The sequence below is a fragment of the Camelus ferus genome, chromosome 7 (assembly GCF_009834535.1).
Source record: "Camelus ferus isolate YT-003-E chromosome 7, BCGSAC_Cfer_1.0, whole genome shotgun sequence".
NCBI lineage: Eukaryota > Metazoa > Chordata > Mammalia > Artiodactyla > Camelidae > Camelus > Camelus ferus.
The window spans coordinates 37144382-37288560 of record NC_045702.1 but is presented as its reverse complement, the minus strand read 5'-3'; the positions used below and the strand labels follow the sequence as shown (position 1 = coordinate 37288560).

The 144179-nt window shown below is 38.3% G+C and overlaps 1 protein-coding gene and 2 long non-coding RNA genes across 11 annotated transcripts; 1 reads left to right on the top strand and 2 right to left on the bottom strand.

Moving 5' to 3' along the window:
- Window positions 1-33465: 33465 nt before the first annotated feature.
- Window positions 33466-70108, bottom strand: HERPUD2 (HERPUD family member 2). Its single transcript, XM_032483724.1, has 9 exons — window positions 69767-70108; window positions 69150-69564; window positions 55767-55844; window positions 53007-53120; window positions 50359-50513; window positions 38609-38731; window positions 35774-36097; window positions 34815-34932; window positions 33466-34339 (listed from the first exon to the last, which is right to left on the bottom strand). The coding sequence occupies exons 2-9, from the start codon at window positions 69294-69296 to the stop codon at window positions 34178-34180; spliced, it is 1221 nt and encodes a 406-aa protein (XP_032339615.1). The 5' UTR covers window positions 69297-69564; window positions 69767-70108; the 3' UTR covers window positions 33466-34177.
- A 33-nt stretch (window positions 70109-70141) lies between these two features.
- On the top strand, window positions 70142-143702 carry LOC106730516. Of its 9 annotated transcripts, none has more exons than XR_004321403.1 (6): window positions 70317-70677; window positions 71489-72092; window positions 98848-99035; window positions 136830-136930; window positions 140296-140427; window positions 143071-143702. It is a non-coding gene; the product is annotated as an uncharacterized LOC106730516 (long non-coding RNA). The 9 variants fall into 9 exon arrangements; XR_004321402.1 differs by having other exon boundaries at window positions 140224-140427; window positions 143074-143702; XR_004321401.1 differs by having other exon boundaries at window positions 140224-140427.
- Window positions 94427-110725, bottom strand: LOC116664892. Its single transcript, XR_004321409.1, has 3 exons — window positions 109997-110725; window positions 109176-109238; window positions 94427-95881 (listed from the first exon to the last, which is right to left on the bottom strand). It is a non-coding gene; the product is annotated as an uncharacterized LOC116664892 (long non-coding RNA).
- Window positions 143703-144179: the final 477 nt, after the last annotated feature.

Sequence of the window (144179 nt, the reverse complement as noted above, 5' to 3'; positions counted from 1 at the left end):
GCAGGTTCTTAGTTGCAACCGCTGAATCAACTTTATCTAGTTTAAACAGGAAATGAATTTATTCAAGGCTATCAAGCAGTTCACAGAATTTTCAGAGGGGTCAGAGAGTCAGTTTTAGGTGCTAGGCAGCTGGAACAATGTGCAAAAACCACAATGCAGCAAGGACACCACATACACACTGAAGGTGCTTTGCCACCTTCCTTACCAAAAGATTGAGTCTAGCCAGCTCAGCTTTCTCTCATGGATGACTTCTGAACTGGAGTTTCACACAGTTGTGTCTAGTTAACAGAGATTAAAGTGATGCCTACAGTATATGATGGAGCTATGGAAAGGATGAAAAAGCAGCGAAACTTGTGGATCCAGGAGATGATAACCAATTTTAAAGAAGCATAGGGGCAACATTGCTGTGAGGCTAAAAGCCAAAGGAATTACTGCAATTGAAATACTGTTTTGTTATAAAGAAACTCTGTATTTAATTACTTGTAAGAAAAATATATTAAGGATGTTTTTAAACAGAAACACTCATAAAACAAAGTTTTATGTATTGAGCAGTTGATGAAAATATTATGATGAGAGGCTTACAGGAGCTGCCCTACCCCCACCTCATTTCCTCTAGGAGCAATGATTCCATATTCACTAATTCAGTATTTGTGGCAACTTTACAGGATATAACTACTGTGAATAACGAGAATCACTGCACTTTAGGAAGGGACCACTCAGAATCATCTTCACCCTGAAGTATAAATTCCTGATGATGTGTACTTCCCTGGGGGCACGTTCCAAAGGCTTACTGAATGCCTGGGGGTAGGTTCTGTAGAGAAAGAGAGGAAGTCCTGAAGAAAGGGCACCTGGTGGGAACAAACTCCTGCTTGCCCAGGAGATTATGGCTCTGCCAAAGATCCAACTGCTCAGCAGCTCCGGGAGCGAACACCCAGTGAAACACCCAGAGGCAAATCGTCAGTGATTGTGACACTTGTACCTGCAGTTCAGTTCCATCTCTTCTTCATTTGCCCCACAGAGCTACAGAAAGTTTTCCCCGTGGCCATGTGTGGGGCCAGCAACACAGTATACACTCCTCATGCTCACTGTATCACCAGCCGTGTCAGCCCACCACCAGCTGTTAGATCTTGGAAAGGATTAGCACCATACACCATGACTCAGCCTGAGGGTATTTTAGAAGATGGCCAGGCTGACAGATGAGCAAATTCTTGCCAGCTGACTGGCTACTCTAGGGCTTACCACCAGTATAGACTCACTCAACAAAGAATGACATTTCTCAGTCCCAGGGAAGACACACAAAAGTATATTCTGGTAATATTAACATCAATAAAAATGATAACAGCAATATTTATCAAGTACTTCCCCTGTACCAAGCATAGAATTCGGTGCTTAACTTGTTATAACTTGTACAGCTTAGTGTGCATCAAAGTCAAGACAACTAGAGCAGCATTTGGAAATGGTCTCTGTGAACATGGAAGTTTCATATTGATGTAAATTTAGACAATGTCATTTCTGAAAAATCTCACATTAAACATGTGTGTCCTGGCAATAGATTACCACTGAGAATTTAGCAGTGATTGTATTGCCTTAAATTTGTTCATGGAATAAATATTTCTTAAGCACACATCTTAAGAAAGGGGGCAGGTTGAACACACTGAGTAGAACCAGGTCTCTGCCATAGGAATTTACAGCTGGCAGAGGACAGGAATCACGAAGCAAAATAACTGAAAAAGCAGCAGCGTGCCTGTAAGAAGTCAACTGTGAACATGCTGCTGTAGAGGTTCAGGACAGGGGCAGTTTCTCTGGCAGGGAAGACTCTAGAGGGGCTCTCAGAAGAGGGGATGCTTGAACTGTCTGTGAAGAGAGGGCAAGGGGGATGGAGTGGGAGAGAGGGGGCAGGGCTCAGAAGGCAGGCAGAAGCTGGGGAGAGACAGTCATGGGGCAGGAAACCACACAGCACATGTGGAGAAGAGAGTGTTCAGTGTTTATCATGTTTCTGGCCCTGGGTTAGGACTAGGATGCAGCGATTGTTAAAATAAGGTTCCTATCCTAGAGGGGCCCATGCTCTAGACCAATACTTCTCAAAGTGCATCCTCAGTGAGATAAGGCACATTCTCCACAACAAAAAGCAACCTGCCGATTCCTTTATTAAATCAGGTCTGGTTAGGCAATAAGTGAGCTGATACAGTGAAAAAATTGATTCACATTTAACCCCTTCATGCACCAGCAGCAGGTAAGGCATACTAGGAATGGTACTCCTCTAGAGCAATAGTCCACAAAACAGGGTTCGCACGAGAAGACATATTCGGGCACAGAAAGAAAATAGTAAAATTAACTCTTATATAGGGCAACAATCTCTTATCTGAAATCTTTGCAGCCAGGTGTGTTCTAAATTTTTCTTTGAATGCTGGAGAGGCAAAATGGTGCACACAGTGTGTGACATAACACACCCCACAGAAGCCAGGGCAATACCCGCTGATTAGACATACGAACATTTCTACAGCCAGATGTGTGACTGATCCTCAAACAGCATAAACAATGACTATGAAGTCGTTTGTCAGCATGGATTAGGGTTTGCCACTGTTGGGAGACAATTTTCTCTAGATGTCTTGGCATTTCTGCACAGTCCAGGTCTTCTGAGCTAAAGCATTGACAAGCTCTGTTCAGAGCTGATTGAACAGCAAACAGGCCTTGGAAGCTGGAGAGAGTGAGTGCACGTAAGAGTAGAGAATGTCTCCCTCCCCAAAGACATTTCAGGATGGTAAAACTTCCTCAGAGACATCCCAAAGGAGTAAAGGTAATGTCTTCCTCAGGGGCATCCAAAAGAAACAGGTGCCATCATTACTTCCAATTCCTGAGAGCTTGGGCTCAGAAAAGTCAGCCAACCTGATAGTCACACGACCAACAGATGGTGAGGCTGGGCTGGAACATGGTTCTGTAGGGTTCTGCCAGATCCCCAGCTCTGCCCTTACCCACTGTGCTCAGATCAGGACATGCCAAGAGTACCAGGAGAATCATCTGCCATGGAACCTTATTTAAGGCAAATCTCTTAACTTCTCTGACTCTGTTCCCTTACCTGTAAAATGGAGCTAATACTTTCCTGCCTCTGAAAATTTCAAGAATTTGGTGAGATGATCATGAGATGGTGCAGGCTGAGATATTTTGGAAATTAAAAGATAACGTTAAACGTAAGGGATTATAATTCATGTTACTGCCATCATTGTGGTCCTAAAACACACAAAAGGGGAAAGAGTAAAGTGACTTCTAGCCTTGCCACTACCTCCTGTGGGAGCCTGGAGAGGCCCAGCGACACCCAAGGGCCCAGTCTTGGGAGGGTGCAGGCCTTGGCTGACAACACCCCCAAGGCATGGCTGAGAGACAAAGGGAAAAGAGCTTTGGCCCTGCGGAAACAGAACCCATCCTTCTTTCCACTTCGTTCATTCCAGAAATAGCAGGTTCCCAGGAGCACAGTGGAGCTGCTGTGTTTTGATTTGACCCAGAAGTTATCCGAGGAGAAGAGCTATTCCAGAGCCCCTCTGAGTAGGAATGAGGATTGCACACTTAATTCCCTGACTTCAGCTAAACACTCTCCATGCCTAGCCTCCTTGAGTTTAGAAAGAGTAAATATTTTTTGGAGAGTCAAGCAAATGATTTTGTTTTCTAAATACATGCTGACATGGGGTCTGGAAAGAAGAAATACAAATTCAGATTAGGTGTAGGGACAGGAACTCACATTTGAGCCCCAACCGTGTATCAGACAGAGCTGGGCATGTGCATGATCCTCTCCTGACTCCTCACTGCAGCTGTGAAGGAATGACCATCACCCTCTTTTATTATAGATGAGGGAGGAGAAGCTCGGAGAGGTTAACTGGTCTGTCGTAGACACGTGGATGGCAAGTAACAGAACCGGGGTCGAAAGCCAGCTTGCCCGTTTCCAACCCTGATGCTCTTTCCAAGTCACTGTGCTTGGCTGACTTATTTAAGATCCCCCTTCATTGCCAGTGACCAAAGAATAGACATACTGTCATGCCAGTGCCTCTTCATCTGTTTGGACACAACTACTTTTCCCTTGGCTGATTAGAAGATTAGTTCCTTAAGACAACAAAATAATGCTGTTGACTTTTCCATCTCACCCTGGGATAATAATGAGCAATGACTTTAGAGGTTGACATAAATGTCCCTGCTCTCCTGGATTCATTTAGGACTCAGTTTCTAGATTCGATCTGCACATGTGATGCTGCCAAAAAGTGGAGGATGTAGATATTAGAGCAAATCAGCCAAGTACCAGAGCTGGTGCACTTGAGCCAGGGTCCAGCCTTGGTGACAGACTAGAGCCCCTGGGAGGAAGCTGGGTCCCTTCAGCAACAGTACCATCTCACTGGCCTCCAATCCTATAACTCAAAAAGTGACAGGGTTCCTCCTACTCATGGTCACACTCCTGTTCACTGACCCTTCTCCCAGTTTTCATTGCTGGGACTTGTATTGCAACCCAGCATTAGAGATGCAGGGTCCAGTTTAGGCTTGAATGGAAGGGGAGAGTTGGAAAGGATCTGAAAGAAAATGTTAAATATTGTTAAAGAGTTCAAAAATGACCCCCATCTGAGAGGAGGCCCACCTGAGTGGCCAGCTGGCATGCCAAGATAATACCTCTGTCTCTGTTCACCAAGACCCTCAGTTTGAAGAACACAGAATTCCCCTAACCAGTACGCCATCAGCACAAGAAATCTGGGCTCATCTGTTAGAGAAGTTAGAAATCTGAACAAAAGTCACTTGTGACTTTGTCCCTTATCTGCAGAAAGAAAAGTCTAGGAGAAAAATCTATTTCACAGAAGTACAAGCATGTGGCCAAGCTGTAACCTCACTGAACTCATCAACCAGACAGCTCACCCTAGACCTTTGTCTGCAGCTCTTAGCTCAGAGTATGGAGAGGTACGCATGGAATTCAGCCCAGATACGCATTTCCTTTTATACTAATTCCCTCTAACTGCTGTGAACTGGTTCCCAAGTTTTCATGCACTGGTCTAATTTCAAAGCAGATTCCCTCAGAAATTCCTAATGGCCAAAACAAAGTAAAGAGCTAGAGATCTAAAGAGGAAAGAGAAAATTCTACATGAGTAAATCAAAAACATGGTGAGAAACCAAAACCACCCAGAAACTGCAAATGTGAGAAAATATTTCTCATATATTTTTAAAACTACTCTTTGCCTATTTATTTAGATCTTATCTTCTTCCAATAGAAAAACATAAGTCACATACACATATATTTTCTCCATGGAAGGAATAATGAGGTGGAAAGATAATACGTGTTTTATTTAAGGGCAGTGTTGCCTGAGTTCATATTCTGACCACCCCATTAATCAGCCATGTGACCTTGGGTTGATGCTTCTGGCCTCAGTTTCATCAGTTATAAAATAGGGATGATAATAATACCTAGCTGGTAGAAATGTTCTATGGACTGGCCTCTACCTGAGGAACAAGAGAAAAAAATAATTACTTGTATTGACCACCTATTAAGTTCCAAGATTGTACTAGGTACTTTCTCATACTTAAATTTGATACATCCCTCAACAGTCTTACAAAGTAGGTATTATTATTCACATTTCATAGATAAAATACTCGAAGCTCAGAGAGGTTGAGTAATTCGATCAAAACAACATAGACAGTAAGGGGAAGGCTAGTATTTGAATCCGGGTCTTCCTGACAGCAAAACCTCAAAGCTATAGACAAGGCAGTTCCCTACATCCCCAGTCATGGAGTGATTCCTTATTCTCATAATTATGGATGATCAGCCTTCTCCAAATGCTCAACTACTCCTGCCTCTGAACTCTCACAATTCAGGGATTTCTATACAGGTGGAATATAACCTTTAAATCTAATGCCTGGGTCTGAATTCTCTCCTTCTAAGATATTAAGAAATACCACATTGGTAGAAACAGACTATACACTACAAGAAGAACACAGATATCACTGGAAATACCTTCCTTTCACAATGCTTAAGGATTGCTTGTGTGGCTTAGCCTGCATTCCAAAGGCTTTGGGTTTTTGCACCCTGAAATAATTCACAGGCTAATACAGTGCAAGAGCCTCAAATGTACACAGTAAATGATAGATTTTACTATTAACTCACTTTATCTTCAAAACAACATTATGAGATATTTGTTATCTCCATTTCACAGATGAGGAAACCATGGCTTAGAGAATAAAGCTACTAAATAGTCATATTGGTTGTTGCATAATAAATTACCCCTAAAACTTAGTAGCTTAAAACAATGATAAACATTTCTTGTCTCCCACAGTCCTTGTGGGTCAAGAGTTAGGAACTGGTTTGGATGGGTACTTCTGGCTCTGGATTTCTCATGAGGTTTTAGTCGTCATCTGGGACTGCCATCACTGGAAGGCTTGACAGACTGGAGGATTTGTTTCCAAGGCGGCTCACATACATGGCTGGTAGGCTGGTGCTGGTTGTTGGTAGGAAGCCTTAGTTCCTCCCCTTGTGGTCTTCTCCACCGGCTGATTGAGGGTCCTCATGACATGGTGGCTGTCATCCCCCAGTGGGAACAACCCAAAATATAGAGAGTGAAGTGAAAGTTATCCATTTGGTTCTCCATAGCATCACTTCAACCGCATTCTGTTTGTTAGTAGCAAATCACTAAGTCCAGCCCACGTTCAATGGAGGAAGAAAGAGACTCCACTTTTTTAGGGGAAGCATGTCAAAGAATTTACAGCATATTCTGAAATCACCACAGTGGCAGAACTGGAATTCTCATTTATCCCTTTCTGACTTTACAACTCCAGCTCTTTTTCTGATACCAAGGTAGGAAAAAATGCAGCGTAAATGTTTCCACAGCCCACCTCTGCATCTGTAACAGACACCATAAGCAATCCTGGTACTCGTTCTGCTGAAGCTTGACTTGGCTCCAGGATCTCTCTCACACCATGCTCCAGAAAATCACCACCAATCATTCCCAGTTAGTGCACAAGCAGAAATGTACTCCATCCCTGTCCCTCCCTGCTCATATCATACTTAGATAGAAAAACCTCACAGGTGTCAGAGGTTTTGGCTATCTTAGAGTCCCTAATCTTGAGGATTCTTGAACCCTCTGTAAAACAAGATTTCTAATAATTAACCCCTCTCACAAAAGTGCTCTAGGAAGCAAAATGCTTTAGAAAGTCTCATTTGTTCTAACTTTTGGGAAATCCTCCAAATTCCAGAACTCCACTGTAACTGTGCAGACACACCTCAGTGATTTATTATTCTCTAATGACAGGAGAGGACTGTATCCAACATCTACAGTGCTCTTTACTTAATACAGGGGCTCTCACCCATGGGTGCACATTGCAATCACCAGTGCCAGGGCCTGGCCTGTATCCCAGAGATTCTGACATGATTGATTTGGGGTGCAGCCTGAGGTCCAGGGACTTTTCAGAACTCCCCATGTGATTCTAATGTTCAGCCAGTTCTGAGAACAACTGACTTAGCACTTCATTTTCATTGCCAAGTAAGTGATCCCGCTGTGTATGCATTAAGGCATGCCACTTTGTAATGGCTAAATGAACATACTAAAATAATTTGGAGTGATTAACTCCCAGGCAATATTCAAAATTTGCTACTCTTTTTCAAAATATCAATTTCTATTTTTGACTTTAGATTGCCTTCCTTTTGAAGTTTTCCCCATCTCTATTAACTGGACCAACCCACCTGATTCAGTAAAACTGCAATTATTTTGCACTTCTGTGTGACTTTAACAAATGTTTTTCACTAGCATCTCCAAAACCCCTTTTATTTCAATGTTCACTGCTCTCCATAATTCTTTTTAAATATTGCAAAAATAATAGAGCATATGTAAGATTCTGCTGATCTGGGCTTTTATGATAGCTTTTAGTAAATACTTTTCTTGTACTCACATAGTCAACTCTTACTTTGTAGGTTAACAAAGAGAGGGATTAGCCAGATAATCTAAAAATCAGAACACCACTTTTCTATCAAATATCACATCTAGAGATATTTTTAACTGAGACATTCTCATCTGTACACCTTAGCCTAGGCAAGAACAGACCATCACCATAAGATATTGAAAGATTTTGGGGATAGAGGGATGGCTGCAATCCCTTTAATACAGTTCTCACACTTTATTTCATATAAAAACCCCAGCCAGGTTGCACCCCATATAGTTAAATCAGAATCACGGGGGTGGAAGTCAGGCATTTGTACAATTTGTAAACAATTCCCAGGTGCAGCAAAGTTTGGGAACTGCTGTCTTAACACTTTACTACTAAATCTTTATGAATCTAGGAGCTAAATAAATTTTATACATCTTTAAACTACTTTAAGAAAAAAACACCTACTCAGATTGAAGATATTTGCACACCAAAGTTCATTTACTGGGCTACACTGTGTTACACAGTAAAGAACTTGAAAAATCCAAATGTCTCTTCATTTAACATGATCTAAAATTAAAGCAGAACATATTATTTCAATAAAGTATTACCCATTGGATTTGGAGGTTAAATAAAAGTGCAGTTTATCAGTGTGTTCCTTTCTCTCCTTTTACTGTAGGCTTGTCTAGCTACAGCATAAATGTTTCACAGCTAAAGACCACATTAGTGGTATGTCTAAGGAGGCCGCTAACTGCCATACGGGTTTAAAATGGCAGGATTCAGAGCAGACGTTAAGATAATTTGAAAAAAATTTAAAATATTACTTGAAAACACTATTACAAAATGAGAAAAATCACTGAGGACAGATTTAAGAATAAGCCACCAACATACTTCCACATAAAGACAGCAGACGTCAGACAGAGGTTATCAGGGCAGCCACTTACATGAGTGTGTATTGATGGAGAGAAGTTGTAGAAATGTATAATCATGTGTATCTGTTATGTTTCATTCTCAAAATGTTTGGAAGTAGAAGTTAGTATTTGGCATACTTGCATCCTGATCAAGTCATTACAACATGCTCATATAATTTTCCTTCCAAATCATTCTTTACATGCATTTTAGTAAAACAACCTGTGTTCTCCATGGTTCAAATCGCAGTGTGGGTGTTCAGCGGCCTTCTTTTAGGTAAGAGGCAATCATTTGACAGCAGGCTTTTCTCACTGCAAAAGGGAAAAAAATTGTCTTTGTGGAATGTTTTTCTCATTCATTATCCTCCCCTCTGCGAACTACCATTTGACAGACCCTTAGACATCCTGTGATAAGCGGGAGTGCTGTCATCAGAATTAGGCTCCACGGGACTGAAAAATAGCTTTCTGGAGGAGGACTATCATCTTGCTTCTACAGTCTGAAGAAAGATTAGGAGAAAGATTTGATAATCACTTCCTAGGCTCACTGAATTCTGCTTGGAAGAACCAACTTTGTTTTAGATCTTTGTTCCTCAAAACATAGATGGCTTTATTCTTGCCCTGTGTAATCATTGTCTTTCATCTTTCATCTCCTTTCTAGGGATAAGTAAGATACCAAGATACTAAGTACACATTGAACTGTTTTATTAACATATGCTCATGTGTCTGAAGTTTTCAGTTCCTTCTAGAGTTTTTATTTATTATAGCTATTGTTTTCCTGTTCTGATTATCCTAATTGGAGAATTTTTCAATATTTTGTGATTACAATTCGAATCAAGATACTTGTAAACTCTACTCAGAGTTCAGCACATCATTTCAGTGTACATAAGAAAAGTCCTAAGACTGGAAACCGGGTGGCCTGAATTCTAACTCAGCTCTTTCACTAGTTACCTGTGTGAGCCTGTGCAAGTCCCTTAGTCTCTCTGGACGGAGTTGTCTCGTCTACAAAATGAAGAGCTTAGAGTAGATGTTTTCTCCTCCTTTGGATGTTTAGTTAGACCTCCTTTAGAACTCATGTTAGGGCTAAAATCACATGATTTTGGTTTAGAACTATCTTCCCTGCAAGACCTTTGTGCTAAACTTTGCACATTAGCTATTCACAAACTATCCACAGCCCCCTTCTCTCTTATTTTCCTGAATCACGGGCTGGAAAGCTAACATTCTTGATTCTCAAACTCCCTTGCACTAAGATGGGATGGTCATGTAAGCAAGTTCAAGCTTGTGATGTTAGTTGAAGTCTCTAGGAGGAAATTCCAGAAAAGCTTTTTTAAAAGAATGGATTCAGCTGTAATATCCCTTCATCCTTTCATTCCCTCTTCTGTCTTCCTGCTTGTGATGTGGACATGAACTGGACGCTGCAGCATGTGACCATGAGGCACAAATAGAAGGACAAGAGCTATCACTAGTGCTAGTGGATGAAAAAGATGAATAGAGCCTGATTTCCAAATGTATCCCTGAACTATCATACCAGACCTAGCTGGCCTACATCACACTTCTTGTTGCTTGAAACAAATAAACCTTTACCTCTTCAGAGCACTGTTAATTGAGCTTTCTATGAGCTGCAAGTGAATGTAGCATAATAAACTTAAAAATGATCGTCCTGAAGAGTAATGATTTTAAACACACTTCAGTAACTGTAGAATTAATCCTCCTCCTTGGAATTAGTTTCCACTTTGAGATGACTTTCCTTCACCTCAGCAGTAAAGACCCTACTCATCTCCCTCCCCCTCTATGAAGTACCCCTGACTCTTCTGAGTAGAGCAGACCACAGCCTCCTCTGTGCCACCATACCTGACACTCTCCTCTGTTTTTGCCCCATCTCATTTTACTGAGACTTAGTCTAGCCTTCATTCTTATTAAACTAGGAATCTCCAGAGGGCAGTCAGCATGTCATATGCAGCTCTGTTTACCCCAAGTATAGCTTTGAACTCAGTACGTAATAGATGTTCAATAAATGGTAATTTGGTTATTTAATTTTGAATGAGTGCATTAATTTATTAATATCATAATCATTTGGCAACTGGACTTCATGCCGATTGTTCTATATGGAAACTGTGTAATTCTGGGTAGTTTGATCTGGACTGTGTATCTGACACTGTCATTTACCTCTAAATACATTGTAAACCTACTTTCAAGAGGAGTTTCTTTCCAGTGTCAAACCTATGGCTAACCCACCCACTCTCTCACCTTTTCTGATGTAGCAATAGGATTGATCCTGGATTTGTTTATTAATTTAAGGGGAATAAAATATGTTGTTAAGGTCCTGAAACTCATGGGAATGAAAAACAGGGAGCTTTTCACAAACAATGCTCAGTAAACATTTATTATGCTGGGGAAGCACACATTATGCCTTTCCTGGGACAGCATTATTACAAATGGAAGACATACAAGATATTCATTATTTCTGATCTATTGATTTCCTTGGCATAGCACAGAAAGAAGACATTCAGAACTGCAGATTGTGTGTGTTTTTAAGTCAAGAGCTATCCTTAAAAGGTCAAAAAAGTAATTGGGATGTAATAGGACTGTGTGAGATTACATTAAAGCCTACAGTTATTCAGTTTATTACATTTTGCCAGGAACCACTAAAATGTCTATCTATCTAGGCAAATTGAAGCTGATTCAGTTATGCTTAAGAATGCTCAGATAATTAATATTCTATTGGCCCTCCTTCAGTGAGGCTATGGGTAAAACACATTTTCTCAAGGGAAGTGATTTGCCTAGTGAAAAGCAACGCAGTTGAGAAGAGCATCCTGAAACTTTAGTAATTCGCATACCAAATTCAAAATTTGGGCTATAGTTTTCACCTGTGCTATCACAAAATTAATGAACTGGTCATTTTTATTTTGGAAGTTTACTCTTCTTTTTTCCTTTTCTACTTAAGTAAATTTATTTTAAAAGGAACTACAAACCTCTACCACAAATTTAAATAAATAAATAATATATATGTATCTCAGTCCTGGAGGGATTGCCGAGGTCAGTACCACCACAGTGCACTTGAAAGATGCAGAGGTGGTGATTCCTACCTATTCATCCCTGTTCATCCCCGTTCATCCCCGTTCAGTTCGCTGATTTGGCCTGTGCAGTAGACAGGATGACAGTGGGTTATCATAAACTTAATCAGGTAGAGGCTCCAGTCACAGCTGCTATTCCAAATGTAGTGTCATTGCTGCAGCAAGTCAACAAATCCCTTCCCACCTACCTGATAAGCTGTTACTGGTCTGGCAAATGCTTTTTCCTCTTTACCTGTTATTAAAGACCATCAAATATAGTTTGCTTTCAGCTGAAAAGGCTGGTAGTTTTCCTTCACTGTCCTGTTTCAGAGATACATTAATGGTCCAGCCCTAGTCCATAGAGATCTTGATCACCATTTACATTCTGCAGAGTATCATTCTGGTCCATTGCATTAATGACATTTATGTTGACTGGATTTGATGAGTGGAAGTAATGACTACTCTAGACCCATTGATACCGTACTTGCATGCCAGAGGTAGGAAATAAATCCCACCAAACATCTGGGCCTTTCTACCTCAGTGAAAAATTGAGTGGGTCCAATGGTCTGGGGTATATTGGCATATCCCCTCCAAAGTGAAAGGCATGTTGCTACAGCTGGCCTCTTCTACTACTAAGGAAAAACACAATCCCTATGAGATTCCTTGGATTTGGGAGGCAAATTTATACCTCATTTGAGGATGTTACTTCAACAACCTGTCGAACAATCTGAAAGGCTTCCAGGGGTCCAGAACAAAAGGAGGCGCTGCCACAGGTTCAGGCTGCCATGCAGGCATGGTGCCCATGGCATGGATGGTGCTTAAGTGTTGGTGGCAAATAGGGATTCAATGTGGAGTGTCTGGCAGACCTCAATAGGTACATTGTAGTGCAGACTCTAAGGATTTTGGAACAAAGCCACGGATTCTCTGCAGATAACTACTCTCCTATGGAGAAACAACTTTTCAATTTCTACTGGGCCTTTGTAGAGACAACAGTTGATCATGGATCACTGTCACAGTGTATCCTGAGCTGCCTCTTATGCACTAGGTGCCATCCCTTTGAGCCACAAAGTCGAGAATGCGCTGCATCACTCCATCATTAAATGGATGCAGTCTGTTTGAATGAAGCTCCAGCAGGTCCTGAAGGCACTAGTGTGTTCCATGTGGAAGTATGTCCCCTACTCCTACCACACCGCCTTCTCTCTCTCAGCCCACCTATGTGGCCTCAGGTGTGGCATATGGTTTCCTACACCGATCAGTGGGTCCTCTTCAACTCTGTATGACTTCCCTACATGTGGCTTCTGATGGCTGATTCTAGAGGCCAGGGCACCCTACAGGGGACTCCAGCTTCCCAAACTCCTTTTTATCAGAGCTGAAGTTGTCAGTGGATTTACATTTTTCCCGAATCAATGGGGCAAGTTTTGTATCAACAAATTGTCTTTCCTGCTTAACATAAAGCCAGCTTTTAACTGAATAAAATTTTCTGAATGATTTCCATACAAAAGTAAGAGATCTATGAAAAATCTGGCCATGGCTGCACATGTCACTGACTCCAAAGAGTTGAAGGAAGTCAGAGCCTGGCCCCGGGCCACCAGGTATCACAGTTACCTGCCTGCTCACCTTCCCGAGGACATCCTCCAAGGAGAGTTTCCCAGAGGGCCACAGCCCAACACAGCCCTGAAGCCCAGCCCCAAGAGCTCCCCTGTAGCCATGGCTTCATCAGGTAGCACCTCACAGCACAACACAGAGCCTCCCCAAGTGTTCTGCCTGGAATCCAAACCAGCAAGCAGGACATATTCAAAAGAAAATTCACAGCTAATGCTTTATTACAAAAAATTGCAAACATTACCAAAAAGTAAAAAGAATACAATGAACACCCCCATCCCTATCTCTTATATTCAATAATGTTAATGTTTTACCATTTTACCATTTTCTCTCTCTCTCTCTCTCTCTGGAAAGTCATGATGGAGTGTAGAAAAGAGCTTTTGAGAGGGGGACAATAAATTTTGCAAGCCTCTATCCTCTGTCTTTCTAGTCTCATAAATCCAACTCCTGACTCAGCTCTCCACTTGGCTGTCTAATAAGCATCCCAGAAATCTTGCTTCACCACTCCCTTCCCTAGATCTGAACCACCCGTCCTACTCATCCTAGGAAACAACACCACCATCCACTCAGTTGTTCAGCGTCAAAACCTTGGATTCAGTGTCAACCTTGATTCCCCACCAACATGGGACACCTGCAAAAGGGCGTGATTTGGGGGGGAAGACCTGAAACAAGAGGGGACATGCAGTGTGGGGGTTATGAGTGTGGACTCTAGAGTCAGACTGCCTGTGTTCGTGGCTGGCTAGCTCACTCATGAGGTTTGTGCATGTGGGCAAGATACTAACTGCTCTAACCTTCAGGTTTCTCATATAAAACATCAAGATCACAATAGTATCTACTAGCAAGGTTGCTGTGAGAATTAATATGACCTCAGTGTGGCAGCTGTCCAAGGTCAGCTCACCTAGGGTGCTGGAGCGTGAGCCCGTTCCTGCTAATTCACTATCTCCTCCATGGAGCAATGGAGGAAAGATGGAATTCGGTATGATTTTCTGCCTATGATGAGTTGAGCAGCAATTGCAGGAGATGTAACTCACTGTGGGCCCCAGAAGTTCCCTCCATAATTACACTTGCCCTTTTTTTAACCCAACCCAATCCTTTCCTTTATTTATTCCCCACTCCAGCTCTACACGTTTCCAACCAGAGACTCTCTCAGGTGGCGTGCACCTGGACCCTCCATGGTGCTGCCCGCTTCCACACTCGCATTAGGCTTTGCACCCACCTTTTTGTGTTGCCATGTCACCCAGATACGGGGCCTCGTTTAGGGTCCTTGGCTACCTCTCTTGGGGCCTGTGAGTTTCCTAGGTGGATGTGACTTGATTGTTTGCTTGTCAAAATCAGTGTATTCTGATGATAAATGCAAAATTATAATGACTTCTGGCTTACTCCCAACCATTAAAGAAATACGTTTTCTAATTTGATAATGTGTCAGAAATAGATATATTATCACTTAAGGATCAAGTTCTTTCATGCTGTTTCACTCAGTGATGAAATAATGACTTAAATATGTGTGAATGATGGAAAAAATATTTTTAAAGATATATCAGTAGGTTAATTACATTTTAAAGTTATAGTTAAATATCTATATTATTTTTACATCTGTATATGTTTAAATACAGTCATGAAGGGTTATTAATAAATCATTCAGTGAAATTGGTATATGAATAATATATAAATTGAGTAAAACTGGAAGTAGAGTTTTTCTTCTGTAAAAAATGACTTTTATTCACTAGAATCTGCACTCCTTACAGTATTACTTTTAGGTACACACTATTTCTACTCGGAAGGCCCCCAGAAACTACGTAAGCTCACTAGATAAGGGGGAACTTATATTCTAGTAAGTACTCCTTACTTTGCCAACATAAGTACAATTAGAGAGACGGAAGAGTTCTGTGGTTAGACTGAAAAAGGGGCATGACTGGGATCTCTAGAGAGATCCACCTGAGTGTGGGGATGTGTTTTCCTGGCATGCGTTTAGTCATCTGGCCCCTGACTTTACAGCTTATTACAAAGACTAATGTTGTCTTTCATAATTGCCTGTATCCCACTTGACTGGCATCTGTACGGAGACAAAAATGCACAACCATCGTCCTGTCAGATTATTCAACAATGCACCCTGCAATCAAAGGAGCAAGAAGTACTAACTTGTCCAAGTACAAATAATATTCTCTGGACAATCTCCTGACAAGCACAATCTCAGTGATGGTGAAAATCTCAACATCGTAGATTAATGTTCTGTTGCCTGACTTTACCTTGACCAAAAGAAAGAATTAGGAAAAAAAAAAAAAAAAAAAAAAAAAAACCTCTAAAAGCCATCAGCTGGCACTAACAGCAAGACCCCGATATTCTACAATTTCACAGAACACCAGCATCAGATGAGGTTCACTCTGTGATCATGACAGAGTGAGATAAAAGTGAGACTCCCCTGAAATGATGTCTGAGTACAGACAAAAACAAGAATACTAGGAAAAACATGAAAGTAATCAGAAGTCTCCTTTGTTCAGCTAACGTGAGTGACCACTGCCTTTTTGCCAATTACACCCTTAGTTCCACTGCATTTCTCTCTCATCTCCTAGATAGAAATTATTGAGTTATCCATAGATTTAATTTTACTTCCTGACAGTATCCAATCCAGAAAAGTACTCTGCTTCTTTAAACACTCCACAAAAGTCACCTGACACAAGTTTAAATCCTGAGCTGCTTCCTGGGGTGATCTCCTTTGTTGTAGCAATTACACAGGCAAGTTTTTTTCCACTACAGATGCGTTCTTGGGGAGCTCTGGCCATAGGCAGTGTTAATCAACACTAAGCACTACACTGAGTCATTTGATTCAAAAATGATCAAATGCCCAGGGAAAACAGAAGACATTACAAATAGAAATAACAATTATTGCTCACTAGACATATGCCAGAAGACTTTTTCACATGGTTGCTTTTATCTCACACAACTCTCTGATTCCCCTCTTTTCCTCACAGCACCCTTTGCAGTCCATCAGCAAGTCCTCTGAGCTCTACCCCAACAGCACACCCAAACCTGACCACTTCTCATCCCCTGCACTGTGCACACGCAGCCCAGCCTTTCTCAGCTTTCTCTCGCCCTATTGCCATAGCCTCTGGAGGGATCTCTTGACCTCACAGTTCTAGGCTGCAAGTCCCCTCCCACTCTCCATTTGTCTCACAACAGCCAGAGTGAGCTTTACAAACAGGAAATATATATGTATGTGTAATACTGAGTTTATGAAAAGATGTTATCTCAGCAAACAACTAAATATTTTCAAATTAAAATAACACATTGCACCATGTAATGCTTGGCAGAAAATGACTACTCAATGAATATTTATTGTATACATGAAAAACAAGTTTTCATCTAACAATTGGCAAAGATTTAAAAAGATAAATTCACAGTATTGGCAAGAACTCACGGAAATGACCCTCAATACACTTCTGGAGAAACTGTGTTTTATCAGGAAATTTGTCTCCAAAGTCTCTGAAATGTCCATATACTTTAAGCAAGCACTTTCATATTTCAATTTCTTAGTTGAGGATTTAATTAAGGGTGTGCCCAAAGCTGTATTTATATCCAGTAGTCCAGGCATTTTAAGTAGAGTTTTATCTTACATGTTCAAGAATGGATTTCTTTTTTAGGTTATAAAACTTCATCATGGAATAGAAAGCGACTTTTTCTGTTGTTGAGGGGTATATTTGTTCCCTATTGCTGCTGTAACAATTTGCACAAACTAGTGGCTTAAAACAATGCAAATTTATTATCTTACAGTTCTGAAGGAGAGAGGTCAGAAATGCATCTTACTAGGCTAAAATCAAGGTGTCGGCAGGGCTGTCTGTGTTCTTTTGGAGACCCTAGGAAAGAATCCATTTCCTGCCTTTTCTAGTTCCTAGAGCCTCCTGCACATCAGATACCTACATTTCTACATTTCCTGGCTCACGGCCTCTTCAAACCAGTAGGTATCATATTCAAATCTCTCTGATTCTGACCTACTCTTCTGCCTCCCTCTTCCACTTTAAAGGACCTTTATAATTGCATTAAGACCACCTCTATAATCCAGAATAATGTCCCGATTTTAAGCATCTTATTAGCAGCTTCATTCTTTCTGTAAGTTTAATTCCCTCTTGCCATGTAACATAGCATAGTCAGAGGTCCTGGGGATTCCAATGTGAACGTTTTTGTAGGGCTGTTATTGTGCCTACCACAGGGGATATGAAAATTTTGGTCTCCCTCCTGAGCAAATGATGGGCCTTCCAACCTACTGGTAAGTCTTCAGACTTCAAAAGAAGGCTTGAGACTGTGGTCTCAGGCTGCAGATAAGGAACAAGACTTCCTAGCAGCTCCAGAGAAACTTCATCACGAATGCAGTCATGACGGTGGGGAATCAGCATTGCTTTTACTATTCAAAATATTCAGGACAACTGTGGTGGCCTGACCTAAGCCCAAGTGGGTATTTGATCCTCAAAGCCTAGGCTGTATTTACTTGAAGAAATCAGGAGGAGGATAGGGCAGAACTTGAGTTCCTAGGCCACCTAAGAGTCAAAGCTGGGGAAACAAAGTTCAAACGCAAAATCCATCCAGCAAAAGTAGAGCTGATGCTGTAAGACCAGGCCAATGGCAGAAGCCAAGAATAACAGGGATGGAACTAGAATTTAGCATCAAAAAGTTGAGCCAGTTGAGCTAAAGTGTCCACAGTGCCTATTTGCCAATGGCCTCCGTGGTGTTTTGACAGGTCAGCCTGGCTTAAAGGTACAGATTTGGTGACATCATTTTTCTCAGAGAAGAAATTTAAACTACGCCATTGTTTTATTTTCATTTTCTCCCACAAATTGAAGAATCTCAGTGGTTAGAAGATGAAACTTTGGCCCCATGCCTAACAGTAATCCTAACAGCTAACTTTATACTAAAATGTGGATAAAATGTGGGAAAGATTGTATGGGATAGAGATGAAGAAAGAAAGGCACCTTGGCAAATTCTATTTTTCCCAAAAAAAGATCAAGAAGACAAAGCCCACATTTTTACTATAAACTATTACTGGGTACCAGAATCCTAAAATTCTTCAGACTTATGAGGCAAGAACCACAAGTTATTAATAAGCTAAAACAAATCAGGGCAGGGTGGAACCATCTTGAGACTCGATCACAAACACGAGTCTCCCTTTCCACACCCGTGAACATATTTGATTGGTATGAAAACAAATTCTTTCCATTTGGCCACAAGCTAAGCTAACATAAGAAACATTTCCTTCTGCCGCAGCCCTCTGCTTCATCCCAGTGCTTGTGTTTCACTCAGGGCCAAATTCAGGGGCGAGACTTCTCCTCACCCTACATGAAGGAAGTAGTGTTGAAAGCGAAGTATTGACTTTTAAGAGAGGAAGGCCTGTTCTCAAGGCCTAAACATTTAGCTGTAAAATGTGTAAACTATATCCTGGAATCCTGGCTGTGGTATGTGTCAAGCTAAGAAAACAACACGCCATCTCACCACACCACGTAACACAGACTTAAAGAGAGATAAACACATACGTATCGAGTTAGTTATGATATGAAAATAAGGAAGCTGTTGGGAAAACTTCTTCGCTGCTGAAAAATTAGAGCTACCATTGTATAAAAGCTGTCTAAATGTTGGCTTAATATCATGATCGATTAAGCAGTGGTTATAAAAATGCATTGCTGGGAATGTGTAAAGATAAGGGAATATCTTGTTTTTCCATGAGGATAGGTTTCTGAAAATGTGTGAAGGAGATTTTTGTAAATGAAATTATATTAGTCATACCCTGATCTTAAAATTTGTTTTCTGTAGCACTTATCACCTTCTACCATGGTCTGTAATTTACTTTTTTGTTGCAGTTCTTGTTTATTACAACGTGCAGATCTTTGCATATGGTGGCCACTGCTGCTGTGGTCGCTGAACCAGGACTCACCTAAAACTTCTACCCCAGGGCTTCTTACACCACACCTGCAGCTCTCTCCTCTCTACTGCTCCACCCCCAGGCTCAGGTGCTAACTCTAACACTTTGCTATCCTAAAGGTGTCATAGGGCTCTTCAGTTCTCAAACAGGGAAAAGTTTCTCCCTTTTAACAACACCAGCCCCCAACTGCAATCCCTAGTTGGTGTGATGTTCCCTACATAGATATGCTCTTATTTAAAACCTTAAAAATTTCTCAATAACTAATACTTAATTGAGCACCTGCTTTGTGCCAGGCACTGTCCTGGGTGCTTAAGATACAAACATAGACAAAAACTCCTGAATTAATTCAGCTGACATTTTTTCAGTGCCCACTGAAATCGATTCCATATTCAGTTCTATAAATCTATCCTGTATCTCTGTGTTTAGATTGAATCTCACATTGAAATCTCAGCCTGACCCCAATTTTTGACATTTGCCTTTGAGATAAGCAGGCACTAGGCCTGTAATACTCCAGATCTCTAGGGTTTTTGTTAAAGTATCTTACTTTACACTTACTGCAAATGAACAGGTGCTCCCCTTCCCTAGGGCCCTAGGAAAGGGATCGTTGAGTGCAAATGTCTTAAGTTGCACAAATCCCGTTGTCATTTCAGTGAGACTCCTTACACTCCCAAAGTAACCAAAAAGCCAAATTGAATTATCATAGAATTCTGAAATAAATCTTTTAATCCTTTCAGAAATTTCTGTCAATCAGCTTCCATCTGACCATACTGGTCTATGATCCACCCATGTGGAAACTCTTGCTGAGGCAAACCATTGGAGGTTTTTAGTTGGAGTGTAATTAATGTGCCAAGTCCTAATAACTATCATGAAAATATTAGAAAAAGTCAATATAATGAAAAGCTTTCTCTTGTCTCTCTCTTGAAATTCTTCTCCAGCTTAACCCAATTGCCTAAGTCACTTAGAGGCCTTTAAGCAAAATGAAATCCTAATGATGTCTCTGCCATGAATAATTAATTGTTCATGTACAATCTTCTCAACAAAATCCATTCTCATTAGATTAGAGGTTTCCTCCAGATACGTGAGTTCATTATGGACATTTTTACCTTCTTCTTGTATCTTTCTTTCTTTGTGCATCTTATCTGTGTCTGTGATCTGAGATTCCATCACCCTGGCAGCCCTCCAAAGCTAAACAGTTGTAAGGCAATTAAAGACCTTTGAGAAGTGGTAAAATGTCTTACTACTTTAAAACATGGCAGCCTAATTGAGAAAGTAAACAACGGTGAAGAACTGAACTTCCAGTGATAAGGAAGGGTGGTTTGTTCTTTCAGGGGGAAGAGAGGAGAAGAGGAGAGTAAGGAGGGTATGTTTGGCCACCTTCTTAGAAACTGACTTCTTTATCCATGAGTCTTCTGTCTTCCTGAGAAAGCCACTGATGATTAGAAAGCCTTGGGGGAAAAGGAGCATTATAACAACAGAACATCTTCTAATTTCTTTTTGGATGATAAAATGAAAGGTCATACAAGGACACAATGGGAGAAATTTTAGGGGTCATCTCCCATTCATTTGACAAATAATTGAATTCTACTATCTGTTACATTTCCGGCCAGTGGACCAAATGAACCTTGTCCCTCTCCCCTCATAGCCCTGCCTTTTCAGTCTTCTCTCCTCCATCCTCACCCATAAGTATGTTCAATTCTTCCAACTGTATTTCTGAAGTGAATCAGATTTAGTAAATATGTGTTTGAATTTTTAAAACTAATCTAGATGAAGAAAAAGATCTCATCTATAACTTCAAACATGTTTTCTGTTTTTCTCTTAAACTTCAGTTATATGCATTGGATTATGCCTAAATTATTGTTCTTTTTTCAAAGTAATGGTCTAAAGAACACTTAGGTATAGGATGAACTTAGCAAGTGTTGCTCAGAGATTTTTGTTTCACAAGTTTTTCACCAAGCTATACACATCCCATTGAAATAATGTTGTGTTCTCTTTTTTTAAATCTAGCCTATCATATGCATTTTGAAGTTAAACATAGTCTTTTCAGTCATCATTTTGAAAAGCTGCATGACACTCCACTGCATGGACACATTCTACTTTAATAAGCCATGCTCTTTTGTGTCCACTTTTCACGACTGTTAATAATATTGCAATGAGCATCTTTCTGCATACAACTTTTCTAATATTTAGTGTTATTTCCATAGGTTCAACTCTTAGAAGTGGAACTACTGAATCAAAGGATAATATTTAGTTTGTTGAGATATATTGTGAAACACTTTCCCAAAACACTGCTCTAATTTATATTCCTGCATATCCTATTCAATTAACAAGATCGATTAACCTTCAATTTAAGGTGATCATAATGTATAGAAGAGGGAATCTCTAAGTGTTTATCATGAAATATATCAAACATACACAAAAGTATATAAAATATATGCAGTTTAAGGAATAATAATAAATTAACACCCATGTATCCATCACCCAGTTCAAGAAATAGATAGGAATAACTTAGAAGCCCCAGTGGTATACTGTAGCAGCTACAGACAGATCTCATAATTTCATTAGCTCAAAATACATGCGCACACACATACACACACACACACACGCACTTACATCTTGTTCACATCACCATCCATGCAGGCTAAGGAGCTCTCCTTGACCATCCAGCAGTAATTTAAGACTTTAGGTTGCTTCCATCTTGTAATTCTACCATCCTGGAGGTTTTCTGTTTCCAGTTAAGTATGGCAAATAAGAGAGAGGGCATGAAGAACTCGCATCTGCTTTTAACTGCCTTTCTTAAGAAGTGACCCATCTCTGCTTTCTTTGGTGAAAACTACCACATGGCTTCAACTCTGCTATAAAGGAGGTTGGCCGATGTGGTCTTCCTTTATACCCAGACAGCGCTGTCCATTGCACATAGTCTCTGCCACAGTGCCCTTCCCCAAGAGGATGACCCCTTCCTGACTTTTATATTCATCACTCTCTTGCTTTTCTTTATAGTTTAAAAAAAATTGAGAAGGAAGCACAAACCTAACTGTTTGAGAGAAAGATGATATTGACACTATTTTGTAAAGGCTCCTGAAAGAAGATAAGATAACAAAGTATCTGAGTCATAATCTGGCTTTGACTTCCTTGAAAATTTGCAAGAGCTCTTTCTGGGGATGTCAATGGGCAAGATCATAATGAGTCTTGGAAATCATAAGGATCAACAAGTTTAAAGCATTTGACAGAACTGTAACTTGGGACCTTGTACTGGATGTCCATCATAAATAGAAATTTCAGAGGGAGGAGGCTGCTCTCTAGTTTTTTCCCCTACATTCACAGTGATCTTCTGTCAGCTGTCAGGAGTATTTAAAAGCTAATCCAAGCATCAAGGCAAAGAGGGAGCACAGGAACTTTGATACTAGGTAGACAGGACAAGCTAAGTGCAAAGAAGAATGAGGGCCGGTCTCACCCAGACATTTAGTCCTAAGGTCACAAAAGGATGGTCCTGAGGCATCAGGGATCTTGGAATTCACAGTTCTCAACATATGGTGGTTGCCTTCTCTATCTGCAAATGGCTGCCATCCCGGGAATTTCCTCCATCATCACCCTGTGGATTCTTTTCACCTGTCTCTGATATTGAATCTCCTCTCTCTGCTACTGACTCCAGTATCCCATGGCTTCTTTTTGTTTGTTTACTCTTCTTCTGTTGTTGTTCCTCAAACATAGTAAGTATAAAGTCTGTAACTCTTAACTCCAATATCTGGAGTCCTGAATGTCTTTACAGTTCTCTGGGGTTTTTTCTGCTGGAAACACATCCTCCAGCAGCTTCTTAAGAAAGGATGTGCAGGAGAGGTCAGTTTTTTTGAGAAAATCCACATGCATTTTTGAGGTTACAACATAGTCTTTATAACTGTCATTTAAAAAGATAGTATGACCTCCCATCAAATGGATACACTCTCATTTACCAAACCATGTTCTTTATAGACATTTATATTGTCTCCCATTTTTTCCTACTATTAATAATGCTGCAATGAGCATCTTTCTGCATCTGGATGCCCACTGTGGACTACGTCCCTCTGTGGGCACTGTAGAAAAGGAGTCAATTTGCTGGGTACACAGAAGGAGGAGGCAGGAAAGGGAAGCAAAGTGATTGTTTCCCTAAGTATCTGAGGTGCAAAACAGCCTGCTACAAAACCTAACTTTCTCTAAGGTCTTTATCCCAACTTAATTACACATGCAAGCTTTGTATTTTAATACATAATTATCTATGATGGTTTTGACATTAAATAATAGTCTCTTAAATTACTTACCAGGTATCTCATAGGTGGCACCAATTTCGGTTACCACTTCTCTGTAAATACCTCCGCATCCGCATCCTGCACAACCCACCTTTCAAATTCCAGTCTTGCCAACTGAAAGCACTCCCAATGGCCAAGGCTGGAACAATTTGAGCAATAAAATAAAGAAGTTTTGGATTAAAACCCATAATATAAAATAAATAGATATTCGTGAGTTTATACTGACATAAATGATTGAAAAAATAAATGGGAGAAAGAGGCAAATCTCCCATGTAGAAAAATTCTAAATAATATATGTAGATACTCCACCCTCAAAGTGGTAGAGCAAAACTCCCTACTCCTTAAATGTGGACTACATGCGGTGATTTCCTTCCAAAGAGAGCCGGGTAGAAAGGGAGGAAGTAAGGGTAACTTTACAGTGGAGAAATCTAACAGACGCCGCCTCAGCTGGGTGGTCAGGGTCAACGCCAAGAGTGATGGATAGTTCATGCTGATGGTGTGTGCTCTTGAGATGACATGAAGAAAATGTCACTTTCACCTCTGTGCTCTTCCCTAAAAGAAAATCAGGATCCCATTCTAATCATGAGAAAAATGTCAGACAAATCCTAAATGACAGACATCCTATAAAATACCTGACCAGTACTCCTCAAAACTGTCAAGATCACCACAAAGTTGCAAAAATAGTGAGAAATGGTCACAGCCTAGAGCTGGTTTAAGTGGACATGACAAATTTCATGTGACACCCTAGAGAGGATTCTAGAACAGAAAAGGGACATTAGGTAAAGACTAAGGAAGTCTGAATAAAATATGAACTTCAGTTAATAACAGTATATCAATATTGGTTCATTAATCACAACAGATGTACCATATTAATGTATGATGTTAATAATAAGGGAGACTAGGTGCAGGTGTGTGGGAACTCTGCATACTTTCTTTGTAATTTTTTCTGTAAATCTGAACTTCTAAAAGTTTATTTTTTTTAAAGTTAAAGAAAAAGGTCAATGAAACATTAAGCAGTTGAGGCCATTTTAATCTATATGTTTTAGTTTTAGCCACTAATGATTAAATCCCTGTAATAAAAGACAAGGATTGAAGAAAAATATCTCCCAAGAGAATTGCTAAGTAAGGCTTAAGGCATAAGGTGCCATCTTGTTATCAAACACTGTGGTCTCATTAGTGAATTTTCTGCTAATTTGTCCTAAAGAAGAGGCTGTCAAAAACTTAAAGGACCCTTACCTGAAAAATAGTGGTCTTATTCAAGCATCAGGAGCCAACTTTTGGCATAGAAAGACAGTGAGACAACAATGCTTTTTTTTTTTTTTTAAACAATGCTTAACTCTTTCAGAAACCATCTGCTTCTCTGATGCCCCTCACAGCACCCTTGAGTCACCTATACAAGTGGTTATTTTTATTCTCTATATTTTTCTATTAGAAATGTTCCGTAATAACTGTTAAGGAAATGTTTTCATAAATTTTGCTCTATTCAGCTTTCAATTTTGAAATAATTTGACTTGACAAACAGTTGCAAAAATAATTCAAAGAATTCTTGTACACCTTTCATCCTGCTTCCCAAAATGTTTACATTTTACATAGCCACAGAGTCCAGTGATCAAAAGCAAGAAATTAACTTGAAGCAACATTATTAACTAATCTACAGACTATATTCAAATGTCACCAGTTGTCCCACTGATGTGCTTTTTCTGGTCCAGGATCCCACATTGCATTTAGTTTCCATGTCTTCAGTCTGAAGCAGTTCCTTAGTCTTTCTTTGTCTTTGATGCTCTGAACAGTTTTGAAGAGTCAAAGTAAAACAAACCCATCAAGTTTATGACTATCTCATACTATCAAATACTGTGGTCTCATCAGTGAATTTTCTGCTAATTTGTCCTAAAGTAGAGGCTGTCAAAAATTTAAATGACCCTCAAACAGTTTTACTAATGGAAGCTCTTCGGATAGTTGCCAGCATGTCAGGAAAGAGCCTTGATATGGGTTCTAATCCCAGCTGACTCTGTAATGTCAAGCAGGTCCCCAGGAGGGGCAGGAGGCAGATAGGAAAGTGGCTAAGCACGGACGGGCTGTTTCCCAACAGGATTACTGAGTTTTTAAATCTACAGTCTTCTGAACATTACTGCAGTGCCAAGCTCCTAGATGCCCAGACCCCTCACCTCACTAGCAGGAATTTCTGAGGTAGGGGAGCCCATTGTGGGTAAGTGTGTGCCCAAGTCCACTCATCAGGGCTTGGTGCAGCCAGGAGTTCAGCCCAAGACTGAGAAAAGCCTAGGCTGTCAGTATTCCACGTCCTGCAGCTGCCTTCCCAGCCCCACTCTCCACCTTCCCAGAGTTTAGCACCGAGGACTAGATGTCAAGGCCAGGAGAAGGGTTCCTCTGTCCACAGTTTCTCATGCTGCTGTGAGGTAGCATCCTGCCTGCCAGTGTCCCCAAACTCTGAAATAACCTTCTTCAGGCCCATAGCACTTGAGATGTGTGGTGTTATACCACCATCTAGTGCTAAAAGTACTAAAGTGCAGCATTATCCCTGCCTTGCCAGTCACGCCTTTGAAGATACAATCAGTAATTTAACAGAGGCTGACAACCTTGAAGAAGCAACACACCAAGATTTAATCAGTTTACTCTAATTTTGTGGCGTAACAAGCCAATGTTGTGTATTGGGAAGAGGCAATGGAGTCAAATGGACCAGGAGAGAATCTCCTCTCTGTTTTTACTCAGAGTGACTTGTTAAGTCTCTGAATTTCCCTAAACATCATTTTCCTCATATTTAAAATGGGGCTAATAATATCTACAAGTAAGTTTCTTTTAACATACCTAGATGAATACCGGGGTTCATAGTAGACCCGTCAATAAACACGTATTCCTTCTTATGATCCCCTCTAACCCCCTGTGCACAATTTCCATGACAACCTAGAGTCATCGAAATGGAAGGGCTGGGTCATGAGGTTCGATAATGTATATCCAAAAAGTCAAACAGACTGTAAAATTCAGAGGTGATGTTGCATACTGTTTAGAGCAGGGACTCTGGGAGGCAGCTGCCTTGTTTTGAATTCCAGCTCTGCTAGTTGCTGGTTTTTCCATCTGTAAAATAGAAATGGTGATAAAGATACCTACCTCCTAGGGTTGTTGTGAGGATTAATACCTGCAAAGCATTTAGAACAGTAAGCATTTGATAAGCGTGATCTATTATTAATAACATTTCCTAATGATGTCAGCATCTTCCAAAAAGCAGGGGTGGGGAGGCGCCTAGCCAACATGTATTTGACTTACAAAAAGAAAATGTTACATGTTGCATTTCTTGTCCTTTTGAATCCTACTACTCCATCCCTCGCATTTTCATACACACGCGCACACACACACACACACACACACACACACACACACACACACACACATTCTGTCTTCAAATACTTACTTTGAATCTGGTGCCTCTTGACTGAGTTACTTTCCTGGTCCATCACTTAAGCTGAAGCAGTGCCTGGGCAGCCTTTCTGAACTTCATAAACAGCTCAAAGGCCTCAGTGAGCTGCACATCCTGGTAAAGTGAACAGTTATCATTATGAAAGATCCCTCTTAGTCTAGCAATGCTTTTTACCTTAGAGTCTGCTTTGGATGCTAAATACACCAGTTTCCTGTTGGTTAATACTTGCATGAGAAGTCTTTTTCCATCTTTTTCTTTCAACCTTTCTGTATTTTTATATTTAAGGCATGCTGTTTTTAAGTCCCATAGAATTAGATTTTGTACCTTATCCAAGCTGACAATATTGTATGCAAGTTGTAATATTTAGTCCATTTGTGCTTCATGTAAATATTGATGCATTTGGATTTAAATCTACCTTCTTAATTTTTTTCCCTATTTGTCCCCATCTATTCTATTCTTTTTTTCTCCTTTCTTGCCGCCTTTGGATTTTTTTTTTTAAATTTCATATTCATATTATCTTGTTAGTTTTATATTCTTTTATTATTTTTCAGAAAATATCATAGAAATTGACACATGCACCCTGCTTTGTTCATTTCTAATATAAATTAGTGCCTTCAACATTTCTAAGACAGTTCAAGGACCTCAGAATACTCGATTCCTAATTTACCTCCCATCAGACTTATATGCTATTTTTGTCATGTATTTTAATTCTTTATACATGTAAGACCCCATAAAGCATAAATGTATTGTTTTATGGCACTATTCTTTTAGATTTATGCACATATTTACCTTTCCATTGCTTTTCAATTCCTTTCTGCATCTCCAAGCTGTGATTTGTAATAATGTCTCTTTTGCCCAAACACCCATTAGTATTTTCCTTTAGTACTTCTGGTACTTTCCAGTGGTGACAAATTCTATTTTTATTTGCCTGAGAATGTCTTTTGAAGGATATTTTTGCTGCATGTAGTCTTCCACGTTGGCTGTTGTTTTCTGTAAACTCTTTGAAAATACTGCCTATTAGGTTTACTTATTGTTGCTCCTTTAAAAGTCATCTATATTTTCCTCTGGCTACTTTTAAAATTTGTTTTTCAGTAGTCTTACTTATAAAGTAATTAGTTGTGATTTTCTTTCCATTTATCCTGCTTGGAAGCCAATAAATAGTATTTCTTACATCTATGGCTCAATATCTTTCATCAGTTTTGGAAAATTCTTAGCCATTATCTCTTCAAATATTGTGTCTGCCCAATTCTCCCTCAGCATCATTCTGGGTATTTTTTGACCTTTCAGTTCACTAATTCTCTCTTAAACTCTGACAAAGTTATCTACTGATTTCTTGATTTCTGCTATATTATTTTTCAGTTCTAGAATTTTCCTTTTATATAATTCCTAGTTCTTTGCTGAACTTTTTCCACCTTGTCATTAAAATACTTGAACATTTTAACCGTAGTTATCAGAAGTTCTCTGTCAGATAATGCAAAATATCTGAATTTTCTGAGGGTCTATCTTTCACTTTCTCCTTTTTGGTCAAATCTTATGTCTCTGTATTTCTAGTTATTTTTCATTGATTAACAGAGTTTGAAAAAATTATAGAGAACATTTGAGAAATTGCATGTTATCTTTCTTTAGAGAGGATTTATTTTTGCTTGTGTCTGTCCACTAGGTTTGGGGCCAGTTTCCTCATTCAGTTAGGGACTGAGGTGATTTGGGGCTGGGTTTCAGTCCTTGTGAGGACAGACCCATTTCCAACTCACCTTCACTCAAGGTGGTAGCCCTTTTGGATTCCAGTAGAAAGCCTGGGGTGTTTGAAGAACACCACTTCTTGGTACAGCCAGAACTCTAATTTTTGTTTCCTGTGAGTCTACCAGAAACCTTGCTCTGCTCCTCAGTCACTTGCTCTTGAATTAGCAAGTGTTTTGAGGGTTAAAAATGTGGCACCAAATGTAGGTCTCACCTGTGTGGAATATTGGCCCTTGCTTTCTTGATAACTCTCTGATGCCTTAATAGATATCTATATTCTGACTTTTCTAGCTTTCTCAGCAGAGGGAGTTGGTGCAAAACAAGCTAAGCACCCATTGCTGGAAGACTAAGTCTCCATGTACTTTATTTGAATAGTTAATTTTAAGGAATTCAAGTTCTGAAGTAAAATAGACTTGATTCTGTCATTTACTAGCTATATGATTTTAAGTGAGCTATTTAACTTCTTTGAGTCTTTAGTTTTCTCATCTGGAAAATGGAAGTAACAATAGCAACTACCTTGAGTTGTTTTAAGGATTTTTTTTCCAGGTAGCAGGTTATTTAATAGGTAAACTGCAGAGCACGCTACAGGGAATGGGGGGCAACCATCACATGGAACAGAATAGGATAAGGAGTTGTTTTTAAGTACAGGTATAGGGGGAGGATATAGCTCAGCGGTAGAGTGAATGCTTAGCATGCATGAAGTCCTGGGTTCAGTCCCCAGTACCTCCATTAAAAATAAATGAATAAACGTAATTACCTACCCTCCTCCCCCCAAAAAGACTGAGACATCATTAAATGCAGGTGTAGTACTCAGCACAGAATCAGGAATATAGCAAATGTTTGACTGTTAGTAATAACAATTTGTAAAGCATGACAGTAGTTTTTATTATTAATTATATAAATGAACACAGAATGGCAGCCTCTCTCCTATGCACCCTCTGTGAGGAGTGGTAACTGTTAAAGACCCTATACATACCTTAGTTTTTCCAACTTCCCTATGGCTTTGGAATACCTGGGTGGAATGGCTTACTGCACCACATGAAATAGTTTATGCAGATATCAGTATGTTCATTTTGGAAAGTATATCAATAGAAGTAAGAGACTCAGAATTTAGTAGCAAAGTCAAGGAAGTAAGCTTTGGCAAGAATACTCATGAAACTGGCGCCCTAGATTGGGCCCTACAGGGCTTATCCCCCAAGTGTAATGCAAGACAGTAACCACCAAAGTTTGCTCTGGGAAAAGGAATTGGCTCTTTTGCTGTCCTCCCCCTATTAGGGCCGAGGCCTCGTGCTGGAAAGAGCCTTCCACTTACTAAGACTCCTGGACAGTAGAAAAGCTCCATTAGAACAGGAACCCTCATTATTCTGGGCTCTCTTTGTAAGAAAAACCTTTATTTCAAAGATTCCATAGTATTTTAATAAAAGGCTTGCATTGCTCCACAACACTTATGTTCATGGAGCATCATCATTTATTTCTCTCTGTTTTTAAATGTTTTGTTTAAATGTTTTTAAGTGCTACTATATTATATACACTTAAAAATATGTTGAGGGTGGACTTCATGTTAAACATCTTTACCATTTAAAAAATTCAAAAACAAGTATTTTAAAATATTTAAATAACATCCAAAATACTATTTATGTGTAAGATATAAAATACAAAAAACATGCTTTGTACACACCATGCAGCCAGTTTCTTTCACCTTCCCAGACTGCAGTGAGAGTGTGTGATGCCCTGGGGTGAGCCAGCCAGCCACATGGGGACTCCCGGGAAAGATCAGTAGTTGAGAACATCACATCCCAGAGCCTGGTGTGGTTTTGGAGATACGGCAACACAATTCCAGGTGCAACAGGCCTTAGGGTCTGGTTTATGCCAGACTTACAGAAAGCTGATATACAAATGAGCACACTTTAGGTCTTTTCTCAGTGAAGCAAAATTGCCACCAGGACTCTACTAATGAGGCTCCAGATACAGCCTTTTCTCCCCTATTTTGAAAAGCCGTTATTTCAATAGTGATGATGGAGCCAGAGCCAGATAAACTAGTTAGACTGATGATGGGTGGTAGCATCAAACTATGGTGAAAATATCCCCAGTTCTTCAGCCCTCAGGATCATGCTTTCCTTTATCCACCTAACAAAATCCAACGCTCTCACCCATACTGCTTGACTGTAGAAAAGTCTAGTTTTTATTGTGGTGTGTAAGTCATGGGAGAGGTCCTGGGAAGTATTTATATCCCATCCTGGTTTTTGCGAGTCACCATTTACTCTAGACACCAATGTCTGAGCCTCTTTTGCCATGTGGAAACCATCTCCAACTTACTACTGCCCTCTAGGCACCATCTGGCCCCAGTGTGGACACAGCTCCTCCTTTCATCTTCTAAAACACAGCTGACCCTGGGCTGTAGTTTCTGACAAAGGCTTACAGAAAGTAAGACTAACATGAGGGAATTAACAATGTAGGGAAAATAAGTAAAATTGAGTAACACATCCCAGTATTCGTAGAACTCTTAGCCACAGTCCTTCACAGGGGAGTCTTTGACCAGCACCATTCTCCTTAGGCCACAAACTGCAGTTAGGAGGCAGAGCCCTACTCATTGCCTTCAGATGAGTGTCCCCCATAATGATGCTCCCCTCTATTAATTCTATGGCTTCAATTCTTCCCTCTCCAACTCCCAACAGAAAGAAAGAGACTGATCAATCTCGTAATTATTCCTGCATTCTTACTCTACCTACCCACTCTCTTTTAGGATCTGATGTATGGAACATTTTTTCTAGCTTTGACGGTTTATTTACTTAGCTCCCAGGTTAAAATCCAGACCCTCCATCTGGATACAATGATTGCATCAGCCCTGAAACAAGCCTTTCCTAATCACAGACCCAAGTAGTGTACAGATGTACCATAGCTCACCTTGTCGAACATCTGTCAGTCCTACTTTCCTATTATAAACAATGCAGTGAATATCTTAGCTAAATGTCACATGCATGATACCCTTCCAAACTTTTTCTGCTTCAAAGGGTGTGCACATTTTCAATCATTCATTCAATACTGATCTAACTACTGGGCACTCTTCTAGGATGGAGGATATACTAATGAGCATAAATTCACTTCCCAACCTCATAGCCCTCATGTTTTGTGGAAGAGACAAATAAGGAAATAAATGTAAACTGCCAATGGTGTTAAGTGCAAAGGCCGTGAGCCGAGGTCTGATAATTAGTAAGTAACAAGGCAAAGGAGGAAGGAGCTGTGTTCCAAACAAAAAGAATGGAATTAGAATTCCAGCTGAAACTGGAAAGTCAGCCTAGCTGAAACAGAAACAGAGGTATTCAAGGAGAAACATAGATTGAGAGGCTGCAAGGACTCAACCTTTCAGGATTTTGTAAAGCCATGTTTAGGAACCTGATTTTATTCTAGGAACAACGGGATGACACTGAACGATTCTGTGCACATTCTGAAAATCTGATATTTGCTGGAAAGGATTTTACATTCCTCTACAGCTTCACCAACACTTCTTATCTTACCAATTTGATAGTTTTAACTTGTACATATTACATTTTTCCCATTTATTGCCCATGTGTGTATGTTACAGGACTTACTGCTTGTGTCCCCCCAATATTCATGTTGAAATCTTAACCCCCAATTACGAGGTGGGGCTTTGGGAGGTAATTAGGGCATGCGGGCAGACACCTCATGAATAGTTAATGCCCTTATAAAAAGAGACAGGAGAGAACTCTGACATGGAGGACACAAGAAGACAGTCATCTACAAGCCAGGAAGAAGGCCTTCACCAGACACAGAATCTGCCAGCACCTTGATCTTGCACTTTGCAGCCTCAAGAACTGTGAGAAATAAATGTTTGTTGTTTAAGCCACCAAGACTATGGTAATTTGTCATGGCAAGTCCAAGCTAAGAGACTACCCTTGCCCATTTCCTATTGGGATTTTGGTTTGTTTTTTTTTTTGTTTTTGTTTTTGTTTTTTTGCTAATTTAAGACTTACTTATCACTTTTAAAATATTTTTCCTAACTGTTTACCTTTTAATTATGTATGTCAAATCATTATGTACATAAGCAACCTTTCCTTTTAGGGATTCTGTCGTAGAGGTATTTCCTTACCCCAGTATTATGTAAATATTTATCTATATTTTCTATCAGTATTTTCATGGTTGAACTGCTGTTATTCAATCATGATGTCTTGGCTGATATCTATAAACAGAAATGTATACTTTTCTAAGGGTTAACCAGTTACCCCTTGAAATGTCACCTTTATCATTATAAACAATTTTAGAATAATTCATGGATTTCTTTTTAACCTTCTGTTTTATTCTCTTATCTAATCATATATTACTGTACCAGTACCATATATAACATTATAATACATTCTAGGTGAGACAAAGTTCTTCCATGGTCAGTTCTCCTATCCTCATTTATTCAATTTTAGTTAACTACCTGATAAGATACTTACTCTTTCTTATGAAGTACTGAATTGACTTTCACAGGGATTTCTAAATAAACTAATGAGGTTTCAGACTACCTGAGAACTAGAAGATATTCATCTGGAATAGAAAGAGGTGAAAATGACCTTAAAGACTTCAGCAACCCAACAACTACTGAAACTTATATAGATATTTCCATGTAATGGGTACATTATTGAAGAGTTTGAATAAATATCCCATAAGACAGTTTATCATAATTGACCTTTTATTTTAAAAAATTACAGGGAGCAATTTCCAGCATATCTCATTTTATAAAAGTACTGCCTATATCAAACATTTTATATCACTATTAATTCCATTGAAGAGCTGCCTTTTTTTTTTAAGGTACTAATTCCAATTGATGGGATACATGCCCTTAAAATAGAAAGTTTCCATTATTTATTCAAATGTCAAAATTAAGATTATTGAGAAGTTTATTGCTTTATGGCTGGGCAAGATGCTACTAGCACATTTTAGGTAAATAATATTTCTTATTAAAAACTATGAGGTCATTCTGTTTAAAACTTTCAGGATAATTCACAGAAAATAGATATATTTATTCAAATTATACACTGAAGGGCTGGGCTATTAGCTATAGACATTTACATGTGAAGCAGCTCTTTAAAGAAGTAAGACACACAAATAGGTCTGTCTTGGTATAATATACATAATTGAAATTAATAAAACTTGGAAGACCAATATTGTTACGTTATATTCTGTTAGGATCCTAAAAAAAAAAATCACACATTTAGTAGTCCATTTGTGCTTAAAATATTCATATGCATGAGAAGCTTAAAGAAAAAAACACCTCTGTACATGATGATGAAAAGAAAGTAATAAATTTTTTTGCAATTGCACTGTTATTTAAAACACTTTCCTAAATTCAGAACCTCCTTTGCAGCTGGCACAGTTTTTCAGGTCTAATTGGCAACCTGGGGAGGCCCCTCTGGTATTAGTGAAGTAAAGAAGGTCGTGATAAAAGACCAAGCTGACGCCATTAATCCAGGCCTTTGAATTGCACTGCCATCTTCTCCTGCATCTTCTCCACTCTCATCTTCAAGCCCATCATCCATAAGACGCTCCTTTCAAACAAAACAAGAAACATACTCTTAAGTGATCCGAACAGCTAACGTTAACTCATGACAGAAAGAGTTAAGTTCTTCCCAGAGAAGAAATACAAGCATATAATAAGGAAGTGGTACTATCTGGTCATTAGAAGTCTTTGTTAAGTCCAAAACTGATAAATTCCTCCTTGATCAAGTTCAAAGGGATAAATGCCAGTTTAATATAATAAATTCCACTGTGTGCATCATTTTCTTTCTAGGCCACTTTTAGGAAGAATAATATTACTTCTTCCCACTTAATTCTGATACATGACTGACTCAGTATTATTTTCTTAGTACTTGTGGATGAAACCACACATTTACATGTTAACTTTTCTTCATGTGCCATTCCATAAATACTGTGGAACACCCCAAGATTCTTTTATTATGTTGGCCTCATACAGTGCTGAGGAAACATCTATATTTAAAGTATACAAAAACCTCATCAGCATACCATTTCTTCAAGTTCGAGGTTGTTTGCGTTTTGCACATCATTGTTAACTTCAGCATTATTGTTGGGAGCCTGTTGCTGACCTCCTTCTTGTCTAAAAGGAAACCACCCAGCTTGGTGTCTGTTCAGTAAAACAAAGAGAAAAGAAAATAAGTCACAACTATTTTTATTTTTATAAAACATTAGTGTCCTACAAGAGAAAAATGATTAGAACTATGATAAATGAAAAGATCAAATCTCCTACTTCAGGCCAAGAACTACCCTTTTCAAAGCAGTGACAGCAAAACAGGAACCAATTTAAGTCTAAAAGTCTATCATGAGCTTAACTGGCTCTGTGCTAGATATCAAGACCTATCAGGAGAGGAGAAGGTACAGCTCAGTGGTAGAGTGCCGTGCCTAGCATGCTCAAGGTCTTGGGTTTAATTCTCAGAACCTCCATCAATAAATAAATAAACCTAATTACCTCTCCTTCCCACCCCCAAAAAAAGAATTTAGAAAAAAAAGACCTATCATGAGTCATAAAATCATTTTTTGATATTTTTCAAAATGAAATTCAACTAGATATTTGTTTGCCTCTTGGGGAAAAGGGGGGCAAGGGAAAGTTAGTCTACTTATGAAAAATAATCTGACCTATACCTATAGGACTTACTATTGATAACTATAATTTAAAAGAATATCTATTTGCAAGACTACATCATACATTCAAGTTCTAAATAATAGATAGAGCATGCCTAACTGAACAAACAATTTCTATAAAGGACAGTAAAGGAAAAAATCTGCTTCTAGACAATTCTGATAAACATTCTTATTAAACATAACCTGCTTTGCTTCTGATGTCAGATATCTGGAGCCCAACATTCATATTCCTTCACTCAACATTCACAACAGACTACCATATGCCAGACTCTGAGAACAGTTTTAGAAAGTAATTAAACCACAAAAAGTTAATGAACATCACTCACAAGTAAACCAGTAGCATGGCTCCCATTACCATGATAAACCGACTAAAAGAAGAATAGAAGTATACAATGCTAAGGAGAATTGCAGCTCGCGAGAACGTGTACATCCAGTCTAGCCAGTCTCGATTGAAGTCTTCTTCATTTAGCACTGGACCTCCCTGTGCATTCATTTGAACATTCTCATTCATGGGTCGATTTTGTTGGGCCACTAGGTTTGGAGCTGGTGGGGGTTCTTCTCCAGGAACACGTGCCAAATTTAGAGGCTGTGAAGCAGCAGGCTGGGCTGGGTTGGCATTTGATGTGGCCTGAGCTGAAACTGCAGCTTGACTGAAATATTCACCAAAATAAATATTAAAAAGAAAAAAAAACTGTACCATATTATATTTTTCAAAACTTCCTGGGGAGCCATATGTATTTTTCATAAACCTAATATGGAATATCACAACTCCTGCACCGCATTTCCTAGGTAAGCATAAATCCCAGTGGAAAAGTGGAACCAACATTGATGGTTGGAGTAGCTCAGGAAGGGATGTTCTAGCCTGGTAGTCTAAGACAGTGGGGAGAGGTGGAAGAGATAAGAACAGCCATGTTAATCACTCTTTTCTCTCTCACTAAATCATAAGGTAATGACCAGCTCTTTTCCCAAATCTTTTCACTAATGGCCTCTTCTGCTATTCTACAGGGATAAATACCCCCATACCCACCACCTCTCCCTCAGGCCCATGTTTTGAAAGATTTGTCTAAAAATACACATTAATCATTACCATGTGTGTCCACTGTCAGTGATAAATGATTTGTATTAGTATGTTAAAATATTAACTAGATCCCAAATAACAATCTCTCAACCCCAATCTTGACTTTGGGAACTCCATCTGGGGAACACTGGTATAGGTCCTTGTTAACTTATGAAGAATTGTGGTCCTGAAGTTTGCTTATAATTTAATTGCTTGAAAGAATAAATTGTCCTGTAAAAGACTCCCAGCAAAATGATAATATGTCTGAAATTTGCTTTAAATTATTCAGCAAAGGGGGGAAGTTGTAGAACTAGACTATCATGAATTGATAAATGTTGAAAAGCTGGGTAATGAGAACACAGGAACTCTTTTTATTATTCTTTATGTGCTGAAATTTTTCTATAAAAAGTTTTAAAATCAAGATAGCAAAAATAAAATAGAAGTTTCCCAGGCTACAAAAGCCTATTTAGGCCAGTATGCTAAAACCTTGTGTCCGAAGAGGGCTCTTTTATTTCCAAAACACTTTCTATCTCATGGATATTCTAATTCATCAGTGAGTTATTTCATTAAAGGTAAGAACTTGAGGCTCTAAAGTTAAATGATGTACATAAGATTATATGATTTAGTAGCAACCTACTTATACAGCTCTTGCAAGGTTATAAACAAGATAAGGGGTATAAAGCATCTAGTAGAGTATTAAGCATAAAGCAGTCACTCAGATGACTCATGGCAACAGGTAAGGTACAAAGAACCTGCCTGGAGCCAAGGGGTTATACAGGAGAGCATTAGGATATGAAGTTCACAAAGGTTAGCTTTATGGGGTAAGGTCTAGAAAAACGATGAGGGTATAGACTTCACACTGTAGGCAAGACAGCCATCAGATATTTAGGGGGCTGGAGATGATGGGCTGAATTATGTGTTAAGCAAGTTAACATGGCACTAGTACAACGGAATATAGCAAAGAGCCTAAAAGGAGAAAGCAATTGCAGTAAAGTGGGTCTAATATGAGAAAGGATCTGGGCACAATATTGGAAGTAAGACGAAGAGAAGGACAGAAGCTAGAAACAACATATTAACTCATCTTGGTAAGTTGCTGGGTTCAGGGATAACAGAAGCCAGAATCAAAGCTGATTAAGGTTAAGAGCTTGGAGGATAACTAAGAAGAGACAGTACCTCTGACAAAGAAGTCAAGGAGAAGGCATTTAAGAGGATGGTGGAGTCAAATTTTGGACATACCAAATTTTGGGGAGAGGCAAATTTCTCATTGGAAATCACCAATAATTAAGTGGAGATATGAGGTGAAGCACAGGAAATGAAGAACTGGGAGTAATGACTGAGCACTAACAACTAAGGCCATGGAAGAAGGAAATCCAAGAGGACTGGCCCTATCTTGTCTTCCCTGCCAGACTGAGTATCATAAGGCACATGGTAAGTATACAAATACCTGTCTAACTGAGCAAGGAATGTTACCATTTAGAAACAGGGAAAAAACAGGCTATCAAAGGACACAAAATGAATGATCAGAAAGATAAAAGGAATGATGAGGACAATAGAATCACAGAAACAAGGAGAAGAGAACATTAAAGAGAAGCTAGAAATGTTAAATGAATACATTGGAAGTCCAGAAGAAAGCAAGCTAAGAAACTGTATTCAGTGCTAAGATTGTTCCATGCTGACCAGAAGCAAGACTTACTAAAATACTGACAGTCCAGAAAAAATATTAGCTACAATTGAGGTTCAACATGAACCTTCCTGACATACAACTCTCTGTTCCCTTTTTCATTTAATGGCCTATTTTCATGTAGATTTGCTGCCTTCCAGTGAAACTTATCCTAAGTTTTCTCCTCTTAAATGGATAAAATGTTCTATTAAAGAAAATACCTGAATACTACTAAATATAATTAGGGGAGAGAGGGAGAAGCAGAGAGTAGGTTTAGTTGATGTGAACTGGCTGCGAACCCTTTTTCCTTTAGCCAAATCATTTAAAATAATTTTTAAAAACCAATAAAATGTATCAGTAAATGAAATCCCAAATCAACATTCTTAGGATGAAAAAGAAAATAAAGCAAACAACACAGTAAGTAAAGAATTCAAACTGACTTACTATTGCATATAATACTGATGAGCATACATCTGCTGCCACCACAGCATCTGCAGTGGGCTGAAAGCGGGGTACACTGGGAATCCAGCCGGAACTGCTTGTCCAGGAAGCTGGTTGTCTATATTACTGCAACAGAGTGATAAAGAAGTGTCTTTTAATGCTCTACAAGTTGAAAGCATCTCTCTAAATTTTTATTTCTGAACTGTAAGTCATCTATTAACAAAATATAGTAAATCTTACTGAAAAGAAAAATACTTATTTTCAACCTTCCTCAAGTAAAACAAAATATAGAGGATGCATCACTAAGTAACACAATAGAGAATTATTATTTGGAGCTAGTAAAAGTGATGACAAAATTGGTGACTGGAGGAAGGGAGTTTAAAGCTTCACCTTATTCCATATGCAAATGAGCTTCAAGTAGACTAAAATTAAGTATTAAGAGGTAAACCAAAGTAAATCCAGAAACAACTAGAATTGATTATTTACCAAACCTTTGGAGGGAGGAAGACTTTCCTAATTTATAAGCAGTAGAAGAAAGCACAAAAAGGCAACATATTTGATGACATAAAATTTAGAGACAGAGCTTTAAAAAAAATGTTTGCAATAAATAGTAGTTTTTCTACATAAAGAACTCATAGAAATGGAAATAATCATTAGGACACCAAATAAATGCAAATAAGATAAAGACAGGGATTCTTTTAATCTGTCAATATCTAGTGTTGGCAAGGGGTACAACTAAAACCCAACTCTTTCACTGCTAAGAGGATAAACTGGAATAAGGCTTTAAAAAACAATTTCATAAAATTAAATACTTAAAAAAAATTCACTTATACCCAACTGCCCAAGCAGTTCCACTTCTGAAAATTAGCTTAAAGAAATAAACAGAAAAAAATTTTCAGATCTCTGCCCTTTAAGTCTTTGTACATACTCATCCTGCTTAGGAATCGCATACTCAACCTACTCCCACTCCCTGCCTCCTTTCCCCCAATAACAAGAGAGAAAATGAAAACAGGGACAACAGCTCATGATTCAAAAAAGGTGAAAACCTTATCATAGCACTTATCACCATGTTGAAATTGCCTGATTTTAATTCCACTCCTATGAAGGCATTTCTCTGATCTATCTACTTTGACTTACTTCTACTACTAGAATCTATCCTAAATATAAATGGCAAAAATTTGATATGATGTCTTCACAAATCTATTCATCATAACACTACTTGTAACAGTAAAGACTGGAAATAACTCAAATATTCATCAATAGGAGACTGTCATAGTTTATGCAGTCAGTGAATTGGTATGTGTCTATAAAAAGGAAAGATCATCTCCATACCATCCTGCAGAGTGATCTCCTGGATATTCTGTTAAGCGATATTCTGTTAAAAAGCAAGGTATTGAAGAATATTTATAATATACTATCTTTAATGTTAGAATGAGAGGATATATTTATATGTATGTGTATGTATACATATATGTATGTGTGTACATACATACATATATATAGTGTATGCACGTGTGTATACACACTTTCTTAAATTTTCACAATGAACTAGTGGAAAGATAAACCAAAACTAAAAAATAATAAAAGTAGTTACCTATTACAGGGAAGGAGATCAGGAAAAGGGAATAAAATGAAAGCAGGGCTCTGAATAGGTATCTTGTTTTATAGATTTGAGACCGGAACCTTAAAAATATTTACACAATTAAGAAAAAAGCTAAATTAAAAAGAAAAAATAATAAGATAAAAAAATTCAAAGAAACAGAAACAAATGAACTCATGTATCAAGTCTGGTAGTGTAACACACAGAGAAGAATTATTCTACTGGCTTCAAAACAGTATTTTAACTGTAGTAAGATAAATCCTAAAGACAGAAAAGAACCGTAACAATTTTAAACTATAAATACTATTTCTCATCAGGGTTCCCTGGGAACCTCAAGATGAGCCTGGGACGTCTTGTCAAGCATGAATCTAGAACATTATCCAAAATTATGAAAACCATGTCAAAAGGACACAGCAGAAAATGGAACAGACTCCCACGGGCCAATGATGAATTAAGAGTATCCAAGAGTTTCACGACTAATCAGTACATCATTCAGCAGATATTCTGGAGACCAAACACAAACATATTAAAGTTTTTAGTTCACACTGACACTTTAAAACAAAAACAAAAACAAAAAAACCTCATTCATCACCTTTCATGGTTACTAGCAAAACAACTTACTACCCTGAAAACTGATAAAGAACCCAGCATTTATCAGGCCTTTCTTGAATGGGTTTGTATTTTAGGATAACAAAATGATGAGAGAAAGAAGAGGAATGACACAACTAGGAAATTATCCTTTTGTAACAATTAATAAAATCATGGATCTGGTCAAAGATTATCAATGACTACTAAAAGGCTGACAAAGAACTTTATAATATGGAGGATCAGGCTGGTAACACCTAAACCCACTGATCAGTTTTAACATGACTAGAGGTAAGACAGCCAAACTTTAGGTGCCTCCTGAAGTGATGCAAGGACACAGCACCACCTACAAAGAATTCCTTAAAAGAAAAAAGAAAAGGGAAGGGGAGGGGAGGGGAGGAAGGAAGAAGGACACTTATGAGAACACATACATACTAAAAACATGGAATCAGTATTTCTCTTTTCCATTTTCAAACATTGTCATCTATCATTCTGTAAGTGATCTTGTCAGTCAAAAAAATTAAAATTACTATTTACAGTGTTTGTACTTTTATAGTGTGTGGAATCAGGTTTGCATTTGGCCACATTCTATAGAGAGCACAACCTATAGCTGTAGGGCTTAATCAGATAGGTTGTTCAAAAAGACTGTGTGCAGAAATGGAAAAGAAAAAATAATGATTTCATGTTTATTGTATGTGTGTATTCTCTTAACTGTCCTCTAACCAGTATATTATAAAAAATAACTTCAGCATTTTTGCAAATTTTCAGTTATTCCAAAATAATGGTTTTTTTAATGGCATAAGCAGACTACTCAGTCAAGTAGATGATAAACCCTTTCCTGGTTTGCTCAAAACTAAAGCAGAGTGATGGAAATTAACAAAGTCTTTAGGTTAAAATTATCCAAATCAGGAGTACTAGCACATAGAGAAAATTGACTTTTCATTATCTTTGGTCCTTATCTCTTTACATGATAAGAAAAAAATGATATAGCAATCAAATTTCTAGTATTTATCAGTTAAAAACAGCATTTGAAAACGTTTACTAATCATGAAATAATTTCATGTATGAAAATATTTTAATAGGATTGGTTGTAAAAGAAGCATGAGGTGTTACTGCACGATATATGCAATGTTTTTAAATTTTTAGCACAATTTTTATTCTTTGATTTATATTTATATAAACATATTTTAGTATTGTATGTAAATACAACTTCCTATTTCTCATTAAAAATCAGAGTAAGGGTCAGTTTCTATCATAAGAAAATCTTATGTAAAATATATTCTGGAGCATCCTCTGTGCCTGTTTCCTTATATAGGTATGAGAACATTTCCTAACGCATATGGTTGTTAAATTTATATATATATATATATCTCATATCACATCAAACAATGTCTGGCACAAAGTAAGCAAATATTAAAAAATTATTGTTATTATCATTGCTAGGGAGGGATATATAATGATGTGTTTACCAAAATTTGTGCTTTCCTTCTGTAGTATTCTGTAGTATTTGCTAGGAAGTGACTGCCCAGTTAGGGACTACATTTCCTAGCTCCTCTTGTAACTCCTTGAGCTATGTGACTACTCCTTGCTCATGGAATGTGACTAACAATGGAATATATCACTTCTAGGCCAAGGTATTTACAAAGTAGGTGTGTTTCTCTATGTTTTTTTCTCCCCATATGCCAAGTATATTTAGATGAACGCCAAGACCTTATGAGGTGAAAAGACATAAAGTGGAAAGACCCTGGGTCCACGAATCACCTGATGGAGAAAAATTATCTACGTAGGAATAATAAACACTAGAATCAGACTACTACATAAGTAAGAAACAAACTTCTCTGATGTTAAGATTCTAAACTTCGGGAGTTACATGGTTATTTGTCAGCCAAGTGTCAAAATGTTTTATAAAAGTGATTTAATAAAATTCATATTTTTTACATAAGCTAAAGTTAAAAAATAAATAAAAATAAATTTTTAAAGGTTGAATTTAACTGAATTTAATCAGGCCCTAGATTTAGCTACCAGATTACGGGCAATCTATGGAAATAAAGGAAAATACTAACTGATGCCATGAGGATATAGAAAGCCATATCTAGACTACTATGCGAAATTACATAGAGCAGAAAAGGCATAAAGTAAAAAATGGGAGGGATAGGGATTATATTAGAAGAGCTTTAAGAAACATCAACCAAATGCAGTATGTCAATCTCGTTGAATACTGATCCAATCAAAACCACCATGAAAAAGATACTTGAGACAATCAGGGAAAATGGAACACAAATTAGGTATTAAATGATTAAAGAATTTTTAATTTTGTTGAGTGCTCCAATAGTTTTGTGATTATTATAGTCCATATTTGTCATATCTGTTTCAGATACACAGTGAAGTATTCAGATGAACTGATATGATATCTAGGTTTTACTTTAAAAATATTCCAGCCCAAGAAAAAAGGGAGAAGGAAGGGGGACTGGTTGAAGAATCACAGTCTATTAATAGTTGCTGAAGCTGGGTGTTAGGTAAAAGGGGGTTCCTTATAATATTTCCTGTACTTTGTGAATATTTTGAAAGAATAATAAAATTTTTAAAAATTAAAAAAAAACTGAGATAGATAGACAGGTTAAAAAGTGGGCTTATTCATTAAATTTTAGTAGTCTATATACAATGGAATATGTGCATTTGATAAAAGAATGGGAGGGCTCCTATGTATTATTGTGGGACGATGTTAACATATCTAGTGAAAAAGCAAATGTAGGCTAGTGTGAATACAAAGTACACTATTTGTGTTCAATTCACACACACACTTGTGTAAGCACAAATAGCTATAACAGTTGCTTCTGAGGAAGGCAACTGGGTAGCCAGGAGACACAAGAAAGAAACTCTTGTATACTTTCTTCATTTTAAAAATGGTACCATTCACATATATTACCTCTCAGAAAATAACTAAGAAAAGAAATTGCTTATTTACTCTCCTGTCTCTCTGACCAGACTCTGCTCCTAAGAACAGGAAATGGGCTTTATCCATTATGATATTCCAGTTTTTAGCATAATACGTATGTGTTGAACAACTTCATATGAAAACCAACAAAACACTGAAATAAAGTACTCATTATAAGCAACTATTTAATCTAGTAACTTGCAAACTTCACTTAATTTTTCAACATTAAATGGAAACATGTAATGTTGATATGGTAAAAATTACAACTAAATTAAAGAAAACCATTTGCAAAGAAAAGGATACTGGAAGGAAATACTAAATGTTAACAAACAGTTGTCTTTAGATAATTGGATGGGTAATTTTCTCCCTCCCTTTGCTGTTTTTTCCCAAACTCTGTAATATGCATATATTGCTTTTATAATTCAAAATAATTTTTAAACATTTTTTGCAAAGAACCAAATAAAACAGAAACAGAAAACAGAACTATCTGGAATATAGTATGTCTGTCTCCATACAATATGTCATATTCTTTATGCAAGGAAAACAAAGTAAGAGGATAACCTAACCAGATTAGGAAAGTCACAATGAGGAGATTGCTGATATATACAAGCAGGAGAAAATCATCTGATGGCACAAGTTCTGACAGCTTCTTTTTCCTTTTCGGGTGGCTATAGGATAAAAACTAAACACAGAGAAAAGGGGCAAGGGAAGGTTATAGGAACACAGGGAAACAGTACAGTATAGTAGAGATTATGGCAAAAACCAAGAACTTGAAAGACTGTTATTCACAAATCTATACTTGAAAACTATACCAAAAACATTCATTAGTATGCTTTTTAAAGATAAGAATTATAAAAGAGAGGAGATGAAAGGAATTGGAAACTTCAACAATTAGGAAAAAATTCTTTCCCCCACCACTCTGTGCAATGATGCAGCAACTGCAAGGATTCTCCACTTTGCTTCCAGAGTATGCCTTTTCAAGACTGCACACTTGCTTTGTTCTCCCTGCTGAACCTGCCCTTAAGACCATGTTACCACCTATCAAGCCCTCCCTACTCCTCCAGAGACAGTCACTGCCTTCTCCAGGCTCCCACAGAACTTTTTTCAAGACCAAGACAGCACATCAGCAGATGGCAATTTATTTGCCTATGTGACCTATTTCCATCCAGGGCAACTACATAATTCATTTTCCTGTCTTCAGTGCCCAGCTACAGTAAATTCTAAAGTAAACTTTTTCCTGAATAAAGCCACAAGGTCCTCATGCAGACAAATTTGCTTACCCAGTCACCAATACTTAAAATCTGACCAACAGATTTGACTAGAGAAAAATTTTAAACAGGAGAGTAGAGGGGAGAGAACCACCATTATAAATGAAGTCAAAATACAAATGGTAACCTAGGAAAATATACTGAAACAAATGACAGACAAAATAGAGTCACTTCAACAAGACTGTTAAAAACATACTTTCAAGTCAGGTAAGAATTTGAATTCTAGTTCTGCTACTGACTACTTCTGTGAACTTAGGCAAGCTACATAACCTTTTCACCTCCTTCTCCTCAGTCATATGATGGGAGAGAATAGTACCTAGACTACAGAGGTGGTATAAAGTTCAGTGAAATAAAGCATGTGCAAGTGCTCAATACAATGCCTAGCTTGTGCTAATTGCTCAATAAGTACTAATTATTGATATCCTTTTAGATAAAGAACTATCACAAATGAATTTTTTAAAATACCAACATGCCAACAAATAAGCATTTCACAAAACAAAATAAAAAAAATGTCTCTCTATTGTGTCTCAAATTAAAACAAGGACATTCCAACTTACCACACCAGCAAATACATATCTGTAAAGGGCTCTTTAACAACAACTGTTATGGGGAGAATAAACCGGTACAGCTTTTTTATGGCTGAATAGTATTCCATTGTACATATCTACGACAATTTCTTTATCTACTTATCCATCTATGGACACTTAGGTTGTTTCCTTATCAAGGCTACTATAAATAATGCTGGAATGAACATGCGGGTACATGTATCTCTTCAAATTAAGTGTTTTCATTTTCTTCAGATGAATACCCAGAAGTTGATTTGCTGGATCATACGTAGTTCTGTTTTTAATTTTTTGAGGAAGCTCCATACTGTTTTCCAGCATGGCTGGAATTTACATTCCCAACAACAGTACACAAGGGTTCCCTTTTCTTCACAGTCCCAACCAATGCTTGTTATTTGTTGTCTTTTTAATAAAAGCCATTCTGACAGGTGTGAGGTGATAATCTCATTGTGATTTTGACTTGCATTTCCCTGATAATAAGTGATGCTGAGCATCTTTTCATGTACCTACTGGTATCCATATGTCTTCTTGGAAAAATATTCAGATCCTCTGCTTATTTTTTAATTGAATTATTTTGGGGGTTTTGTTTGTTTGTTTGTTTGTTTGCTATTGTATCAGTTTTTTATATATTTTGGATATTAACCCCTTATCAGATACATGATTTGGAAATATTTTCTCCCATTCAGTAGGTTGCCTTTTCATTTTATTGATGATTTCCTTTGCTGTGCAGCTTTTTAGTTTGATGTAACTCCATTTGTTTGTTTTTGCTTTTGTTGCCTCTGCTTTTGTTGTCAAATCTAAAAAATCATCAGCAAGTCCAATGTCAAGGGGCTTATCACCTATTATCTTCTAGGAGTTTTATGGTTTCAAGTCTTACATTCAAGTCTAATTCATTTTGAATCAATTTTTGTATATGGTGTGAGATAGTAGTGTAGCTTTATTCATTTGCATGTGGCTGTCCAGTTTTCCCAACACCATTTATTGAGGAGACTGTCCTTTCCCCATTGTACATTCTTGCCTCCTTTTTCATAAATTAATTGCCCATATATATGCATAACTTTATTTCTGGGTTCTTTATTCTGTTCCATTGATCTATGTGTCTGTTTTTATGCCAGTACCATATTGTTTTAATTACTATTATTTTGTAGTATAGGTTGAAATCAGAGAGTATGATACCTCTAGCTTTGTTCTTCTTTCTCAGGATTGCTTTGGCTATTTGGGGTCTTTTGTGGTTCCACACTTATTTTAGGATTGTTTTATTTCTGTGAGAAATACCATTGGAATTGGATGGGAACTGACTGAATCTATAGATTGTTTTGAGTAGTATGGACATTTTAACAATGTTAAATCTAATTCATGAGCATGGAGTATCTTTCCATTTATTTGTGTCTTCAGTTTCTTTCATTACTGTCTTGCAGTTTTCAGTGCATGGGTCTTTCACCTCCTTGGTTAAACTTATTCCTAATACAGACTTTAAATGTTGTAGATTTATATTTGATCTGGAAAGATGTCCAGGCTACAGTATGTTTTTTTAAAAGTCTTATAAAATAAAATTGTATGATATTTCTACTTATAAAGTATACTTAGAAAAAGGGTTTGGAAGGAAAATATAAAAATTACTATTTTAACTATAAAACTAATGATAATTAAATAAAAAATAATATAATGAGTAATATTATTAAATAATAAAATAATAAATAACAAATTATTAATATTATTTTAACTATAAAACTAATAAAATAAGTACAAAAGTTGTTTCTCAGTGGTGGGTCAAAAGCAATTTTTACTTTAAAAAATCAGATTAATATAGAAGGGTACAATGAGCAGGTTTCCAGTTTTATTAATTATAAAATAAGGCTGTTACTATTTCAAAAGAAAAAATTGAATGTACAAAACAGTGGGTATTCTATAAACCAGTGAGCAATTTTTGGAGTTAAGTAAATGTGACAGCACAGCACACTGAGTCCAAGACAGTCAGTCGGGATTTATAAATGTGACATTATAAATGGACAAAGTGGTGAGGTATGTGTACTGTTTGGTCTTTTCATGTTTCTTTAAGAGCTAGATAGGCAAATAATCCCTTGCATTATGGTTACTCAAAGTGAGATTCCCAGAATATTATTAAGTTGGCAGATTCCTGAGCACTACTCCAAACCTAGTGGCTCAAGAACTCAGGGAGTAGGGAGCAGAATTTAGCAATTTTAACAAGCTAACTAAAGATTGAGAGTACTAACCTACATGGTGGAAAACACATATGAATAGTTAACCATAAGCTGTACTGAAGTCTGAAAAAGCAGTGCTGAGATTGTATTTTGTGGGTGAATTCTTCAAGGTCACTAAATTACTGCTCTTGCACATTTAAGACTACGGCTATGTTAAATAAAATTTACTTAAAGATAGATGTAAAGTCTTCCTTAGTAAAAAATTACAACTATGAGGTTGAGTTAAATTATGTTCATTGTTGAACTGAATAACCTATTTATTGAACTTTCACTTAAATTGCTTTGTAAGTCACAAAGTGCTCTTTCCAAATATAAAGATTTATTTTTCAGCATTGAGCACTGGCATTCATTCATTCAAATGTTTCAGTGTATCAGACACACAGGTGCCTATACATCTGTTTGCTGAATGAATGTACAACATTCATTTCTAAGTATGAATGAATTTACAGATAACTGCTAGCACATCACTCAATACTTCACATACATGAACTTTTAATCCACACAGAAATCCTCTATGATAAGTACTGTTATCTCCAGATCATAAGCAAACTGAAGCAAAGTAGGGGAGAGACTTGCCCAAAGCTAGTAGTGGATAGGACCAGGATTCAAACCAAGTCAGGCTGGATCCCGAATCTGTATATCCACTAAGCTATACTGCCCTCCTTATTTAAAACTAAACACTACACATTTAATAATAGATTCCCTAAGTGAAGCTCAAATCTCTAATGATTTTATTGCTCATCATTTTAATACTTACTTTTAGCAAAATAAACACTAGTTCAGTTTTTTCTAATCAGTTTTATATACTTCTAAGAGCTAAATGACTTTGTCTCTGAAGTTTGTTGATTTCTTCAACAGCCTAGTTTAGAGAAATTATTAATCTTTTCCCAAGATATCTATTATCTTATTCTGAAGACCAGCAACCTTATCACTTTGTTTTGTCTATTACAAAATATATTCACTGTAAGTATGAGAAAGAGTTAAAAATCTTATTGTCCAGAGATAACAACTATTAACATGTTATTATATATTCTTCAGGGTTTATTATATCCATAACATTCTCACTTTCCACCACTACCACCACGTAAGTAAAATCACTGTATAAATTGAGAAGAACTGAACTGTCTTACTCTGCAAAAAAGATAGGAAATGAATCACTGTCATAAGATAGGAAGTATTTTAAGTTACTATTCTATAATGTAAACACCCTAGAACACTGCCTTTTACAAATAACTAAGTTTTGGTTTATAATAATCATTTTCTGAAAGCAAAAATAGTTTCATAGGATGCTTTACAAAGTCTACAATCAACCTCATCTAAACATTTATTTTTGAAGAAATGCTTCACATTCAAGAAATACAAATGAGATTTTTTTTAATATTTTGCTACATACTCAGCTTCATTTCTTACATTAAGAACTGAATTAAGTTTAAAATTCTAGCAGGGAGGATATAGCTCAAGTGGTAGAGCACATGCTTAGCATACACAAGGTCCTGGTTCAATCTCCAGTACCTCCTCTAAAAATAAATAAGCAAACCTAATTACCCTCCCAAAACAAACAAACAAAACTCTAAGTAAGAAGTGCCTCTATGTTTATTATATCCTGTTTGGCATAACAGTCGGTGGCTATCCCATGGTTATATCACTTACTTACTCCCTAGCCGTTTCCTTATTTCCAGCCTCACCACAGACCTGGAGCCCTGCCACACACTACAGTCCCACAGCATGCTACGCAACACAAAACAACTATCTCTACCTATTATTCACATTTCCTTTACTTCAGAAGTAACGACAGTACCCTAGCAAAGTACTCTGGTTTCAGACATAACCCAGGTCTAAACTATATTCTCCAAGATCTTACTCTCTGAGCTGTCTGAAAGATGTGCTGTGGCTGTCGGCTGCACTTCCCCTGGAACTGGCTAACCCACGAGGCCTGCTATAGTTGCTAAATATAAGGTAGCCATAGCAAGCTTGAGTAAACTCTTCTCACAAGGACTCTGTATAAGATGCAGTGGTTAGCATATCTTCATAATATATCACAGTCTTACTCTACCTCAGTTGTTACCAAGCCTGGCCGATCATAAACACCTGTGGAACTTTTGAAAAACAGATTACTGGGCCCTATGCTCTTCCAACAACACCCTCACTCACCCATCTGCTCCCCAGAAGACTAATTTGAGTAGATCTACAGTGAGACTGAGTTAAAAAAAAGTTAGTTACCTAGATCCTTGCTATTCAAAGCATGGTCTAAGCATCAAAAGCATCAGCATCACTGGGGAGCTCTCTGGAAATACAGAATCTCAGGCCCCTTCAGACCTACATAGGCAGAACTTACATCCTAACAAGAGCCCCAGGTGATTAGCACAAACATTAAAGACTGAAAAGCAATGCACTAGACAATTCTAATGTATAACCAGTTTTCAAAAGCACTGCTCTACCTAATCCTCTAATTCGTACCCCTAACATATAAATCAGATATATGAATAAATTTCAAATGTACTTTGATTAGTGAAGGGGGCTACCATGAAGTCTGGAGTCACAGATTTTGAAAAGGCCCACAGCTACCGCGGTTTCACTCACCCTTGCATTACATATGGGAACTGCTGACTCTGTGCTGGGTCGGTTTGTGCTTGTGGAAGGGTACGTTGCCTCAATCCTTCTGAGGAAGAACTGGCAGCTAAAGACAAGGTTTCTTGACTGGCTGATGGAGTGGATGATCCTGACTGATCTGAATTCTACAAACAAAAATGTAATTATTTTTTCAAGGAGACTTAATTGATTACAATCATTAGATTATAGATACATTGCGAAAAATGTATTTATGAAATCCCTCTGCAAAGAGTGAATTTTACAAATGTACTGATTTGAATTCTGTGCCCAGCATAATAGATAGATATTTTAATTCTGATGAGACTAAAGAGTTTAGAAAATCAAAGTCCCTTACTTATGTAACAGTCCATTTCTCAACTAGAAAAGGCTGAGTAGTAATTATATACCAAAAAAGAATACAAAATTGTGAAAATTAAATTAATGCATGCAAAGCTCTTTTCATGATGCTTAACTCATAGGAAGTACTCAATAAATGGTACTAATTACTGTCACTTAAAAAGTTACTACATGCCAGCTACTATATAATATGCTATTAGTAACATATTGCTTTAAAATACTGAAGAACATGCTAGAATTTGGTGTTAACTCTGACATTAACAAGAAACATAACCTTAAAATTCACTTAACCATTAAGTCTCAGCTTTCCTACTAAAAATGAGATTGAACTAGATTTTCAAGATTCCTTTCAGTTCTAAAATTCTATTAGTTTATAAATTTAAAAAAACCCAATGAATAGTTTTTTTACAAAATGAACAAGATACCAAATAGGATTTAAAAATTCTCATGCTCCCATGATGTCAGTAACTCAGAGATTCAATAACCTCACATAATATAACCCCTTGAAGACTACCCCAATTTGTTGCTGTTTGAAAATAGTCTGTCAAGAGTTTTCTGTAAATGTAAAACACAGTTACATTTTATATAAATTACCCACTTTAAAAAGCTAGGTATGATATAATTTTAACATTCTTTCAAGTTTGTTAAAGTTGCATTTACCTGCACTGCCTTCCTATTGACAGCATATCTTTTTGCATGTCTACCTTCCTTAGTCTTCCCATGTGAAAAGGTCCAAGGACACTCGTCTTTTGGAAAACTAATGAAAGCTTTAAGATATTATTCTACACCAAATAGATACCATTATCTTACCCAGGAATCTGCTGCTTAGGCACATGAACCGGGAAAGGCCTCTTTTTTGGCATTTCTTATTAAATAGATCATCAAAATATGGTGTTCATTTAAAAAGCAATAGAAGAAAGGCCTGCTCATTTAGCAGGACAGCCTAATTTCTCTAGAACTAATTATTTCTGACTTTATTAGATAATTCTTTCATGAAAAGATTTTTAAGACATTTTCAAATCCCATTGAAATTTCTCAGCCATAAAAAATTAAGAGGAATTCAACTTAATTTTCCTTTGATACTTTTTAGATTTTTATTACACACCTCGAAAAAACTGAATATGTAACTAATGACATGAAATCATGGCTGATGAACCTAGAAAAGTGAGAAGATTCTTTGTCAACAAAAATTGGAGCAACACAACTGTGTCCAACAACTATATATGGAACTCTATACCAATGCCAGTGTTTTAGCCCTTCTTGAAGCAAGGTAGGAAACACAGAAAGACTCTCACGTTTATTGACAAAACATATTTCAGTTTAATGTAAGCTAAAGTCCCATGGCTGTTATGAGAAAATACTTACCACTGAGACCATACTAATTAAATATAGCAACTAGAGGATCTAGTTTCTTAAAGAAGCAGTCAACTAGTATCTGTCTACTGAAAGATCTTTCAACTAATTATCACCCCTGCCACTCATCCCCCTCCTTAAAGGTTTGGCTAGATTCTTGACAAGAAGGAAAGTACACTTAGCAGTACAAACGTTCCCTGCCCAAGAAGTTTTAAGCAAGCTTCCTCTCATTCGATCCTTTTCTCTCACCTCCAAAAGTGTCACATAAAACTTTTATGAGAAACCAAAAATAATTTAATATAAAAGAATCTAGGACAGTGTCTTTAAAACTTGTAGAAAATGTCTAAGTTGAAGAGTTCAACTATTTTTTTTAATTTCCAAAACAATTTTAGGCAGGAGGAAAAATAAGGAGGGAGAAATGAACACTCAAGTCTGAAAGAACTGAGCAGATTAAGTACTTTTTCCTCCTGCAGTTGGAATGTATCCTCAAATCCAGTCATTTTAAAAGACAAAATTCTTGAACAAGCAATTTCCTTCAAGATGATTTAGCAAAGTTTAAATAATGTAATCTACATTGACTAAATATACTACATCAAATACCCTAAATACTTCTGAAGTTTCGGCCCTTGGGCTTATATTATATAACCATATCATAATTCTGTTTTCTGGGTATTTCAGTAATTAAATCCCTGAAGACTGGATCTAATACCGACCTACCACACGGTAAATTATATCTCCTGGGGAACAGGCTTCAAGGGATAACACTGGGTACTGGATCTTTAAAAATGAAGTTTAAATGCTTAACTTGAGCTGTTCAAAACACAGTCTCACAATCCACAATCTCTAATTGTTCTATTTTCCACTTAGTTTTTAGAGGCAAAAAGGATAATCAGAAAACTTCAACATTTACTCCTCCCAAAACAACTCACAGAATTGCTGCTGGATGCCAATGCTTCATGACTTTCTCTACTGGTGCTGGATTTTGGAGAACTGGGAGGAGTCCGAGAAGTACATACTAGATGAACCATATGATACTCATCTTGCTAAAATTAAAGAAGATTACATTTAAAGGGTAATACTGGAAAAAACACAGCTCAAAAAAGTCAGTAGCTAAGCGGAAATACTGAACTCAGAACTTAAGTTCCTTTCTAGCATAGCCATTTTATAATAATGTTGTCATTTGCAAGTAAATTGGGGAGCTTTTGAATTCAGTAATTTTCTCCATGCTTAGAAAATGGTCTCAATACTCAGGAATTGCTATATAAAAAAATGATTATTCTGTATACCAAGCAGTCTTAAAGCAAACAGTGCTGTAAAGTTAGGTCAATGAAATCTATTATTTCAATTAAAAAACACTAGCACATTAATATAAGAACTGCAATAGTCACACTGAAGCTTAAACTGGTTTTATCTCTAACACACACAGACATAAAGTATCTATTTGAACTATATTCTGTAAATATTCCAAATGTGCTTCTATAAATCTATAACTGAAGGAAAATATTCTAGTAATGACTAGAATTGGAATTTTGGCTTAGCAATTTCATGAGTATATTTATAGCCAGGCATAATGCAAGTAAACAAAATGGAGAAAGGAAAGAGAATAAAGAGGGGCAGAGAAGAACAAAAGATAGCTCAACAACTTTTAAAAAATACAGAAAAGAAAAAAAATCAGAAAATGATCAAGAAAAGGGGGCAGGAAGAAAGATGCCCCGTTGTGAGAAAGAGAAACAAAGCTCCTAGAAACTAAGAATTCATCATCTATCATAAACCTAGGATTGTGCTTAATTCTAAGGTGAATCCAAGAAAAGGTAGGAGTAAGCCCCTCCCCTAAAGAGGCTCATGATATTGTTAAAAGAACAGACTAGCACATTAGAGCACAATTAGAGAAATACATAAAACAGCCTTTTGTATAAAACTAAGAAGAACAAATTAGGATGCCAGGGAAAGGCATACCCAGAGATAGCACGACATGAGGCATGACTAGCAAGGTAGGTAGAAAGCAGGCCTGATTTACAATGTCCCCTTGACTTTGGAACACAGAACATTAAAAAGCATCCAAGTGTAAGATGTTTATCTTTACAAACCTAGTTTCAAAGGTCACATTAACCACAACTAGCTCATAGTATATATTCACCTTTGGGAAATATTTCTGTAAAATATTTTGTAAGTTAACAGCTAATGGCAGCTTTTAACTAAGAAAAAGTAAGGAGTTATACAGTTCAAAGATCTGTTCAAAATGTAAACATACTGTTCAGAATGTTTCACAAGGGGCACAACAGTCCTTTGACTGAAGCACTCTTATTTTAAGTCTTCTGGATGGAAACCATTTCTAACAACAAAAGCCTTTTTAAAGGTATGTATATGCAGACTCTAGCTATCCTTGGGTTAAAATAATAAATAAATCTATATTTCAAAGAGCATATAGCAGAAAGGTTTTTAAGCATAAAAATAGAAAAAATGAACAGGTGGAGCACAGAGGGTTTTGGGGGTAGTGAAATACTCTGTATGATACTATAATGGTGGATACATGTCATTATACATTTGTTAAAACCCACAGAATACATAACACCAAGAGTGAACTCCAATGTAAACTATGAGTTTGGGGTAATAATGATGTCAATGTAGGTATCAATTGTAACTACAATAACACTCTGATGTGGGATGTTGTTAGTGGGGCTAGTTGTTCATATGTAGAGGCAAGAGGTTTCTCTTTACACTTTCTGCTCAATTTTGCTGTGAACCTGAAACTACTCTAAAAAATAAAGTCAATTAAGAAAAGAAACAGGGAGGGGGTGGAAATCTGGTGCAAATCCCACTACTTCTGAGAGAGGGAAAGAGAGAGATGTTATTAAACCACTTTGGCAACTTGAAACCATATGATTAAAATGAAAATGACAGCAAGAAGTCACACTGGCAAAGGTAAAATGTCAACTATCTAAACAGAAATAATATATCAGTGTAAGATTTCTTTCAAGTTTCCCACAGTGATCATAAACATATAAGAGAAGATACAGATCTTCTAAATCAGATTAGGGATATCCAGAAAGCATTAAGAATTAAGTAAAAGATCTAAAGCAAAACATAAGACATATATTCAGTTCTGCTACATTCACAAGCAAAAAGAATCTCAAATGCAGAAAAGTTCTAAAAGTATAAATTCCACAAATAAATATCAGCTAAAAGCTGCCATTAAAATAACTAGCATTCAAGCTGTCAAAAAACTAAACTGAAATATATTTTAACTCTGAGTACTAGTATGCAAGGTTTGCTAACTGATGGACCAATTGGGCTTCTTTCTATTTCTTGTCCTGAAATTGAAACTCCTAACCCAAGTAACTTGTATTAAAATGTCATGCCATTTGGTCAAAAGGGGATTTAACAGAGGAGACTGTTACCAGTGAAAATCCTTCACCACCACTTGAACACCGTACTTCGGCACTACTAGTAAGTCAGTAATACTTTCTTACACAACAAGTCCCTGAACACAAACATATAATCCTATTTCAGATTTAGCTATCAGATGGATATACAAAACTATAACCTAATCAGGATCACCTATTACGCTACCCAAAAAGGCTGATTTTAAGTATCTAAAAACTAAACTGGTTGGATATCGGTAAAACTTCAGACCATAGCTCCTCTCGTATTCCAAGTATTTGGTATCAAATAGTGGTAGAAAAGCTTACTTTTCTGAGAATGTCTTTCAGCTGCAGATGATCGGGAAGCAGTCTGCCCGAATACACCAATCTCTGATCCTTCGTCAACTAAGAAATGGGACAAAGAAAAGAATTCAACTTTTTCTAATTATACAAATTGAAGGTTGGGAATAAGATGCCTAAATATGGATAAAGCAGAACTCCCTTTAGTCAGAGATAAGCAGAAAATTGACAATTTAAGAATTCTGTTTTTCCAAATTCCACTTAAGACACTAAGAGTTCAGCAAATGGTAGCATATATATTGTAGATATAATAAAATACAGATAATTATCAAATTATTTTTAAAACAGGGAAGAAAAGGTGAATTGGAAGTTTGTCTTTTCAGCCTTAATGCAATGTGTGTGTAACTGTCATTAAAAACTTTCAAGATTATAAATGAGAAGGTGGCTGGCTTTCTATTAACAGTCAACAGTGGGATAAAATTTCAAGGTTACTGGTGGAGGTTTTTTTTTTGCATTGTTTTGTCAGTATTTTTAATATAAAAGTATATATAATACTGATTTTCTTCTTTATTAACATCATGCAAGACAATGTATTGATTGTAATTCAAGAGCCATTTGGATTTAGTTACAGCTTTAGGTAACTATTCTAGTTTTTATTATTCTTGCCATTCTCACGAATACCTTCATACATTTTTTAAGAACGCAAGACTAAAGAAAAATCAACTGAAGTGCATGGAGATTCAGTTGCCATCTCCATATTTTGTTCCTTTAACAAACCTGCTAAGTACTCACACTACTAGCATTAAAGTATTTAAAATTAAAGCATTTATGTCAAGTCCCCATAAGACCTCCTATTTCATTTAACTGAGAAACAGGCAAATGTTCCTTGAATTCTATTAGAACAATTAAATATTAATTATAGCAACAATTATTAAGTTTTAAAATCCAAGTAATAACTTTAACAATTTTCAAACAGGCTATATATGCAAAATCACTACTAAAAAAGAGTCTTAGATTAAAAATAATCATGATAGAAACTGTCATACTGAATAAGATCTGTGGTTCAGGGATCCTTAGATATCAAAGATCAAGGGAAAGGTATAGGTTGTCCTTCCAAGATACTTAGCTTTTAGGCATAATCTAGCTTCTCCTGGAAGAATTTTTGAGTGTACCAGTCCCAACATGTGCATATACAAATTCCTATATATAAACAACCAAATACAACGCAGGAGTTTTTTAAAAAGATACGTATCACAAGTTTTGAAATGTCAATCAATACAGATAAGTACTGAGTGGGGCACAAGTAGTAAATTACGTAACATAAGTTAAATGCTAAGTAGATGATGATTACTTTAACCCCTGGACAAAATGAATTATGTACTGCTTTATAAGTTTCCATAATGCATTTACTACTTCAGCTAGAACCCAAAGAAGTTTCCTTGGTAAATACTACAGCCATCATAAACTATCATTTTTTCACCAGAGCAAAATTTTAATATATTCTTCTATGTCATATCATTCTGTATAAAAACATCAGTCTTTTCTCTTTTTTTTTTTTTTTTTTTACTTTTCAAACATACACAAAGTGAAGAGAATAAAATGAACTCTCAGGTACCATCTTTTAAGAATCCCCAACTATCTGGCTCCAACAATTATCAACACAGAAATATTAAAATTTATAACATGGATATTTTAATGTTTCCAGGCTTTTGTTATTACTCGTAGTGTCCTTCATTCATACTATTTATTTCTGCATTTTCCTACATATCCTGCAATATGGAAATCCCTGGTGATCTTGATAAAAGCAATCTTGGTGAAGCAGTAGGGCAGAAACTTAACTGGAATGGATTCAAGAGAAAAGGAGAGGAGTACAGTTTGAGATAGTGAATATCCACGATTTATAAAGACAAGGAAAGAAACAGAGCAATAGCTAGAAGAGTAGACTCAAAAGAAGGTCTTGCTTGTTTTACTGTTTTTTGTTTTTGTTTTTTTAAGAAGAGAGAAATAACATGTTTGTGTGCCAACAGGAATAATCTAGTAGAAAGGAAAAAACTGAGAATGCAGGAGAGAAAAGCAGAGAATTTCAAGAACAATGTCCTTGATTAGCTAATAACGGGTAGAATCTTGTGTGGAGAAGTTGGACTTACATTAGAATATGACAGAGGTAGGTGAAGAAATGTTAAGAAACTTGTACACAATATACTGTATAGCACAGGGAAATATATACAAGATCTTATGGTAGCTCACAGCGAAAAAAAATGTGACAATGAATATATGTATGTTCATGTATAACTGAAAAAATGTGCTCTACACTGAAATTTGACACAACATTGTAAAATGATTATAAATCAATAAAAAATGTTAAAAAGAAAGAAAGAAAGAAACTTGTACACGAGCCCACTACCACCATTCTGTGGCTCAGTTTTCCTATCTGTAAAATGAGGGCAATAATAGTACCTATTTCACAAGGTTTAATTTTCACAACAATGAGTGTGCACACAAACCTCTAAGAACAGAGCAGAACATACAGTAAACATTCAATGAGCATCTGATATTAATTTCTATACCTACTCCTTTGACATCACGCAGTTTCATGAGGATCTAATGAGAGATTACATGAAAGTACTGAAAATTTGTATGACTAAGAGCAGGCTGTGTATGTTCATTATGCATAAGAACGTGATTAGGACCCTGGGTTGGTTAAACCTGCAATAACTATCACTTTTAATGATTAAAAAAGCAAGCCCTAATCCATATTTGAACAACCTTCAAGAATGAGTTTAAAATGACATTTATAAATAACAAAAGGGAAGCTTTTAATTAATTTTACTTCTCTACACAGAGAAAAAAATATTTTGATATTGGTAAAAAGAAGCCTATGTCCAAAACATAAGTTACTTTCCTTCAGATTTTTAATGAAAGGATGTATTGAGTGGCAGGGTGAAAGAGGTATTTACCAACCTCTGCTTCAAAATGTAAGAAATCTATAATGACCTTCTTTCTGCATGGGTAATCTCCATTATAGTATTAAACTGTAACAGTAATGGAATTAATCATGTACTTTATCACAAGTATCACTTCTAAACAAGATAAGGCAAAAATATGCTAGAATACTCAGTATTCTGGACCATCAACATATATACAGATAAATATATATATCTGTATATATAAAATAAGTATAATGGCAATCCAATTTAGATAGTTTACTGTCCTAATTATTTAGTAGATAGGTTTAAAGCAATTTTTTCACAGAAATAATACGGATTGCTGTCAGAAACTTCACAAACTCTGGAAGCCCATGCTTGAAAAACTTCGCCACACAAATTAAACACACTTAAGATGATCACTTAGTTAAAAACACAGGTACTGAAATCTCATGAGAGTCAGCTATAAAGTAATCATCCAGATTGTCTATAATGATAATTTGTATATCAAAATACAAACCAAAATTAAAGATTTTGAGAATTCCTAGTCCTAAACTGTGAGACCCAGTTTGAGAAACATAAATAATCATTAAACTTTTAAACCTAATGGCACATAATCTATTTAACCCAAAATACAGCTGACTAAACTAGCATTAGTTGAAGCCCAGAGACTGGTAATCCCTTATCCCCACATCCTACTTTTTTAAAGCCTATACCCACTGAACAGAAAGGCTGGGCGAAAGCTAAGCAAGTCCCTCAGCAGGATGAGGAAACAGCATGACCAACAGCACTCAGCTAAAAGTCTGACATTTCCAAGAAGACAAGACCACAGCTTTCACTATTTGTACCTGTGAAAGAGCAATCAAGGTTTAGAAAACCCATTAAGAGGCATGTATACATTTCATTCATATCACTGGTCATTGTCCCTCCAGGGTCCTTTGCTAAATTTTCCATCCAATTCTAAAAGTTAAAGTTCTTCAGGTGAGTTGCAAATTTGCTTCTCTATCCAAGGCCTCTCTCTCCCTTTCAGGCCCAGACCCATATACCCAACATTTAGACATTTGATATCTTCAGATATCTCAATAGGCAACTCAAAGTCAAAACATCTACAATGGTTCTCAATTCCCAATTCCCCAAATCTTTCCTTTTACTTGTTCCCTAATCCATAACAACTTGGCACCAGTTGTTTAAGTCAAAAATCTGGACATTATCCTCAGTTTTCCTTTCTCTCACCTTGTCTAACATTTCTAACCATCAGCAAATCCTCTGGACCCTATCTCCAAAAGTCTCTCTTAGATCAGTCCATTTCTTTCCATTTCCATTGCCATTACCTTAACCTAAACCATCATGTCTTGCCTGAACTTCTGCAACAGCTTCTTAACTGGTCTTTACACTCTGTTCTACAGTCAGAAAATAGAGTGATCTTTTAAAAATGTGAATCAATTCTGTCACTCTCTAATGGATTCCTACCACTCTGTATTTAATTCTAATTCTTTACCATAACCAGATGGTCCCAGCGGATCTGGTTTCTGCCTCTCTCTCCAACCTCCTCCGATCATATTTCTTCCTCATTCACTAGCCAAACTGGCATCCACTTAGATCCCCAAATATGCCAAACTCTTCCCCAATTCAGACACCCTACCTGCAACATTCTCTCCTAGCTCTTGCAGGGCTGGCTCTTAATCATCTTTTAGGTCTTAGCTTTAAAATGACCCCCTCAAAGAGGTCTTACCTGATTCACACATTTAGTAGAGCATTCCCTTTCACATAACCTCTTTCTTTCATAACACAAACCACAATCTGTAATTATGTGCACACGTTTATTTCCCTAAGTGGAATATGAGTGCCAAAAACAAAGGAGGGTCCACGTCCATTTAGCTCATCCCTTTATTCCCAGAGCCTAGCACTGTGTCCTGCAGAGCACATGCTAAATGCCAGTTTGTTAAATGAAGTGCTATGAGTCCAAAAGGGTTTACACAGATTTGGAAGACAGAACTTATGTGGAGTTTGTTATATCAGTTTTTACATGTAATCATTAAGAATGGAAATGAAATATTTAGTCTATGAATCAAAATACTAATTTAAAGCACTTGCTAGTACTAAGTTCATCTGGTTCATTTCTGCAAATGGTACTGATATTAGCAGACTACTATGAAGGAGGAATCAGGTATTAGAATTAGTATTAACTTTTCTCAAAATTAATAATCAATTTAAAATAAACTTTTATCTTTCTACAGCAAGGGAACATTAATTTCCAAAAACCAGAATATAACAAAATTACATGGTACCCCGTGAAAATACATGAAGCAAAAACAAGTGTGGATAGAGATGTGAAGAAAGTAGAACCTTCAGACATTGCTGGTGGGAGTGTAAAATGGAACAGCCTCTGGAAAAGTTTGCCAGTCCCTCAGAAAGTTACCCTATGACTCAGTGTATACCCAATTCCATTCCTAGGTATGTACCAAAGAGACATGACATGTCCACACAAAAACCTGTAAGGGACTGTTCATAGCAGCATTATTCATAATAGCCAAAAAGCTGAAACAACTCAAATGCCTATCAATTAATGAATAGATAAGCAAAATATGATATATACATACAATGGAATATTATTTAGCCATAAAAAGTAATGGAGAACTGATACATGTTATAACATGAATGAACCTTATAAACATTATGCTAAGTGAAAGGAGCCAGGCACAAAAGGCCATATATACTACAGTTCCATTTATGTGGGATTTCTAGAATAGGCAAATCCATAGAGACAGAAAGTAGACTGTTGGTTACCAAGGATTGGGGGAACAGAGAATGGAGTGACTGCTAGTGAGTATGGGGTTTCTTTTTGGGGTCATGAAAATGTTCTGGAATTACAGTGCTGATGATTGCACAACTCTGTGAACTATTAAAAACTACTGAGTTACACACATTAAATGGCAAATTTTATTAGTGTGTGAATAATTCTGTAGTATGTGAATGTCTCAATAAAAAAAATTGCTGCTTTAAATTGAATATTCAAATGCCTTCAGATAATCAGAAGTAAAAGAAAAAAGAATTCTTTAATTTTACTGTGGTTGAAAACAGAGAAAAAGAAGTTCTCATGTACATATGTTAAGTAAGAAGATTTGAAAATTTTTCTATGCCACTAAAAAATTGCCTCTTCAATTTATATATCAATAAATTTAATTTAAATATCTGGAAAACCAGTAGTTAGACATGATAACAAACAACACAATAACCAACTGACTTAATTTTCAATTAGTTTGGATTATAAGCTACAGTGTTAGGAAAAGAACAGATTTTGAAATTTCAATTCAAATTCAGTTAAACTTGTAAAAGTGATGCAATTTTACTTATTGAGACCTTCTAATATACAGTATCTATTAATTTGATTAAAAATCCATTTCTTTATTAGTTAGAGTAAGTATTGCTAGCAGCTATAACAAACCCCAAGATCTCAGTGGCCTGACACAATAAAAGTTCATTTTTCTCTCAAATAAATAAATAAATAAATAAACATTATGTGGTACCCTTTAAATATAAGAATTCAGAAGACTCAGGATTGTACATCTAAAATAAAGTACTAATTAAATTGTCAGTTAAAAATTTCTGTGAAGATATTGGCTACACAGATTAACACATAAATATACTTGACCATCTCTGTTGACACTACCACCATTCTTCCTGTTGCTCACACCCTACATCCAATAATCAGCAAATCCTATTAGGTACACTACTTGCACTGCATCCACTGATCCACCCTAGAGGAAGCCTGGTGACACATGGCAGAGCAGAGGCAGCTAAATTACCAAATAAGAAACATCCTGTTGGCACTCTCAGTATTCTAGAGACAGAGCTGTACCATTCCCAATAAACAGCTGCTTAACCAGCTGGCCCCAAAACTCTGCTACCCACTTAGCAGAGATTGCTAAAAACCAAGATGCAGAAAGCTCCCCTGCTAGTATAATATGCAAAACAAATCCTAAACTGGGGGACGATATTTTTTTTCTAAAAAGTTTACATATATTATTACCTAAAATGTCTGATTTTTTAATGTTTAACTAGATATCAAAAAGTGATAAAATACTATGGATCCCTAATGCACTTAAAATATTCACAAGAGTCGAACAGATGAGTTTAAAAAGCCAACACTTTTATATTTCTAGAAAATCAAAAGATTAAATTTTGTATGTAAAAGACTAAATGGGTCTCATAATTACATATGGCTTAAAAAATCATGTCCTTAGTATATACAACTTCAACATAATCAAATAGCTCAGTAAAAGCAATCATCAAACTTACATGTTAGTTCAAAGAACTACAGCCCAATTTCTTTGAAAGTAGTAACTATTAATATTTCAATACTTACATATAGTTCAGTCACAAGTGTCAAACAGCTTTAAAGAGCTGGCTCCCAGAAGGTGCACAAAATATCGTTTCTGTGGGAAATGAATTCTGTGAATTTGTACTGGAACAAATTTCCCTCCCACTCCCACTAAACTCACCCAATCTAAAGCCCCAGGAAATTCAGAAACACTGTAAATGGAAGCATAGCTTACCCAAACTACCTCTACCTCTTACCCTCTTGCAACAACAGTAAACAAAATCAGCTTACAGAGCTTGAAGAATAATTTTCTCTAGAACTGCAAAGGGACATTCCCTGCTTAGATTTCTACTCATAGCCATTCACAAGTCAGGTATACACACAACAGAGATGCCAAAATACATAACTGCTATGGTTCATGCAAATAAGCAGGCTTGTGAAAAGAAAGGGGAATGCAATGTATTTAAAGTCTTGAGATATGTTCCTATGCCTTCCCTATAATTTATCAAAACAAAAATAACCACATGCTAAGCTGATATGCATTAGAACAGTAGTAAGACTATGCTACTCATTCATCTGTAGCCTTTAGATGACCATCTAACATCAACATCTTCTTTTTACAGTTCACTTACTTCTTTTCAATTTGCAAGTATATAACTGAGACGGCCAAGTCCCTAAATGCCTTTCTTCATCTTATATATAACCATCACATGGTTAAGACCAATCTGGGTTCAAATTCCAATTCTATTAAGAGTTCTTTGATCTTGGGCAAAAAAATCACCAATCCTTAGACTCCTCATCTAGAAAATAGAGTTAATAATAAAACCTGCAGCATAAGCTGTCTATGAGGAACAAATGTGATAAATATATAAAGTGCTTAGTAAAATGCCTAGTATATACAGCAACCACTTAGTAAATGGCAATTTAAAATCAGAGCACCAAATATGATAGTTAAATAAAAGCATGTGAGACCATCAAATCAATATTTATTACATAAAGGACAGAAACTTAAACTTAGAAGTTCTAGAAAAACCCTATTTTAAAAAGCATGATGGATGTTGAGGGTAGGAGACTATATGTGTGGGTGGGGAGGGCTATGTGCAAACTCTCTGAATTTTCTGCTCAATTCTGCTGTGAACCTGAAACTGCTCTGAAAAATAAAGCCTACTAATTAAAAAAAAAACTAAACATTTAAAAAATTTTTTTAAAAAAGCATGATGCGTGATTAAACAAAACAATACCTTCATAGTACTGTTATTTTCCGAAAAAAGACACTATAAACAGGCCACAAAGGAGTTAAATAAAACAAATTTTAGTCAGCACTTATTCAAGACTTTCAACTTTCTATCAACCTTTGAACTCAATTTAATGTTTTAAAAGGAGCTCTAAAATTTTAAAAATTTGAATATTTTGCTTGGTGACATGAAACCTTCTTAAACGTATATGTACTAAAATTTTGTAAGACAAAAGTCTTATAAAACAAAAATTATTTATGTGTGTGTATTATAGCCCCTTTAAAGCAACATTATGAGGTGGTTAAGAAAGCAAGTTTTTAAAATGACCTGCCTAATTATACTAAGTAAAATAAGTAAGGCAGAGAAAGATAAATACTGTGCGGTATCACTTATATGTGTAATCTAAAAAATACAACAAAGTAGTGAATGTAACAAAAAAGAAGCAGACTCACAGATACAGAGAACAACCTAGTGGTAACCAGTGGGGAGAGGGAAATAGGGGAGGGGCAATATAGAGGTAGGAGATTAAGAGGTACAAACTATTAGGTATAAAATAATCTACAAGAATATATTGTACAGCCTGGGGAATATAGCCAATATTTTATAATTTTTTTAAATGACTTGCCTATATAAGGTAATAGGTAATTACAAAAATGAGACAGACATAAACCTCAAATTATTTTTATACACGCTACTTCCACTGACAACGAAGGTAAGACTTCCAACTGAACTGCAGGCAATTTGGCTATGGAATGTTATATTCTCAGTATAGAATCTATACAACTGATTCTATTCTTGTTTCTTTAATTTTATCAGAACCTCAGAGCAAAGGCACAATTTGAAAACGTGCCAAGACAGAGGAAATCTACCCAGAAATGAGGGACATGTTCGACAGGCATTTTGACCTCAAGACTGAAAAAAGGGGAGCAAAGGCATGTAAGTCCCAGAAAGGTTTGCCTTCAAAACTGAATTCAAGGTGAGTCAGGTCCATGTTAGTTACTGTTTATGAGAACAAATAGTAAGAAATAAGGTAACGAAAAAGGTGCCTATCTGGATTTAGACATTCTTATTTTTTATTTTATTTTTTATTTTTAAGTTTTCTGTAGGATAGTCCATTCTACTGGATAACATTTTAAGTTCACCGTTTTGATATTTACACATCTAGTAAATAAGTTAAACTATCTCAAAGTCTGAAACTACTCAAATGGCCTTCTTGACAGGTATCTTCACCCAGTAGTAACAATTATCTAAATTTCAGAATGATTATTTCACACTACAGGCCAATTTTAGGAACTGAAATCCTAAAGTCATGAAGTGATGACAAATGTCATATCAGAATATGATTCACAGTTATCTGTATACACTATCAACATGAACTGGTGCACTTCCCAGTTCTTAAACCAAGTACTAAGCCAATTATCAATACCATTCAAAGTTAAACAGAAGTCCACCAGAGCTCAATTTCACATCTGAGGTTTTTAATAATGACTTTGTAAACTTCTGCATAAATACCGCAACTGCCTTGTTTCCTAACTGGAAAACACCTTCCCCTCTGTAGCCCATTATAGATCTGTACTCTTTTTACATAGTACTATATGTAAAGTACTAAGCATTTTAACAATATAAAGCATTTAGAATCATCAGTGCAACATTAGCTCTGAAAGAACAGTTAAAAAGAAGAAAAGAAACTACCATCTACTTGAAACTGTTATCAATTATTTAAAAAAAAAAAAGCCCCTGTGAATCTTTTCTTAAAACAGGTACACATTCCCTTACCCCCAGCTCCAAAGGACTGCTCCCTTCTTGTGCTCCTGCAGCACTCAGTACATCCCTCTTGTATAACATTAGTCACATAATATTGTAGTTATTTACTTACATGTCTGTATGCCTCACTAGACTTAAGCTTCATAAGAGCAAAGGTCTCTTATCATCACCTTTTTGCTTAGTATACACATAGACCTTCAAAAATGTCAGGTCAATAAAATCCTAATTAAACATATAAATGAAGCCCAAGAAAATGTGTTTTGGAAAGATGGATATATTTGTTGTGGGGTAACTGAGGGAGGGGAAGTTGAACTGAAAATATCCATGTGGATGGAGATTACCTGTGATTAAATAAAGTCAGTATCCGACCATAAAACTAAAAATCTTAAGATTTTACACACTATTTCAGAGTTTAACCAGAATTCTGTTAAAGCATGTAGGGACCTATCCTTGTAGAGATCCTAAAAGTACAACTTCAAATCTCCATTCTTCTCCCTCTAGCAGCTCTCATTTATCTTCCTAGAAGCCAGTGCCCCCGGGGACGAAGGCCCTCTACCTCCCTTGACCCAACAGACCCAATTAGAGCAGTGCTGACCAGAGCTACCAACTTTTCTGCTTCCTATTGGGGGACACCTGCTTCTACAAGGCACTAACCCTTCTCTGCTTCCATGTCCACCCACCTTTACCAGGCAGATGCATAAGTAATCAGGCATAAGAAATTATCTCTGTTAAACACCAAACAGCACTTGAAACACTTAAAAACAGAATCAATGTTAAGTAGTCATTGTAGATGGTCATAAGAATCTAAACTTCATTTATATTAAACCAATACTATAATATTGCTTATAATGTAAAACTTCTCTATTCCAAATAACACTCTTACAAAGTAAACTTTAAGAACACCAATTCCTATGCTGAGAACTACCTATGGCTTCAGAATATCATTAAACAACTGGTCTGTTCAACAACTGGAATACTTCAAATTAATTCTATGTGATAAATAAGTTAGAATGTAAGTCTGCTGAATCTAAAAACCTTACAAAGTTTTCAGCAAAGTTCTGTGAAAATGAATACATTACCCCCAGTCTCATTAACAGAAATAAATTTCAACTATTACAATTCACTTGGAGTAAATTTGCTCAGGAGAAAGTAAGTCAGGTTTGCCACAAGGTTATGTAATTAACAGGCTGCTTATTATTTGGTTACAGCTTCCAAAAGTGCCTCGGGTGTACTAGAAGCAGATGGGTTAGGAGGGCGGGGTATAGAGAAGTTTGCAACTGATCTGTCCTCCAGCAGCTGACTAATCTCCAGTGGTCCGCACTGATAGCCAGCCCTCCACTGGAGATTAGTGCTAGGAGGGCAGAACTCACGTCAAAAACAGGTTTCTCCCAGGTGCAGATAAAACAAGTGAATTTCACACTCCTCTCTTAGATATTTTTTTAAAAAGAAAGTTTCATAAAAATGATAACTCTTGTTCTATCATAGTGTAAACCAAATTCCTTTTGGTTTAATTGTATAATATAAAGATCCTCACATAAGTATATACTTAAGCATATATATTTAGATATATACTCAATAATAAATGTATTTAAGAGTGGTATACTTAGGAATAATGTACTTAGTTATGGCTATGTTACAAACAGTATTATGGAAATCTATGAGTTTCAATGCTGACTATCCTGAAAAGCTATTTTCCACTTCAAAAACATATACAACAAATCACATGCAATAGGAAATCTTTTGTAAAGCAGAAATTTTTAAAAACAAGTTACTACCGCTGTGTAAATATTAACTTCAAGAAAAGATTTGAATAAATGAGAGTTCCAACTGTTTTATTCCAAGTACTTAAAAACTTCAGGGTTTTTATTTCTCCTACTAAAAATATTTGTATAATAAGTACTGACAAACACAGCTAATGCCCACAAACAATTGTTTTTCTAAACCTCCTGTTTTTGCAATAACCACCCTATTTCTATAGTTATTCTAGAAGCCTAAACACCTAACTAAACTTAATATTGTAACATTGAAACATTCCTAACTTATTAATATCTTAACATAGATCAAGTGCCTTCCTCACTTATGTGCATGAAACAAGTATTAAGTAAAACCTATAAAGCATAGTTGCTTTCCAGCACATCCTTGCTGCTGGCTTAAATTTGCCTGATGCCAAAAATATTTCCCACCCTAAAAATCTGAGCCTCTTCATTAATTAAAAAAAAAAAAAAAGCTTATTAATCACTGAAAACTACTTATTCGGGAATGAAATTTTTACACAAGAATGTGAAAGCCTCACTTTCATACACTCTACAGTGCAATATACTTTTCTAAATTACTCCAAGACTTCTTAATTATCAACTATGTTGATAACTTTCAAATCTAGCCTTGCGGACAAATGGAGCTACTGTCTGTCTGTATTTTATTTATTATCTTCGCAATCTCCAGATATGATTCAGAATGGAAAACACTGCAACACTGATTTACAAATGGCTATATGAAAGGAATAAAAGATGCACCAAATGGGGCGGGGGGAGAAGAGCGGGTGTCAAAGGACTGTTCTCTTCTAAGTTTAGAAAATTTGTGTCCTCTACAGGAGGAAAATGAAAAGAGGGAGGAGCAGAAGAAAGTGAATTTGAAACGTGAAGTTTTGCTTCTTAAAATACTTATTAGTGTGGAAAGTACAACTTTTATAGGGGTCACATTTATTTCCAAGAAAAAACTAGCTCTTTAACGGTGAGCAAATTTCTGGGCCGGGTGTTGAAAGTAAAAAAGAATTTTAGACTAATAAGCAATGAAAGCCTTAATATGGGTTGCAGTGCTTCTCTAAAGACTTCTTTTTAAAGATGCATCTGTCATTCTCATTTTCGGTTGATGACTTTGAGTCCAAGGAAAATGGTCCTATTGTACGCCTGCCAATTCCTATGTCCCCTGATACTTCTGTACATACTCTTACTAATTAACTGAAGCTCATCAGGAAGATATTAATGATGGTTCAGACACTCAAGAGACACATAACCTCGGAAGGAAAAATACTTTGCAATCAAAATACTTTGCAGTCAAAAAGAGACCTATTTGATTGAAGAGGGGAGAGGGTGAGCAGAGATTAAGGGAGTACATGGCACGAAAAGCTGCTGGCCAGAGCAGCTGCGCCCAGCTTTCAGACACTTACTGGTTTGCTAGGGTACACGTTAGACAGATGCGTTTTTAGTTTCCCCACGGTCCAGTTCAAGAAGCAGCTAATAGTCTGGTCACTGTATTTCTGATTCGGTGCTTTAATGATGAGGGTCACAGGAATCTCCATCCCACTTTGGTCCATGGTGCCCCCAAAGTCGAACAGAGTCAAGAGGACCAGCAGTTAAGCCCAAATGAGCCGAGGTGGTTATTGCCGGCACGGCTGAGATGGGGACGGAAGCGATTGGGTTCTTAATATTCCGTGTTCAAGTCAGTCACAAGCGCATCGGGCGATACAAAGGCCATTGTCGGTACCAAGGATGATGGACAGTGGCGGCGGCGGCGCCGGGGTCTGGGGGCCCGGCCGTGGGTGCAGTTTTCCCCGCCAGGTCCGGGCTCCGCCGGGCTCCGGACTGCAGAGGGAAGCGAGAGGAGAGAGAGAAAGCGGTGAAAAGGGAGGGAGGGGTGAGGGCGCGACAGTCCGAGTCACTGCCCCCTCTCCCGTCGCGACCCCCAAGCTGAAACGCAACAAGGGCCCTACGCGACGGCTCCGCCACGCGAGCTGGAGAAAGGGACGGGCCGATCAGGGAGGCCAGCCGTGACAGGTAGGGCTACCTGAGAGATGGCCGCGAGGCCCGCCACCGCCGCCCTTCGCGCCCGGGTAGGGCCGCCGACCACAAAGTCCGGCCAGGCGTCCTCCGCGGCGGCCGCTCCCTTCCTGCTGCTCAGCGGCGGCCACGACCCGGCCCCGGGTCTCGCGAGGCGCCGCGGTGGCAGCGAGAGAAGTTGGCCGAAGGGCGCGGTCCGCTCTCCGCCTGACCCCTGGGGCAGGGCAGGGCAGCGCGGCGCACGGCCGGGCGCGGCAGAGGCGGCGGCAGGTGGCGGAGGGCGGGGACTAGAGTCGAGGCGCCGGCCGCGAGCGCGCTGGTTTTGTTGTTGTTGTGAAGATGGTCCAAGTCCCCTTTAAGCCGGAAAACGCAGGGCGGAAGTGCGTCACGCGCGGCCGGCCTCGGAGTGCGGCCCGCCCGGTCCCGCCGCGGCCGCCGCCCGCCGCGCCCAGCCTGGCATAAGACACCCCGGGCCGAGTTCCGGGTCGCCCCGAAGCCACACTGGTGCGTCCGAGCCCGCCAGGCCTGACCTTTCGCTCGGCCCCGCCTCCCCAGCGGCACCCAGGCCTCACCACTAGCGTAGCTGGCGCTAGCTTGTCCTGCTTTGACCACACCCTGAAGACTCGCGAAGTGTTGCTCCATCCTAAGAGTTGTGCCTGCAAAAGTTAGTGTTCTTCCTGATGCTGAATCAAACTTCTGCTCAGAATTTGTGTCGACTGCAAAGCACGGTATCAGAAGCTCTGGCGGAGGAAAGACCGTGGGGCACACTGCTTAAGGAGAAGGCTTTCAGTTAAACCTGAAGTCTACCTCTGCTTTCCATGTGGCCCTGGCTAACCTTCCTGAGCCTCAGTGTACTTCTCTAAATGGGGGCGGTAATGCCTACCTAACTGCGGGCTGATGAGTAAATGAGCTCTGTAGGTAAGCCATCTGGTCCAGTTCTGGTGTACGGCGGTCTCTCAAGTATTAATTTCCATCTCTTTCCTCTTCGTATTCTCGAAAGTTGACAAGTGTTTACTAAGCACCTACTGAGTGTTCAGTACAGTGGGAGATGAAGAGGGATGGCAGTATTATTTTTCTGTTTTATGTCTTAGATATGGGAACGCAAAGGTTCTGTCTACAGCCCAAAGCTGACTTACTCTCCATTTTCTGCACGGGTTTTAGAATCAGTGCAGTAAGTGAAGAGTCTGTTAGATGTGCATTTTCGCAGTTCCAGGCTTCCACTTATAGGTGAATGGAAGCAGATAATGTAGAGGGCTTTGGACAAGTGGTCTCTTCCTTTTTCAGCTTCAGAAGGGTTAGTGAAGGTTAGCGACAAAGGGGAAAGTCTTCCTCTCAACACCAAATGCAGCCAGATCCCTTCCACCCTTCCTCCATCTCTTTGTGGTAGGGCACTTGTCATATCTTAGCCATACCATCTCAGTGCTCTTCTGAAATAAGAGTAAAGTCCCTTTATTTCTTGTCATGGAGTAAGTACAGCTTGCTATGACTTAGGTTTCTGTAGCAGACCTTGGTCTTTTTCTACCTAGTGTCTAGTCATCCTAATGGAACCGTAATTCCAGCTGCAAATACTTTTCTCTGACTCCCTTACATGTAGCGGCAGCCTTTTGACCCAGTTCTAGCCTGTAAGACGAAAGTTGAAGTTTTTATGGGGCTTCTAGGAAAGCTTCAGATGGACATGTTCTGCAGATCAGAGCTCATCCTTGTACTCCACCTGTCTTTCTTCCTGAAGGAATGTGATGCCAGAGATGCAGCAACCACACCTCAGTCCTGAAGCAACAAACAGGAGAACAAAGGCCTGTGTTACAAGGATGGCAGAGCAGAACAGTTGAAAGGGGCTGGATCCTTTATAGCATAATCATGCCACCGTATAAGACCTAAGCTGTCTGCTCTAAGAATTCTTTAATGTCCTCTTCCTGTTTAAGCCGGAAAGTCTCCCCAACCGCTGCAACCACCACCAGCCAACCCTGCAGCTTTTGTCACTTATGCTTGTGACTCAGACTTCCAGGAATCCTTTAGCGAAATGTGGTCATCTTACTTGGCACTCTGAAATGTACATTATTAATGAGGTATACGTTAACAATTATTAAGACAAAATATGCATTTCACTGTGATAGGTACTATTTAGAATTAATCAAAGGTTCACTAACATGGCCAAAAACATTTTAAAATTTAACAAATATTCAAGAGATTGAAATGTATCAGTATAAAGATGATATAGCATCTGACATGATTTTTCTTTTCTTTTTTTTTTTTTTTTTTTTTGCTTTATAGCCACCTGAATTAAGTACCTAGAAATGATTTTGATGCTGTTGAACTTGGCCACAATAGAAACAGTATGTAAATATGATCCTATTTTTGTTAAATTATGTGTATGTGTGTATAGAGCAATGTGTGGCAGGGTGGTTCCCCAAAATATTGGTAGTGCTTAACTTGGAATTGGGGGTAGGAAAAATAGCATGGAGGGAATGCAAGATAGCACTTACTTAGAAGCTGCTATGAGCATTGAGCTGCCTATTTAAATCCTTGTACATGTTGCAGATAAGAAAACTGAGAGAACAACTACACATCTGTTACCATTTGCTAGTTAAAGACAGCCTCTAATGAGAATGCTTAAGAGTAGGATGCTAATGGATAATGAAGGATTTGTGATTGTTAAGACCAAATCTACTTTAACAGTATTGACTATTCAGTACACATAATCTTAGTAGCTAGTTCAGTAATTCAGTGTGATTTCTGCCCATGGAGTAGCTTTCTTTGGTAACAAAGTAAAACATTTAAAGGAAATTATTTGTAAATAATAAAAATTGACTTCCAGTACTTGTGGGATGTTTATTTACTTCCTGTTCTTTCATTTGGGAAGGAGGACAGCTAGAAAAGCTTATATTGACTCATTCTGAAAGATTGCAGTTTCTTCTAAAATTCTAAAGAAAATACTTTAGTGCTTATTACTGAGCTTTCCTTACTAAAATTTCAAATGCCTTCCAGGAATGTAAAACACTTTATTGTTTTGAATAATACAGTTTGCAGTGTTTCGGTTTTTTGTTTTTGTTTTGTGATAACTCTCTTGGGAGGAAAGACTTTAGTCAAGCGATGATCTTGCAGTTGCAAATTTCAGAGATGATATTGGCCATCTGGCTTCTGATTCCTTCTATTTCTGCTTACATTAAACTTGTCTTTTTTTTTTTTTTTAAGATGCTGCGTCACAAGGCATCTAATCAAATCTCAATCAAGATTATTTTTTAAGAACAAGTGAAATCCTGCACTTGAAGCCTAGGAAAATTAGCTCATTTCAACACTGGACTTTCAAAATCTTAATTGGTCCCAGATGTTTGATTATAAACCATTTTGTGGAAAATAGAAGGAAGAAAATCACACATGCATTAGATGCCAAATGGGTGATTTAAGTGATGTACCATCTAATGAATTCTTAGAACAGCCCTGAGAGATAATAAGGGCAATGAAACTCAGAAAGACTAAGTATCTTGCCCAAAGTCACACCACTAGTGGCTTCCAAATCAAATTCTGATTTCTCTGTAATGCACATTCTTTCCACTACACTGAACTTTCTTATTTAAAGATATTCATTCATAACAAGACACATTCAGGATGAAAAGGCTTTCAGGAACATCTTAGAGGTCGTCTAGATCAGCTTTCCAAGTATTTCCAGAATCATTCATTCTATCTCTGAAGGGCAGTCAGCCAACTTTGGCTTAAACCCTTCTAGGGAGAGAGGAGGCACCATAGTTCTCACTACAGCATGACCTATTATTATTACAAGTAAATTAAAATCTGCATTGCTATAATTTGTCTTTAGGCCACTTTTATCCTGATTAATCCAAAATATGTTTACTCTTACTCCACATGCCAGCCCTTCAAATAGTTAACCATTAAATCCTCTCTACTTCTCTAGACTAAACAGCCCCAGATCCTTCAACCATCCTTAAAAGTAGTTTCCAGATCACTCAAAATACAGACTCACCTTTGGACACACTAGTTTACATATCCCTCATCAATTATGGTAACCATACTGAGCATTTAGATACGTGATTTCCCTAGAATAGTCTTCCTAAGGCCACATCTGTATTTCTGTTAATTTCTGTATTAATACAAATCTTCATAAGCTTCATAAGCTGGTTTAGCAGTTGGATTCCCTGCTTTTCAGAAACTATATGTCTAGTCAGTTCTTAGAGTGACCATTTGGCTAAGACAGAAGTCTGTAATTTCTCTGATGATTCTATCCATTGACTTATTTATGATAATACTTGGAGAAAATTGTAGCAAATAGCATCTCACTGACCTCCTTTAGGTGATCAGAGGAATGGGGGAAGGGGCACATCCCCTGTATTTTTCACCCTTTGGAGAATTTTGACCTAAATGCATGTATTAAGTTATCTTATGCTGCAAAACAAATTACCCCCTAGACTGTGGATCAGAATTTTGGGAGCATCTTCATTGGTGGTTCTGATTTTGATCTCTCATGAAATTGCAGTCAAGATTTCAGCTGACATTCAGTTATCTGAAGGCTTGATGGGGACTGGAGGAAATGTTTCCATGAGTAGCTCACTCATAAGGCTGGCAATTTGGACTGGTTGTGGGTGTGAAGTCTCAGTTCCTCCTCATGTGGGTCTCTCCACAGGACTGCTTTTGAGTGTCCTCAAAGCTGGACAGCTGGATTCCTCCAAAATGAGGGATCCAAGAGACCAAGGCTGAAACAGCAATGCCTTTCATGAGCTAGTTTCTGAAATCATACACTGTCACGTCCGATGCTCTATCTGATCACAAAGACCAGCCCTGAATCACTGTGGGAGGAGAGTGTGTACAAGTGTGAATACCTGGAGGTAAGGGCCTCCTGTCGTATTGGAGTCCAGTTACGATCATGTACCTTATCAGAGCATAGCAGGTCGTAGTAGAGACCCCGTTCCTTCTATATGCAACTCTCCAAGTCCAGATCCCAGGAATAGTCTTACAGTTGTTTCACAACTGCTTGCTCTTCTCTGTTATTTAGCCTCTCTCTTCCCTGAGATCTCTCACCAGTTTCTTCCCTCCAAAATTAGAACTATCTAATTCTATTAGCTATGTTTCTCAAATGTTAATAAATATTTATTTTTTGCTAAAAGCAAATATAGTTTAGCTGAGTTTGGGAATACTAAATTTGTTAACTCTCCATTCAAATAAAGTTAAGAATGATCACTAAATTGAACATGGAGATTAGTCACTGGCTTAACCCAGGGGTTCTTAATCTGGGTCCACAGATATACCCTGAATTATCTATAGGACTGTGTACATACATACACATGTGCATTTATCTAGAGGGAGAGTCCAGGGTTTTTATCAGCTTCCTGAAAGGGCCATTTGTAATGCCTTTCGATAAAATCCAGTCTTCATCATAAGGTTTTTCCAGTTGGAGGAAGTGGGTTATTGAACCAATTATCAAGTTACTGCCTCAAGAGTCCAAAAACACTGTTCATTGCCTGCTTTGTGATGATAGAAAAAATAATCATGTAAATATTTCTCCTTTTCCAGCTGTCATGATATTAAACAAAAGTAAAAGTAAAAGGCAAAGAAAGAAGAGACTTCTCTCCTGTGTAGTGTAGTGTGCTTCTTTAGGCAGGCTCTTACAGCTCATGTGGCTTCTGTAGTTCCCAGTTCCAGCAGTGCTGGGTGGCCAGCAGTGTGTAGCAATTCCCATGAAAGCTCCTCCAAGAACCCTCTCAGGCAACTTTGCAGGCAACGCTATGAGCACCTTTCCTTGGAACCCCCTCAGATGGCTTCACGTGGAGTACCACCAGTACAACACTGTTCATGAATAGCTTCCTACACACCCCTTAGGCCGCTTTGCACCCTCAGGGAACTTCTCTGACATCAAATGAGCAACAGTGACCAGACTTCCTTCAAGCAGGGTATGTCTCAGCCCTAAGGGCATAGATGATCCCTGTATATAATTTTCCTATATTTCTTAGAATTCTCTTAGTTTCCCTACTAGCTATCTCCTTATCACTCCTATTCTTTGTTAAGTAGTAATTCTGCATGTTTAACCTTGCATGTTCAAGATACTGCTTGATTTCCATCTCTTCACTGGACCTTGACTGATACAGAATTGGTATCAGTAGGGCTTCCAGGAGATAAACACACAAAGAATTTGAAAATTGCTTTGTCACTCCCTTTGGCTGAGCCCCTTCCCATTGAGAAATGAGATGAAGGCATTATAAGTAGTCAAACTGTGGTTGACTGATGACATGTCAACTGAAGCAAGGGATTGCCCAACTGGTTGCTGCACTTGACCATACTGGCAGTTAAAATGTCTGTAAGGACAATGGTAATGGGACAGAGTCTTCTGAGTATACTTTAGTACTTACAAAAGGAAAATGACAGGCTTGTGTCTTTCAACTCTCAGCTCATGTTACAGTCTAAGACCAGAAAACTTCCATAATAACTATAAAAGAATCTTTTAGTTCTTAAGGACACAAGGGTAATATTGTCAAAAATCATGCACAAAATTTTATTTTAAGGATTGCTGAATTATAACAATAGTTGTATTCACAGTCCCATTAAAATTTTCACATGACATTTAAGGCATTGAATGGGAAAGAATGGGATCCTGAAAATTGGAATGAGGCCATCTGCTTGAACACAGATAGAGCTGACCATCTTGAAACTACAAGTCACTCTTAAGCGTCCTCTGTTAAAGAAAGTAGTTTGCCCTCTGGAGACTACCCTTCCTTTGCTTAAAAACTGTTAACCTCATCTGGGATAGATGCCTTAAAAAGAAATGTTTATTCTCCTCAAGACATACCATAGCCAACACCTATTGTCCCTAGGCCTATAACTAGGGTTAAATCTCAGCATGCTCCAACAGGACAGATAAACACAATGACCCAGGAAGAAACGGTTTACACACCAAAATAATTGCAAGACTTTACTAATCTATATCAGCAGAAATAGGGAGTATATTCCAAGAGCGCTAGACTGCAGAGAGTGAAATATATAACACTAGATTGAACCAAATCGATTGATACAAGTGCACTTACTAGAGATTCCAGGTTAATATGTTAGTTCATGAGGCTCTCAAAATTTATTGATTGGTTGACTGAAACCTGGACTCAACCGTGGCCTGCATTTAATAGCAGCTGACATACCAGAGCTCTCTATATCATGTAGATAAAGGAATCCAAGAGCCTAGGGAGGTGGGTATGTTAAACTGTATCATAGGTTACCTTCACGCCCACCCGTCCCCTCCAACATTCCATGAGAAGGCCCAGAAGACACTCACTTCACTAAGGCATTGAGAAATATGTTAGTGAGGGGAGCACCCCTCAGTGTTGCTCTCATTTGTGGACCAGGTATAGTTCAAGGGGACGCTGCCACTGAGATGAACTCCCTAATTATAGTGCCAGTTGGGAGACAGCACCTTGAATGGATGGGAATCTGTTTTATAAGGATGCAGTATATGCTTTGAATCAGACATCATTATATGCAAAGAGGCATGTCAATTATTAGCTCAACTGCAAAAATATTTATTGTTCAAAATTTACAATAATAATATGTCTGCTGCTCACTATCATAGAGGATACAAAGAATAGTAAGATGTACTTGCCTTTAAGGAGTTTACAACTTAGTAGGAAAAAAATAAAACAAGCCCACAAGTGACTAGAAGACAAAAGTCTCCACACAAAAACTACTAGACCTGATAAACGAATTCAGTAAGGTAGCAGGATACAAGATTAACATACAGAAATCTGTGGCATTTCTTTACACTAACAATGAAATATCAGAACAGGAGAGTTACAAAAAAAAAAAAAAAAAACCTTTTAAAATTGCATCAGATTAAAATAAAATACTTAGGAATAAATCTGACCAAGGAGGTGAAAGACTTATACACAGAGAACTATAAAACACTGATTAAGGAAATCAAAGGAATTAAGGAAATGGAAAAATCCTCTGCTCTTGAATTGGAAGAACTACCCAAAGCAATCAGATTTAAGGCAATCCCTATCAAATTACACAGGACATTTTTCGCAGAACTAGAACAAATAATCCTAAAATATATATGAAATCACAAAAGGTCCAGAATTGCCAAAGCAATACTGAAGAAAATGAAGCTGGAGGAATAACCCTCTCCAACTTCAGACAATACTACAGAGCTACAGTAATCAAAACAGCATCATATTGGCACAATAGCAGCCATATGAATCAATGGAACAGATTAGAGAGCCCAGAAAATAAACCCACACACCTATAGTCAATTAATTTTTGACGAAGGAGGCAAGACTATACAAAGGAGAGAAGACAGTCTCTTTGGCAAGTGGTGGTGGGAAAGCTGGACAGTTGCATGTAAATCAGTGAAATTAGAATACTCCCTCACACCATATACAAAAATAAACTCAAAGTGGCTTAAAGACTTAAACATAAGGCAAGACACCATAAACCTCCTATACTATAGAAAGATCATTCTCTGATATAAACCATAACAATGTTCTAGGTCAGTCTACCAAGGCAATAGAAATAAAAACAAAAATAAATAAATGGAACCTAAATAAACTTACAAGCTTTTGCACAGCAAAGGAAACTATAAACAAAACAAAAAGACAACCTACAGAATGGGAGAAAATATTTACAAACAATGTGACTGACAAGAGCCAGAATATACAAGTAGCTCGTATAACTCAACAACAGAAAAACAAACAATCCAATCCAAAAATGGGCAAAGGACCTAAACAAACATTTCTCCAGTGAAGGCATACAAATGGCCAAGAGACACATGAAAAAATGCTCAATATCGCTAATTATCAGAGAAATGCAAATCAAATCTACAATGAGGTATCACCTCACACCAGTCAGAATGGCCATCGTTAAAAAGTCCACAAACGATAAATGCTGGAGAGGGTGTGGAGAAAAGGGAACCCTTGTACACTGTTGGTGGGAATGTAGTTTGGTGCAGCCAATATTATGGAAAACAGTATGGAGATTCCTTAAAAAACGAACAATAGACTTAACATATGATCCAGCAATCCTACTCCTGGGCATATATCCAGAGGAAACTCTTAACTCAAAAAAATACATGCACCCCAGTGTTCACAGTAGCACTGTATAAAATAGCTAAGATGTGGAAACAACAAAAATGTCCACTGACAGATGACTGGATAAAGAAGTTGTGGTATATATGTATATTGTGTGTGTGCGTGTGTGTGTGTGTGTGTGTAATACTACTCAGCCATAAAAAAGAATGAAATAATGCCATCTGCAGCAACATGGATGAACATGGAAATTCTTATACTAAGTAAGCAAGAAAGAGGAAGAAAAATACCATATACTATCACTTATATGTGGAATCTTAAAAAAATGACGCAAATGAACTTATCTACAAAATAGAAACAGACTCACAGATATAGAAAACAAACTTATGGTTACCAAGGGGGAGAGAGGGTGGAAAGGGATAAATTGAGAGTTCAGAATTTGTAGGTCTAACTACTATATATAAAACAGATAAACAACAAGGTCCTACTGTATAGCACAGAGAACTGTATTCAATATCTTATAATAGCCTATAATGAAAAAGAGTATATATATGTATAACTGAATCACTATGCTGTACACCAGAAACTAACACAACATTGTAAATTGACTATACTCAATTTAAAAAAAAAAGACAAAATAGAGTAAAAGAAGTGCCCCATGCCCTCCTGCCCAGCCAGTTTATGTCTCAGCCAAAAGCAGAAAAGTGAAAAAAAAGTATGGGATCTGCTGTTTCGAAGTGGACCAGGGACAATATGCAAAAGGCAAATGGTAATTTGATGTGATTCTTCCTTTCCTCAGCCTTTTCCTACTTTTCCTCACGTTTCCCCTGAATTATATGTTCGTTACAACCCCATCCACTACCTTTCCTCAAACCCAGTTCAGACTGAGCCACTAGGGGGAGGCCCAGCTAGGCCACCAGAGATAAGATGGGACCCACACTACCAGGCATGCTTGCCTACCTCCCCCTATTAAGGCCTGTTTTTCACAGTGCCATTCTTTAGGACAACCTCATTCTTTTTCATCACACTCTCCACCAGCCCTCCCATTTCACTTCCGGTAATTACAGCAATTTCTTTATGTTGATAGTGGCTTCTTAATTGTGTTAAGATTCTGAGGTCAGATCTGGTATCAGCAGGATCATTGATTTAACTGACATGGGTAAGGAAAGAGAATGATAGCTAAGTCAATTATTTCAAATACTGTACACTAGAAACTCATTTCTTCCATTCTAAGCATTTTGCACCCCAAAGATTTTGTACTTTTTATCTTATCTTGAAAAATATTTCCAAAAGCATGCATAACAATGGTTAAATAGTTTCATAACTGGTCAAGAGAAAAGGCCAAAGTTCTTGAGAAAAATCTTTTCACATTTTTCCCTTCTTAGTTTCTTCTTCGTATATTACTCCTCATGCTGCCCTAGGGTTTGTAAACTAGGTAGAGCCTCTGAAATAGCAAGCTAACTTTGACTAAGAAAATTTGTTAGGGGGTAGTATAGCTTAGTGGCAGAGTGCATGCTTAGCGTATACAGGGTCCTAGGTTCAATTCTCTTGCACCTCCATTTAAAAAAAAATTGTTTAATTCCAGGCTTGAGAGAGTAACAGGACAGATTCTTGAGTATAGTCTTTGTGACACTTACTCTTAAAGAATGCAGGGTTTTATCTCCCTGAAGGAATTTATGTCTCACAACTTTGATGTTGCCCAGTGCAAAATGCTTAGTTCTGTTGCGAGAATTTGTAACCAAGATCAGTCTGGAATGAAGACATAGCAATTTAACACTAGTAGCATGCCTGTTACGAATGTGGAGTGTGCTAGGTGCTTTTCCTTTCCTTTTTTTTTTTTTTTTTTTTTTTGCTTTTTTTTTTTAATCTGCTTTTCTACTGTGATCTCTTTGAATCCCTTCAAGATAAACCTGAACTCTGACTTTCACTTACCCTTCCTCATCCTTAGATGTTTTCTCTGTGCTTCCATGTGAAGTCTGTCGCATTTACTGTGTGATAATAACCTCTTGATGAGTCTGTGAGCTCCCTTTTGTTTAAGACATTGTGCCTTAAACAAAATTGTTAATCACTATTGCCCAACACAATCCCTTTTTCATAATAACAGTGAATGTTATTGACTAAACAATAATACTCATTTTACAGAGAAGGAAAATGAGAGAAGTTAAACAATTTGTCCAAGATCACTCAGTTAATAATTGATAAAGCTGTTGATTAAAAAAAAAGCCCATAAATTTTATGGTATTTCCTATTTGTTTCTATTTAACACCACTTCTAGCTTTCTTACCTGTCGGATTTTTGTGTAACCATCTATGCTTTCTTTCATGTTTGCAGTAGTAGGCAGTAGAGTGTCTGGGAGAACTACAGGATTGAATCTGGGCCAAGTTGAGATATACCATGAAGTCAGCAAAAGGATCACAGAATCATCAGGGACAAAGTTCAGAAGTGATGGGGGCAGGTCACTCTTCAGACATCTGCTAGGAATCTCAGGGAGCTAAAAGCAGCATCCCCGATTAACTTTAAACTTGCCTGTTATCTACCCAGAAAAACAACCACAGGAATTTCAGCATTGTACCTGATTCTTATCTCTTACATACTTTCCTCTGTCATTTAATGATTGGCCATAGTATAGGCATTTCCCTGCTAACTCGTCTACCAAACTCAGAATTTTTAATTGCACATATGACTAGAATCTCCTGTAATTATTATATACTTGTAGCTTTTTATTTTGTGTCTATGAAAGTCATTCTTTGTTAACATAACCATTTTTATTCACTCTCACCCCAAATTGCATCTTAGTAACACTTGAGGAAGGGAAATATTTGAGGCACTCTCCTGTAAGCCACCTGCATTTATGAGGATGCCAAGGTGCCTCTGACAGTAAATAATCTTAAGGAAAAGAAAGCTAGACCTAAATTGGTACTTTTTCTCAAATTCACATGAGAGATGGTCTTCTTTGCTCCCCATCATTATTGTATTGATTCTCCAGGTTTTTTGTTTTTTGTTTTTTTCAAAATTCCTTTAGAAACCTGCATTTTGGATGCATGGTCTTATTTTGACTTATTATCAATAATTTTTTTATTTTAATTATCAACAATTTTTTATTGCTATTTCTCAGGATTTTTTTTATCACTATGATCTATTATTTAATACTTATTTTTAACTTTATTAGAAATTCTAGGTCTAATTTGTATAACCTCACCATCCTAAGTAGGCAACTGTCATTATTTTTTAGAATGTCTTCTGATTTTCATTATATATGTATGCACATTTATAATGAAATTCATATATGTGTAGTTTTATAAAATTGTAATTAGTATGCACATGCAGTTTTAGAAATTCCTTTTTTCACTTAAAAGTTTTTATAAATTCTTTTTATTTCTATTTGATTATTTTTATTTCTACATAGTCATATTTATCAGTGCTGAAGTTTCAAAATAAAATCAACTATATCAACATGCCATAATTTTTCTTTAATCATTTCTCAGGTGTTAGATAAGCAAATACACAGTTTTTTTTTTTTTTAAAGTAATGCTTCTATAAATATCTTTGGATTCTTAGCCCTTATGCTTGAAATATATCCCCAGGAGAATGATTACTAAGTCAAAGGATATGAACTCTTTTTTTTTAATAGAACCTGTTTTTTTTAATTGAAGTGTAGTTGATTTACAGTGTTGTGTTAGTTTCAGATGTACAGCAAAGTGATTCAGTTATACATATATGTATATGAATCTATTCTTTTCCAGATTCTTTTCCATTATAGGTTATTATAAGATATTGAATATAGTTCCCTGTGCTATACAGTTGACCCTTGTTGGTTATCTATTTCATATATGTTAATCCCAAATTCCTAATTTGACCCTTCCCAACCTTTCCCTTTTGGTAACCATAAGTTTCTTTTCTATGTCTGTGAATGAACTCTTGGTATATACTGGCCATTATATTTTTAAATCAATTGAAAATAAATGTAAATATATATAAGAATTTGGCATTATTTATTTTAACTTGCTTTTAGTCCAGCTGTTAATATAATATGTGTGGTCATCCAACATTTTAAAATATGCTGAAAATATATCATTTAGTTCATTTTGTTGAAAATGATAATAAGCTATCAAAAAGGCATGGCTGGTGGGGAGGGTATAGCTCAGGTGGTAGAACGCATGCTTTGCATGCATGAGGTCCCAGGTTCAATCCCCAGTACCTCAAAAAAAAAAAAAAATAACAAACCTAATTACTCCCCCCCTGCAATAAAAAGGTATGGCTGGGTTCAGGGTTCTCTTTCCCATTCTTCATTTATTTCCCACTGATACCATTGGTATCATTTTTTTTGGTGGACTTTCTCCATAGTAGGAAAAATGGCCACTAGAGAGCTCAAGCCCTCATCTTTAAGACTTATGGCTTCCATGTATCAGATCTCAGTGAAGGATTCTGATTACCTTCGCTTGGCTCTGATGCCTACCCTGGATCAATCATTTTGTCCATGAAGACACAGTACTCTGATTGCCCATCTTGGCTGACCCTGACGGGTAAGGGGGTTGGAGGGCAAGCCACCATGATTGACAACCCTATTAGAACCACAGACTTGGAAAGAGATGAGGGGCTTAGAGGGGCTGTTGGCAGACAAAAACAGCATATCCATTATATGCATTTCCTATATTGTTTGTAAACTTCTTCACATTTATAAATGTAAATGTAGACTTGACCCTATTTAAGATTGTGAAGTAAGAAGTTTTACTTTCTTACTCTCTTATCTCCCCTTTTCTACATCCTTTTCCTCCTTTCCCCCAGGCCTACCACCACAATCCAGTGACCTAATGTTCTCTCTAATCTATTTCCTATCAAAACCTACTTTCAGTTAACAGGAGTTGAAAAGGATCAAAAAAATCAAATTAAGCCCTCAGATTCAAATTATTACCTTCCCTGGAGATGATTAGTTTTTAATCGAGGACAATTATACTGGACTAAGAAAGGTAGAATTTGCAGAGGAAGGGGGACATCTGTGCATATTCAAATACTCCCCTTCTACTAGGAATTCACTTTGCCCCCTTTAGATTGCTAGTAATGTCTTTAGTGACAAGGATATAAGAGATGATTGGGACCCCAGATCTTGAACTTGAATCCCTTCCACTCAGCTAGATTCCCAGAGGAAACACATGCAGAAGTCAAGGCTAGCCAATGCATGCTCTTTATCATCATAAGACTTTGTCTAGACCTCGCTAATTGTCAAAGTAGACAGAAGTGGTCAAGAGTTGAGGCTGTGGAGTCAGGTGAACCTGTGCTCAAATGTGGCTCTATCATGTATTGCCTGGGAGCCTTAGTACCTGGACTATAAAATGGGGATAGTAATTTCTGCCTCACGGGGTGCTGTGAGGATTAAAAGAGTTAACAACATGCAAACTGCTTAGTTCAGTGCCTGGCATAGAGTGAGAGTTGTATGATGATTATGATGATGATGATGATGATGATGATGATGATGATGATGATGATGATGGAGAAGGAGGAAAGGAGAGGAAAGGGAGGAGGAAGAGAACAGAGGGAAGAGGGAGGAGGAGGAGAAGGAAGAAGGAAGGTATCACCTTCTGATCTGGAAGGTCAAATCACATAGAAACTTCTTTTTCACTTGGCTCCAGGTTGCTCTTAGGACTAAACTAGTCTTCAAAAATGTTTGTCCTTATACTTCCAAAATAATGTTTTTAAACTGTGAACCCCCTCCTACATTTTTAAGTTGACATCTAAAGTTTTTCATCCTAAGTTTAAATAGTTACAAAAGGATATTATTCCTGGCATTTTACAAATAGTTGCATTTTCAAACAGAATTTTTACATCACTTTTAGCTGCCCAGTTGTTAGTGTCATTCACTTTCTTAATGTCCAGGGTTCCCAAGCCAATACCAAGATATCAAATGATTATTAATTATACCTGTTTTTTTTTTAACTTGGAAACAACATATTTAATTCACTAGACTTAGAAAGGGAAATTTTAAATTTATTAATTTCAGTTCACCTTTGCCATTACCATATGCTTAAAATATGTTTTCATGAAAATCTCAGAGCTACAGATTTCACTCACTTACTTCATGGCACATATCTGTTATTTACTTTAATTACCAAAGCCAGTCCTTACTGTCAAGACAATCAGATGATTCTTTTTCTGTAGAAAAAAAGACTAACTTTCTTTTTAATTGATATATACAGGCTGATGAATAGAAATGAGTTCTAAGTGTATGACATAAATATACACACACATACATCATTATCTATATACAGTTGACCCCTGAACCACATGGGTTTGGACTACACAGGTGCACTCACTACATGATTTTTTTCAGTAAATGTGCCCTACAGTGATAAACAATTCCTGATCCCTGGTTGGTTGAATCTAAGGATGAGGGACTACAGATGCTGAGGACCAGCGGTAAAGTGATACCTGGATTTTCCACTCGTGTGAGGGGTGGCGCCCCCGGCCCCCACCTTGTTCAAGGGTCAGTTGCGTATTCCTATAGATAGTTTGTAGATCTAAGTCCCGTATCAATAAGCATAAGCTGTACTGCCTTTGGCTCTTGGGCCCCTTAACTCTTAAACCCACATAAAAGGCCAGTGCTGGGTCAGTCTGACACTGAGATGATCAACCCAAAGAAAAGGGCAAAAAAATGAGAAAACAGCCCATTCCTGTATTAATGAGACCTAAATGGTGTCTCACTTGTGTTGGGCTCCTACTTGGGCAAGTGGGGCTTCCCTTACAGGTCAGTGTAGGCCAGAATGCCTACTACTGAGTGAAATATTAATCACTGTCAAGCGAAATTCAGAACTGAATTATATTTTCAAGTACTGTCTAGAAATCAAAGGTACAATTTTAGTGCAATTTGATATCTTATTATTGAGTCCATGAACCAACAGACTGCAGCTACTTCATGATCCTTCTCTCAGATGGACATCTGGGGGCAGGGTGGTAAAGAAGGTGTGGACAATTTGATAATGCATGTCAAAATCTTTAAAGAGGACTGTAACTGGGAAGCAATAGGGATGTATTCTGGGGGCCAGTAATGTTCTGTTTCTGGACTTGGATGGTGGTGGATACACTGTTGTTTATAACTGTTAAAGTATATATGTAAGTTGAATATACTTTTCTCTATGTTATGCTATATTTCACAATTGTAAAGCTGTTGTAAAAATATCTACTGGATTATTCGCTTTAGATAGTTCTCAAATTTAAAAAGGATATAGGAATGATTCTAGATAATTGTATGTAATAGTAAAAAATGAGAACTAATAATCTGTTAGTAAGGATTTGGTTAAATAATGCATAACATAGCCATACATTGGAATAATATACAGCTTTTTTAAAAATGATATATAGATAAATATGTACTGAGATAGTAGTTGTTTATGACACAAGGTGAAAAGCAGATTGTAAAAACTATGTTCAGTAAAATCCCTTTTTACTTAAACATTACATAATCCATATATAAAGAACAATCTCTGGACATATATAAACCAAAATATTAATAGTGGAATTGTGGTAAAGGTTTTATTTCTTTTCGCTTATCTATATTTTCTAAATGAATTTGTTTTACTATTTTGATTAGAAAAAAAAGGTTATTTTTAATTTTTAAAAAACCTCACTTATCCTTTGAATCAGCAGAAAGCCTTTTTGACATTATTCTCAGTTTGACCTTTTTAATTTTTTAAATAAAATATACATTTTACAAGGACAACCAGTTACCTTCATAAGCCCTTATATTTTGAAATATTAATGTATTTTCTTTATTGACAATTAGGCTGGAGGCAGACATTTTCAAGTTTTAAGGTAATTTCATGTTTTAAGTTTTAATCTCTATAAAGAATCTCTTCTGAAATCAAAGTTGGTACTGAAAAAAAGAAACCTACTTCGATGTTTTTAAAAACTACAATGAAAAAAACTAATTCAGGCAGGACTGGATGATACTTTTCTATTTTTAAAAGTTGCTTGCTCACAGATTCTTCAATCTTTTAAACAAAGGCCTAATTTAGGAGTAATATTCAAGTTATGAACTTCATCTTTACTATTAACTGTTAAGTTTCTTCTGAGACGTACTTAGTTTCATATTTTCGAGAGGAAATATACTCATTTGTAAAACAGGAAACATGAAATGCAGCATGAAATGCACTATCGCTGCAGTTAACCACATTGGCCCCTGGGTGGCTCCACCATTTCACTCCATTCACTATCTCTGATGATGAAAGTTTCCAATGAAAACAAGAGATGAAGAGCAAGGCTTTATTTACAGAATGCTTAATTGGGAACTGATGCAGCATTTACATTCTGGACATTTTATTTAGCAACAGTTCTGCTCATGTATGCAATATTTTCTTGTGTTTTTTGATAACTGGGCATTTGACTTGCCATGGAGAGGAGGGGAAAGCTGTATTTTTTTTCCTTAACATCTCATCATTTCCTATTCCAATTTTTTAATTAGAACCAAAAATTCGTTATTTGTGATATCTTGTCTATTTTGATAGGAATCATGTTCAGAGTCTTATAATAAAATAACTTGAGGGAAAACAAGAAATTACCACTAGACGGGAATATTATATGTTCTCCTTTTGGAAAGTAGAAAGCTGCATTGCTGGTAGTGCCTACCTCTGAGAGATGCCTTTGTGTTTTGGTAAGGGCTGGTGAACAGAAGAAAAAGACAAAAATAACCCGTAAAGATGTAGAATTGGCCTCTGGATAGTTAATCTCTACGGCTAAGTCTCCCTGGGGCCACAGATCTACATCTTGAGACTGATCACAGTGTAAATTTGACTGAATGTATATTTCTAGATGCCATTACATTTGCACTTTGTGCACTTATGATCAACTTTTTCTTCATCCTGCTTTCTTTTAGTCTATTTTTCTACCCCAAACCTATCACTTTCTTCTGTGTTCTTAGTTGCTTTTGCAATCTCTTCTTCCTATTTTTATCTTTTTCATTTTTGCTATCCCTTTTCATTTGCTAGGTTGAGTGTTTAATTTCTGAATGACAGTCATTGTTTTAAAAATTCTACTTTAGTCCTGAATCACTCCATCAGAGGAAAGAAGTTCTAGAAATCTAAAATACATGGTTCAAAGTTTGAGGGGCTCGTAGATGTAAATACAATTAAATACTTGAGCTAGTAATCGCTGTTTTTTAATAGATTAGCTGTATAACTAATTTACTTATGTCCTTGAGGAAACTAATGAATGGTAGAATCAGATGAAAAGCATTTGAATTCAAACAACAGTGAAATTAGAGAGAGAACCTGTTTTTGATTCTAAACTATAAATAGAGTAACTAAAAACAGAACTCAGTGTAGAGGACAGAACTCTGAGAAAGTAGAATTTAAATATCAAGTTCATCTTATCAGGAAAAAATACATTCATGAGTTAGAGAATACATAATTTTAAAATAAAGTCAAATGGATGTGGAAGAAGTGAGGTAGGATCTTGGATCCGAGGTTTGGGAATTAATATAATGGAATTCACAGAGTTCTGTGTATAAAGAGAGAGAAGTAGAGAATCTGATTGCCAGTCAGGGAGAAAGGGTGAATCTCATCTATGGTCCTATCAGAAGAAGATAAATCCACACAAAACTCTACAAGCCTGGTCAGGGTCAAAGCCCTTTTCTGACTAACATATACATCAATTGTACTATCTCTCCTGTCAAAACCAAGAATATTTCTAGAATGTGGGAGCTAAATGGCAGCAGCCGCTTCTACCCCAAAGGTTTCATTATCTCCCAAGTCTTCTGGGATTGGACTTTTGGGTTTTTTTTGAATCAGACTTTGCAGTGGCTAGACCCCATGGAATACCAGTTTATACTGAGTTACATAAGTCTTGAATGGGGCTAAATTTGTAATAGTCTTCATCTAAGACTTAGATAAAACTTTATTTAAATATTCCTAAATGTCTAATGTATTTGTGCAAATATGCAATCCCCTCTTGCTGAAACTTGAGTCCATCATTTTTTTGTTTTTCTTTTAATAATGAGATGTTTCCCAAATATAGAAAACTCTAAAGAATCATATAATGAACTTCCAGGTATCCATTACTCAGCCAAGTCAAATTTCAACACTTCCCTTTATTTGCCTGATCTCTTTACCTAGAGTTTTTTTTCTAAACAATTAAAACATTTCAGATGCAAATGAAATCCCTTGTATCATGTCTCCCAACCCTACTCCCCATCATCCTTCCCTATAAGTAACCACAACCGTGAATTTGGTGTTTATCATCCCATGTATGTTTTTATATTTTGACAACATATATATATGTGTGTGTATGTATATATATATATATATATATATATATATATATATATATATATATATATTCCTAAATGAAATATATATAAATGAATGTTTTAACCTTTCATAAAAATAGCACCATACTGTATATAGCCTTCTACAATTTGCTTTTTTTTTTTTTTTTTAACTTAACATTGTGTTTTGAAGAGTTATTGGGGTGGAGGATATAGCTCAGGAGTAGAGTGCATGCCTAGCATGCACAAGGTCCTGGGTTCAATTCCCAGTGCCTCCATTAAATAAATAAGTAAACCTAATTACCACCCCCCAACAAGAAAACCCTTAAAAATAATAAAAGATAAAATCCTTAAGAATTATCCATTTTGCTACATTCACTATCTTTGTTTTAATTTAGATCTATAGCTCAGTTTTCTCTGCTTTTGCTTAATTCATGGGGCAGTTTTTCCATACAGAAGTTTACTGTCTAATGGAAAGAATGAAGAATTACAGACAGTTTTTTTGAAACATAGCCATGATTTTAATCTGTTTACCATGGAGGAACTGATTTTTTTTAATGGTATATTTTCAAGCTTTCTCATATAGTTTTTAAAGATGACCTGAGTTATTCAAGTAATTTCCCAACAGTTCTTTTCTGTGTTATGAAGACCAGTAAACACACCACTGAGCTGTTTGGCTGCCAGATGAGGTGGAGAGGTCTTGTTCTAGGAGTTAGTAGTCTTACAGTCCAGTCCTGACTATTTAACTTCTCTGGCCTCTCATTTTTCTTGCCTGTAAAATGAATCAGTTGGACCAGAGCCTTTTGGCTAATTTTCAATGATCTATGGAGTATTTAAAAATGATAAAGGCTTAAAATTTAAGTCATATGCTTCAGTAGTATTTCATTTTCTATGTTAAATAAATTTTATTATAATACTTTGATAAGAAAAGTGCACAATATAAGAATACTCATTTTTCTAAGAACACAGAATATATTTAACTATTTAAGTTAGTATATAGCTATAATTTTGCCTTCATTGCACATTTTGTTCACATCTATAATCTATTTACTTCTGAGTCCTTGGTGATAGCTCCTGCCCCAATTATGACATTGCTTTTATGGGGAAATAGGATCCACTTTTATGACCCATTTCATCATGCAGATTCAGGAGCACACTGTAGGGACTCTAGACAAATTATAAGGACTACATATGTGAGCATATGGTATTAGAATCACCTTCAGATTATCTGGCAGTTTCAGTGAGTATTCCTGGGACCTTCAAATACAAGGATAGGACTATTTAATTAAAGCTGCAAGTGGCAGAATCCTCCCTCAATTTTTTATCAGAAAAATAAAGTCAGTCATTTTAGAGGATTTTTGAATTCCTAATTGCAGATATAAATAACTGTCAGTCTGGAAAATAGATGAATATAATCAAAAATATAATCCTCCTTGTAACATTGGAAGCTTTATAGTAACACAAAGATGCTGCCCCTTCTGCCTCCCTTATCCTGCCACCCCTACAAACTCCTGTCCACAGTTCAAAAGAGACAATAGAAAATTCTTTTAAACCATCATTTACCGTAAAGTAAACTTAAAAGTGATCAAGAATAGAAACAACATAGGTGCTGAAGCTGTCAAAATAAATGTTGATGATTGCCCAAGTATCTAATAACTTTTTCACCAATACTCTGCTTAAACTATATAAATTTACATGAATAATGGATTATGATGATGATTTGCCTTTCAGCAGCCTATTTTCCCCTAATTTATTGCTATGGGAAATTGCCCTATTTTGCCTTTTTTCAGAAAAAAAAATCATCTGCTTTTGTGGAAAACCATCTTCATCATGTAACCTTTTAGTCCATTATTTCTCAAGATTTTTTCACTCATACTCACCAATTATATCATCTCTTGGGGATATGGTAAAATTATGTGAAAAACTCACCTTAAAGCTATAGACTTCCTTTACTGTTCAATATAACAGCCTTATCCCATAAGCTTCATAAGTTATATTTAAGGAATTAGGGAACTTCTTTCCTTAATTTTATTCTCAGTAATTCTTCTAGGACATTTATTCATTAAATAGGATGGGTTGTTAAACTATGCTCATTAACTCTGTAAGGCATATGATTAGCCAAATGTCAGGGGTCTGAGTAGATAGGATCCCATGGTCAAGTACAGCTCTCCTAATACTCATCTTGTTCCCACATTCCCTACCACCGAGGTATTTCATTTCTTTCCTATTCATTCTTACTTATTCCTACTAGTAAGTCCGCTCAGATTCTCTCATCCCACCTCCTTTCTCATAACTCTTTCCTCACATTAAGTTTCACTTTTCCCACTTACATTTAGTTGCATCTGCTCTGGTTTATAGATGTATTTTGCCTTGAACCCGAGGCAGGTGAACAGAGGCAGCGCTGTCAGCCTGTCTAAGAGCGCTGCAGTTGTGGAGGGTAGATAAGCAGGTGGTAACAAGAGCATCCAAGTAGATCTGGGCTAAGCCTGGGGACCTGCTGAGCTGGCAGAGCTCAGAGGTGGTGATGAGAAGAAACCATGGAGCAGGAGGCTGTTACGTTTCTAGAGCAGGAAAGAGGAGGGTGCTCCCCCTGGGGTGGCAATGGGGAAAGAATTCTCAAAGAAAAAGTAGAAAACCAAGATGGAACTCCCGGGAAGATCACGTGCTGGTGACAGATCCAAATGGTCAGAGGAAAGATCCAAGTCGGTGTGGTAGGGCCAAGTTTACCTTGTGGTTTGGTTTTACCAGCATGTGGGTGCGTGCGAGCGCGAGCAGCCAAGCCGACTGCTGCCACAAGAGGCAGAAAGCAAGAGTGTTGGAGTGTTGATGGCAGAAGACGACGACGCAGGAGTTGTGAGGCATAGGTTAGAAGTAGACGGCAAAACTGGCAGAGGCTGCTGGGCCTGATTAGGCACCAGGAATGACAGAGAGGCTGGCACAGGTGAGTGGCAGCTGCTGGGCAGGACAGACCAGGTTGGCCAGGGCCATAGCTGAGACCATGTGGGCTTTTACTCAAGGAGGCTGAGGCAATTATGAGAGAATAGAAGAGACACAGTAGGTGAGCCAAAGCAGTGAGTGGTCGGGATGAACAGAGACAGGGCAGGCCAGATGGCTCTACCGTGTGTCCAGCTTTCCAGCTGTGATCAAATAACCACATTAAAATAAGTCAACTTAAGCCAAGGTCACTTTTAATTGTATGCTTTGCTGGTAATACAAGATCATTAACTGTATCAATAATGCCCATGCTATACCCATTCTGAAATGGGGGCAATTGCGCCCTTTATTATTGATCTGGGTATGTTCAATGGAAAGGAAAGGATGAAAGCGAAACCACGCAACGGGTTTTTTTGAAAAACTGATACACATTAATAAGGTCTAGGAAATCTTGAGGAGATTTAACTAATAGTGTTGAGATTTATATAACTTTATGTTGTGAATTCATTTTCCAGGAATAATTTATTTCAACTAGTCACATTTTTATCTTCCACTAAAATGGAAATTTAATTTAGTGCAAATAGCTACTATTTGAATACTAATATAATCTTTTTCTTTATACAAAACATAAAAAGGTTGTTTATCTATATATTAAGACTGAAAATTAAACATAGGTTCAAGTCTTTGGCTAAGAACAAATAATTGGCAAATTCACAAGTGAGAATTTATAATTCCATTGTGAAGTTGACTAACTTGTTAGGGTAAATGAGATTATCAGCTTATAAAAAAGGTAATCCTGTCTCAATTGTAGCTATAGATTGCAAATCTTGTGTCAGTTCAAATTTTTGCCAACAGATTCTAATACCTTCACTGAAAGCAGAAGATAATTAGAAGGGAAATGGAAATGTAAATACAGCCCTAGTTGATTAATATACTCATGATACTTCCTTATTATGATACTAGCAAATGTTTGGTCTTTAAGTTGATCTGTGATATATTCAACAGTATCATGGGAGCATAATTTTTTAAACAGTTTGTCCAAAGTTTCTATCAATCCATCCCAGCAACAGAGCCAAATGTTAAGAGTTATTGCTGCCTGAGTTACAACAGCTGCCCTGGGAATCTTGTTCAAACAGCAAGTTAACTGCTATTCACAGTAATATCTGGTCTTTCCCACCCCCAAACATACACAAAAGATTTTTGTCATTCTTGGCATTGGGCAATAGAAGTAGCAAGACATGCCAGTAGAACTCTAAAGTCAGGATGTCCTTCCACCTGTTTTATGCTGTAAGACAGACTTCCAAGTGCGAGGCGGTGTGAGGGGCTGTTTCCTTGAATGGCAGCTGAATGTGCCAGCAGGATCCTTGGCAGCAGTGCCCGGCCACTGAAGCTGGGCATTCGGGATAACTAAATGGAGGAAAGACACTTGAGCACATTGCTTCCTGGAACACTGAGAACCTGAATGGGAAATTAAGAAGTACCAGATTCTCTCTGTTCTTACACCAGCCAAGGTCAGATTTCCAGGCTCCTGTTTATTCTCATCTTTCCCCCAAAAAAGTGCTATGGCAATTTGTGGAGGAAGTAAGCATTCTCTTTTTTTCTTTTAGAAAATAGTGTTACTTACTACTGTATTATGCTCTTGCTTGAGAATTTTTTCCCCTATCCTGAAGTAAGAGCTTCATAACACAAATCACACAAAACTATGGTGGAAAGGTTCAAGGGAGACAAGTGACTTATTCCACATTGCAGAGGACGGCTCCTTAGCTGAGAGGCGCCGTATAGGCCAGCTTGCTTGTTGACCATCCAGTGATGGCTTGTTAACAGGCTTGCTTGGCAGACAAAAATCTCATCACTCAGCAGGACACCTAGACAGGGCGAAGCTTAGGCAGGAGTAACTGCCACAGTAGAGCACTCACTATCAGCAAGGAGGCTGAAGTGGGAGCAAAAGACCTAGGGGAAGTCACAGGCTTTTGTTAAATGGGTGCTATCTGCCTCGTGCCCTCTGGAACCTGGTTTCAAACCTAGAAACCTAGCAGTTTAGGAGAATAATAACCTCCATCTAAGGGGGGAGGGGAGAATTTCTTTAGCTATTTTCAGTTTTTCAGGAAGCTTGAAGTAATTGTTTACTCAAAATCAAGCCTCGAAGATGACTTTCAGTTAGGGAAAAAAAAAACTTGATTCCTTGGTTTCCTCTTGGGAAGATAAATTCATTATTATTTAAGAAATATGTTTGCTTCTAAACAGATTCTTTCAAAACAAGGATTCTGTGAGGGAAATTATATTAAAAGCGGTTTTCGATGAGGAAGAGATTAGAAAACTCTGTCCTAACAAAAATTGTTTAAGGGTTATAATTTTTCAAACTGTTTTCATAAAAAAATTTGCAAACAATGGCTAACTTCCTATTATACTCTGCATCTAATTCAAAACAGTACTAAAGATTTTAGAAGATCATTAGAGGAGTGGCTGTGGGAAATTCCGGAGCTGCTGCCGCCTGCAGAGACTTCCTTTACTGAGTGTTCAGATCCCAGACACTGCCCTGGTTGCCAGAGCTGCAAGGAACTGGTAGAAATTCAGTAAAAGTAGATCTTACTTAAGCCAGGGAAACTTCTCATAGAGTTGTAAATTCTTCAAAGACGTTTTACTGAAACAGAGGCAGAGCGTGCAGCAGAGCGTGTTCCAGACTCAAGAAGTACAGGCAACAATGTATATACTATTAGTCTTCCTCTCCTTTCATCAGCAAGAATAAAATCAGTTGCTTTCAATTGGCGCAAAAACACATTTATTTATTAAATCATCAGGTATTGCTCGTGTACCTTTCATCTACCAGGCTCTGTGCCAAGTGCTGGAGATAGAAAGATGAAAAAGACCGCCACAATCAGGACTGTCAGAAACTGACGTAGGTGGCTCATTCTGCATTTTCTGGACAATAAGCCAACCAAGACCCGGGCTTTTCTCCTTCTCCACGCGGGAGGACTTGCACCCAAACTTCTCGGAGGACCAGTTTCTCCCTTCTTTGGAATCTAAGGTCCTCAGGTGCTAGACAGTTGGCTTTGCCAGGTAACTCCTGTAAAGAGCTGTCTAACCCCAGTTGGGTGATACCCAAGAAGTCTGATGATCTCCCACCTGACTAGGTGGTTCTCACTCTTGCTCTGTAAAAAGGGTAGCAGCAAGGGGGCAGGTTCTCTTCCCTGGTATGTCCACTCACGGTGTGTCCAGCAGAGACCCTTGGCCCATCTCTTCTCTTTGCTTGTTCATTCTTGCTTTGTAAACCTCTCCAGTAAAGCCTGTGAGAGTTCATGGAATTCATCACAAACCCTGTGGCAAGACAGGTGACAAACACAAAAGGATCCATCTAGTACAGTGCTTCCCAGCTTCTGTAATGCCACTCAGAACAATGCTGAGGTCACCTGTTCCAGAACGAATCCTGTCCTTCGACAGGAAGGATTTAATTTTCACTTCTGATGGGGTCTCTGGCCAAGGGAGGGAGTGAGAGATGCTTCAGGTTGTCTGCAGCGCTTCCTGAGGAGTGCGGAGGTTGCTCCAGTGACATGTCTATGTTAAACCTCCCTCAACTAGTTTGTTTGTGTAATCTGTTTGTATAGATGTTTGTTTCATTTGTTCATTTGTTTAGTCACTTAACCAGAGCTGTTTTAAGACTTCAGGGAGATAATGGACTGAAAAGTACCTTGAGAAAATGTAAAGCTCTATTCAAGTAGCATTATTTGAATATCAAAGGTGTATTTACTACAGAAGGATTATCAGTTCCATTCTTTTTTGTGTGTTTAAGCTAGGAACTTATTCTACAGATGAAGGCTTATTATGAAGCCGAAAATATAAAATATATATACATGGACCTGCTCTGATTGAAGTGAGGTGGAGGGGTGGAATTCCAAGGGTTCCAAGGAGCACAGTTTGAAAAGCACTGCAAAAGGTGATGAAGGGGAAAAAGAGTTTAGAAGTTTCCTTTAAAAATAATTCTCGACGGTTCTGTAGCTTGACTATGGTGGTCAGTACACAAACCTACATGTGATAAAACTGCATAGAACAAAATATGCATATACACAAACAAACACATGTAGAACTAGTAAGATCTGAATAAGATTGGTGGATTGTATCAACGTAAATTTCCTGGTTGTTATATTGTACTATAGCTTTTTTCCCCCATTACAGCGGGGGAAACTGGTTGAAGGGCACACAGGATCTCCCTCTATGATTTCTTCCAACTGCATGTGAATCTGTAATTATCTTAAACAGTTTCATTAAGAATAAATAAATACACAGCATGGCTTTCTTATTCTGTCATTTTCCTCTTGAAGTCCCAGAATGGTCTAATAAAAACCTACCTGTGATTCTTTGTCATCCATATTAATGGACATAGGCAGGTCTATCAGGAAGCCTTCAGGTATAAGTAGCAGAAAATGCTGACCCACCTGACTTTAGCAATAATGAAAATATGGTGTATTATATCATGAGGAGTCTTGAGTAGGGTAGACCTACAGTCAGTTGATTCACCAGCTTAGCATCATCATCAAGGGCCCACATTCTTTCCCTGCCATCTGCAGCATGATATTTTGGTCCTCAGGCTAGCTTGTCACAGTTGCATGACCACTGCTATCATGCCATGTTCCACATGCAGATGCAGACATTATTTCTTTTCATAAGTCTCTTTTTAAGAGCAAGGAAGCATTTGCAGATCTTTGTAGTCACTCACTTTTCCCATTTATTTTTATTGACTGGGATCAATTCACAAGCACTTCCCTAGATGGATCACTGGCCAGAGGGATGTGATTGCTATTATCCTTGGATGGAGTCCCTGGGGTTGGAGGATGGATATATCTGAAAAAAATCAGTCCTCCACCAGTGAGTAAGAGCCAAGGACAAATGAGGGGAGGGATAGGCAATCCATTACCAAGGAGCCACAGTAATGTGGGATAAGAGATGGCCTAGAAGGTTCCCAGGTATTTCTTTCAATAGTGCAGCCATGGAGTCTCCCAGAGAGTTTTGAGGCAAGCTCAGAAGGTGATGAAGGTGGAGTAAGTACCAGAACACACAGAACAACTGGAAGGAATACGTTTTTACGGCCAGTTCCTGATTCCACACCATGGAGGACTGTGGGTCCGGCTTCCTTCGCAGGCCTAGAAAACTCAGAAAGAGGAGGAGGGCGTGGGTTCGGCTATAGCAGAAACCCTGATCATCAAAGGTTTTTTTCTTTCACTTACCCAAATGTCTGACCTACAAGCACAGCACCCAGTGCAGTACTTGTCATCGATTCCTTGCTTGATTGTTGTATAAGATAAAACTCTTTGGTACTAGAGGAAGGGTTTTAGGGACTTGAAGACCAGACCAGGGACAAGGAAAGTCTTTTGCTTTCTGGAGTTGGTGCCAGGAGATGGAGAGTCCAAGAGGGGAACAGGAGTCGGTGTGTATTAGAAGATGTAAACATACTTGGTGAGGGTGGTGGGGTACAAAACATGATGCAGCGGAGGGACTTTTACTGCCTCCCCTACTGCAGTGTTAACCTAGGGAGGTCGGGATTCTGATATCTTTCCCAATGCCTATCTGTATCCCCAATGCCTGTTACTCTGTACATGTAAATATTGATTTAATTAAGTAAAAATTTCCTTCTCTACCCAAATTATAAAAACCTAGAAGGGTATATTCTTGCTGGACCATAGCTTCAAGAAGGAAGAAAGGAAGTTGAAGATATCTTTCTCATTATCTGTGTCTGTCATACTCCTCTCCATGTGGTCCTCTATCAGGACCTAAGCCCCATGGAGACCGCAGCTCACAGAACTGCAGTCCCAGGGCAGGAAGTGGTGGGCAAGATGGAACTTCCCAGCCAGGGAAGGTCTTCTTCCCCATGCACTGGCGTGGGGGTGGGGGGAGGGGCTGGGAGTGAGACTTATTCACTGGTCTAAATCTCACTGCTAAAATTAGACCTGAGTGCTACATCTCCAAGCCTGGCGAGCCTGGTGTCCACAGGCCAAATGTTGTTCTTCCCAGGGTCTGGGCATTGGAAATTGTGTGAGCTGATTAATGAGCGCATCTAAATTTCAAAAGGATGGAAAAGAATGTTGTTCCTCTTCCCCTCCCCCCACCAAAGAACTTTACAAGTGGACCCCTCAAAGCCTACAGAAACAGAATTTTTACAATCCTTTTCATTCCTTTCCTTCTATTTCCTCCTTCCCCTCTTTTCTCTTCTTTTTCCATCTCTTTTCTCCCTTTCCCTTCCTCTCTATTTCTGTTTGTCGCTCCCTCTTTTTCTCCTGCTTCCCCAACTCTTCTTTCTCCTCCCCTGTAAAAGTGATACTTTGGAACTGAAAATATATTTTAATGTTTATTGAAAACAATTGTTTCTTTTTGACAAGGTTCTCTAACCCTTCATAGAAAATGATTCTTCTCTCCTAAGCTGACTTTCATAATAATTATCTGAAGACTACAGCATCAAAATATGCATGAATTTAGTACATTAAAAGGAAAAATATATATATTTAAAGACCAACATTTAAGCATTCCAGACTCTATTATTTTAAAATTAGAGTTTGATTTGATGCTATTCCTATCGGAATTGCTAAAATTACAACCATCATCAGTGTTTTACAGGCTTCCTTTATCTATCCAGACATTTCCTGTTCCGTTTTCTTTTTCCCCAGAGACCCATAACAACTTACTTATTGTTGGTTTGAGGTTTTATTGGGGAGGGAGAGGTGCGAGAAGCCTTTTTAAACTAACATGAATGTAAACTTTTGAGGAGAAGTGGAGGAAGGCGTGAGATGTTGGCCCTAACCTAGGCTGGCATGTTGACTTTTGCCTGTCTGAGTTCACTTTAGATGTAAATGTCTTCCCCCTTAATTAATTTAAAATTTATTCATCATATATGTTTTTCAGAGCCCAATGTGCCCATGTACAACTATGTATGCCACATTTGTGTACAACATCACCAGTTCTCAAAACCCAAGGCCACTGATCTGAGGCCAGCAATGCCAGTTAACCCTCATGTAGGACTTGCCACATGCCAGGCACTGTGTGAAGCTCTTCAAGTGTATCATCTCATAATTCTTCAACAATCTTACAAGGTAGGTGTCTTAATCTGCTTCGGCTGCCATAACAAAATACCGTAGACTGGTGGCTTAAACGACAGACATTTATTTTCTCACAGTTCTAGAGACTGGAAGTTCAAATGTCATGGTGCCAGCAGCAGAGTTGGTGTCTTGTAACACCTCTGCCCTTGGGTGGCAGATGGCCACCTTCTTGCTCTGTGCTCACATGGCCTTTCTTCTGGGCTTGTGCAGAGAGGGAAAGTGAGCAAGCTTTCTAGTGGGTCTTTTTAGAAGACACTAATCCTATCCAATCAGGGCCCTACCCTCGGGACTTCATTTAACCCTAATTAGTTCCTTAGAGACCCCATGTCTAAATACAACCACACTAGGGGTTAGGACTTCAACATGAGAATTTGAGGGGAATACAAACATTCAGTCCATAACAGTAGATAATGCTCTCCCCATTCTCTGGATTAGGAAGTAGGTCCAGACAGGTTTAGTAATTTGCCCAAGGTCACAGAGGTAGTAAATGGCAACACTGGGATCTGAACTCCAGCATCGTGCTCTTAACTACTATGCTGTGCTGTCTCTCATCGCTTAGCAACTTGTCAGCATCATCAACATCCCGCAACCCCAACACTGAGAACTTTAAACCTGTCCTACAGTGACCAGAGCTTTGCTATGCCTTTTTAAAAAAGCTTCCGTGAAGGGAAACAACCACTCACTAATATTATTTTATTCTACATAGATTTCTATATTATCAAATTTAGAGAAATAACATGTAGTTACTACAACCTAGTTCTTAAAATGCTTGTACATCTTAGTGAAACATGTAGTGAAAACTTCCTCTGTGCCTATATTTATACCCTAATGGTTATAAATATAATCAGTGACCATGTTTTAAAGACTCTGTTACTTTTTAAGAATTTAAAGCTTTTCAATCCAAATTTCTACACAGAAAACTGTAGCATGGTAATTCTGTGAGACTACTCTGACAATTCTTACAGACTATCTTACACCAACTTACAGGCTTTGCTATGTTCAAATCAAATATGTACTGAAGGGCATCTGATTACCTGATTGGTAACAGTCCTAGGATTGTTAATGGAAGTTGGCAGGGGAGAGACACAATGCATTTGATAAGAGCGAAGAGTCTAGAATCTGGCTATCCAGGTCTGAATCCCGACTCTGCTGCGTCCTTGAACAAGTCACTCAATTTTCTCTTAAGTTTCACTTTCCTCTTTTGTAAAATGAAGCTAATAGTCGTTTTTACCTTACATGAGGGTTGAGTGAGGGAATCCATAAGGATAAATTAAATAGTGCCTGGCTCACTAAAAAGTCACTTTCCCCCCCACTTCATTGAGATGCAATTGGTATATAACATTGTATAAGTTTAAAGTGTACAGCACAATGATTTGATATATGTATGTATTAGAGAATGATTACCACAAGGTTAGTTAACATATCCATCACCCCACATAGTTACAATTGTGTGTGTGTGTATGTGGTGAGAACTTTTAAGATTTACTCTGTTAGCAACTTTCAAATACGCAGTTCAATGTTGTTAAGTATAGTCACCATGCTGTACGTTATATCCCTAGAATGGATTTATCTTGTCACTGGGGGTTTGTACCTTTGATCACCTTCTTCCATTTCCCCTCCACTCTCTATCCCTGGCAACCACTGATCTACTTTGTTTCCATGAGTTTGTTTCGGGGGTTTGTTTGTTTGTTTGTTTGTTTGTTTTTGATTCTACACATAAGTGAGATCAGACAGTATTTGTCTTTGTCTGAATTATTTCACTTAGCACAGTGTCCTCAAAAAACCAACTTCTTTTAAATTGCAAACTTCTAAAGAGAATGTTGTATACTTCTTAAAAAATTCTCCAAAGCCCCTAGCAGGAGGGGACGCAGCAAGTGTTAAATGAAAGAATAATAAATGTCTTAAGAGGTCAATGTCCCACCAAGACCATTCTCAGTATTACTAGCTTCACCAGGAAACAGTGGAAGCCTCCAACTTGAGGTGAAACAGGGCCTCACACAGGCAAAAGCACTGCTAGACCACAGGCCTTGCTCTCAAACCACAGCTACACACCCCAGCCTCACATGAGAACTGGGGAGGAGCTCTTGCTTGGTTTCCATGACGAACAGGTTCTCACCTGTGTAGTTCTTGTGATTTTTTTTTTTTTGACATAAATGTGTGCATGTTCAGTTTTGAGAAGACATTGGGATATGGAATATTTGTCTTCAGGATCTATTTAAAACTAGTTATTTCAGTTATTAGAGTGAATTAAAACTATTAAGCACTACATAAAATAGATTTTGGCCAGCTGAGCCTAATTTTAGACTTGTTAGTATTGATACCCATCAGCACAATTACCACCCCCCATAGACACTATAGCATCTGTTTACTTCTGTTAATATGCTTGGGAACTTTGTTTTGTGACTTGGAGAGCAGACCCAAGTGTAGCTGCTGGGACAGCTAAGAATCATGGAAGTTTGAGGAATGGTACAGACCCTCTACCCACCTAGCTCTTTGAACTTGGTTTTAAGCCCCTGGGGTTAGATAGATGAAGGCCAGGAATTGAGAAAACAGTTCACAAGAAACCTTTATGATTCTCAGTCCAAAGCACCATTGATTCAGATCCCAGATGACAAAGCGGAGCACAGAGCTGGAGGGAAGAGGCCATTTTCCCTGTCTGCCTGTGAAATCGCACTCTGCTCTGCCAACTCAGAGGCTGGCTGGCTTGACAGCACTGGGAGAGACTGTGGACTTGGCATCATCAGGGCTGCTTTTCATGATGGGCAGTGACAGCACTGATGCTTTCCAAGTGGCCCCGCAGGAAGCAGACCTGGAGGAGCCAGAGCAGGAGCGAAAGGACCAGGAGGACCTGTGTGGTTACGGCAGCTGGTTTGCAAGCACAAATGACACATCCTGTTGGAGACACCCAGAAATAGCTGCAGGACACCGAGGTCAAGCTAAGATCATGTTGTCACCTTTGTAATTTGGACATCAAAAGGAAACGTAACCTGATTAATGATTTTACCTAGTCTGGGAGACCTGGACAAGCTGTAACTAAACTGTAATTGCAGTTAATGGGCTACTTTATAAGTAATCTAGTTTCACAGAATAATTGGTGGCTTCCACTAACATGAGTTTGGTGACCTACAGTAAAACAAGGAGATTATAGCCATTGCCAAAATGTCTATGAATTGGAAAGAGTGAGACACAGGGGGCAAAAAAAAAAAAAAAAAAAATATATATATATATATATATATATATATATATATATATACTTATATGGATTAGGTTAAGCCAAAGAGAAAACTACAGAACTTAGAAAGATGAAACTTGCCTCATGGATAGCTTTTTACCAGAAATTCCAGCATTTCATTTCAAGAACTTAGTAGAAATATGGATGGAAGATGGACTGAGACCTTGTCTTGGGCATTTGCATGCCACTCTACTTAAGACTGAGAAAATGTCAGTTGTTCCCATTAAAGGATGAGGGGGTTGACATGGGTACCTTTGGTAGCACTGCTGACTCAGGGTATCCTTGGCTTCTTCCAAACCAGCCTTGTCACCTACCACAGGACACATGGTGTTGGCTTCCTCTCCTCCGGGTGAAAACCACCTGGTATGCAGACCATGAGTCCCAGCTCTTTGGGAGGCATGGCTACTTTACTAGAGGACCACTCCCATGGAACCTCTGCACACTTCCCGTTGCATGGCATCCCACTGTGGGTTCCGATGAGAAACACCTCCCATCAAACCCTATTGTTAGAGCAGCTTCCCTGAGAACAGGAGCCAGGGAAGCACTGAGCTTGACCATATCATACTGTCTATTTCTCTCCAGCAACTAAGCTTTATCAGTTCATTCTTCAGCTCTTAGCTGGACAGTCACTTCCTCAGAGAAGCCTTCCCTGACTAGGTTAGAATTTTCACTGCCCTGTTTGCTTCTTCACAATTAATGAGTAGTGACATAATTGTGTAATTGCTGCAGTTAATATGAGCAGGGATTGTGACCATGTCGTTTACTGATGGACCCTCAGTGCCTGGCACACAGTAAATGAAAAATATCTGTTGCATGAATGAATGTTAGTGTCATCTACAGAGCTTCCCTAAGTGGCTTAAGGCTTCAGCTGAAGCACTTGGTGTTTTGCCTCATTCCTCCCACTCCTGCTATTCGTATTTTTGATTATTTATTTTTCAATATTAGATAAGCAGTATATGAATACATGCTCATTGTAAAAAACAATCTAAATAACATACATATTAAAGTTTTGGCCTTATATATGTAAATTATGCCATGATAAAGCTATTTTTAAAAAGCTACCATTCCCCTTCACAGTCCCATATCAACCCAGTCCCATTCGTCTTCCCATGCATAAAACCGCTGGTAATGGTTTCCTGTGTCAACTTCCAGATCTTCTGTGTGTTTTCATACTATATGTACCTTCATAAGTATGTGTATTTTCATACACATGTATTCATATAGGTATTCATATTTCATACATATGTATGAGGGGCACATACATTCAGAGTATTTTCGTCAGAGTCCAAAATACTGTGCAGGTGCCATGCTAGATATTGCAGAGGGAATTTAACACAGGTGATGTAAGCATTGAGTGGCCAGGGAACAGCAGGGGGCCACTATCAACCCTGGAGCTAGGGGGCCAAGGGAGAAGGCTGTGTTACTGCGGCCCTGGTGCTGGGGCCATCTGGGAGAATCTGGAACCGTGGTGGCATTTTGAGGCTAAATCTGGAGCCATGAAGAAAGGGTTGCACAGTGGGCTTTGGAAGTATGGATGAGATGCGGCCAGGCGCCATCTGAATCAGAGGGAAGGGGGAAACAACATGGCTTCTCCCTTCCTCTCATTTTCCAGTGTTCCATCACTGGCTCTCTTTGGCAAGGTCTGAAAGGGAACCCAGGAAAAGTAGCTCCCGGGGATGCAAACCCCAGCACTGAGGATGATAGAGAATAGAACTGAGAGCAAACAGACAAAAGACCGGCATACACAGCTTAAAATAAAGTACATGAATAGCATCATGGTATGTGCAGTGTTCTAAATTTATCACATCATTTTTATAGGGATGAAACCTGGATAAAATAGCCATGGAGAGCAGGCTTGATCCACAAAATCTAGGATACAGCAGTGGAGCACAGGGGTAGGCAGCAGAAGACAGATGTGTTACAGCAAAAATGCTCTTCCAGCTAAAGGAAAGGCCCGTCACAAAAAGGCAGCTTGAAGGACTGGTATGGGTGTGGGTCTCATCCCGAGGTAACCAGGCCTGACCTGCTCTGCAGAGGGTGGGAAGAGGACAGGATTACAGGCTGATTTTTACTACCCACGAGTGGGCTCAAAGACTGAGATGTCAGAGCCTGGAGGGAACTTGGGTCTCCCATCTCAACTCATAACTGCTACAGAATAAGGAACCGAAAAGCAGAGAAGTGAAGTGATGGGTCCGGCAGCCCAAAGGACCACAAATCTATTTTTTGTCATTTTGGGTTTTTTTGGGCATGATGGAGGAGGTGTTGGGGGGCAGTTTAGCACCCATGCCTCCTCTTCCTTCCATGAGTCACTGAGCAGCCCAGCAGAGAAGTTCTGACGCATAACAAGCGGCTCTGGAAGCAATTGCTCTAGTATGACCTGCTTTGTGAACAGTGCGAGGCACCTGATGTGTCTTATGAAGGAATTCACCAGAGATCTTTTCCTTAGAAACTCCTCTAGCCTCCAAAGTCTGGTTTTAATTGCCTTTGGCAAAATTTTGGAACCTTCAGTCTGTTCCAGCCCCTGTGCTAGATACAAAGATGAACAAGATGCAGTAGTGAACAAGCCATGTACTTCCAGGAGTTCTAAGCCTCGAAGGGGATCAGAAGTGAATACAAAGGATTATGAGGCAATGTGATAAATATAATAATTCCTGTAGCACAGGAGAGGAAGTGAATAATTGCTGGGGGAGGGGAGCTCAGGGAGGTAGACAGAGAAGGGTTCCCAAAGGTGACATCTGAGAAGGTGTAGAAGGAAGAATAGGAGCTCTTCAGACCTCTAACTCAAACTTTAAAATAACAGCACTGAGCCAACCTTCCGTGAAACACCACTGTTATTCCTCCAGGATTTACACGGCAACTATTCTTGCCTCATTTACCTCTCACTACATAATGGAAATCACATACATACATATACTGTGTTTGAAAGTGATTGGCAGCTGAAACTAGGCTCCATCAACCAGGATCAGCAGGGCCAGGCTGACTCTGTGCACTGAAAAATTGATGCTGCTTCCCACATGCAATTGAATATCCAAGCCATGCCATCAGTCACACGCCTGTAAGGAAGTCCAGCAAAGTTCTGACCTTTCCTACAGTAACACCTTTTATATGTTCTTGAAAATATCAAATAGCCACCTATTACCATAAAAGGTTTTTCTCATTACTTTGGCGCCCCTGCTTTGCTGGTGCCTGCCTGCAGGTGATCCCGCACAGGGAGGCAGCCCTTTCCACTCTGAGATTCCCCAGGTGAGGTTGGCCTCAATGAGTTCACATCCCTATTCTCAACCCAGTGGATGTAAAGCCGTTCTTTCACTTCCTCAGATAGCACATACGTTATGATTTAGCTCTTGATCCCTTTCTGTCAGTAAATTCTCACCTTGCGACAGGAAGGCCATCGGCAGGCCCGGTGGTCTGGTTAACCAGAAAGGAAGGCTGATGTCAGAAATGATCAGCTCAGCGGCTCGTAGCCAGAGGAAGCCTGTGAGGTGTTTACGAGCACAGGCTTTTGAAACAGACGTGTTCAACACTCGCTCCTTCACTTCCCCGTGTGATCTTGGGCACACTTCACACCGGTGAGCCCAAGCTTTATCTTCTGTAAAATGTCCCAAATGGTAGCACCTACCTCATGAGGTCATCCTTGCAGCAGATGTTTAACACGCTCCTACTCTGTGCCAGGCACTGTGCTGGAGAGGGAGATTCAGCAGTGAACAAGCCAAAATCCCTGCCCTAGAGCTTGCATTCTAGTGGGAGAAGGTAGACAACAAAACTAAATAGATTATAGATTGTGTTAGAAAGGACAGGGGCTCAAGAGCATTGGGGAGGTTGCCATTTTAGATGAAGTGACCAGGAGAGCCTGAGTGACAGGGAGTTGGTGGATGCAGGAAAGCGGCAGGTGGACATTCAGGGGACAGCCTTCCAGGCGAGGGAACAGCCTGCGCAGAGGCCCTGAGGCAGGAGCAGGTCTAGCGTGTTTGAGGAACAGTGAGTCTGGCTGGAACCGACTGAGGGTGGGGACAGAGGAGGGAAATGGGGTCAGAGTGTGAGAGCAGAGGAGTGGTGTGGGCTGACTCCTACTTGAATAGGATGTTGGGCTGCTGAGTTAAGAAGGACTTAGGAGGGCAGGGGTGGAAGCTGGGAAACTGGTTAGGAAACTCCTGCAGTCATCCAGGTGAGAGCTGAGCATGCTCCCTCCTGACCCGGATGCCTCAGCCCAGCTAACTCTGGATGGAGCTGCCTTTATTGTGGCCTGACTCCACACATGCATATTTGGTGAGGGAAGAGCTCAGCTTTGTTCTCTTTTCTGCATCTTTCTCAGCGCCAGTCCATCTACTGCTGTCATCAGCATCATCTTTTTTCAGTCATCCTGCTCTCGGTTTTCTTCCCCTTGTCTTCTCCCTCTGCCTCCTGCTCACTCTACTGTCTGCCTTTTCTTACTCTCATGAATGTCAGTCTGTTTTTCCAGGACACAATTTGGGGAGCAGGGGGTTGTTTTGAGTCTTGGGGAGAGAGTAGTGTACCTATTGGCCTGTAGGTTCTACAGGGCACATGAAAAGGGAGCAGGGATGGGTGACAGGCATTTAAGGTGCCCAAAAAGACGGCTCTGCCATGAAGGTGTTGTCGATGCCACAGGCAGAACTTCTATTGCCTGCTTCAGTCTGGAAAAGAGGAGTTCTGGGTGTTTTAAGTATTGCCTGAAAGGCTGATAAAGCAAGGAATTAGAGGCTGACACCACCACTGAATAGACCAGGAGAGCAAAGGTCAAAAGGCCACTTTCAGGAAATCAGGAAGTATGAGGATTATAAGAAACTACCACCGATAACCTCACTGCCGCCAGCACCAAAGCGAGCGATTCTCAGAAGGAACCTCACTGACACTAGCCACCAACTTGGTGTCACAATGCCAGGTGACTGTCACAGTGGGCAATAAGTGTATTCTCAGAAGCCATTCTGACAATGGGACTAATAGCCATACTTAGAAGTGTCTGAAAACCGCATGGCTGTCTCCCACTAAAGCCCCACTCAGTGTGTCCCCAATTCACCTTCCCCTTAGCCAGAGCCCCAGGATGCCCATGGCCGACTCTCGTCCCCCTGACAAGGTGATAGAAGGGAAGTCAGAGTAGAGAGAGTCAGGGCCTTTAACTGTGGTTTAAAATATTTTACTTTTGGCAATTTTACAAAAACATATGACCCCATGTACACATTGCTAGGACCCCCAGGGCCCTGGAAGTTGAGCTACAAGTGACACTCCTGATGCTTAAGCTGCTCATGGAAAATCTGCCTCTGCCTGGAGCAGGAGTAATTTACCTCCACTGGCCAGAGCTAGTCACAGGAAGGGGCGTGGACCAGTGTGAAGGGTTTCCTTCAGCATTGTTGGTACCCGTGATGTTTCATTCAGCTTGGGAGTTGCTAATAACACTACTAGATGATTTACTAAATTAATACAAATTTGAATTAGTAGATAATGAGCCACTTTTTGTAGCCTTTTTACACTCAGACTTCTGAATCACTCCCTTTTTGTCAGTAAGCCCCTAGGCTCACTCATTCAACAAAAATTGATTGAGGGCATCCTCTGTGTGGGCGCTGTGCTCCACTCACAATGGTGAGGACAGTAAACAACCTGCTGTATGGGGCCTCAGGGGAAGAGACAAATAGAGTCAGCAGGACTAGAGAGGGAAAGTTTAGGGTCCTACTGAGAGTGTAGCACAGGGATCCTAATCCAGGGGAGGTGGCAGGAAGATGGAAAGATTCCTTCTTTCAGCAGTTCTTTTTGGGTGCCTACTCTGCGCACACAGCGCTAAGGGCCAGGGTAATGATGAGCAAAAGCAGCAGCGTTCCTGCCCGTCTAGAACTCTCTTCTGGAGGGGCATTTTCACAGAATCAGGTTGCATCTCTCTGTCAATGACCACCCGACGACTGCCTCCATGAAGGGGCGGGGCAGGTGGATACCGGGCATGCACAGGGAGGGTTGGGGCGGTAGGGCAGGCATTCTGAAGGGGCCGTTGTGTGCCCTGAGACCTAGAGGCAGAGTTAACCATTGGGTGAGGAGGTGGAAGAGCTTAAGGGAGGAAAGGCGCAGGGACAGGACAGAGGACTGAGCATGTGGAGGAAGAAAAAGACAAAAAGAGGCCAACCATAGCTGGGGCCAGCAGGGGAGGGCAGAGGAGAGTATGGCTACACGTGGCTGGAAAGGTAGGAACGGATCGAACCATGTTCATCTAACTCAGATGGGAATAAATCAAACCAAACAGAAACAAATGGGTAGATACAGAGAACAGAGCTGTGGTTACCAGAGGGGAGGAGCAGGGGAGGGTGAGATGAGTGAAGGGGATCATTCAAATGTGAGAGATGGAAACTAAACTTTTGCTGGTGAGCATGTATTAGTTTATACAGAAGTAGAAAAATAATGTACACGTGAAGCTTGTATATTATAAACCAATGTTACTTCAATGAAAAATACATTTTAAAAAAAAACCCTCAAATGAATAAATAAAAGGGAAGATTCTGAGGATGGAGAAACATGGCCCAGTTGGCACTGAAACAGATGGCTCTGGCTGCAGTGAGAATATTGGATTATAAGGGATGCTTTGGCAGTAGCTGCATCCTAATTACTTCCCCCTTTCTCACTTTCCTTTCTGGTGGCAGTGGAGATTTAAATAAATGCATGCCTGATCCTCAGTTAAAAGCACCCCAACAATAAAGGACTGTGTGGCCTGGAGAAGAGCACACTGCCTTCAGCCAGGCAAGTGCAGGTTAGATTTTCCCTTCACCTCCAGTCAGCTGGTGGCACTGGACAAGTCACTCACCCTCTCTAAAACCCACTCTCCACCTAGTCTATAAAATGGGACAACAATGCCTACTTCACTGAGTTGGAGGAGAATTTAAAAAAAAAGAAAATGTGCAAATTACCTGGCATTGGGCAGAACTCAGGACATACCAGCAGTTACTGGAAGGAATTGCAAGATAGTCAAGCTATTTGGAAGAAGATTTATAACCAAAAGTTATACTAGCAAAAGTACCAGGAATAGAGTACAATCTCTCCTATCAAAAAATATACAAATAGTACACCAGAAATTGATACACATTGTAAACTGACTATAACTCAATAAAAAAAGTTTTTTAAATATAAATATATGCAATATTATACACAACATAAATACTACATTTTTATTAGATAGCTCCCTCATGAAATCTTCCTAATACTAGTGTTGGAAAACAAGTCTATATTTCTTATGCAGTTAAATTATATACATATATACTAAAGTTCAAAAGTTTTCTCTATAAATTATATTGTACATGAATTGCATTTTCTCTGGCCTTTTCCTATATGCATTTGTTTTCTGGAGAAACTGAATTCATTTGTCTATTCCCCAGACTAAACAACATTAGATTCTGAAGAATAACTTTATTTGTCTGTTTCTCCAGAGCCTACTAGAAGCCTGACGCTCAGTAATAGGTGCTCAGTAAATTGTCACAGGAGGGAAAAATAAAGAATTAATCAATTCAGTCTATGAGTCCAGCAACTATATTTCATGAAACAAAATCAGACACATTTCCTGGTCTACACAATATGAGGGTCTTAGAACTTTGCATAGAATATTTGAAATCCAGACTGTCCTGGGAATTTCAGGATATATAACCAGCATATACCTCAAGTAGTTGCATCAGTTTTAAGGGAGCGTCAACAAGTCACTATAACAAGCTCCACTGTGAGCTTGTGTTCTACTTACATGTCAGCATAAAAATTGTTCCAAGTCCTTTGTTCATAATAGAAGGAGTGATCTAGAAGATTTTAAAGGATGTCTGTTTAACCATTGACACAAGGACTCAGGATCTGCTTTTCTCTGATCCTGCTCACTATAATTAATTAGTTGCCCTGATTAGACCTCTTCTGTCACAAAAAAAAGCAAGTGGAACAACCATACATTTTGTTTGTAGAGCACAGCTGAGGCTAGCTCAACAGAGTGTCAATTCAAAAGAGGGAGATAAAATATGCAGCGAAGCGGAGAGACAGGGAACAAAGAATCCAGTATGACAATTAACAGGAGAGCTAAACAAGCATTCAGAACACCATCAGGAAGGTAACAAGCCTCAAGTGTCTAGAAAAGAGAGAAACTGGAAGGAAAAGGAGCTGGAAGGACCAATTTAAATCCATGGAGAAATTTAGGACTTTGTTTTAAAGGAATATTTGTTAAAGTCAGGATTATTGAGGTATAATTTATAAACAGTAAAATTCACCCTCGTAGTGTATAGTTATATGACTTTTAAACATCATATAGAGTTGTGTAGTTCCCATCACAATCAAGATAGAGAACAGTTTCATCATCTCAAAATTCTTTCTTGCCCCTTTATAATCAACCCTTCCCTCACACTGAGCTTCTAGAAACCACTGTTATTTGTTCTATCCCCCTAATTTTGCCTGCTTTAAAGGAATTTAATCACAGAACTTAAAATAGGAGAAAAAAAGGAAGTGAGATTTTTTTCCCTCCACCCACTCCGTAGCATCATTCACTGAACTCATTTTTATTAAGGATCTATTATTTGCCGAAGATTTTACATACATCATCTTTCACTTTTACAATTTGTCCATGAAGGAGATTCTCCCCATTTCCCAGAGGGGAGGGGAGAGTCAAAGAGGTGCCAAACTGGTAAGGGGCAGAACAGATATTCAAAATCAAAGTTGACCAGAAATGTCACCTTGGCTAAGCTCTGGGTTTAGGTTATAGCTGATTGGTATTTTTCTTCTTTGTACAGTTTTTATATTATCAAAGTTGTCAACAATTAGCTTACATTATTTTATAACCAGAAAAAAAAACTTTTACAAATATATGAATGCATCATACATATATGCATACCTACATACAAGGTCTGAGTCTCTTTGCTTAGCAAAGTGGGGAGAAGTAGGAAAAACAATTTAGAAGGGGACAAAGAAAAGGTTTGTCTTGGCAACAGGCACCCACGAGAAGCGAGAAACCAGAATCAAATTTACCGAAAGAACCAAAGCACAGCTTTGCTCAGTCTTTAGATCACATCAGAGTCTGTAAACTTAAAAAGTTCTGTAGCACAAATGCCCTTTCAAAGTGCTGAAAATGAGCTCTGGAGGCCTGTACAAACCCACTGAGACCACTCCATACCCAAAAGACAATCCTCCTAAGCAACTTCCTGCCTCATCTCTGCAAGACCCGGTAGGAACAAGCTAAACACCATGGGTGGATGAGTGATAGTGGCCTTTCACCACTCCTGCAGAGACAGCAGAGTGAATAACAAGGCCAAGGCTAAAGGGAACATGGAGCACCTTTTATTGGGAGGGAGGGGAATTATATTTTAATGTGATGATGTTGGGAGAATATTAGCTATCACAGCACTGCAAGGGGATTCGAGAGCATCCTCTGGCCTTTAGGCAGAATCCAACTACTGCTTGTTCCAAAAATGTTTGAGGGGCCTTACAAAAATGTATAAAATACAAGATTAAAAAAAAAAAAAAACAGATTGGGTACTAGACTTAGGTACCCAAATGGAAAGACAATGAACTTTGACCCTTTCTTCACATAATACACAAATAATTAATCCAAGATGGATGACAGACCTAAAAGTGAAAGTGAAAACTCTAAAACTTTTTGAAAAAAAAGTGGGAGAATATCTTCACAACTTGAGATGAGCAAAGGTTTCTTAGACAGGATACAAAAAAAGATAACTGTTTTAAAACTGTAAAACTTTTGCTCATAAAAAGTGTTAATGAAATACAAAAGAAATATATCAGAGACTATTATAAAATAAATGCAAAACATATATCTGACAAAGATAGTATCTAGAATACGTAAAGAACTCCTATACTTCAAAACTTTAAAAAACAAACAATTAAATTTGTATTGACTTGAACAGACACCTCACCAAGGAAGATACAGTGCCTATGAACAGCTTAAAAAATACTAATATCATTAATTATCAGGGGAATAAAATTAAAGTCACAGTGAAATACTACTATTTGCATGAATGGCTAAAATAAATACTAATACTTTTAAAGAGACTGAGAACACTAAATATTAGAACATAGAACAACCTGAACTCTCATACAGTGTTGATGATACAATCACTCTGGGAAAAGGACTGACAGTTTCTTATGAAACTAAACATGCACCTACACTATGACCAAGCAATTCCACTCCTAGGCATGTAGCCAAAGAGTTACGAGAGCATTTTCACGAAGAGATTTGTACAAAAACATTCATAACAACCATAATTGCTAAGCAAACTGAGGTATAGTCACACAATGGGATACTAATCAGCAGGGTAAAGAAACAAATTCTGATACATGTAATAGTGTGGATGAATCTTTAAAACATTATGCTGAGTGAAACAAGACTTATGTAAGCGTACATGCAGTGTGATGCCATTTGTATGATGTTCTAAAACAGGCAAAACTAGTTTATGGGGTGAATCAGGACAGTAGTTGCCTCTGAGGTTGTGGAGGTGAAAGAAGAGACGTGGGGGGACTTGCTGGACTGACGGGGATGTTCTGTCTCTTGATGAGGATTTGTGTTACACAGATGTATGCATTTGTCAAAAATCATCAAATGGCATACTTGAGGTGCATGCACTGTGTTGTATGTAAATTTTACCCCACTAAAAACCAAAAAGAACTATAACCAAATACTGAATTTCAATGATATGCATACTAAAATGTATAGAGGTAAAGTGTATAGACTCTTGCAATTTACTTTGAAATGTATCTAAAAATTAATTGAAAAGAGGGATGGATACCTGGACAGACATGTGATAAAGCAAGTACAGTAAAAGGTTAATTGTGGAATCTAGGTGGTGGGTATACAGGTGTTAACTACAAAATTTTTTCATCTTTTCTAGACATTAAAAACAATTATAATGAAATGTAAAAAAATAGGATCTAGGAGAAAATAAAAATGAAGGCTAGGCAAAAAGGATGAAACTGAAGTTAGAACCTCATAAAGAAGTATAGATCTGTGTTCATTTCCTGAGAGCCAAAGCAAAAAGTAGGGAGGTGGGTGTGCAAGAGAGGAAGAGGGAGACAGGTAAGGGAAGGGGGAAAAGAAAGAGAGAGATCTTAGTTACATGTTTAGCAATGTCCATATGATTAAAAAGAAGTATTCTAGGAAAGCACCACTTTTCCTGATACGGACAAGTTTTCATTAAGAGGGCACTGTGCAATGTGGTTATATTAGTTAGAATAAGGACTTGGAACAGAGACAACTTCTTAAACAAGCAAAAAATTCATTCCTCTCTCATAGGATAGTCTAAGGTAGTGCTCTGGGACTAGTATGGTGGCTTTGTTCAAGGGAAAGTAGATGACTGGAGCTCCAAAATTCTACAACGTAGAAAAATGCTGCGGGGGAAAAAATTGTATCCAAAGATAGAGAGACCCTTGAAAATCTCTAAGAAATGTCTTATCACTTACCTCATTGATCTACTCCAATGTACCTATCTTGCTAAAGCCATTCCTCTTGAATCATACGCTACGAACCACAAGGGAATGACAATACCAGCTTTCTTATACCATATTTCAGCAATTCTAAGATGCAGAGTTTTTCCCACATTTTGACATCTTTGAAATTGCATGGGTCTTACAATCAATGACATGTCATAATTGGAGGAATTTTTTCTTTCTTAATGGGACACAAAATAATGGTGTTTCTTAAAATCAACTGCATGTTAGAGTTAATGAAACACAATTATCTAGTGCTTCATGGTTCAAAGTATTTTCATCTTATTTGAGCTTCACAACGTCGTATTTTGGTGAGATGGGCAGTTATTCCTATTCCATATAGAGTAGTTGGGATTCAGGGAGTTTAAATGGCCTCTCTAAGGTCCCCAGCTAGACTATGATGAAGCCATAACACTAATCTAAGCTCTCTAAATGTGAAATGTCCTGTTTTCTCTCAGTATCACACAAAACAGTTAGAGAATGTAATCTCCATGGAAACAGGGATTTTGCTTAATTCACTACTGTAGCACCAGAGAATGGAACATTGCTTGGCACACAACAGGTATTTAGTAAATATTTATTGAATGAATTAATATTACAGAAGGGAATGAGAGGTCAGAAGGGAAAGAGCCCATGCATGGGCAGAAGTGGTCTGAGAAGTTTATACAGAGGGTGACAGTCCAGCCATTTTTCCTCTGCTTTGATGAACTCCTCATTAATCACCCAAATAGCACCTACTCCGTGATGCCTTCCACAGGTTAAGCTAGATATATTCACTCCCTAATGACTTGAGAGGCAACCTAGTGTAGTGCAAAATGTACTGATTTTTGCATAAGAAGACCTGGGTTTAAATGCCTTCTGATCTAACCTATTAGCACAAAACTTTGGGAGAAATTACATGACTTTCCTGAGCTTCAGTTTTCTTACCTATAAAATTGGGAATAACAAAACCTACCAGATTGCATCTCTGTGAAGCCTAAATGGGACCAGATACGTGAATGCACCAGACACATAGTAGGGGCTCCATAACATTAATTTCTTTCTCTTTCCTACACCACGCTCCACATGAACTTGGTAAACACTTCTACTTTTGCACTTCACATTTTTCTCCACGTGATTCTGGGTGTCTAAAAGAACCCCATTTGGTTGATATCCACCTCTCCAGGACTCAGAAAAGTGCTAGACACATGCTAAATGCCCTTAAGTATTCATTCAGAGTTCATTCATTCACTTACTTAATCCAGAAATATTGACTTGTGTGCCTGTTACATGCCAGGCTCTTTTCTAGTTGTGGAGGATCCAAGAATGAATAAAACTAAAAAAATTACCTGCCCCCATGGAGGTAGATGGACAACATGTGAAAAAATTATGTATGGTGACAAGTGCTACGGAGAAAAATAAAGCAGAGAATGGGGATAGGAAGCGTGGGGGGCAGCCAGGGATGACTTGTAACATTAATATGAGTGTTCAAGAGAAGCCTTCCTCATGTGGTGACATTTGAGCAGAGACTTCACAGAAACGAGGGGAAGGCTATGCAGATATCTGGGTTAAATTTAAAGAGCAACATAAATGTTTATAGGAAACATAAATAGAAAAAAAGTAGACAGAACATTCTAGAATGTGGCACCATTTGACCAAAAACCTGATAGACTTAAGTAGAAGGCTTGCTTGAGCAATATTAAGTGAACCAGTCCAACTGGAGTATCAGGACTTTGAATACTAGGAGAAGAATTTGTATTTTATCTCCTGGACAATGGTGAACCACTGGAGGCTTTGAAGCTAGAGGGTGTGACAGGATCCAAATAGCACTACAGGAAGCTTAATCTGGTAGAACAACCCAGGCAGGAAATATTAAAGGGAAAGGATAGCAGTTCCATCATCAACGTCTTCAGTTTGACATCACAGTGAGTTTTCACAAAGGAACATGCTCAGCAAACAGCTGGAAACATAGGCCTGGAGGTGAGAGAGAGGTGAGGGCTTGAGATCTGAGGGCTGTAGCCCATCTGATCCCAACAGCTGATTGTAATCATCTTCCAAGAGTCGCAGACTCTGTGAGCAACAAACAGATCTTGTTAGAATTTTACTTCTGGCCTGAAAACGGGAAGAACATTCCTCTTTGGAATTTTCCAAACTTAGGCCAAGACTAGAGAATCAAAGTCAGCAGTAATGAGAAGGATATGCAGGACCTGACAGGGAGACACGCCAGAAAATTAAGTAGGAATAAACCCCGAAAGGTGGGGCACAACGTGCCTTGGGAAGCTCAGACTCTTGAGAAATCTGGAAGAACATATATCATGCCAGATGCTTCGGCCTCATGGGAGGGCTTTTGTTTAAAAGCGTGCTGTGAGAAATGATTTAGACACCCTTCAGAAAGCAACATGCCAGTGATTCATCCTGTCTGAAAAAACATACAGCCCGTCACATTTGACTTTTCAATCTCACACTGATTGGAAATAACAAAAGTGATCTCTTTGCCATTTGGAATGATTTCTCATTTACCCCTCAACAAGCAGGAAGGTGGGGGCTGGGGTCTGTGAAACCCGAGGAGTACGGTTTGTAAACTTTGGGGAGAAAAGTTGCAGGAGGCAGCTGCAGCTTTATGTAAGATTCTTGAGTCCTACTGATGTGTTTGTGGCTGTGTGACAGGAGAATCTGCCACTGAGAAAAAAGAAAAGAAAACGTTACTGAAATAAACTTGGTTCTCATCCACATAAGCAAAGCGCTACCATTTTGTCTGGAATCCTAATCAGGTGTCTTGTGTGCCTAAAATTAGTCACTGGTTCCTGGGAAGGAAAGAGACTAAAGGGATGCAAAAGAGAGGGCCTCCTTTCCTTGAAATGTATTTTCTTAGACTGGGAATCTTTAAATATGTTGCTTACATAAACCTAAAAGAATTTTTTTTTAACAATGTAGCTCATCACATATTTTAAGTTGTCTAAAATTTTTCATCAGAGGTTAAGATGATGATAGATTGTAATTAGGTTAAATATTTCATACCACTATTTGATAAAATAGGTTTTAAGTTCTCAAAGAATAAAACACCTCAAATCTTAAAGAGCACATGTAAAAATTTTATAAACCAGTCTTCTCCGATGTTTCTCAAAAAAATCTGCTTGTCTTGCAAGATATTCTAGTTTAAGAGAATCAGCACCCCTGACTTATACTGTTCAGCTGTTCCAAATCCAGAGCTTCCCCACAAAGGTCAATTATTCTACTTCTAATGCCAAACTTCACTCGTAACACAAATATGAATAAGATAGGCAAAAAAGGAAGCCCCATGCACGTAAGGAAACTTGGCTAATAATAAACAAAGGTGTGTTCACCAAACCAATATTTCTTTCTTGGTTTTTACTTCTTTGTGCATCTACAAAAATAAGAACATTTTTCTACACAACCGAAATAGCACTGTCGCACCTAACAAAAATAGCTGGTCCATTTAAAAATTTCTTGCTTGCCCCTCAAACACCCTTTATGGGCTGGTTTAGTCAATTCAGGATTCAGCCCTGCGCCATTTATTGCATATGATTGTTGTTTTCCTTAAGTCTCTTTTAATCTAGAACGTGCATTCCACACAGGGGCGATGTCTCAAGAGAGTGAAAATTGGTTCTTGGGGGATGAAAAAATTTTACTCTTTTTTTTTAAACAAAGCACGGCCATTCGTGTAGTGCATAACCACGTACACAACTTGCCTGTAGTATTGGATTCTCATGGTGGGGGGACAATTAGGGAAAAAATGTCTAAAAAGGCTCTGGTGGGGCTGGGGGATGAGCACTAATGGAAAAAATGTCGAGAAATGCTGATCTAGAACTGTCTCTCTTTCATGATACCAATGGATTGGTGAGGCCCCCAAATCACTGTTTCAGTGTATTCCCTTGTTTGATTCACAAATGAGGTTTTCAAAGCCCAGGGCAGTGCTCTGTTGTAAGATCTGGGATGAGTAAGGTGGCAGACATAGAAATGTGCTGCTCAGATATGGCCCCAAGAAGAGCCTTGCTGCCCAGCTGGGAGGAATGTGGCTGGCTGAGATTCCTTCACTGCCCAGTGAAGGACACAGTCTCTCCTCTCTCAGGATGGCCTCAGCCGATGAGTTAGCAAGGCTGTTGAACAAGGGCCTGGCTATTTCCACCCAGCAGGAGAACGTCTAAGGGCCAGTCTGGGCTCTGGAACCCCTCTCCCCCACTGATCTGGCAGGAATGTTGGGGGATCCATATTACAGTCCAATCCTGCTTTCTCCTTTTTCCTTTCATGGATGTTACTCCCCAGTAAAACATCTGTACTCCTAACTCTCAGCATCTTCCTGGAGAACGAAACTGGCTGTTTCTTAGTAGGTCACATTTAGGAAAGAGGAAGGAAGTTGAAGATCTGGAAAATGATTCCCTTGAAATTGTAGCCTCAAATTCTTCACCTACTCCAGGGTAAGGAAATAGTCAGGATCTGATATTATACAATTGAGGGAGCTGGTTACATGCCTTATGTGAGCCTTCTGCTTCTATGTCTGGTGCTGAAGCCTGAAATCTCTGAGAAAGCATTTGGGAAAGAAAGATGGCCATCAAGTGAGGGAGGCAAAGGCCTCCAAGCCACCAATTTTAATGAGGCAGTAATCTGTAGGAGAAACTGGGGTCCTTCATCAGGGAGCTAAATGCGTATCTGGTCCAGGAGTCAGAGAGGCCAGAGAAGTTGCCGCCGGGTTGCCCTTCCATCCTAACACAAGCCCTCGGTTCGGCGACAACGTGAATGAGCCACAATAGCACCCGTGCCTGCACCAACCTTCCAAGTGCAAAACGGACCAGGCTGCTGGCCCACTCCTTCACTGTTGACTTCCCAGTTCACACAAAATGTCTCTCCAAGTTCACACCAATCTGGAGTTACCCAGGCAAGAGGATGCTGGGTGCCCTGGTTTCAGTTTAGCTGCATTTATATGCAAATCCAGTCAGTAGGGGTTTTCACACCCAGTTTAAGAACCAACTTAAGCAGCACCAAAGGGCCAGAGAGCCTTCCTGAAAGTTGTGCTCAGGAGTTTAGGATTAAATTTCTAGCCTTGTTGTGTATCCTAAAAGTGATTGTGTTAAACCTAAAACTCTATCAGCAAGGGAGGCTGTTAGTCCTTTACTCAAGGACTTAGGCAGCAGAGTATGTGGAGGGGTGGGGGAAGCTTTCAGTCTTACAAGCCTGGGTTTGTAGGGCTGTTGGCTGTTAACCTCTCTGAATTTCAGTTTCTTCATCCATAAAAGGGGTTGATAATCCCTCCTTTGCAGGATTCTGCAAGGATTATATTACAATAGCATACACGGAGCCCAAGTGCACAGTGCCCACATACAGTAAGTGCTTAATAAATGGCAGCTATTATTTCAAGCGTGTCTTATAGCTTCCAGATTAATAAAAGCACGTTGAAATCTTAGATCTGCTTAATCTTTGGAGGATCACACAAGCCAAAGATGTCTTAAGCCAGGGTTAGAACTCACAGAACCATCAGTTTATGCCTCACAAAAACAGAGTTCTCCATGTCCTTGAGTTTCAAGAGTAGGGGGAGAAAAACCAGATGGTCCCTATTGGTTAGCTTTCTATTGATGAATGCCATCAACTGCTGCAGGCAAAGGCAGCAGTCAATAGGAATCTGTGCTCCATGTTGCTACTGCAATTCAGTATTTCCTGAAGGCAGGGGCCTCCTTCACGCCTCAGAGAGTTGGAATTGATGGGAGAATCATGGAGGCAAATAAAGTTGTGAAGGATGGGAAAAGGTCATGCCTGCCCTATCATAATTTGATTCTTTCCACCCCCTCTTCTCTTACACCAACATATATCTTAAGGGCCACAAACATACTTCCTGGTCAGAATGCACTTGGTCCTGGATTTGTCGAGAATCTGGTTGCAAGAAACAGAAACCCAAGTCAAGTGAGTTATAAACAAACAAATAAACAAGTTAGTAAACAAAGATGAAAGAAAGAAAGAAGGAGGACGGAAGGAAGGAGTAAGATTATTGGTTCATGGTTTATTTGGTTCATGCAATAGGAAGACCAGGAGGAGCTGGACCTCCGAGAATTACAGGGACTTAGCAATGTAGTCAGATCTCTGTCCCTGTTTCTCTCTCTGTCTCTGTCTCTCTCCTCTTACTTCACCTCCCTACCCTGTTTACATTCTCTCCTACTACAGTAGGGCTTGTTCTACCTTGCTGTGGAGAAGTTGAGCATGGCTCAATTACTGGTTATATCATCTCAGTCTAGCGATATCAGCTTCCTTATCCCAAAGTCTGTAATAAAGTCCCAGGGAAAGACCCTAATTGGCTTAGCTTGCTGTACAAATACATTTCTAGCCAATCACTGTGGCTCAGTAGATGGAAATTATGGTTGGCCACGTCTTGATCTCTTGCTCACCCCTGTAGACTGAAGACTGGTTTGGCAGCCCATTAAAACTACAAGAAGGGGTAGATCTTTTCTCCCAAATGAAATAATACTTTGTATCAGAAGAAGATCCGTGAGGAGATACAGAACAGATATAAGTAACAGGTGTCATCACAGATCCTTTGTGTCTCAAGGTTTGGTTTAGTTTTCCAATAGACTGTCTCTGAAAAGAGAGAAGACTTATACAGTATGCAAAAGAAAAACTCTTTGTTGACAGAAAGAGGAGAAAATGTGCAGGAAAGAGCCAGGCAAATCAGGCTGTCATTAAAACTCTTTTGTCTTTTATCATCTCTTTGTGACTTCAGGTATTTAATCTCTGAGCGTATGCCTCTCATATTTTCTTCAGCCTCTAATCCCAGTATCTAAGCCTCAGGGGATAAGAGTAACACCTACCTTACAGGACTTCTATGATAATTATATGAGTCAATGCAAGTAAAATAAGTGGTATAATACCTGACACACAGAAAGCTATCTTTATAAGTAAAAAATATAACTTGTGTATGTTTATGTAGCACCCATATCCCCACGACATACTAAGGGCTCTTGGTTGCAAATTCCTGCAACTGTCTTTTAAGATTCTGGCCTAGAGACACTCATTTGGAAGGTTACCCCCACCCTCTCATCAACTCAAGTCTCAACTGATAGGAGTTAGTGGATAAATACTCTCGATTCCTCAGCCCCACCATGACTTCCCCACCATGACTGCGATTCATCTGAGAACATGCCCCCTTTTTTGGCTTCTTTTCCTTCCCTGTCTTATTACTCCCACTCCTCTAACAGTGTTTTCTGGAATTGCCTCCTAAATAAATTACTTGCACTTGAATCCTTGCATCAGGATCTATTTAGGGGAATCTAAACTAGGATAATAAATTTACAAAGAAAGTTGGTGAAAGAAAATGCATCAGAATGTTCACCATTGTTCTATGACTGGCAAGATTATAAATGGATTTTCTTTTTTGTTATCTCTATCTAAAATATTTTTCACAAATACGAGAATGGACAGCAACGAATTGATTACTGAAACAGTCTAAAATTTTAAGTCTAGTTTTTAGTTTCTACAGAATCCGACCCCTTTTCCTTCTACCTACTTCTAATTCTACCTAACTAATAAACAAGTCTTCTAACTTTTGTCCCCACTGAGTCCATTCCTAGTGCCATGCCTTCACTTATACTTCACCCAACGCTTTAATTAATGAATACTTCCTATTAATCCTACCTCTTCCACAAGGCCTCCCTGATTCCCTCCAGCTCGTGATGCCATTTTGTGTCCATGTCTTCTGTGTATTATTTAATTGACATTACTAGTTCTTCCCATACCTTTCACCATTTTAAAGGGATGCATGTAAAATACTACTTTGCTAGGGGTCTCTCAACCCTCTAGAATATTTGGCTCAGTAGTAGAACTATTTTCAGCACAAAAATGGTGTTAGGCCAATTCAAGATAAAATACTCCCCACCCCCCAATTATTTACGATAATATCTGAGTGCATCTGCTGTTTCAGCCTCTAACAAAGGGGACTGTTTCACAGGACAGCAGCAATGGGGGAAGAAAAGGAAAGAACAGAAGCTGGCTCTGATGCGCTCATTCTACCATCCATAAATGATCTTTTCATGAGGACACAGCCGATAAGGAGAGAAGGAAAGACAAAAAGCATTCTTGACTTAGGAATCGAATAGCAGCTCCCCCTCTGTGTCTGATTCCGTTGCTCAGAATGGCTTTCTTATGGCTGTGTCTCTTGTGAATTATGAGTCTCTTTCTCTTTCTCTTCCCCCCAGGCTTCATATTAAAGACAAGACGCAGCTGCCAGGGCCTCCAGAGATTTCCCAGCAGTCTACTATGGTGAAATAAAATACCATGTTATGCTGGAAAACTAGCCAGTCCTTTTTTCACATGGGCTGTGCTATCTCATGGCCTGGATAAAGGATCCCAGGCCCGGACACTTACTGCTTTTCTTGAGATTTGTGGCATGATCTTCTAGACAGTACTCAATCTTTCACTGAGGTATTCTAGATTCCCAGTGTGCTATTTATAAGTTATCTCCTAAAGAGACTATACATGTGTGTATTACATGTACACGCCACCTTCTTGAAATACTGTCCTTAAAGAGGGCATTTGGTTACCATTAGAGCAACTATTTTATTTCCAAGGAGAGAGAGGTTCTGTGGCCCTGATGCCACAGATGATTTGGGACTTTGACAGTCAGGCTTATGATCTTCCTTATTTGTATCTTTTGTGTCATTGCTACCAGAAGGATTGCATTATATAAGTGGGCTGAGGTTTATACATAATGATTGGTTGAACTGCTTCTGATGTTGCAATCTCAGCTTTATCTGCCCAGAGAAAATGGATCCAGTGGAGAGAGAGGTCTGTAACTTCACATGGAGATTTGGAGTATGCCTAGTGAAATGTTGGAGTCTACTAGTGAAATCAAATTGGAGATTATCTTTAGTTAAACAGTTAAAACCCTGTTAGAGACTGAGGCTGAAAGTCAACATGATGCCCCAGGTTTATTTCTCATATCCTAATTTCAATCTTTAAGTAAGAGGGTAGGCTTCAAATCCTAGCAAAGGCTTGGGTAAGCCTATAGCAGAGGAGAAAGAAGAATGTGAGAAATGACTGAGTTCTTACTGATGACAGTAGCTCTCCAAGTGTTGACAGACAGCCCTCCATCCACATTCCTTTCTCCCTCTCCTGTTTCATCCTACTTACTAGTTTTCAAATAGGAAAAATGAAGAACCCCCTTCCTGTTGTTTTCAGAAGCCTTTAATAGACTAAAATCATCAGATGCTAAGTATTGAATTTCTTTCTGACCTCTCTGTAGTTGTACATGGGAGAATAAGATAAGGGTCCAATTTGTGATACAAATGTTAATATTCATATGCAGTTAGACAAACAAGTCCCTTTGGGAGTACACAAGTAAAACCTGAAAGTAGTTCCATTTACCAAGTGAGGGGCAAACGTGGAGTCTTAATTATTTTTCTCTTTTTTTGTGTGATAGGTGTTCAATAAATGTAGTTGGGTTGAATTATTAAGTTGAAAACTTCCACGTCCATTTTAAGAACATAATCTGCAAGAAAAGTATTAAATGCAATGAATATATAAACTATATGTTGAACTACTTCTCGGCTTTTCAGTTGTGAGATTAAAATGCTTTCCAAGTATGACTTGTTAATTTTTTCAAGTTGTAGCAGTCCCTGCAGGAAGAGAGGTAACCATCACTATGGTTCCATTTTACAGATGTGAGAACTGAAGTATAAGGCACGCAGCCCAGCATGAGTCAGTGAGTCAGAGTCAGGATAGAATGATGTGAAACAGGGACAGAGGGGGCAGAAATGCAGTCCAGAATCTACTCTGGGGCTCCCTTTCTATCTCTCTCCCCCCGCCCCGACTATGTAACAACTAGGGAAGCCCTGGCATTGCATTCAGTGCAAAAGGACGAACTTCCTCCTGCCCATCAGAGGGGAAGAGCAAGGAGGCTCAGTTAGGGTGGGACCTCTTTTTAGTTCCCCACTGCACACCCACCTCCACCCCATACACCCCAGGGCCTACCTAACTCAGCCCTTGGCTTGGCCCTAGTGAACTCCAATCAGAAGGAGGAATGAATGAATGGATGCCTTGTGACTCCCCTTTAGGCATTTTAACCATAGAATCAATATTTCTTAAAATAGTACAATCAACTTCTTTAGAAGAGAAAAAAAAAAAAAAAAGCCCCCTAGCATCACTTATCTACAATTGTCCCTGACAAAACAGAAATAAGAACTCTCCAGATTGACATGGGACCATATGCATTTGGCTCAAGTGATGCCCTTTCCTGATAAAACAAATACCTCAGTAAACAAATAAACATAAATACCATATATGAGGAAGGGCCTCAATGTGTTATGAAGTGAGAAAGTTATAAAACAGTCCATTCATAGGCTTTTAAATGCATTATCTCATTTGATCCTCACAAAAACCTTCTGAGGGGGGTTCTTTTTTGCTCTTTTTTATAGATAAGGAAAAATGAGACTTAGAGAAGTTAAGTAACTTGCTCAGAATCACATACCTTGAAAATGAGGATTTAAAACCAAGTCTATTTGAATCTAGAGCCTGGCATCTTACCACCTCTCTCTGGTTCTTACTTGCACTCTGGCTTCTTGAATCTGAATCCTCCCTTCCTTCTCTTCTTTCTCTTTTTTTCCCCAGTTTCTGTGTCTCTCTTTCTATCCTCTCTCTCTGTGTGTTTTTTTTTTTTTTTCCTCTCTCTCTCTCCTACCACATATATTTATCTATGCATAGCTTTCTTCACATTCTCCAAGGGGTCCACGATTTAGAAAAGTTTTATTGGCAGAGAGCCTTGCCAGGACCAGATGCAAAGGCTGAGCAGGGTGTCTGCGACACCAGCCACCAGGCCGTGGCCACAGGTCACCGCCCAGCTGCTGAGCACATCCCCGACTCACAGACTCTGCCTGAGCTGGGGCTGTCCATGCAATTTGTCACTTGGATTTAAAAACAGCAATTATTAACTTTAGAAGCAGTGTTTAGAAATAGCTGCCAAATAGATTTTGTTGACTAGTTTGTATAAATATGTGCTATCAATATAAGTAATTTGCATCAGAGATTTGCCTGGGTTTGTCTGTAGGAACACTCTCCATGTTCCAGAAACTGTGAAGATCAAAATATTATCCAAGCAGCAGTGGCATGTCTTCCTTTGATTCAACACATATATACGTATTTCTGTTAGCTAACATTTTGAGTAGTGACTCTGTACAAAACACATGCTAAGTGGTTAACATACATTATCTTATTTAAGCAAGGATTGCAGGGGTTAAACAACAGCCCAGTTGTCTCTTAACTAGTGTCTTCATTGGCAGAGCCAGCTCTCCAGTACCAGTGTGCCTCATGTCAGGGCCTCATGTTTCACCTGTTTTGCTCTCAGTGACAAGTGCTGCGCCATCCTTGCAGAAGACAGAGAAACAGCCCAGCTAGGAAATTGGAATTCAATAGCAAAGATTTTTTAAATGTTCACAGATATAACAATAAAGGGCAGAATGCAACCTAATATTACCCTCTCAGTCCAACAGATAAGGAATAGTAATGATTTCTTTAAAAGAGAAAATCTTTCACTTGTGTGATGCTTTTTTGGGGAAAAAAAAAATTTAGAGAAAGAGGAAACCACAGAGCATACTCTGAGATGGGCAGCCTTCCAAACATCACAATTACTTCTGTGGAAAAAAGAGCTAAGACTGAGGGGATAAAAGTCCAGAATGTCAATGACCAGGGTAGGTTTAAAACTTGCTCTGTGCATCTGGAGATAAAAGAGTCAAAAGGGCCAAGGAAAGATTAGAATTAACAACTCACAGGGCAGTCAACCCTTGATGCTGGAGGGGCAGCTGCTGCTGCCGGAAGAGCATGATGCTGAGAATTCAGGAATTAACCACTAACACTGGAGGCCCCTTGAAGGCCGAGACCTTTCCTTGGTTTATTTTGTTTTGCTATAAATCATTTACTTACTACACTGTAGTTCATGTAGTTCACAGGATAGTACATGCTGTATTAATTTATTACCATTATAGGGTTGAGAGAGAAAGCAGAAAGTTTGTATACAGAAGAAAATATCGGCCAAATTGTCTTCTTTAGATACATGACGGCACGTAGGAAATCAATGCCAAGACTCATTTTTGAAGGGTTGCCTAAACTCCAACAGTTTTTTAAATGATTCTAAACACCCATCAAATTGGCAATGGAGTGGTCTCCCCCACCAAAATTCTACTTTTCATAAACTATTCATTTTGACTTTAAAACATATTCAAAAGTTTTGAAAGAATGCAGAATTAGGGAGTTCAGTAGGCTTGGTGACTCATAAGAACTTGACCCTCTTCAATACATGTTTGTAAAAAAGTCTGTTTTTTCAATATGAGAACGTTTATTCTGCTAATTCGTTTTCTGCTTGCAATCATCTCTTAGTTGGGATGCTTCATGGAATGGTAAAAAAAATTTAAAAACTGTAATGCAACTATTTCTTAGAAAAAGAAGTTTGTGCTACATTTGCCCTTTAAGGGTTATCTGATTGCAATTATCTTTCTCCCAAAAATCTTGCTAGAGCTTGCAAGGTTCTAACAGAAATTGGTATCGGGCAGTCAGGCAATGGCAAGTACCAGAGGGAAAAACAACAAGTCCTGACTTTGAAAAGTATTTACATACATTCCAGGGCATTCCAAACACATACAGAATCAACTTAGCAGGGAAAGACATTCCATGCCCAAAACTGAATCTTTGAAACTGGGATCTGAGTGAAAGAAACACTTCATGTTACTGCTACACACAGATAAACAGCAGAAACTGGGCCCAAATGAAGTGTTTCTGGAAGACTCGTGAGAGAAAAGGGCAAACATACACCAAGTAGATACTTCTCATAAGGACGTGCTTTGCAATTTGAGCATTTTTGAGCTTGCAATGGAATTTTAAAGTCATCCAGAAACAACAGATGTTTGAACCCAAATGATCCAACGTCTTGATGCCAAAATTAGGGCTTCAAAGAGGAACGTTAGGGTTGTAACCTATGAAGAACTACTTCAGGAACTCTTCTCCATGGGAACAACTGAAAGAGATTTGTTCTGTGGCTTGCTGACCCATCCTTTTATCTGTGCCCATTTATACTCAAAGTGATAAAAATTTGTGTCAAATGGAAATATTAATAACTAACATGGAAGTCTCTTTTCTACGTCTAACCTCAGTCTCCTTTCTCTCCCCGTTGAGCACTCTCTCTCTAAATTGAATTATGAAACCAGGAGGAAGGCCCTTCTGAACATTATTTATCCCCAGATTTTCATATGAAAACCAATAACAGGTTATGGTTGAACCCACACAGCACAGAATCGTCTAGCTAATTTAGGAGTTGTAAGCAACAAGTCAAATATGTCAGGCAAGCTGACAAAAACTAACCAACTCCCACCAACAATAAATAATGAAACTCCACATTGCAAGGTAGTATTTTTTTCCAGATTAAATAGGTAACAGATAAATGCCAAATCTCTGCTTTTTCTTGGTGGAAAGGCTATGTCGAGGTTGTTGTGTAATTCTAAAACAGGGTAGTTATTTTTTCATTAGCTTGTCAGATCAACTTTTCCCCTACCTCTGTCTCTTTGTTAAACAAATGAATGCAACTTAGATAGACATCAAATCACTGTATTCAATTTTCAAAGAAACTTTTTGTACATCTTATTTACCAAATAAACTTCCCATCAAAATAGCAAGGTTTATTGGTTTCCAGAAGGATGTTAGCATAAAGATGTCTCTTATTTCAGCTGCGCAAATACTATAACAGTGCCTGTGAGGAGAAAGTGGCAGTATGGTCATGGCTCTAAATGGGAGCCAGGAGCTCAAACTGTAACTGCATTTTAAAAATAGCACAGCAGCTATGATTATAATTTAGCTCCACAGCCTGTAAGCGTGGTATGAACAGGAAATGGGAGTACATCTTCTGAGCCTGATAAGATTCTCTAATGTAAAACATATGCTCTATTTCTTAGCTGGAGAGCTAGACCCAGCCAGAAAGAAGAAAAGCATATATGTTTGTCTTTAACCCAAAGATTAAACCTATCAACCTTGGACAATTTTTTTGAGTTGCTGTTGAATTCTGTGATGCTGTAGAGAAACATGCAGCATAGATTCAAATGTGAAAAATATAACTTTATTAGCAAAATTTAAATCTAAAGTAACTTCCAGAGGAAAATTAATTAAGTGAGCTATGCATCTCAAGCCTGTGTTATCTCAGGGCAGCCTCCGCAGGACCCAGCCACTCCTTAGAGAAATCCGTGCAAATCAAGGGGACACTCCTGACAAAAGAATCTCCATTGTCTGTGAAAGGCCAAAGGTGAATTCACTATCGATCACATATTTTAAGAACATTCTACAGTGTCAATAATTATTCATGATTCTACTTATGACAAATAGAAATGTGACAAAATGCCCTTGAGATTACTTTTATATTCTAGGAGGGGACTGATGGTTTAAACATATGTTTCCAGATTAGCATTGTAGAGAAAGCATAAGGCAGAGCAATACGGCTCAGCAGTAAAGACATGACAGCACCTTAAAGTACAGGTGGACTTATCACATCACCCAATTTTACAGTCCACACTAGGGACACTGGAAAGGAGAGCTGATACCAGTGCCTGTCATCAAAATACAGACTTGATTTATTGCCCTTTGATGCAAATTATAGTAAAGAAAACCTATAGCAGCCGAAAAAGAAACCAAAAAAGAAAAAAAAAAAAAGAAGAGAAAAGAAAAGAAAGTAGTTTCATTTCTAGGCTCTATTCCTTTATGAAGAGAAGGCTAGGGAGACTTTTCTGATGATTCGGGATAGGAATAAATTTGCTCATTCAGCGAAAACTTATCAGGTGCATTCAGTGCAGGAGGCACCGTTGTAATTGCAGGGATTCAGCAGTGGGAAAGACAAACAAGCAGCTTACCTTCCAGCCGGAGAAGCCAGTCAATAAATACATAAACAAGAGACCTTCAAGGGCAATACGTGCTGTTAAGGGAACGAAGGGGTAATGTGTAGAGGAAAACAGAATAGTAGGGGACCATTTTAAATAGGATCGTCAAGCAAAGCCTTGCTTGCGCTGAGACCTGAATAATGAGAAGCCAGATAAGTGACTATACAGGAGAATATTCTAAGGCAGAGGCAAGAGCTAGTGCCGAAGGTCCTGAGATCAGAACAAACTTGACTTCTTCAAGGAATAGAAACAAATTCAGTGAGATCTGCACATGGTGACTGATGGGAAGAGACAGTCTATCTTACATAAAAATTCCCATTACTGAATGTGGAAGAAATGAGGAAAATAGAAATCAGAACACAGAGCACCACAGTAATATTTGGTGCAGGCAAGACTCATCAATGGATGCTAAAACCGGTGGACTAGAAACAGGATACTTTCATAATCTCAAAGTGTCTCCCCCCCACATTTATTAATTATTTATAAACATAAAAGTAGTAACTTTACAGTGGAGAAACCTGGCAAATAGCACCTTAACCAAGTCATGGGAGTTAGCATCGTTAGTAATAAGATACCAACATTGTGAACTGGATTATGATGCCCTGAGAAGAGCACATCACTTCTGTGAATTCTGGTCACAAATGCACAAACTCAGTTTAGTCATGAGAAAATAGAAAATTCCATAAAAACCTGACTAATATTCTTCAAAAGCGTCCAAGTCATGAAAGACAAGGAGAAACTGAGGGATGGTCGACATTGTTGGAGTCAAACAGAGCTGACAATTAAATGCAATGTGAGGTCCTGGATGGGATCGTGAAAAGGACAACAGGAAAAACAAGGCAACCCAGATAAACTCTGTGGGTTACTTACTGTTATTTGTCATTATTAGATATTATGCCAGGCTTAATCTGCCCCACATTTCCTGATTCCTCACACTATTTTACAGGGGAGGAAATAGAGGCACAATGAGGTAATTAACTCAACATCACAGAACTAATGGTGACTGAACCAGGATGCATCCTTAGGCAGTTTGATGCAGATACGTGTTCTTCTCCTCTGTTTTTTCCTCCCTTCTTTACCCAAGACTGCTATCACCTGTATCCTTACTTACTGGCTTCTTTAAAGTTGATCCAGTTTATTTTTAAACTTTAAAAACAATTAAACAAAACAATAAGCTATGTCATAAGGTCCTCAGGAGAGGGATTTTTGTTTTATCCACTGATGTACCACAAGTTCATTGAATAGGTAATGGTACATTGAAGGTACTCAATAAACATTTATTGAATGAATGAATTTAAAACTTTATATCATAACTGTAAATGGAAAGTCAGCCTGATTTTCCAGAAATAAAAAGTAATCTTCAAAATGAATACAATGAAAATAATACAGGTATTTTTAAATTCTGTTGCTCCCTGAATGCTCTGAACCTGAGGCCTAATATGTCTATATTTAAAAAGTAGGGGGCAGGGTATAGCTTAGTGGTAGAGTGCATGCCTAACATGCACAAGGTCCTGGGTTCAATCCCCAGGACTCCCATAAATAAATAAATAAATAAATAAATAAATAATAATAAATAAATAAATATCTCTCCCTCAAAAAAAAAAAAGATGAAAATTTAAAAATTAAAAAGTAATGCAAGAAAAAAAGGAACAAATAAAATCATGCAAACGTTAGAAGATATGAAAAAGGATTACAGACTTTCTTCTTGATTTAATCAGGTTTCAATGAGAATGTCAAAGAGAATAATTTTCTGAGTAAATTGATTTTAAAGTCACACCAGTTTGCCATCTAAAATCAGCACACGAACGACCGAGGTAAGGTGCCATTCCTTAGGGAAGATGACTCTGTTGTACAGGGACTAATCAAGTCAGGGCTCACGTGAGATTAGATAGCTCAGTCTCTTTTGATCCTCCTCATGCCTTAAATGTCATCTCTTCTCTTCTGCAATCTTCTACCTCCTCTTGCTTACCTCTCATCCTATCACTAATCCCTGACAGGAGTGTTTGTAGTTTCTGTAACACTCCTTAGTGCACACCTCTTTAATAGCACTTACAACATGAATTTATCATTATTTTTTCCAAGTCTCCCTCACATAAGTTATAATTATATGGGGCACTAGGGAGTATGTCATAGCATATTTATGTCTCACAAGATGGTAGGCCCATAATAAACTGTTGAATTAAGAAAATTATAGAAGTTAGAGGGAGAGAAAAGAACTGTATGATTTTCTTCCATCCTTGAAAACGTGATTTTGTCCTCACCTGTGTTTGAAAAGCTTATTCTTGGTTCATTCATAAAATCTTCCCAAACACATATGAATGTCTTCCATGAAGATGAGAAGTAAATCTCAATCCTTTCCTTCAAAAAAAAAATCTCAGAATTAATTTGCTTCCTAGAGCAATTATAATATATCCCTCTTCCTTTGTAGAATGAATGCTAAAACCTGGATAGATGTCTCCATTGGAAATGTTACTACCATATTTTTGTGGCTTACTGATAGTGTGAGTAGTGCTAAGGTGACAAAGGAAACACACTACAGAACAATATTCTTACTAAAAGCCAGAAATGTAACCTTCCTCGGGCATCTCTTGAGATGGGTAATAGCAGTTTCTTTTGAGTATGTAATAGAAACCAGCTCGTTAACAACGATTGCATTTGAGAACAGAATTCAATATGTGAGTGCAAGACCTGACTAAGGGATGCATGGCAAGCATCCCTGAGATACTGAGCTGAAATAACCTCTACCTTATGAAATTATTATGCGGAAATCAATAGCTTTTATGTACATTAAAAAACACTTAAGAAATATAATGGAAGAAAATAATCTATTATAATAAGCAATAATATGTATAAAATACATCATCCCCATTTATAATAAATGTTACTAAAACTCTAAAACCACATACAGATACCAGATAGGAGTTTTGCCTCCTATCAGACAGGCAAAAATCCAAACATTTTACAACACACTCTGTTGGCATTGCTGTCAGAAAACAGGCTCTCTTATATATGTGGTATAAACTGACACAGTCCCTATGGAAGGCAATCTGGCAATAGTGTCAAAATTACAAATGTATTTATCCTTTAACCTGCCAGTGCCACTCCTGGGAGTTAATCGTTTATACCAGCAACATGTGACATGGCTGATGTGCACTGTTACCACTGCAGCATTGTTTGTAATAGCAAATAATTGGAGGGGGGGAAGCAATCATGAAAAGACCTTTCGTACAAGATATATTTGTACAAAAATAAATTATATAAATCTCAACTGAGAGACATTTTATAAAATACTTCACTGTTAAGTTCAACAACGACCAAGGAAAGTCTAAGAAACTGTCATGGCCAAGAGGAGCCTAAGGAGGCACGATGAGTGAATGTAACATGAGCTCCTGGAACAGAAAACAATAAAACTAAGGAAATCTGAACAAAGTATAGGCTTACGTTAATCATGATGTATCAATACTAGTTCAATAATTGTAGCAAATATACCATGCTAAAGTAAAATGTTAACAATAGGGGAAAACAGGTATATGGGAATTCTTTGTACTATCTTCACAATTTTTGGTAAATATAAAACTATTCTTAAGGAATGAAAGTTATTAACAAAAATAAATTATAGGATAGCCAAATGATGAGATAATTCTATGCAAATTTGAGAAAGGATGCTCTTTCTGAACTGATAAGGAAAGATCTGCAAGGTTGTAAAGTGAAAAGAGCAGCTGTATAAGCACTTGTATTTGCCTACAGAGACCAAGCATCACACACAATCCAGTGGTTGTCTGTCAGGGGAGGACTGGGAAGAACAGGGTGGGTGGAGGACAGGAGGGAAGAAGAAAAAAAAAATACACACACACACACACTTATTAACTATGTGAGTGAAATATCTATTTAAGTAATTTTGTTAACTCCTGCCTATAGGACCCTCTATGAATAAGCAATGAGTTGGACCCCTGGGTAAAATGTGATTTTTGTTGAGAAATAATCGTCTTCCCCAAATGATGAATATTTCTACCCTCTGCATTTCTACAGATTAATTTAAAAATAAGTACAAAATGGAAATCGAACTGATTTGAGCCTTCTAAGCTCACGTGAACCAAAACACGGAAATCGCTCTGACGAAAAGATTCTGCTACGCTTCCCTAGTCTCCTCAGTTTCTTTTTCTGTAAAGTGAGGGTAGGTCTAAGTAAAATTTTCTGTTTTGAAAAATTCTTATTATTGATTGAAAGAGAGATAATTTATGGGTAGGACAAAAAGGAAGTGTGAAGAAAGAATGGCAGAACCATAAAAAACCATTTGAAATGAAGAACAAGCTAACAAAAGCTTGTTATTTTCAAAAAAGATTAACAAAGTCAAGTTCTGTCCTACCTCTAGTGAGATATTCCTTCACTGAATATTTCACATTAGATATATTAGAGGGATGGAATAATTTGAAATTCAAAGCTTCTCATTTAGAAAAAAAAAACTTAGTGATTTGAAAAGTAAGATTCATTTTACCTTTATTTCAAAGAGCTGTTAGAAACACAATTCAAGTGGAAAGGCAGTTAATTATATGAGCTTCAGAATGACATTATCTTCAAATCAGGGCTGCTTCCTAACACTTGAGGAGGTGCGGGTCAAAAGTACATATGGAGTCAACATCCCATATAGCTAAATATTTTAAAGTTATAACTCAAGCTAGTAAATTGTTAAACAGAAAGTTAAATCCTCCTACTTTGACATCTTCATAATGACCTAAAAGATTAGGCTTGAATTTAGATTTCTCAGACAGTGTTCCATACCAAAAAACAGCAGGAAGGAGGAGGAGAGCCTCCAGCCCGTGGCCTCCCCATCCTCGTGAGGACAGAGGTGGGGACGAAGCCAAGGAAGTCACTTGGACCCTGTGAGCTTGAGATTCCTTGGTCCAGGTTACTCCAAATATGGTCTTGTAGAGGACACACAGGTTCCGGGTAGATGTGTGACCTTGGCGACACAGACACCTCACTTTATGGGCAGGGATATGGCCAAAGGAGGGGATCCTGAGAAGCTTGGGGCCCAGAGTCAGGGATCTTTCTCAACCTGGTCTAAGGGTGACCCTGCTTCAGATACTTCTTACTAACCAATCATTAGATGAGGGAATAGAGAGTAAAGCTTTCATTCTTCTGGGTCCTTTGGAATATCACTTTGAAAAGGAGGGTTTTATTATGATAATAGTTGACAAATAGAGAAAAAAATCAAAAGATGTAATGATTTGTCATTGGGCATCAAGCAATGTTGGGATTTTTTGAAATTCAAGGTCATATAAAATAGAGCAGAACTGGTTGATTTTTATTGTTTAGTGCAGTTTTTACATGGTGTGCGATTCAAAAGGTAATCTCTAGAGAGGAGGAATGAGGGTAGGGAGAATGGAAACTTTTACCCTTCAGTTGGTACCATTCTTAACTGTTGGATTTTTAATTTTTATAGTGTAGATACATTGCATTTACGTTAAAACAACAACAAAAATAAAGATTTTTCTTTGTCCCTTAAGCAAATATAGAAGTTTGAATGTTGGATTTAATTATCAACTATACTTCTTTTGGCTCCCAGATGAAGCATTGCCAACACAACATATTAGGTAATGTGATAAATACAGAAACTCTATTTTTTCTTAATGGCAACATTCACATGTTAAGCAAGCTGTCAGTAGCAAACAGCTTTGCTTGAGTAGCCTGGTTTAGCAGATGTCTTTGTTAGGAATGTGACAATTATCACCATTATTTATTTCACTGAATATCAAGTGGTACAGAGGGAGGCCAAGTCCTCATCAATAGTGCACGTGGTTAATTACATCATGCGATCTCCTCACATGCCTTATTCTTTGCCACTTGCTTTTGAAATTATCGTAAAAAGACTATCTGACTGACTTAAAATTGAATGCAGTTCAAAATTAATATCAGCTGTTACAGAAAACTATGTAGACTATATGGGAAAAAGGCAATTATTTTTTCTAACCACTTAACTTGCTGTTTAATAGTATTAAGTAACAGTTAACCGAGCACTGGTCTATACCAGAAAATAAGTAAGCACTTCACATATATTATTTCTCTTCATTGTATCAGAAACTCCCTTGATAGTTGCATATATTCTTTCACCTGCACTATGCCGTCCTTTTAACACGTTATTATTTGTTACACTAGTCAATGACTTATTTTGATATGATGAATATTATAAGTATCATGAAATTTTATCCATTGAATAATTCCAACTGTAGAGGTTCTATTATGAATGGAAAATTTATATTACAATAAAGACCAAATCATTGAGGAAAACAACATGAAAATCTTGCTCCCTAAAATAAACTAAATTTTATTCTGAATTCTATAAATTAAGTCAAGGCAACTCTTGCTATAGAATTCAACAATTCAGTAAACAATAAAGCACCCATTCTGGGAGCACTTTATATTCATTAGGCTAGATACAGAAATAAATTAGTCCGTCTCTCTCTTCTAAGTGTATGGTCTAATGGAGAAAAACAGATGGATGCCAAGACTGATTGTGGTAAATTCTGTGTTCCAGATATCAACCAAGTACTTAACAATGTAGGGAGACTCTTGTTCTGACTCTGGTGATGGAGAGAGAGCATTTTGGAGGAGAATGATTTGAATTAGGCTTTGAAGACCAGGAAGACTTGCAAAAGCAGATATGGAAGGAAGGGCAAGTGACAGAGGCAATAGTTTTAAAAAGGCAGCTGAGCACAGGGCCTATTTGGAAGGACTTGCCACAGACCAGGATGCAAGAGTTGAGGGAGAGGTGATGGTTTGGACCAAATCATGGAGGGCTTTGATCAAAGAAAGCAATGAGTAGGAAAGGAAAGTAATTAAGCACGAAGTAACATGCCAAGATCTGAACCTTTGGAAGAGGACTTCAGAGGTAGCGTTCAGAAAAGCCAACATTTAAGATGTTAGTGAGGAAAGACAATTAGATGAGCCAAACAATGGAAAAGACTGTGTTTTTAATGCAAAAGCACTTAACATGTGAATAGCAAAGTTGACTTGCTATTACTCCACTAAATGGAGGAAAAACAGACTTAAGTAAGGAGACCATTGAGGAGGCTATGCAATGGTCCAGGCAAGAATTAATGAGTTTCTGAAGAAGGGTAGTGAACAGAGGAGACTGATTTAAAAGATAATGGTGGAAAGAGACCCTATTGGATTGATTAGCCAGGATCAAAAACTGCAGGAGTTTAATTTAGATCAGAGTTTAAGCTGTCTGTAATTCATCAGTGCAAGATGCTCAGCATAAAGTTAACAGGGTCTGATTAGGGGAAGACAGATAAGGGCTAAAGGTACAGACCTTCACATTCTTATGAAGGGGATATCTGGATAGATCAAGCTATAAACTAGGATGAGATTACCAAGGGACTGTCAAGACTTAAAATAGAGACTGAACACTGAATCTTCAGAAAGCTTATATTGAAAAAGCTTGTTTTAAGGGGTGGGGAGGCATGGGGAGGGTTAGGAATCCCAGGAGAAAACTAAACAGAAGCAGTCCATGAGTCAGGAGAACCGAAAGAATGTAATGAGGGCTCCAGGGGAGAGGAGAGTTCCAGTGAGAAGAGGGTGGTCAATGTTGTCAAATTCTACTAAAATGGAATTTGAGCAGAAGGTTTATGAGGAGGTTTCAGCTACAGGACTTTCCATAGGCTGATCGTGCTGCAGATCAAGAGAGAGAAGAAATCAATGTGGATGAAGTTTGTGGATGAAGAAGAAGAAGAGAGACAGAAACATCATGAACATAAATTAGAATCAAAGGGAGGGTATTAAGGAGAGAAAGTTTCATAGGTATCAAGGGAGAGAAGCACAGAAAATGGAAGGGGAGAAAATGGAAGGGGATCAAAGTCAAGAAGGACCCAGAGAAGGAGGAGAGAAAAGGAGAGATGGAAACATGAGCCTTAGAAGGAAATCAGGAAAAGCCTTCAGAAACTGAAAGGAGACAAAGGGAATGGGTGATAATTTGGACAGAATGAAATGTATATAGTATTCACATCAGATGATCTCCAGCTTCCCGTAAAGTAGGTAACAAAATAGGGTGGAAGTAGGCACAGAAGTTTAAAAGGAGTGCAGAAGATTGGAACAGCTATGTGTATTTTAAGGGTGAATTGATGACAAGTAAGAAAATCCCCAGTGTTGTTGAGTTCCCAGACAAATTGGAAAAAAATACATTTTAGAGCGTCCAATCAAACTGGTTTGATCTACTTTCTCTAGAAATGGTCAGCCACCTGAAAGAGGGACAAGAATAAGCAGATGGTTGGCTTAACCAGGCTGGAGATCAGCAGGATGGACGGTTGTGACACAAGACAAGTGAGGTAAGTTATTAGGAGGCAGGTGCAAGCACAGTGGGCAGAGCTGTCCCTGAGGTTCCTAAGGCAGGTGACTTGTGACGTCCTGAGGGTCCAGGAAGGCTGGCCAATGGAAGCAGACAAAATGTGAAGAGTGGATCAGAAAAAGTGAGGTAACAGGAGAGACAGACAGATAGGGAGAGGTAACAGTCAGAGGAAATGTTTCAAGGTTGAGAATCAGTTGTGGAGACATTATGGATGGAGCTAAGGTGCGGCTACATTAAGGAAGATCTGAGGCAGAATGAGATGGAGTCACAGAATTCAAGGTAAAGGAATTAATAGGCCGTAGAGTTAGAAAGATTATGAACACAGATTTTGAATCCCAAAGACGAATACACTGGTTATAGGTGAGATTTTTTTATATGACTAAAAACACATTAATGTGGTATTAAAACACATGAGCAGTTAGAAAAATACTTGGAAGGAAGATATTTAACCTTGTTCACTCCACAAATACATCTTGAGCCATGTGCTTAACATGAAACTCTATTCAATAAGCATGATATGGTAGATTCGTCTCAAGCAATGGTTTCATTAATATTAATATTTTAGTAATCACTGTCAAAGAGTACAACTTAGCACCTGATGATGACTTTGTACTAAAAATAGATAGTACAACAATGGAATACTACTCAGCCATAAAAAAGAATGAAATAATGCCATTTGCAACAACATGGATGGACCTGGAGATTGTCATTCTAAGTGAAGGAAGCCAGAAAGAGAAAGGAAAATACCATATGATATCACTTATATGTTGAATTTTAAAAAATGACACAAATGACCTTATTTACAAAACAGAAACAGACTCACAGACATAAAAAACAAACTTGTTACCGGGGGAAGGGAGGGGCTGGAAGGATAAATTGAGAGTTCAGGATTTGCAGATACTAACTACTATATATAAAATAGATAGACAACAAAGTCCTACTGTGTAGTACAGGGAACTATATTCAATACCTTATAATAGCCTATAATAAAAAAGAATATGAAAAGGAATATATATATATGTATAACTGAGTCACTATGCTATATACCAGAAATTAACATAACATTGTAAACCAACTATACTTCAATTAAAAAAAAACCCAAAATAGAAAATACAAAGTGATTACTTAGAAGAAAGAAAAAAAAGTAAAAAGCTAAACCTTGTAACATCACCATACTTAAGTAAATAAACTGAACTTAAATAAAATACGTAAATGGTTGAACCAAGTAAACAATAGTGATTCCCAAGAAACTGCTCATATACAACATAAAATTGCTAATGACTCCCTAATGTTTTGCCTTAGAGTATAAATTTTTACATTCAGAGACTCTACAGTCAGTGAACCCAGACCTGCAGCCTCTCTTGCCTAGTCTCCCTCTGAATTGTCATAAAACTAGCTTGGTGGTGGCACGTCGGTAGCCATCAAACGCAGGAACCATAGTAAACTGGGCTCACTGGTCCTTTGTAGTCCAGATGGGGACACAGCCACAATTTTCTAAAGTTCTAAAAATAAATAAGTTGTTTTTTTAGAGACAAGTACAGTGACTCTATTATATACACTCATCAGGAGATTGTGCAGTTTGGGATGTTGTAATCATCCCACTCAAAGAGGAATTGTTAGCCAGATGCTGAAAAATATATGTAAATGGGCTCTGGGAGTATATGTTACCGCTAAATCTTCCCAAAGAATGTTGACCTAGTCCTAAAGCATTTATTTACACGTTCTTCTCAAACAATCTTTAAAGTAAACTCAGAAGCCCTATTTTGCATCAAGTAGGTTGGTCCAAGTAAAAACAAAATGGTAATACTTGTTAAAGCTGTGTGACGGATATGAAGATTTATTATACTCTTCTCTCTACTTTATATATGTTTGAAATTTTCCATAATGAAAAGTTTTATAAAAGGAAAAAAGGGAGATAAATCCTTTTATTGTGCTTGTATAGCAATGAGACCTTTTTGTCCCTTTTCTCCTTCCTGCTGACATAGACTGCAACCTGTGAGAAATGGCTTACCCAGTTCCCTTTTCTCCAGAACAAATTAGAATGTATTAACCTAAGATCTGGATGGTATAACATCATTATTATTTCACATATTCCTTCATGCTTCATAAAACTCTTCCATGTGCTGTCATTTTGTTTACTTCCATGGAACTTCTGTACTCACAGGCATTCTCCCAAATAGTCACCCTCCCCAAATCCATCCCAAAAGAAAACAGGCTTTAATCATTCATAAACCAATCTTTACTGGACATCTAGTCTTTGCCATTATTTTAACAGTATTTTACAGTCCCATGGCTAAATATCTTTGTAAGGAAAAAAATAACACCCAACAGAAAACTTTCATTTGCTCCATAAACATTTATTAAGCACCTACTGTCTGCAAAGTAGATGCTCCAGTCTTGGTTACAGATCATGTTAGGAGCTTCTGCATGGAAGGAAGAATGAGTAAAGATTAGTGAGATGGCTCTTGCAGTGAGGGAAGAGGAGCTTTTTTAAAAATGCGTATCCCTAGGCTCTGCACACAGAGAGGTTTAGGTCCAGGAAGGGTTGAGAACCACTGGTCTAAATCACCAGGTCTGAGGGGGACCAGAGCAGACTCTAGGCTGACTGAAGCTGGCACTGCCATCCATGGAGTATAACTGGTGGGTGTAAGGCAGACAGGGTACATGTTTGAAGCTTCATCCTGATGCTGGAAAGGATAGAAAATGGTGCAAGCCTAGAGAAAGAATTCGTCAGGATCTGGGCAATGAGTTAGTACTCAGAGCTGACTGGGCTTAAGTTCAAGGCTGGGCTTTGGTCCTGGTGGCATTCGCAGCAGGGACTCAGAAAGGATTGATTGTGTAGCAGGCACTGTACAAAGCTCTTTACTTACATAATGTCATTTCATCCTGATGACAGCCCAGTGAAACAGGTTGATTTGCCCAAGGTCAGATGGCCAGTAGGTGGATGAGTTGTATTTGAACCTCAGTCTATTCTGAATGCAAAGCCTGTACTCTTTGTCTCTCCCCGGTATCTCCAGGGACCGAGACAAAGGCTTGTCAGGCTCACCCAGTGGTGATAGCTAGGAAGGCCTTTGACTATAAACGGCTTTGCTCACGGGGGGCATCAGGCAGCTGTTTCCACACTCCCCTCACTAGTGGGTAAAATGAACTCCCAGTGACTCCTGACTGACGGGGTTCTCATTATTCCCAGATTGTGTGCTAGGCAACATAGTGAATTTGGCAAATTTGTCTTCATGCCCCCAGCTTCCCCAATTTTACCTGTTTCTTCCCCAGTCCCTGAGGAGGGGCCTAATGTCCTTTGGTCTTCACCTCCATTCACACTGAGTAATACACGTCTGATGACAGATGAAAAGATTGTGCTTTGGGGACCTCCTGCTTTTGAACAAAGAACCGGCCACTCAGAGGAATGACGCTGGCATCAGAGGCAGGAGCTAGGAATGACTTGGAAGATACACTGAATTACCTGAAATCACAGTTGTAAGTAGGTGGTTGGTCACTTGTAAGTAGGTCAAATTGATCCTATTGCTATCTGAAGGGAAAGGAGAAAATTTCAGGGGGTGGGATGATTAAGAGTCCTGCTGCTCCAGAGATTCTCTTGAAGTACTTTTCATACCACTGTACCAGCCTATCTGTACAAAGTCCTCATTTTCACAGGGAACAATATGTATGTGTGTGTTTCTCACAGAGACGGTAATCAGTGGGCATAACCCATCAAAGCCTCTTTCTCTTGATAACTGTAGTTATAGACCCAGACACTGCTTTATTAGTATTCCAAATACCAGTACTGCCCTCCCCTACAATAAACAGAGTAAACAAGAGCGGCTCTCCTGGTACTCCCCCACCCCTCCCCAATCATCGTTAATCAGAGCCCAAGATCATAGAATTTCCCTCTGCTTCTCAAAATCACTTGTAAGTTCAAAAACATTCTGGCGAATATTTTTGATTAGTGCCTAAGAAATATGGATGGATGAATGGATAGATAGATAGATAGTTAGACAGACAGATAGATAGATAAACAGCTAAATAGATACAGATTTAAAGGTGGTAGTTCATTTGCTGAAAGAATATATTTCTAGTTATGACCTGTAAATGTGATAAGGTAACATTAAGCTGGATGACAATTTTCTATATCCTGTACATACAACAGAAGAAAGTAGTTTCATAAGGCAACATGGTAAAGTAGACCAAAGACTTGACTTTGTTGCTTATTAACTGTACTTGACTTTGCTGAGTCTTGCTTTCTGCTATGATAAAATCAAAGTGGTAAAACTTGCTTCGAGAAGTTTTTTGTGAGGATCAGCTGTTTTTTATATATATATATATATATATATAAAATATATATATATATAAAATACCCAACAATGCCTGGGGCATGGGGGCTTAAAAATACTTGTTGAATGAAGAGGTAGTAGATGCTCAATCTAGGTAGTTTTTATTGTGTGCTACAGTATTTGTCAGAATTTGTAGGCTTTTAACCTGTCTACCCCATGTTCTTTAGGAAATAATTTAAAAATTAATAGTTTCATATTTAGTTACAAAAGCAATCTGTTGCAAAAATTCAAATTATGTAAGTGTACAAATAAAAAGTAAAAGGCCCTACTCCAAAGCCCATACCGTAGAGGTAACTACTGTTAAGAGTTTGATGTATATCCTTTCAGACCTTTTCTAGGCCTACACAAATATATAATTTCTAAACATGACAGTGTTCTGTTACTTGAGTTTTTGATGTAGTATCTCAGACACCTTTCCAGACCTAGTTTTCCATTTGCGTGGTTAGACTGCAATTTATGATACAAATCTCCTATAAATGGACAATTAGGTTATTTACTATTTTTGCTATTTCAATCAGTGTTGCCATAAGCATCCTTATTTAAAATGTTTTGGTGTATATGCTACTTATTTTCCTAGGATATATTATTTTCTAGAAAAGGAATAGCTAAATCCTATTAACTAGATTCTGCCAACTTGCAGGAAGAGTTATGGGCTAAATTGTGTCCCTTCAAAATTCATGTTGAAACCCTAACCCCCAGTACCTCAGAATTTAAAGGGGGTGATTAGGTTAAAAGGAGGCCGTTAAGGTGGGCCCTAATCCAGTCTGACTGGTATCCTTATCAGAAGAAGAAATTTGGACAAAGTGACACCAGGGATGTGCCTGCACAGAGGCAAGACCATGTGAGGACACAGAAAGAAGGCCATCATCTGCAAGCCAAGGGGAGAGGCCTCCGGAGAAACCAAACCCATGGGCACCTTGACCTTGGACTTCCAGCCTCAGAACCATGAGAAAATCAATTTCTGCTGCTTAAACTGCCCAGACTGTGTTCTTGTGTCATGACAACCTGAGCACACTAATACACAGGGGTATTCTCAAGGCTTTGGTGGTCCTTCTGCTTCGAGCTGAGGTCCATATGTGCGAGCAGGCTCTTCAAGCTGCTTGTTCCCTACTTTCTTAATCCCATGCTCTCTCCGTCCTTTCCTTTATTGTCCTCACCCTCTTTGCTCATTGCAGTTTATTTAATAAGGGGTGTTTATTATGCCCCTTGGGGAATTTCACAGATCTTTGGATGCTTATAAACAATTTGTTTTTTGATGTCCCTCATTCTGGCATGGCATCAAGATGACAGGAAGAAGTTATTAAGATCTTTTCCCATTGAATTATCCTCCATGTTCATTATGTGAACTATGAAACACAGAAGAAAATCTTCTCCACATAATTTCTTCCACTGATTGATGGGGATAAATAGTTCACCTTTGTAGCTTATTTTAAGTTCATCAGAGAAATCTTTAGTTGAAGATAATTAAATCATGACTATATCAAACTCGTGGCTAGGTAGATTTCACACACCCCCTTGAAACTACATTTTAGGATACTCCCTCTCCCTGACCATCCCTTCCGCCTCAGCCGTCATTAGATCTGATTTGTGTGCTTCTGTGAGAAAGAGAGAGGGAGGGAACTTGAAATTACTCAGGATCTGCCTTCTGCTCTGCAGCCATCCTCAGTAACTTTGGCATATTTGACATTCTTTCAATTTCCTGAAGAAGAGTGACTCACCCAGTATTACACAGCCACAGTTGCTGGGATAATTGGTCTCAAGGTCTCCTAACATTTCTTTCTTCCTTCAGCAGTTCCTTTCACTTGTAACGTGAAAGATCGCTTTGCTGGAGACTGCTGCGTGTTGGAGACAAAAGGAAAGGAAGAGGGAGAGTACCTGCCAGTGATGGAGAGAAGAGTTTTACCTATGTGATCTCTTCCCTCTCTTCTGCTTCCTTTTCAGAGTCCACATTGGTTGTTTATGCACCACAGATCTGGGGAGCTTGTGCTCACTATATAGGTTAGTATAGCTTCAGAAGCTAAGAGTCAGGCCTGCCTCTTGTCTAGAGCTGATCAGGAGGGAGAAAGAAGGGAGAGAGGCAGCAGGGCTGAAAGAAGAAAAGCAAAGATGGACCTTTTTCTTTTCACCCAATCTTGCCGACAGTCAGGTCAGCTGGGCCTTTCATTTGAATGTCAAGATGATGAGATGATGCCAAGAACAGACAAACACAGAATTCTCATGGTGATGCTAAAAAAAAAAAAAAGAAAGAAAGAAAAAAAACCCCAGATAAATCTCTGTCATATGGAATCTGGCTGGGGTGGGGGCAGAATTGTGTAGGAAAGTGTTTTTTGTTTTTGTTTTTTTGCTTGTTTTTTTCTCCGTGTGTTTGTATGTGTGTATAATGGAAGTTGAGGATAAAGTAAAGAGCAAATATGAAGATAATATAACAATCTCTTCCTATTTGCAATACTCAAGTTGCGTTTTTGGGGGCTTCTTTTTCGGTGTTGCTTTTTTTTACCCTATTTAGTTTCCTAAGACACATATGAACTCTGAAAGTATATGCAATTATTTCCAGAACATTTGGGGTGTTTACTATGTGCAAGGCTATTATGGTAGGTCTGCACAAGATGAAAAGATAGCTAAGCTTTAGTCTATCCTCAGGGTCTGCAGTCTCATAGAAAAAGTAATTCATGGTCATATTTGCACACAGATTTGCAAAAACAGCTAAATTTTAGAGAAAACATTTTAATTGTCTAGTGCTCATTGACAGTGTCTAAATGTCACTGACATTCAGCTCAAATCAAAACATATTTTGAAATAATAAGCAATTAAATGAACACTTTTATCAGAAACAAGGATTTTAGAAGAGTTTGCTCACTTGTGTGTCATAAAATGCAAAAGGAAAAGAGTTACACCCAT

What these genes read in the sequence shown, in the direction of transcription:
- HERPUD2 (XM_032483724.1), bottom strand. Translation starts at nt 69,296, where the DNA reads ATGGACCAAAGTGGGATGGAGATTCCTGTGACCCTCATCATTAAAGCA. An exon ending in TGAAAGACATTCTCAGAAAA is followed by an intron (nt 53,121 to 55,766) that starts GTAAGCTTTTCT and finishes CTTTAATTTTAG; the next exon opens with CAAGATGAGTATCATATGGT. An exon ending in GCCATGCTACTGGTTTACTT is followed by an intron (nt 34,933 to 35,773) that starts GTGAGTGATGTT and finishes TTTACTGAACAG; the next exon opens with ACACCAAGCTGGGTGGTTTC.